The following is a 138000-nucleotide window of genomic DNA, read 5'->3' on the forward strand; positions in this document are numbered from 1 at the left end:
CAGTTGAAAGCAAAGGGAAATTATACTATTTCTCTGTTTCTTCATCTGTAAATTAGGAGTATAACCTCCACTTCACAGGATTACCACAGGGATTAAGGAGAAAATATAGTTTTAAAAACTTAACAGCTGGCAAAGAACATGAACAGAAACTTCCCAAAAGAAGACAGAATAATGTCCAACAAACATATGAAAAAATGCACAACATCTCTAATCATCAGGGAAATGTAAATCAAAACCACAATGAGATATCACTTATCTCCAGTGAGAATGGCCTTTATTTTTTTTTTTTTTTTTTTTTTTTTGAGACAGAGTCTCACTTTGTTGTCCAGGCTAGAGTGAGTGCCGTGGCGTCAGCCTAGCTCACAGCAACCTCAAACTCCTGGGCTCAAGCGATCCTCCTGCCTCAGCCTCCCGAGTAGCTGGGACTACAGGCATGCGCCACCATGCCCGGCTAATTTTTTATATATATATCAGTTGGCCAATTAATTTCTTTCTATTTATAGTAGAGACGGGGTCTCGCTCTTGCTCAGGCTGGTTTTGAACTCCTGACCTTGAGCAATCCGCCCGCCTCGGCCTCCCAAGAGCTAGGATTACAGGCGTGAGCCACAGCGCCCGGCCGAGAATGGCCTTTATTAACAAGTCCCAAAACAATAAATGTTGGTGTGGATGTGGAGAGACAGGAACACTCCTACATTGCTGGTGGGACTGCAAACTAGTTCAACCTCTGTGGAAAGCAATATGGAGATACCTTAAAGCGATACAAGTAGATCTACCATTTGATCCAGCAATCCCATTACTGGGCATCTACCCAAAAGAACAAAAGTCATTCTATGAAAAAGACACCTGCACTCGAATGTTTATAGTAGCACAATTCACAATTGCAAAAATGTGGAAACAACCGAAGTGCCCATCAATACATGAGTGGATTAATAAAATGTGTTATATGTATACCATGGAGTATTATCCAGTTATACGAAACAACGGTGATATAGCACCTCTTGTATATTCCTGGATAGAGCTGGAACCCATTCTACTAAGTGAAGTATCCCAAGAATGGAAAAATAAGCACCACAGGTACTCAACAGAAAATTGGTATTAACTGATCAACACATAAGTGGACAAATAGGAATAACATCTATCGGGTGTCAGGCAGGTGTTGGGGGGGAGGGAATGGGTATATACAAACATAATGAGTGTGATGAGCACCAACTGGGGGATGGACACGCTTGAAGCTTTGACTCGAGGGGAGAAGGGAGGCAAGGGAAATATACATAACCTTAACATTTGTACCCCCATAATATGCTGGAAAAAAACAACAACAAACTTAACAGCTAACATTTCCCAAGTGATTATTACAGGCCAAGTACTATGTAAAGCTGCGGTCCCCCAATTCACAATTCTGGGGCCACAGAGCACACCCCTCACTACACCACCATCCGTGGAAAAACTGTCTTCCACGAAACCAATCCCTGGTGCCAAAAAGGTCAGGGACTTCTGATGTAAAGGACAGTTAAAAGCATAATGATAAAATGTTTATTATATGCCTGAGGCATAGCAAATCAGTAATATTTACTACAATGGCTTGTATGCATATCACCAGGCCACCTCCTACATGCATTTTTGCATGTTGTGACAGGATTCACATAGTATATGCAAAGTTGTCTGACCGTCACTACTATCTAATGCCAATTTCAGAACATTTGTATCATCCCCCAAAGACACATCATATCCTTAGCAGTCACTTGCCATATATCTCCCCCAACTCCTTGCTCAAGCCCCCGCAGCCTCTCATCTACTCTCTGTGTCGATAGATTTGCCTATTCTGGACATTTCACATAAATGGAAAATAGGATATGCGCTGGTTTGTGGCTGGATCCTTTCAGCTAGCTGCGCACCGGCCGCGGCAGGCTCACCGTGGCTCCGGAAGGCCACGAGCAGCGGCGGGATGTAGGTGAGCGCGGCGGCCAGCAGCAGGAAGAGCGCGGCTTTGGAGCAGAGCCCCGCGCGGTAGCCGCGCTCCACCGGGTGAGAGAAGAGCTCGTGGAGCGCCACCGCCCGTCGGGATCCCGCGGCGATTCGCGACAGACAAGCAAGTTTGGCTTCTGTTGGTTGCCATCGCCGTGGTGTCCACGGCAACCGGCGCGCAGGCAAACGAACCAATCGCAAGGACGGGGGCTTTGGCGGGGCGGGGCTAGCGCGGCGGCGCGCGCGGGTGGACCGTGGCCCTTGCTTAATGCGCGCGTCTCCTTAAATGCTGAGGGGTCGCGTAATAGGATGTTTCCGTGGACCTGAGTCGTAGCCATCGTCTTTGTTGACATTGGTGTAAAATAAGATTTCATAAAAGTTGATTTACAATTAAAGACCTGCTTCTGTGTCACGTATGAGCCCCCAGTTTGGTTCATACTGAAACCCAACCAGTGCCATGGTCCTGGGATAAGACCACAGCCAGGTTCCTTTGCCTCCAAGTTTTCTGCTGCTTCCACGATGCTCCATAGCAGGACAGCCGCGGGAACGGAAGAACACAAATCCCCAGAGCGTTGGACGGATAGAGGAGAATCACTACATAGCTGTCTCAGACGTGCTTTGTTACACTGTATTGGGTACAAGCTAGGCTATGGGTTTTAAGGGAAGCTATGGTCGTCCCCAGAGATAGCATTGGTTTATCACTTAATTGAAGGCGTTGGCTGAGGCGGGATGATCGCTTTGAGCCCAGGAGTTGGAGACCAGCCTGAGACACAGTGAGACCTTATCTCTATAAAAGATAAAAGAAATTAGCCGAGTGTAGGGGCACGTGCCTGTATAGTCCCAGCTACTCAGGAGGCTGAGGCAGGAGGATCACATGAGCCTAGGAGTTAAAGGTTGTAGTGAGCTATGACGTCCGGGTGCCAGAGCAAGACCCTGTCTCACATAAGCAAACAAACAAAAAAATAGAATGTTTTTTCTCCCTCCTAAAGCAATATTTTGAACATGGCAGAAGGATTTTCTCTTTTTAAAATATTGTCTTCAGTCAAGTTCCTCATAAAAGGCCCTGAAGGATCACATTGCAGTATTATAGAGTGTGAGGTTTGTGTTCAAAGTGGAGTCTGGTCATTGATGCCCCTATTTAAGGAGGCAACCTAGAAGGGGCTTTTAGATGAAGAGAACAGCTGAGATCCTAACAACACAGACAACAGAGCACAGACAGAGAAAGGTCAAGACCTGCCCATGTTAGAAAACTATCGCACGGTCCTTATGGCCACAGTTCTAGATGACAATGTCATCAGCTGTAAAATGCTTTTGACATATCATCAGGTCCAGTCCTACTCATTCTTGCTTTAAAGCTATTCTGGGATGGCCACATGGCTCTTAAATACAGCAATTGTTAGGCTTAAATCTATGGTATGATTTTGACATTACATTGTATCTATGCTTTAAGTGAACGACTTTCATTTATTTAAATAACCACCTGAGGGTGCTCTAGAATAAATGAGTCTAGTATTGACTCCTGTGAGTGACTCTCCCTTGAGGAAGGAGGTGTTTGCCTCCAAACTCCTTTTTTCAACAAGAAAAACAGATACTGTAGCTAAGTCACAGCTGAAACAAGGAGGTGACTGCTAAGAATTTAGGTGAAGTGCTTCAGACTTCCCTAAGATGCCATGAGCTTTGCAAAAATATTTAGCCATAATGGATAGTAATATTTATTCTTTGCTTCCACGATTTGTAGAAGCTAGTTCTTGTGGTTTTATTTCAATTTTTTTTAGCGAGAATACTAGACCTTTTAAAAATGTTAAGGATCTGTGTATATCATGTTATTTTCATACATCCATGACTGAAAACTGACTTCTCAGTTTCTATTTCCATAATGTTCTTGTGTTTTATATAGTTTACCTCCAAGGAGAGAAAGAGTCATATTCTTAAAACTTCACATTTTAATAGTGTTCCTCTTCTTTAGAAGAGCTCCTAGTCCAGTTCTCTGGAATCAACTTAGAACTCCTGAATGTCTTCAAGGCTTTCCAACATGTTTTTTATCTTGGCATCTATCTATATTACTTTCCAGTTCCCTCTTCCAACCCCAGCCTTTGTTTTTATCTGGAAAGGAAAGTTTACACTTTCAAAAATGTATCCTTCTCTCTGCATCAGAAGATCCACATTCTATGTGAATTTTTTCTTGTTTATTCTCACTTAGCTTTGTGCTGGTCCCTCAGTATCCATGTTCACACAGCTCTCCAAAGTTTGAAACTCATTCTCTGTGCTTTATAGATCTGTTAATGTTTAATTGCATATATTCATTATCCTATTTCTTCTCTGGCTCATCTCAACTAACTTCGCCCTCAAGGAAGGCACCCAGTGCTCTTAGAACATTCAATAGCTAAAGACAATGACCCAATAGATGAACAAGGTGATGCATATGATCAAGGCAAATGAGATAAGCCAATTACAATGGTGAACTGGAAAAAGACATCAAAAAAGTAGGTAAGGATAGAAGACAGAAAGTGTACATCATTGAAACCATCAGGAGATGTGCCTGTGAGTGTGTGAGCAGTGGATCTTTCCCCTGAGAAGTGTACTAAGCTCTTCTGCATGCCAGGTGATATAAACGTGCCTGAGAGTAGGATACAATGATCCGCTCTGTAAGTGGAAGCAGGGGACTTGAGTCCAATTTCTAACTTCTTCACTGATTCATTGACTATGAGATGTTGAACTACCATATTCATTCTTCAGTGTTTAATTCTGTTTGTGAAATAGATATTTTCACTCACTGTCTAGCTAATCTCATCCAGCTCAGTAGCTTTAAAGACTTCTCTGACTTTGAGACTCATAAAGCCATTTACCTGCTCTACATCTTCATTTGGATGTGTCTCTTGGGCATCTCATAAAGAATTTTTCACTTTATCAAAAACAAAAACCTATTCTGGTTGCTCAGACACACAATCTTAAAATAAGAAAAATACTTTTAGAATGAAGCTAGGTTGCACAGCATCGATCAGGAATTTCAACTGTAGGAAATGATGAATGCCAACATCCAAACACACAGGCCTTATAGGTGCATCAGAATCACAAGTACGTGGCAGGGTTCATGTGCCCAATTAAGTGAATATTTTCATTACGTGTTCACCAGCTCATAAACAGATGGTGACTCAGATCAGACTGCTTTGATCACTCTGCTTGGAAGAAAGGAATTAACATCACTGATTGGAGAACTTTAAGGCATCTGCTGAGGCAGGTGACATACACAGCCCAGGCTGTGATTGCTAACCCTCTCCCACTGGCAAACAAGGAGACTCATCTCATGACCAGCTCTCTGTGGAATTCTCCGAACCTGACAGTCACCTCAACTCCTCTGCCAGTTAAGGTTAAGGCTTCTCTTTATGATTAGTGATGTTACAGTCCTCAAATGAGTATTTATATTTCTTAAATGTTTATTCAAATATTTATTCATGAACAAAGGAAGGAAATGGGATTTGTTTAAAATCAACTTCTAGGTCCAAGGCTGCCTATTACAGCTGTCCCTAATACTGGACCTCCTATTGTCATCAGTACCCCTCCCCACACAGTCCCCTCAAACTATCACCGCATCCCCAATGTTGAGCCACCAATCTATCACCACTCCAAATAGTAGTCCCCAAACTGTCAGCGCCCTAAACAGCCCCGTGGCCATAGCCAACCACTAGAGACCCCTCTTCTGTCATACACCCCCCCAAATACCGTCCTTGTCACCAATGCCCCAATCCGACTTCCCTTCGGAACAGCTCTCCACAAGATCACTAAACTATCAGCCACACCCTCGAACAGCCCTCTGTAAGAGCCTCTATACTACCAGCCCATTACCAACACCGCCGAGGCCCTACTCCTGTCACCAGTTCCCCAAGCATTCCTTCCCAGAGTCGCCAAAATCCCTTATAGACGTGCCTCAATCAGAGTCTTCCTCTCCCCAACCCGCATAGCTCCTCAGGGTGGTCCTGTTTAGCTCCGTCCCTTTACGTGCGCCCCCCGCCCCTCGGCGCGTCGTCTTGGCGAATGTCACCGGAAGCCCCGCCCCCGGCCCGTTGCTAGGCTCTCGCAGCCGGAAGTCCCGCCTGTCGTGTAGTCGCCACCGCTTCCTCCGCTGTCGTTGTTGTTGTGGTCGGTGCGCAGAGCTCCGCGGCTCCGAGAGCCGGTCCGTCCCTTTCCCGTCGCCGCCATGAAGTGGATGTTCAAGGAGGACCACTCACTGGGTGAGCACTCAGCTGCTGGCCGGGCCGCAGGGGGTCGGGTGGCGGGTGGGTCCCCTCCCCCACTTGAGCCGCCCTGGGCCGGGCCGGGCCGGGTCGGGCGGGGCGGATGCCACTTTCGGTGCTCCGGTCGCTGAGGCCCCGGTGCTTTGGGCGACTTCCCACTGACCCCAAGCCGCCCTCCGCGGGCCCTTTCGGGGGGGGACAGAGGACCGCGGCCGCGGGGACACCGACACTAGGGCCTGAGGTGTGCGCGGGGCTCAGGGGCAGGAGGCCTGGGAGCCTAGGAACCGACCAGTGGACAGGCGCGGCCGTCAGCTCGGTGTATTTCTCCCACAGAACACAGATGTGTGGAATCCTCGAAGATCCGAGCGAAATATCCTGACCGGGTTCCGGTGAGTGTTTGGACTCTCCGCCTCCTCACCTCGTTGTCACCCTAGTTGTCTAGGACCTGTGATAGGGGTCCTGAGCCATCCAACACTTGACAAGTTGAGGTTCCAGTCTCAGTTACTGTAGATGGGCCAGACTGGGTTGGGGACGCTCGGGATGTGAGGGGCTTGGCTGGTGCTGTTCAGGGTTCCTCAGTGCTGAATCTCCCGATCTAGGCCAGTGAGCTGTCTGCAGCCTCAGGGCTCCCTGGCCAATTATGTAAGGAATGGTGTTCTAGGACAGGGCAACAGGTCATTGCCACTTTTGGGAATGGTGGTGGAGGGAGACTATGATTTGGGGCTTGGAAGTCTTAAAGAGGTACGATAGTCTCAGGACATTCATCTTTTACTTTGAGCCTGCATCTTTACCTAACTTCTAGTTTCCTTTCCTCACCCTGAGCATGTCATCCTTGCCTGACCAAAAATATACGAGAAGCTGCCGAAAACCCCGTCTGCCATGTTTTCCCCTTTACCAATAATAAATATGATCCCCTCTTTCTTCCATGGTGGGGAGATAGTTTTTTTAATCCTTATTGATTTTTAAAAGGACATCAAGCCCTGTTATTGTAGTTCTTTGCTTGTGAAACAGTTCCTTTGGGGAAGGAGCAGGAGAGACAGGTTTGAAGCCTGTTCAGAGAGAAGCAACAGGCCAAATGAAGAGCTTGGTTCTCGGCTGGCTGGGATTGCCAGGCATTCCCAGTAGCCCATCCATTCTTGTCTCCTGTGTTCCTTGGGATCTTAATTCTTCTGTAGTGTGAAGGTGGATCCATTCTGGGGTCCTGGAGTAACAGGCTATAGATGAAACCCTCACCACATATTCTCAAGTCTGCCCAGATAAAATATTGCAAAGCTTAAGTAAGGGCTGTGTTTCTCTTATGAATCAGGGATGAGAGTTATAATTGACCGCAGAAAAGCACTTAACCATTTCCCTGTAACACATTTATATCAACTGTTTTTTTTGTTTGTTTTTTTTTGAGACAGAGTCTCACTCTGTTGCCCAGGCTAGAGTGCCATGGCATCAGCCTAGCTCACAGCAACCTCAAACTCCTGGGCTCAGGCGATCCTTCTGACTCAGCCTCCTGAGTAGCTGGGACTACAGGCATGTGCCACCATACTCGGCTAATTTTTTCTCTATATATTTTTAGTTGGGCAATTAATTTCTTTCTATTTTTAGTAGAGACGGGGGTCTCACTCTTGCTCAGGCTGGTCTTGAACTCCAGACCTCGAGTGATCCACCCACTTTGGCCTCCCAGAGTGCTAGGATTACAGGCGCGAACCAGTGCAACCATCCTATATCAACTCTTTTTTTTTTTTTTTTGAGACAGAGTCTCACTTTGTTGCCCAGGCTAGAGTGAGTGCCGAGGCGTCAGCCTAGCTCACAGTAACCTCAAACTCCTGGGCTCAAGCAATCCTGCTGCCTCAGCCTCCCGAGTAGCTGGGACTACAGGCATGTGCCACCATGCCTGGCTAATTTTTTCTATGTATTTTTAGTTGGCCAATTAATTTCTTTCTATTTTTAGTAGAGACGGGGGTCTCGCTCTTGCTCAGGCTGGTTTCGAACTCCTGACCTTGAGCAATCCGCCCACCTCGGCCTCCTAGAGTGCTAGGATTACAGGCGTGAGTCACCGCGCCTGGCCCTATATCAACTCTTAACCTCCAGAGTATGTGGTTTATTAAGCCAGGGACATATTTTCTTATACTATGCATTTCCCACCCACCTCCTTGCCCACCCCTCTCCTCTATTCATTGGCTCCCTGACAATGTGAGGCCAGAGCCTCACTTTAGGAAATCTAGTCCTGACTTCTCTTTACTTTCTCAGGTGATTGTGGAAAAGGTCTCAGGCTCTCAGATTGTTGACATTGACAAACGGAAGTACTTGGTTCCATCTGATATCACTGTGGCTCAGTTCATGTGGATCATCAGGAAAAGGATCCAGCTTCCTTCTGAAAAGGCTATCTTCCTGTTTGTGGATAAGACAGTCCCACAGTCCAGGTGAGAGGTATTTACTAGATGGGCCCTCTGGTATTAGATATCTGCTTGGCTGCTTACAGAATTCAAAACTTTAGAAGCCTGAAAACTTTTAGGGGTCCTGACTAAAACTCTAGATTTTGTCCTCCCATATCAGGAGTTCCAGGAAAGTAAGAAAGGGTTGCAATACATGGGAGTTCACTTTGAATAGAGGAAATAGAACCAGGCCTGGATCTTAAGAAAAAAATGATGAAACCCAGCCTCAGATCCCTAGAATCCTTTAAAACAGTCAAGGACTTACTTACACTTAAGGTGTAGGTAGAACTGAGGCCCCACATGAAGTTTCTCCAAATAATCCATGAAATCCCGTCACTGTCCACCAGGAGCTTGTGGGCCTTGCTGAGGCTCTGCTTCAGTTAATCATCCTACTTGCTTGCTCTCCAAACTCAGTCAGCTCTTTGCCATTGTGAGAGTCTGTAGCTGCCTGATCTTCAAGTCTGATAAAGTCGCTGCTGTACAGTAAAGGGCTCTTGAGGTCTCTTTACAGATTTATACTGCCCTTGGTATCACCTGCTTTGACTGTCATTCTGTTTTTCTGCCTGGAAGAAATCTTTGGGACTTTAACTTGGGGCCTGAATCTAGGTAGAGGCATTAGAATACCTCTTATCTGTGTATTTTACAGCCCAGCTTTAGTCCTCTGTGGAAAAGGAAAATGGACTGGCTCTGTCTAAAGCCCTGGTTGGTCCTTTCCTGTTTCTGACTGGGTACTTCTAAGCCCTGAGCCAGATAGATTCTGGCCTGCATCTCTCCCCTGAGTGTGCGTTCTTGCCCACATCTTATCTTAGCGACCCAAACTGGGTTTCATTTGTTACCCCCAAAAGTAATACTTATGAAAGCTATAGTTTTCAGAAGCCCTAGGAACTAGCCCACTGTTGCCAAAATATGTTCGTGTTAAAAATCCTTAAAAGCTCCAAAACAGGTCTACACTAAATTCCAGACCTTATTTCTATTAAAGGTGGAAGACTCTGGCTATTTTTGGTCTGATTTCCTCATTCCCAGCGTCCACCACCTCCACTTCCTCTTGTTTGGTAGAGAGACAGGGCAGGGGAGAAATGGAAGCCAGTGTTCAGCCTGAGGAGACAGGCCAGGGCCTGCTAACTGGGTGCCATTGGTCTGGTTCACCTGTAGCTCTTGGAGGCTACGGAACTGCCAGAGGCAATCTTGTCACCTGTGGGTTCTTTTAGCCTGCCTTCCCATACCTCTAGGCAGTGTTTTGCTGGGTGTATTCTTCACTAGGAGAGGAAGTTTTGGACATCCGTAGTCACTCTCAGTTTCCTTTAAGGTGGTGGGGGAGGTCAGACTTCTTTCATACCACCTGCAACTTCTACAGAGCCTTGTGACCTTGTGTTTCCTTCTTCCTGGAGGTGGCAGCTTAGTGGGAGGAAGTAGGTGACTAGGATTTATGGCATTGAGTTTATTTTCCTCAATTCTAATCCTTAGGTACTTTTTGATGGAAATGAAGCAGCTTTCTTGAGACATTAAGGTTTTTCTGATGGCTCCACAGTAATCTATCAACTAAAATGGCTACAGGTCTTACTAACTGCCCCCTCCCCAGTTATCCCCAAGATATAAATAGGATTGGAAATGATTCTCAGGGCTGTTTCAGGGCCATTTTCTCTCCAAGTCCCATTTGCCTTTCCAGTCTGGTGAGAATGCCCCCTGAAGCAGATTATACCAGTGACTCAAGTCAGGATTTTAGGACAAAGTAACCAAGAACCCAAATCCTGACCCTTCAGGATTTAGAGTCACCAACCAGGACCCTTCTGCCCAAGCCCTCAGCACTTTTAGCCCTAGTTGATGACTTCTCACCCTACACTTGACGCAGCTGTTCTTTGTTCATTTTGAGGTTTTAATCGTTTTTTATTTTTTTGAGACAGAGAGTCTCACTCTGTTGCCCAGGCTAGAGTGCCATGGTGTCAGCCTAGCTCACAGCAACCTCCAACTCCTGGGCTCAAGCAATCCTTCTGCCTCAGCCTCCCGAGTAGCTGGGACTACAGGCATGCGCCACCATGCCCGGCTAATTTTTTCTATATATTTTTAGTTGGCCAATTAGTTTCTTTCTATTTATAGTAGAGACAGGGTCTCACTTTTGCTCAGCCTGGTTTCAAACGCCTGACCTTGAGCGATCTTCCTGCTTTGGCCTCCCAGAGTGCTTGGATTACAGGTATGAGCCACTGCACCAGGCCAAGGTTTTAGTCTTAAAAACAAATTTGTTTATAAACAAAAGAGGCGTGTAACATCTTTGGGCTTTATGCAAGGGCTAATCACCTCATAGCAGCACAAACAAAAGTGCCACGGGGTCTCCTTCCTAAAGCTGATGTGACTCAGCTTCATGGTCTCTTCCCCAATGCAGTTTAGTAGCTTTTTCCTCAGCATAGGCATCAGGAACCTCCCTTAACCTTCATCCAGTGTTTAGGGCCTCAAAGAGTAGCTGGGGAAATCAGAGAAGAGAAGATGAATCCAAGCTGTCAGTAGCCCTCTCCCTAACCCCCTAAACGCACAGGTCTGCGCACAGATCAATTATGCTTGAGGCTAAACAGGAGTGACTTCAGTTATTTCTGCCTTGGAGCAGAACACAGGCAATCACCAGAGTGTTATGGTTATTATTTAGAGTAGTTCATATAAAATAGTGATTCTAGAAATAGAGATAAGGCAAGTCCCTACTTTCACTTCTTGTTGTTTTAAAGAAAGGCAAACCTCAACTGCCTTTTCCCATTTAGCATTGGAAAGTTGAATTCTCTGCTTAGGTGCTTGCATCAAGAGTCAGGCTAAAGGCCAGGCGAGGTGGCTCACGCCTGTAATCCTAGCACTCTGGGAGGCCGAGGCGGGAGGATTGCTTGAGGTCAGGAGTTCGAAACCAGTCTGAGCAAGAGTGAGACCCCTGTCTCTACTATAAATAGAAAGAAATTGGCCAACTAATATATATAGAAAAAATTAGCTGGGTATGGTGGTACGTGCCTGTAGTCCCAGCTATTCGGGAGGCTGAGGCAGTAGGATTGCTTGAGCCCAGGAGTTTGAGGTTGCTGTGAGCTAGGCTGACGCCACGGCACTCACTCTAGCCTGGGCAACAAAGTGAGACTCTGTCTCAAAAAAAAAAAAAAAGTCAGGCTAAAAACAGAAAGGGAACTATGCCTTGGTGCAGGCAGAACTTGAGAAAGAACATCAGCATATAAGTTTCCCAGTCATGGCCTAAGCGGGAACTGAGATCTGGCAGTGGTCCTTGTTTAGAACTCAGACAAGAGGTAATCCCCCTGTTTAAAACAGAAACAGGAGTATATTATTAAATAAAATATCTCTAAGATGTTATAATTTGACATTGGGAAACCTGTACTGTTTAAGATTATGGTGTTTAGTTGCTTCTGGATCTTAAAGAGGTCTTATGTAAAAAAAAGTTATGTCTTATTCCATTCATCCTTTCTTTAGAAATGTGTTTAAATTTGCACTTTTGTTCATTTCTGGGTAAATACCACTTTAAGAACGGGGTTTGTTTACATCAGAAAAACCTGACAAAAAGAAACAACCATAGTTAATTTTTTTTTTTTTTTTTTGCCATATGCTACAGCAGAACATAGTTAATTTTTATATTTAGAATCTTGGAAAGTCTTCAGGGCCTTATTAACTTTCACCTGGAGACCAGAACCTTTCCAGGATCCACAGTAGGGGCCATTGTCCTCCCACCTCACCCCTCCATCTCCTCCCAGCCCTCCTATTCCCCCCGTCCAAATAAATCCAGGTCCAGTGCAAGCACATGAGCTCCAGAGCAGATGGGTGGCCAGGTGTGTTAATCAGTCCAGCCAGTTCCTGAGTCAGGCTAGATTCCACAGCCTCCATGACCTGCCCTTGGTTGGGGGCAAGGGCAGCTTCTACAGGAATTGGGTGTCCACAGTTCTGTGTAGGCCTCCCCCAGTTTATAAGGCAGTTGAGGAGCATAAAACTAATAATTCACCCTCAGCAGCATAGCATGGCTATTCCTAGATGGGGACCTTCCTGAAACTTGCCTTTATTATTGCTAGTTTCTCCACTGGAGAAGTGGTTTTGCCTGAATCTGTGTGACCCTGGATGGAGGGGTTGGGGACAGGGTTTTAGGGGGCAGTTTTGTTTAATTTCTCTCAGTACTTTAGGGTACCGCTTTAGCTGAGATTGGCTCCATGGCTTGAATCTGCCATTGGCATTTCCCATTTTTTTTTTCCTTGTCATACTCAGAGCTTGGAAGGAGGCAGTGCCTCTGGTATCTGGAGCAGCATCCTTCTCAGATTAGTGTATGTGGTACTTGATGCCACAGAGGTGTGCATTAGTATAAGGGACTGGAGGCTATTTTGGGGTGTGTTCTACAGCCACCTCCCAGTAACAGGCAGGAGGCCTTGGGGATGCAAAGCTACTTGCGAGTTGTCAGGCCATCGAGCAAGCCTGTGCAGCTTAGCTGGGCGGATGCACAGAGCTGCCTCTGTGCTTCAGGATCCGCAGGCGTTGCAGCAGCGGCCTGCCCAGCGCTGTGTAGCTCAGGCCTCTGAACTGAAAGTGAAGCTCATCTTGGTGATTTGTGGAATGTATCCTAAAGTGGCACACCGGCCTTCTATTAGACTGCCTGCTGACAGTGGGGGTCACACATTTTGCCCGCCCCCCTACTTGATTATCCTTTTAATGGGGATTTTAAAATGTTAAGTTTTTTAACTTTGTGGCCCAGCTCTTTTTGGCTCTAGGCCACGTTATCTGACTCTGCGTGTATGCAGTCTATCTTTCAGTGATATTTTCAAATCATCGTGCTGCACAGATGTGCCAGTCTTGTTTCATGGCACCCTGTGAAGTTTCAAAATCAGCAAGTGTTCAGCATTGGGCATTGTCAGTTATCAAGTTCCTTGCCCAAGGGCTGTCCGTGGCAAGGATGCTGTGCTGCTGCTAAGTAAAGTTTTCTCCTGAGGCTGCATGACAGAGAAAAGAAAAACAGTGGCCGGGCGCTGTGGCTCACGCCTGTAATCCTAGCTCTTGGGAGGCCGAGGCGGGCGGATTGCTCTAGGTCAGGAGTTCGAAACCAGCCTGAGCAAGAGCGAGACCCCGTCTCTACTATAAATAGAAAGAAATTAATTGGCCAACTGATATATATATAAAAAATTAGCCGGGCATGGTGGCGCATGCCTGTAGTCCCAGCTACCCGGGAGGCTGAGGCAGAAGGATCACTCGAGCCCAGGAGTTTGAGGTTGCTGTGAGCTAGGCTGACGCCACGGCACTCACTCTAGCCTGGGCAACAAAGCGAGACTCTGTCTCAAAAAAAAAAAAAAAAAAAAGAAAAGAAAAACAGTGTTGGACTCTAAGTCACAACCATCTGTTGTCAGATTACAGGATGTGAAGGGAAGGGCCCTCAGACTTTGCTACTTAGCATTTGATGCAGAGACTGGCAGCAATAACCTTACCTGGGAGCTTGATGTCCAGGTAATCGGTACAAACATTTGTATGGGAAGCGCTAAGAAAGTTCTCTGCAAATGGTACAGGGACTCTAATACTAGGTCTTTAGAATAGGTCTAGCTAGCTGTCTGGTCACTTGGAGGCAGCACAGCTTGGTGGTAAGAATGTCTCCTTGTTTTGTTACCTGGGTGGATTATTTAGCCTCTCTGTGCCTAAGTTTTCATGTCTATAAACTATGGAGTATGACAGTACCTACCTCATAAGATTATTGTGAGGATAAAAGTTAATATATATAATGTACTTAGTTCAGTGCTTGGCATATAAGTGTTGCTATAATAATTAGGATTTTTATTATCAGCCTCTTCAGCTGCTAGGGCACTGCTTAAACATAGTGATAAGCCTAAGTTTTGGTTAAAAGACAATGGAATCTAAAGCCAGAAAGAAATGGAAGCCACATGATTGTGGCCCTTACCCTGCCAGAAGTCAGGGCTGTGAGTCTCAGAGTCTGCCTCCGCCTGTAGTGGTCCAATGGTCATTGCTCATCATGGGCAGCATGCAGAGAGCCTGGGTTGGGCCACTGGTGTTTATGAAACTCCTCAAGTATTTCTAATTTAGCAGTGGGACTTAAGAGTCATTGTACTAGGGCTTCTAACTTGCTAGGAAAAGAGCAGAACTTAGGTTGTTAGATGTAACCAAACTTGACATAGGCATCAAAGAGTGGGTATCTTTGAATTGCACACAATGTCTAAACTCATTTGGTAATGGCAGTGGGGACCAGGTGTGATCAAGGTCACCCTGGATACCTGAACCAAGTGGGGTAAAGAGAGCTGTGGCAATAGCTGTAGCTGTTTTCCCATTAGCCTTATTCTGAGTAGTCTCAAAGAGGGGTTTCTCTCTGGGCTTTCCCAACCATTAGGGTAAATCTTGGGAGATTCAACCACATGTTCAAGCCCTTCTGCCAGTTGTTGGCTTGTCATTCTATTTCCTAATGACATGGCTCCTAAAGATGAGACCACCCTGCACCCCACCCCAACAAAGGACAAGCATCTCTCTTCTCAACCAGGCTGCACATGGAATCATCTTAGGCATTTAAAAACATACTGATGCCTGGGTCCCACCTCAAGAGATTCTGATTAAATTGGCCTTGGGGCTAGGCCATGGGGATGTTTTTAAAGCTCCCCAGTGATTCTGATACACAGCCAAGGTTGAGACCATCTGCTGTAGGTGTTCTCATGAGCAGGGGCTCCTCCCTCTACCCACTCCCCACCCCCCGAGTCCTCACATGTTCTAGGACAGTTCTGTCAATAGAAATGGCATGTGAACCACATTGATAATTTTAAAACTTTCTAGTAGACACATAAAAGAGTCAAAATAGATAAAAGTAATTTTAATATATTTTATTTAATCCAGTATGTCCAGAATTTTATTTCAACATGTAATCAAAATTGAGATGTTTTACTTTCATACTAAGTCTGAAATCTTGTTTGTGTTTTACACATACAGCGCATCCCAAACATACGAGCCATATTTCAAGTGCTGTGTGTGTAGCTAGTGGCTCCTGTATTGGACAGCAGCAGCATAAGGTACTTCAATCATAGCAGCAGTTTCTGCCAAACAGTGCCGTTCCAGGCAGTCCTTATTTTACAAATTCCAGGTTAAGAGATCCTCACAGGGAGTGCTGTTTTTATTGTATTAATACAAGATGCTGGTGACAGGCCATCTCAAAGTCATACTCATCCACCCCCAGACTATTACTTAATAATTCTGCCTACCCACACAGCCATCCGAGCTAAGCTTGCAAATGGGGCAGGAAGAATAGGAAAGAAGACAACTCCTCCTTTATAAATGTGGCCTGTGCCCGTTTACATGGAGTTCGCACTCTGCCCACCAGGAACAAAGCAGCTGGGTAGGGCCCTGGACCTCTTTCTCCTCTACTGGACCTTGGTTTACTGAGTCCAGCATTTAAGCAACTGTTGTGACCTGTTCAGGCTAGTGACCTCAGATGTCTCCGACTGAGCATTGTACCACTGGTTCTGGTTGATCTCACCACTCATGGGCTTAGCACACGCTGTTACTTCCTGCTCATCTCCAATAGTACAGCCACAGGTCAGAGCTTGCTGCGGGGTTGCATGTGTTACTAGTCTTACTCTGGAGTCGGTACAACTCAGTTTCATAGCAGAGGACCTGATTAGGTCTCCTCCACTGCAGTGTGTTTTACAGCTTAGGGAAAGCCAGCTTTCCTACCCACACATGTTTAGTTTGAGAAATAGCTATTTCTGGAGACTTCTTTGGGAGGCTGGGCAGGCTTCTTTGGATTTCAGATACAATAATGAAAGATTTTTGTATTACATATGAGGAAAATAACTTCTCTTCAATGAAGCTGATACAGATCTCTGCGGGGACAGAGGTTTTGGTCCAGGAGCTTCCACAAGAATGAACCTACTTGTACCTATCATGTTAAGTACAAATTATAAATCTTCAAATAAACCACCATGGAGGAGATGAGAGCCCATTGTACTCTTACTTACCAGGATCCTTCACCCACTCAGGGATGGGCCTCTTTGGTTTGTCATTTTGCTTTTTTTTTTGTTCCTTGTCCATGGCATTTAAGAGGTATTCATGTGCTGAACAGTCAGAGCCCACTCAAGAAGCAGGCTTCTTTAGAGGATTTACCTATTGTGAGGATGTCAAATGGCCTAGCCTTCTTGGAGACCTAATTTATCTTAAACTTTTAATGGTTCCATTTCTCTTCTGTAAAATAGGATTATAGGTGCACAGCAGGTACTGATACTTGATTATTTTTTACTACCTACCACCAAGGGTCAAGTCAAGTTCCTTACCCTCAGGTCAGGCCATCTTTTTTTTCTCCTGACATTAGACTTCCAATTTTCAATGTTGTTTTTTGTTTTTCTCTTTCAAGCCTAACTATGGGACAGCTTTACGAGAAGGAAAAAGATGAAGATGGATTCTTGTATGTGGCCTACAGCGGAGAGAACACTTTCGGCTTCTGAGGGCCATTGCTGGGCTAGGTGCACTGTTCCTGCTTGTGTATCTTGTAAATAGCTGGCCATTTTCAGTTGTTATACCAGAGCCTCTCCACAAAGACCTATTAGTGCGTTTGTAACTGGATTTATTTCTTAATATATTGGAAGGTTTTGTTTCCTTAGACTAGTAAATCATCATACAGAGTTTTATTTTGAGTTTTTCCTTTTGTGCATTATCTTCATGGCTATACTCTCCAGAGAACTTGTTCTGGAAATCATATTTAATGAAGATATTTCCATATCAAAGTGAGGTAGGTGCGGTATTAAAGTGAAAGAGAAGGAGATGATGCATTTATTCTGGATTATGTTTGAAGTGTTAGAAGGCTAAGTATTAAAAGCATCCAAATTAAATCCTTAGCAATCAGAACACTTGCTTCACTAGATTTTGCCAACTGCCAATCATGTTGGACTGAGCTAATCTGTTCCTCTTTCTGAAACTATTAAAGTAAATAACAATAAAACTTCCTCTTATAAAGGCACTGCAGTGTGACCATGTCCTTTATTCACCTTCATTTGGGTGGGTCAGAGAAGTGGTTCCTGTATCTGCCAGGCTGGGAGGAGGTAATGGCAGCACAGCCTGGGACAGGAAGCAGTGGGTAGTGTTATAAGGAAGGACTTTTTTTAAAAAAAAATGGTTAACATATTCACATGGTTCAGATACCAGGATGGTATAAGAAGGTATACATTGAGAAGTTTTGCCCCCTCTGCCCTTTATGGGAAACTACTTTTACTGGCTTCTTTTCAGTATTGATTTTTAGGATAATTAGATTTGAACACATATCCTTATTTTCTTTTTCTTATATAAAGAAAACATACATACTTTTATATACATTGCTTTTTTCATTTAATATTATATCTTAGCAGTCTTCCCATGTCAGTTCTATACCTATGTCCTTTTCTATGTACCTGTATTCTTTAAGATGCTACTTTTTAATCCCTTCTTCCTAAAAACCAAGATGAGATCTTTCCAGGCCCATGAATCTCAAGTGAGTATAGATGTGTTGGCTGGCCAGGACATAAGTGTAAACTTTCTATTAGGGAAGAAACAGAGATCTTTAGGTTTCTTTTACCAATTATATAAGCAACCCATCAAGTTCTCTACTGATGACAGCTTCCCAGTGGAATCAGAGGAAACATTCCTGTCATAAGCATCCTGTTGGGTCTTTCCCAAACTTGATGCAACTCAAAACCCAGAAATAGATCCATGTATAAAACATGTTAGAGGTGGCATGACAATCAGTAGAGAAATGAACCAGTCAACAAATATAAATGGTTGTATGGTAAAATTTTAGAGCCAATCCCATTAAAAACAGGAACAAAAAGGAAGTCTGAAGGATGAACTTTATGTAATGTGAATTATATCTCAATAAAGCTGTTAAAAAAAGACTGCTATCACTACTTCTACTCAACATTATTCTGGCAGTAAAACCAATGCAATATGAGAGGAAAAGTAAATGAGAGGTATAATAATTTAAAAGAAATATTAATAATATATACAATGATTGTCTACATAGAAAAATCCAACAGAATCTCTAACGATTGGAATAAAGTTAAGCATAGTTGCTGGATATCAAGTCAATTATAAGCATTAGTGTTTTCATATTCTAGTTATAAGGAATAGGAAAAAAAGATTTCATTCCCAATAGAAGCAAATCTGTAAGCACTTAGGAGTAAATTTGACATAGATATGCAAGACCCTCATGGAGAAAATGCCAAAACATTATTGAATGATATAAAAGGACATAAATAAAAGGAGAGAGATATACCAATATACTATATTTGAGGATGAAAACACCCAATATTGTAAAGCTGGGTCATTCTCCAAGGAGAGCACGTGGCTGCCTCCATTTCTCACTTCCTCTTCCCTCCTCAGCTCAAGAGAGGCTGGCTTCCATCCCATTGACTTCCCTGCCCCTGCATTTGCTGGAGTTACCAAAACAATCTTGTCCCCCAATGGATACTTTTTTTTTTTTAAGCGCTTGCCTTCTTTGCCTCTCTTTCTTTTAACATATTCTATACTTTAGTCTCCCTAAGGAGAAACTGGCTTTCTCCTGATTTTTCTCTGGCCTCTCTCAGTCACATTCATTCCCATGCTTTCCTACCTGCTCCTGAACCTCCCAGCTCCCCAGGGTTCCCTCCTCACCAGAGAGGGTTTCCTCTTCTCATGCTGCACATTCTCTGCAGACGATTTCATCCTAACTCATGTCTTCAATGGTCTCCTATGAATAGATAACTCTAAAAGTCTTTATCTCCATCTTGTCTCTCTCTCCTGAGTACTAAATCAGTCCCTTTAATTGCCCACCATAGGCCCTTACCCTGCAATATCACAAAAATCTCAAATTCTGAAACAGCATATCTCCTGCTATACCTTCTGATTCGCTCTAAGACCAGCCCCTTTTCCTAGTCCCTTTGCCCAAGACCTGGCACCACACTCCATCCTGTTACCCATGTGATAAACTGGGTGTCATCCCCGGCCACTCCCTCACCCTCATCCCCCACCTGCACTCAGCCATGCCCTCTGCTTATTTCTCAAGTCAGTCCCCACCCTATGGCTCCTCAAACCCCTCTTGTATAGGCCTCATCGTTTCTTTTCAAATAACTACAATAATCCCCCAATAGTGGTCTCCTTGCCACCATTGCTACCCCTGCAATCTATCCTAGTTACAGATGAGAATGATCTTCCTAAAATGTAACTTCCATCCCATCACCCCTTTCCCCAAATCCCTGAAGTGCTAAGTCATCAGGATATGACCTTTCTCCTTTATAGGGCATATGAAGTGCTCCCTGCTATGACCCACAGGCCTCTTCAGCTGCATCTCCTACTCTGCCAGCCCAGCCCCGCTGGCTCTAGCCTTTGCATATGATGTTTCTCTACCGCAAATACCTTTCCCTCAAAACTCCCCCCATATGCACCTCATTTTCTTTTTGCTTGCTAACTCCTAATTTTCTTCCCCTTCACCACTCTGCTCCTAAGAACTCGGTGCCCTCCTCCGGACTGTGTATTAGACATCTAACATAGCTGTCCTCGCGCTGTTCTACCATGAAGTCACCTGCCCATCTTCCCTATCAGTTAAGGAGGAACATGAGGACTATTCCTGTGTTTATGTGATGCCTGGCACATGGATGGTGTTTGGGAGGTATATGACGGGTCTTACCTGGAACTGAGAACCTATGTAACAAGTGCTAATGCATCTTAATTTTGCACCAGTGGCTAAAACACACTATGGCCACATGGAGAGGATGGGGCAGGCTTGTACACCAGGGTTTAACAATCACAAAGGTGGCCTGAGGATCTCTTTTAAGGAGAATTTGGAAAGAGGCAATATAAATGTTTTTCTTCTCAAAGGACTCACACTTCATTAGAATAAATGGTATAAAGCTTTACAAAGCGCAACTAATTCCCCTTTTCATCTTAGGAAATAAAATCCTGGCTGACACTGAGAAAGCAAAGCCACAAAAGTTAGGTAGGAGGATCTATATGTATCTCTGTGTTCAACAGCTTTGCTCCTTTGCCTCAGCCCCTGAAGACAGGCTGTTTCCAGATGTGAGATAGAGTGGTACAGCCAAACAGATGTGCAAATGCCTGGGGCGAGGCAACATTCTCCACAAACATTTGCCCAATAGGCTTCTCCTGAGGACAGTCTCTTATGTTTGTTAGCAAATGCTCTGGAAATCAGGACTAGCAAATTGCACAGAGTTACTTATGCGCTGAAGTGGCAGACATAGGTGGGTTGTAATATCCTCTGTGCTAGTCACAGTATGAGTGGCAGACAGCCCTCCTCATACCTGTGTTGTACATTATCTCATTTCATCCCCACAACCCCATTGCCAGGTGAGGGGTGGTGCCCTCATTTCAAAGGTGAGAGCACTGCCATGTTGAGAATGTAGTTACATACCCAAGACCACACAACCAAAACATCCTGAAGCACGATTCAAACTTGGATTTATATGCCAAAACTCACCTTTGTTCTGTTAGACTAGATGGTAAGAATTAAAGGCTTGCATTTGAAAATGAGGTCCATAGACATGTAAAAATCCAATATTTTTTTGCTTCTCCTAAAAAAAATTTCTTAAGGCCGGGCGCTGTGGCTCACGCCTGTAATCCTAGCTCTTGGGAGGCCGAGGCGGGCGGATTGCTCGAGGTCAGGAGTTCAAAACCAGCCTGAGCAAGAGCGAGACCCCGTCTCTACTATAAATAGAAAGAAATTAATTGGCCAACTGATATATATATAAAAAATTAGCCGGGCATGGTGGCGCATGCCTGTAGTCCCAGCTACTTGGGGGGCTGAGGCAGAAGGATCACTCAAGCCCAGGAGTTTGAGGTTGCTGTGAGCTAGGCTGACGCCACGGCACTCACTCTAGCCTGGACAACAAAGTGAGACTCTGTCTCAAAAAAAAAAAAAAAAAAAAAAAAAAAAAAAAAAAAAAAAAAAATTTCTTAAGATCTGGCAACAATCAGCTAGAACAGAGAAAATGGCTTCTCTTTGGATAAGGAATATACTTTTCAGTTTACTCCACCTACTTTCTTTAAGTTTTCTATTCCTGAAAATTCTTGGGTTTATGACCACTGCACCATAGTTTATGTGCCATCATTTATTTTAGAAAATAATTCCTTCAGAGTATATGCAAGCAAAATACTAACCCATGTGGGCCCTTGTCTTTGGGCTGCTATAACAAAATACCATAGACTGGGTAGCTAATAAACAATAGATATTTCTTTCTCAGGGTTCTGGGAACTGGGAAGTCCAAGATCAGGTACCAATTTGGTGTCTGGATAGAGCCTGGTTCCTCATTCAGTGACAACCATCTTTACACTGTGTCCCTACCGCCCACGTGGTGGAAAAGGTGAGGCATCTTTCTGGGGTCTTTATTTTATAAGGACACTAATCTAATTTATGAAGTCTCTGCTGCTAAGACCCAATCACCTCCCAAAGAGCTAATCACTTCCCAAAGACTTCATCTCCTAACACCATCATATTAAGAGTTAGGATTTCAACATATGAATTTTTGGGGGGACACAAACCATAGCAGCTGTCATCTTTCAAGAATGAGAGGCCGGGCGCGGTGGCTCACGCCTGTAATCCTAGCTCTCTGGGAGGCCGAGGCGGGCGGATTGCTCGAGGTCAGGAGTTCGAAACCAGCCTGAGCAAGAGCGAGACCCCGTCTCTACTATAAAATAGAAAGAAATTAATTGGCCAACTAATATATATAGAAAAATTAGCCGGGCATGGTGGCGCCTGCCTGTAGTCCCAGCTACTCGGGAGGCTGAGGCAGTAGGATTGCTTGAGCCAGGAGATTGAGTTTGCTGTGAGCTAGGCTGACGCCATGGCACTCACTCTAGCCTAGGCAACAAAGTGAGACTCTGTCTCAAAAAAAAAAAAAAAAAAAAAAAAGAATGAGAGCTGGGCAGTACCATCTGCCTGCTGTAGCACAGGTGAATGAGAACTGTTTCTGGAGCTGGTTTAGACTGCACTGCTACTCCACTGCCCCAATGCCACCTTCTCCACTGCCAGCTGGTTTCTCAGCCCAGCAGTTACTGACTTGCTAGGATAGAAGACCATACACAGTGGCACTGGATAAACTGAGGAGCAAAAGTACAGCACAAGAATACCAGCTGAAAAGGCATTCACTGGAAGTCAAAAGAGCTCACAACAGGCAGCAATGAAAAAGGAAACTGACGAAACCTTGGGTGGGGAGGATATATACATATATATTTGAGGGAGGTACAGAATTCTGAAACTTCAAAAAGAGTTCTTTTCTTTTTCTAAATTAAAATCTATTTTTCATGTTTGTACTTTATTTTTTACTATTATTCATTTTTTAGAAATTTTATTTTTTAAACCATCCTGAGACATTTTTTAGTTTTTATATTTTTTTTGTCTTTTTCACCAAATTCTAACAGAGACAGATCAATTAACAAAATTTAATTCAAAGCAGACAGGGGTGAACTAGATTGAGTGTGCCTCTCCTGTTGGGTAAAACTTGGGCTGTCCACAGTCCCATTTCCCAGAGATTTCCGAGAGGTTGCGCATAAAGGTCTTGTTGTCTAACTGAAGAAAGATGCTGGGAATGAGTTCTGTGATCCTGCTCTGTTGTCAGGTTGGTTTCACCACCAAGGAGCCCACTATACCTCTCCCATGGAGACACTGCTGGGTTTCAATGTGTTTTTTATTCTCTTGGCTGCCTGAGCATATGGCCATCACTGTTTCCATTGTGAGCTCTTCCCCTTTGGGAACTGAGCCCAAGTTCAGGGAACATGTGCTCAAGACCAACATTTGGCAGACTGGGTCCCCACTTGGAGTGACTTCCCACCTCTGCCTCTCCTGCCATAGAGACACTTTCCTGCATCTGGACGTGGAAAAGCAGTGCCCAAGAGGCTTAGTTCTAAAAGCCAATTCCTATCCCTGCTGGCTCACATGGATGAGAGGCAAAACAATCCACAGCCAAATTCAGAGCCCAGGTTACTAGATTAAGACAAAAATTATTTCCATCCCTCCCTTGTCACCAAATGATCAAGGCCATATGTACTCACAGCATCAATGGGCACAGTTTCCTGGAGAAAATTTCTCTTTGCATTATCTACCCAGTTAAGAATTTTTATGAGAAATTCTACTTTACAGTTGAAAAACTTGAGCATCCTAATTATGGGGACCTCATTTTATAGAACAGATGAAAGGCTGTAAGTCAGGGATTAAATACCTTCCCCACCCCCACATAGGAAGTTAGTGGCAGAGTTGGTACTAGAACCCAAGTACTTGAATATCCACACCCAAGTTTATTCTATCATACCAAGTAATTAATAAGGACAGTCTTTTTTTTACATTTTTAAATCAAAGTATACATAAAGTACACAGATCTTAAGTGTAGACCTTAATTTTGACAAATGTTTATACCCATGTAATCAATACACCAAAGTCCTCTTGTGCTTCTTTCCACTCAATCCCCTGTTCCCCCCACCCTCACCCCCCACCAGATAACACTCACTGCTCTGATTTCTATCCCCTTTGATTCACTTTGGGAGGCTCCAGTTTTAAGAAATAAAAATTATGAATTCACATGTCTTTGCCTGCAGCCCTGAAGTGTCTCTTTGCAGAATCTCTCTCTCACTTTTGGACCACAGGTACTAAATTTATGATTTGCCTTGTGGTATAAGTGTTCTATTAAAAAAAAAAAGATTTGCTTTGGATCCATCTAAACAGCCTTACGGGAAGTCTTAGCCGCAGTATTGACATATTTGGGTGTAAAGGGATCCACGTTCATAGGATGTGAAGGCCAATAATGATTCCCCAATGTGGGGTATAAAAAGAACTCTTCTTTTTGGAAAATAAAGGTGCTTTCTCTAAAATGTCTGTCTTTGGCTCTTTCGGCATCCAACCATTCCTTCAGGATAGCTGCCTATGGAAAGAATTGCTTGAGCCCTTGAAAGTAAGCACATATGTATTATCTTCTTAGTTGGAAGCCGTTTCCTAGTTTCAATAACCTTTCTCCTGCAGGGGACTCATTCTAACAGCTCCTCTGGCTTTCCCAGATGCCATCCTGGGATGGCAGTGGCAGCTGAAAAGATAACATTGTCCTAAGCCATTTAACTAACCAGGATGGAGTCTGTGTTTTAGAAGCTGGAAAATTTTAGCTAAGCCTTGCTCAGAACATTGTCTTAAAGCCAAAAAAAAAAAAAAGTTGCTAAGGTCTGGGTGGCGGCATCTTTCCACCAGCCACAGACACTACACCAAATCAGACGGCCTGCGTTTCTTTCCAGTGGAGGCCCTGGCAGCCAGGCTGGGTCATTTTCTCCACAGCAGCTCCGTCTCCCAGACAGTGAGCTCATGCTTGGCGCTGATGAATTCCATAACGCAAGGCATTTATCCCCATGCTTTTGAGGCAGAAATGACTGCATGAAATAGATACACAAAATTATTTAAATCAAGCCAAGTTTTAAAAATGATAAAAATACAAATTATGCAGTCATAATATTAGAAGTCACTTAGGAACACAGACAAAGTGGCAATGCTTAAAGTGTAAACTTCCCCAAGAGAGCCAAATTCCAGAATACGTTTGTTAGTAAAGAGGGAATTCTGTGGAATTATGGGCTTAGCTCCCTATGCGTGTTGTGAGATTCCTTCCTCCCTGTACAACACTACTTCTGACCGTTTTGTGGTATATTTCTACAGTGTTTTTCCAGCCTCTATTCTGATGCTTAAATTTGAGGGTGTTTTTTACATGTAGGGGATTTTTGGGGTGCAAATTTGACAAGCTTACCATAAAATTTTAGAATAAAAAGATATTATCCCTTTACATTCTTATAAATTTTTATCCTTTAAAATAAAATCTCACAAAAGACAGAGATGCACAATCCTTTGTGGATAAAAGCTCCTGCCAGTACAGGTATCCTAACTGCTGTCATAATGTGAGATTTCAGGTCAGGTAAGAGAAACTCAGATTAAAGCAGAATATTGGAGCGCCTGAATTTCAGGTAGTGGTGTTTTTTAAATCTTTCTTTCTTTCGTGCTATATAAAAGGATTTTTTATGGGAAAAAAACTTCAAGGGTAACTTATTATGACATATGTATTACTTCTGTAATTAAAAAAAGATTTAAGTACATAGTCACACAAAAACTTGTATATGATGCAGAGTACAATGGCTCATGCTTGTAATCTCAGCACTTTGGAAGACTAAGGTAGAAGGCTTGCTTGAGGCTAGGAGTTCAAGACTAACCTGGGCAACATAGGGAGACCCTGTCTCCACAAAAAAATTTAAAAAATTAGCCAGGTGTGATGGTGTGTGCCTCTGGTCCCAGCTACTTAGGAGGATGAGGCGTGAGGACTGCTTGAGCCCAGGAGTTCGAGGCTGCAGTGAGCTAATGATCGTTCCATTGTACTCCAGCCTGGGAGACAGAGCAAGACCCTGAATCAAAAAAATAAATTAAAAACTTGTACATGAAATGTTCACTTGCAACACTATTCATAAGAACCAAAAAGGGAAAACAACCCAAATGTCCATTAACTGATGACTAGATAATCACGTATATCCATACATATGTCATTTTTATTCCATAAAAGGAATAAAGTACTAATTCATGCTAAAACATGATAGTCTTCAAAACATTTTTATGTAAAGTGAAAGAAGCCAGTCACAAAAGACCAGATATTGTATGAATCCATGTACATAATATGTTCAGAACAGGCAAATATATAGGCACAAAATAGAATAATGGTTGCCCTAGGGCTAGGGGAGTAAAAGAGAAATGGTAACTGATTGCTAATGGGTACTGAACTGGGTTGAATTGTGTCCCCCAAAATTTCATGTCCACCTAGCACCTCAGAATGTAACCTTATTTGGAAATAGGGTATTTGTAGATACAGTTAAGATAAGATCAGTCTGGATGAGATGGGCCAAAATCCAGTAATTGGGGTCCGTACAAGAAGGCCATGTGAAGACACAGAGACACAGGGAAGGCCATGTGAAAACAGAGGTGGAAACTGGAGTGAGCTACAAGCCAAGGACTGCCAGGAGCCAACGGAAGCTAAGGAGGAAGCAGGGAAAGATTCTTCCCCAGAGCTTTTAGAGGAAGCATAAGCCCCATCAACGACTTGATTTTGGATGTCAGACTCCAGAACTAAGAGGGAATAAACTGCTATTGTTTTAACCCACCCAGCTTATGGTACTTTGTTAAATGGCCCTAGGAAACGCACAGCATAAAGTTCCTTTGGGATGCAAATATTCTAAAATTGAAGGCTACACAACTCTATGGATATAATAAAATTATATACTTTAAGTGGATGAATTATTTAATATATGGTATGTGAATTGTATTTCAAGAAAGTTCTTACTAAAAAATATTTAAAGTTATAAAATGATGAAGAACTGACAGGGACTTTGAGTAAGCCCAACATGGGGAGCTAACATTTTTAGTCAATTGTTCAAGGCATAAAGAAGTTGAGAGTTAAATATCAGATATATTTATCTATTTATTTTCTAGAGATGGGCATCTTGCTACGTTGTCCAGGCTGGACTTGGAGTTAAAACAAGATGGTTTGCTAGGTCTATATTAGGGCCTTTCAGCCTTTTGGGCTGAACTCTCTTGGCTGAAAGTCAGAAGACTGACTCAAATAGGCTTAATCAGAAAAATAATATTAATAGGAATTTGTCCCACATATTGAAGTCTAGGGTAGGCACTGGCTTCAGGCATCCAAACACTGTCACTGGATCTTTGATTTTCTTCCCTGTCTCATTCATTGTTGCCTTCGTTCTCAGCTGGCTGTCTCTATGTGGTGGAAAAGATGGCTTTTGGCAGTTCCAAGATTATGTGGCCCCATAGCTCTAGATCAAAAGAATCTTTCCTAATAGCTCTGAGAACAATTCCAGGATTGTCCAGGGCTGGCTCACAGGCTCATTCCTGAATCCAAGGAGTTAAGATCAGCTTCATACCACAGCTTGGGTCATTGAAAAAAAAAAAAAAAAAAAAAGATCAGCTTCAACCAAGTCCGAATAGATACAGCAGGATCATTGAAAAATGGAAAAAGGATGGCTTCCCAAAGGAAGCCATGAGAATACAAAATATATCTTCACTATGCCAGGCGAAGCTGTAAAGCTTGCAGAAATTAAATATCATTCATCTCAATAAATATCTGCTGAATTAATGTAGGAACACATAAAACAGAGCTGCTGCAGAGTACTTCAAACTGTAACCTCATATTTTAGAGAAGCAATAAAACACAACTGAAGTCAGATACTAAGGTCATTAGTAAGACACCACTTTAGGAGAGAGCTACTTCAATCAAGTATGGATTGCTCTATGTTCCAGATCCCACATTACACAAAAGAGATGCAGTGCTCTGAGAGAAGGCTTTTTCCACGCCACAATTTAGCCTAAGACTTGCCCATCATGAAGGAAGAAGGCTGTTCAATATGAAGGGTCCTGTTACCAGCAAATAATTCGGAAATGTTTCCTTCTCATTTAAACTGGTGATAATCTGGTGGGTTTCTGATCCAGGATGCAAATGCCTGCTTCCGAAGCGTGCTCCAGGCTTCCTGGTAAGCAGATGCAGCCTCCTTGTACTCCTGGTAGGTATCCAGCTTCTGCACCCTAAAGCACACACCACCAAACACACAGGTTCTCACACAACAGCTCACCCCCGGGGGCCAGCCAGACACCTGAGCAAGCAACTGGACAAATTTACAATAAGAGGCTTAGAAACAGAAGGATTTTAGTATGCTTTTGTGAAAGTTGATCATACAAACTGGGTCATTCTTATTACAGCCAACTAAAACAGAGTTGAGAAGCTGGGGTAAAAACACTCAGGGCATATAACATTGTTCCAAGAATTTAATTCTCTGCAAGCCTGGCTGCTGAAACTGCCTGCTATAACCTGAAACCAGTTTTACCCAAGAGCTACTGAAACACAACCTGCTGTAACTTCAGTTATAGCCACTGCTGTCACTTACCAATCAGAACTTGCCAGCTACCCAAAACTTCACTAATGCCAATTAAACTTACTTGAACAACACATAACGTTTCTCTATTTTAATAAGACCTCTAACCTTCTCTCTGTTTTTCGGACATACTGAAGACCACCCCAATCTATGTGTATGCCCCAAACTGAATTCTTGTATTCTAAATAAAATGTTAAATTTAGAAATGTGTCCTGGCCGGGTGCGGTGGCTCACGCCTGTAATCCTAGCACTCTGGGAGGCTGAGATGGGAGGACTGCTTGAGGTCAGGAGTTCAACACCAGCCTTAGCAAGAGTGAGACCCTACCTTTACTAAAAACAGAAAGAAATTAGCCAGACAACTAAAAATAGAAAAAATTAGCCAGGCATGGTGGCACACGGCTACTGTTCCAGCTACTTGGGAAGCTGAGGCAGGAGGATCACTTCAGCCTAGGGGTTTGAGAGGTTGCTGTGAGCTAGGCTGACACCACAGCACTCTAGCCTGGGCAACAGATCTCAAAAAATCTTTTCTAAGGGTCTTTAACGTCCACCAGAAGATGTAGCCATTAGAAATTTCTTGCTTGTATTTTTCCTAACCAACAAAGAACTTTCCATCTTTTCCATATGCTCCTGGCTAAATATAATTGGCCAACGCCCCTTTACAAAACCCTTTCATCTCTGATTGCTGAAGAATGGCTGACATGCTGCATAATATTTGTGATACTCATATCCAGTTAAAAGATTTTCTTCTGACAAAGACTCTTCTTTGAGCAAACTTGAGTCAGGCTCCTGAGGCCACTCTTTGATTAGGCCCCAACCTTGGGCTGTCATTGGCTCACTTAGTCTAGTTTTGCAAGAATCCTGCTGAGTCAGTTTAGCAAAAACTCCCAGATGCTTGCTGTCTGATCACCCTAAATATCTGATCAAATTTCTCACCCAGCACCTTGATATCTTATCACCCTGACCTTGATGTTTTCTCTTAGTAATTTTCTATCTACTCACTCCCACCCTGCTCCTTCACTATAAATCTCCACTTGTACCTATATTTGGAGTTGAGCCCAGTCTCTTTTCCCTACTATAAAACCCCACTACAGTAATCCCTCTTGAGTAGTCTTCTTTACCATCTTTAACAAGTGTCTAAATAATTTTTTCTTTAACACTTCTGAAGCCCACACATCTCAGCTGCAGGATAAATGTTTATCAAATAAAAATGTAGCTATAGGCCAGGCGTGGTGGCTCACGCCTGTAATCCTAGCACTCTGGGAGGCCAAGGCGGGTAGATTGCTCGAGGTCAGGAGTTCAAAACCAGCCTGAGCAAGAGCGAGACCCCGTCTCTACTATAAAATAGAAAGAAATTAATTGGACAACTAATATATATAGAAAAAATTAGCCGGGCATGGTGGCACACGGCTGTAGTCCCAGCTACCTTGGGAGGCTGAGGCAGCAGGATTGCTTGAGCCCAGGAGATTGAGGTTGCTGTGAGCGAGGCTGACACCACGGCACTCACTCTAGCCTGTGCAACAAAGCGAGACTGTCTCCAAACAAACAAACAAAAAAATGTAGCTACAAAGATTTGCACATGGTGGCATGCACCTGTAGTTCCAGCTATTCAGAAAGCTCACTTGAGCCCAGGAATTTGAGTCCAGCCAGGACAACACAGAGAGACCCTGTCTCTTAAAAAAAAGTAGCTACCAGTTATCAAAAACCCTACTACAAACCAGGCCTTGGGTTAAGTGCTTTGTATTTCCCTTAATCTTCTCAGCTATCTTGTGACACAGTTAACGTAACTATTATAGTTGAAGAAATTGAGACACCTGTCTTATTGATTCACTTTTATCCTGTTTCTACTATTTTGTTCTTTGCCAAAATCTGAGGAGATCCAAGTTATTTCTTAGCCCACCTCAGTAAAGGGAAAAGCTGTTTATTACAAACATTGATTTCCGCCGTTGTTTGATCAACATCCTACAGCTTTTTATTAGTTAAGGAATGGGATCCATGCACATGACAATGTTAAACTTTACCTGAGCCCTGTGCACGTGGGAAACTGCTATGGTTAAGAAATCTTCTCCTTTAGTGTTCTGGGAAATGGTTCAGTACAAGGAACCACCCTTTCTCTATGACTAAGACTCAGGGATGCCTCCCCCTTGTTCACCTGTGACAAGGCCAAACACAGACACTCTGAATTCTCCTTCTTTGTTTCTCACAATGATTAACTGCACTGTTTGTACCCACTGACCAATCTCCACAAAATACCTGCTAATGTGACCAAACATTAGTTAAGCTTTTCTCCTTTCCCAGATCCCGGGACTTTGATCCTCCCTCAGCCGGAGCCAGCATCAGGATGTGTAACAACCTCTTCTTATTAGCCCCTCCTGACAATCTGCTGGCCACAGAGAAAGACATTTCCTGCTCAACTGTCCCATCATGTTACCTGCTTATCCAAGTCCCCCATTCCTGGTTCTTTCCAGCCTGTTTCCCCCTCCCTATAAAAGAGTATTCCCTTCTGCCTGCCCTTTGAGGGGCTCACAGACTGTTGATGGAGTGTCCTCCCTGTTGGAATAGTCCTCCTCTCCCTATTGGAATAGTCCCCTTTCTCTTATTGCAACAATCCTTTTGAATAAAGTCTCTCCTTACCTAAATCCAGATTTGATTTTATTAGATACACAGAATATAGAGACACCCACCCAGTTCCAGACTGATTCATTTTTTTCCAGATAAGAAGCAAGCAAACTGACCACAGATGACTGGAGAGTATCAATACTGACTTCAGTATGCATCATGGTGATTAATAAGTGGCCAGCTGCTTCATACAGAAGTTTCTTAGCTTCCTCATTATTGCATACTGAAGAATTTGCCTGGTTTTTGTTACCATTTCCTGGCAGAGAGCCTGTAAACCTTGGAATTTCCTAAGTGACAGAAGTGTCTTTGTTATTCACGGTGGACCCCTCTGACCACACCTGAGTTTATTATGCTGACTCATGGTGGGCCCCTGCAATCGTTTTAGGATGATGCTGGCCATGTGATCAGAGGGTTGGGGCTTTGAGCCACCTGATATTAGTCTGACCTCTTGGAAGAGAATGGGGTTGGAGATTGAGTTTAATCATATCACTTGGCCAATGATTCAATAAATTCTGCTATGTAATGAAATCCCAGTAAAAACTTTGGACACTGATGTTTGAGTGAGATTTCCTATTGGTGATACACAGTGATGTGCCAGGAAGGGTGATGCATCCTGGGGACTTGGAGGCTCTGCCTTTGGGACCCTCCCATATCTCATCCTATGTGTCTTTCTTTTTAGCTAACCCTGATATGTGTCCTTTATAATAAAACTTGAATTGCAACTATCATGCTTTCTCCGAAGTTCTGAGAGATGGTCTAGTGAATTATTGAATATGAAGGGGTAGTAGAAACCTCCAAGTTGTAGCCAGTTGGTCAGAAGTACAGAAGGCTTCAGGAATAGTCCTAAATAATAATAGTCCTAAGTAGTCCTAATAGTCCTAAATTAGCAGCTGGTGTCTTAAGTGAGGGCAGTTTTGTGGGGACTATGTCCATAACCTTTGAAATTTAACCTAACTCTAGGTAGTTAGTGTCAGAATTCATTGCACCCACCCACTTGTTCCTGGTAGTGGTTTTATAATCCTCTACAGTCCTATTTGTTTGGAGAGCAATTTAAATCACGAAGCTTCAATTCAAAAGAAAGAAGACAGTAGCATTCCTAACAGAATATATTGCTCTGCAAGCACTCCCATTTCCATAATGCTCTCCATCTGGGCGTGGAATCAAAGGAGGGAATAGGCCAAGCCCCAATTCTATCCTTAGTCTTTTTTTATTTTTTTTATTTTTAAGAAACTCCTGGAATTGATATATCCTTAGTCTTTTATAACTTTGTACCACCAAACGACCCATCCTCCGGATCTCAGATCACACACGTATCTGCAAATAGGACTGTGGGGATAGAAGAGCTCGTGATCAATAAGTACCCACTGGCTTGCTGAACCACCATGCCTGCCATTCATAGGCCAGAATCAAAGCAGAAGTCTTCCTAAGTACAAAAAAACATGGGTCAAGAGCATCACCTGAGGGAGTCTGGCCACTGGTCCTCTGGAATACTGCTCAGAAGCTTCTGAAATGATCTAAAGAGTTCCACTTTGCTGATTCGGGATCTGTTTGGGAAAAAAGGCAAAAACAGTATATTAAGTGTCTATAATGTACCAGGTCCCTATCAAAGAAACCAGGCTTCACATGGTGTATAGAGTTGAATGCCTGTATCCAGAATACGAGAATCACCTGTATTTGGCAAGGAGAACATCTAGACCAGCATGTCTGATCAGGCTGAGGTACCAAAACAAATTTCATCTTAAGAAATGTCATCACCAGTGGAATCATTAAAGTGACAAATTCAACAGGGTACACTGAAGCGCAATTACTAAATCTTGCCCCAGGCTATCTGGAAGACACTTTTGGCTACCTCCTTTCAAGGGAGCCGGCCTCCATGGGTAATAATGTTCACAAGAAATGAAGAACTTTGTTTCAGATTTGAATGCTGTTCCCTTTGTAAACTGTAGTTACAAAGTCCACTTGGATAAGCCCCCTGAGGCAGAATCTCCAGACTCCCCCTGTGGGCATCATGGGCCTTTGCTCCCAAACAACCAACTTCTTGATGGAGGCCATGGTTTATAATACTTAAGGAAGTGAGTGTTGATTTTTTATGAGCCCAGAGAGGCCTTCTTGGTTTCTGTTCATCCATGCCAAGGGTGGCCTTGATTGTATGGGCTGCCTTTCTTTCCCTCTTGTACACAACTCATGAGCTACATATAGAAATCAGGAAATGCTCTGTGTGCCAACAATGTACAGTCTCCTCTTTACAGACCATATCCTGCATCGTTGTAGCAAACTGTATCCTCAGCATAGACACAGTGGACATAACTGGTATACATGAAACAGGGAATTATATGGTCTACCAAAAAGCTTCCTTACTTGGCTGGGACCTAACCTATATCAGCAATCACTGCTTAAAAGGGAACCTTGAACCCTCACCCACTGCTTAATTGTGCTGGAGTGGCTGCTGGCACTCAGGAATATAAAAATGCTTTAACATGAAAACAAAGCAAAAGCTAATGGAACGTTCATGAACAGATTAAATAAGAAAAATAATATAATTATGAGAAAAATATATGCAGAAAAAGCATTTGGTAGAATTCAATATCCTTTGAGTAATTTAAAACCTTCTAGCAAACTAGGACTAGGGAAGATAGTACTTAAATTCATAAAGGGTATCTATAAAGAAACTACAGCAAACGTATGTCCTTAAAATCAGGAGTAAGACAAAGAAGAGCACTTGTTTTCATTCAACATTATACAGAAGGTTCTGATAAGATAAAAAAAAGAAAAAAGAAAAAGGAATAAAGATTGAAAAACAAAAACCAAGTCATTACTTGCTGATGATTGCAATATTGTCAGTTCTAGTCTGCATAGTAAGACAAGAAAAAGAAATAAAAGGAATTGAGGGCGGGGCACGGTGGCTCAGGCCTGTAACCCTAGCACTCTGCAAGGCCGAGGCGGGTGGACTGCTCGAGGTCAGGAGTTCGAAACCAGACTGAGCAAGAGCAAGACCCCATCTCTACTATAAATAGAAAGAAATTAATTGGCCAACTAATATATATAGAAAAAATCAGCCAGGCATGGTGGCACATGTCTATAGTCCCAGCTACCTGGGAGACTGAGGCAGAAGGATCACTTGAGCCCAGGAGTTTGAGGTTGCTGTGAGCTAGGCTGACACCATGGCACTCATTCTAGCCTGGGCAACAAAGTGAGACTCTATCTCAAAAAAAAAAAAAAAGAATTGAGGATTGGAAAGGAAGAAACACCACAGTTTTCCCTTCAACAACACGAGATTTAAACTGTGTGGTAGCACTTATACATGTCTTTTATTCCACTGCAGCCACCCGAGATAGCAAGACCAACCCCTCTGCTTGCTCTTCCTCCTCAGCCTACTCAATGTGAAGATGACAAGAATGAAGAAGACCTTCATGATGATCTATTTCCATTTAATGAGTAGCAAATATATTTTCTCTTCCTTTTGATTTTCTTTTTCTTTCTTTTTGTGAGAATCTCATTCTGTTGCCCGGGTGAGTGCCATGGCGTCAGCCTAGCTCAAAGCAACCTCACACTCCTGGGCTCGAGCGTTCCTCTGGCCTCAGCCTCCTGATAGCTGGGACTATAAGGGCATGCCACTACACCTGACTAATTTTTCTATTTTTAGTAGAGACAGGGGTCTCACTCTTGCTCAGGCTGGTGTTCAACTCCTAAGCTCAACCAATCCCACCTTGGTCTCCCAAACAGAGTGCTAGGATTACAGATGTGAGTCACTGCACCCAGCCCCTTATGATTTTCTTAATAACATTTTTTTCTCCAGTTTAATTTGTTGTAAGAGTACATATATGGCACAGATTACATATAAAATATATGTTAATCAACTGTTTATCTTATTGGTGAGGTTTATGGTCATTAGTGGGCTACTGGAAGTTAAGTTTTTGGGAAGCCAAAAGTTACATGCAGAGTTTTGACTGGATTTGTCCCAAGTCACCCGGATAACAAGACAGCTAAGGACTGGGAACTTATTAGAACATGAGGAACTCCCAATGAGATAACACTGACATATAGGGACAAGCTGGATAAAAGCACCATAGGAATTTGGAGAAAAGAAAATTTTAAACCAGAAAACAGTGGTGGTAAAGCTGGACTTTTAAAGCAAAAGAGGGTATGGACTCACAGCAAAGAAAAGCATTTCAGTTCTGAGCAACGCAGCAAACAGAAGTCACTGTTAGCCAGGGCTGGGGGGTGGACAATATGAAGAGCTGCGAGGCTGAGGCTGCGACTGACAACAGAGACAGCTCAACAGGCAACACGTGGTCTCTGTCCCTCATGACCTGCTCTGCTCAAATACTGTGGTCTGTGGCTGATAGTTGATTTCCTAAGAAGTACAAAAGATGAACTGAAACCAGGGAGGTTCCTAGGGAAAAACTGGTCCAAAAATCTGTGCCCCCACCAATTTTGTAAATATTATTAAATTCAACAGCCTAGGCTGCCACGAGGTAGGCAGGGTCTGCCGTCTAGGCCATCTGAACCCTGGCAGTTATCAGCTGTGAAGAAGAAAACCTTTTGTAAAAAAATTCTAAAATAGATGTAAGTTGAGTTTTGTTATTGTTTGTTTTGAGGCATGCAAATACACATCAAAAAAGAAAATAAATCCATCTGTAAACTTTCATTACAAATGCAACTTTTTATAAGGGCATGATAAAGAAATGGAAAGGCAACTTACAGTAAAAATCTATAAACTATGGGAGTGCTACAAGAGTAACAGTGGTGGCAGCTAAATCCAGACTGAGATGGAAACAAACACCTTTGGTGGAGAGGCCACTCCCCTGAATCCCCTCCCACCCCTGGGCTATTCTAGACCACCTCTAGCTGATTGGAGGGAAAAGCAGGGTGAGGAGATTGGCCAAGCATATATAAAGAGATACCCATAAGGCAGATGCATGAACCTCCTGGGATAAAACCTGAACTTCTCATGTCCAGCAGCTCACAAGCTCTGCTCTTCAGTAAAAGCCAATCTGAACATGTTTCTAGGTGCCCTTTTTGCCAGTACAATCACTGTGGAGTTTCATAAATGGTTCTTGAGTTCCAACCCTGACCTATTAAACCAGAAATCCCTAGTGGTAAAACCCAAGAAAGTACTCTTTTAAAAATCTCCCCAGGGAAAACAATAGTCTTTCCAAAAAATGGTGCTGGGACAACTGTATATCCTGTCCACATGCTAAAGAATGACGTTGGACTTCTTCCTCATACTGCATAGAAAAACTAACTCAAAATGGATCAAAGTCTTAAACATAAGAGCTAAAAGTATAAAACTATTAGAAGAAAATATAGAATAAATCTTTGTGACCTTGGATTGGGCAATGGTTTCTTAGATACAACACCGAAAGCACAACCAACCAAAGGAAAAAAAAGATACAAAAATATGACTTAATCAAAATTTAAAACTTTTGTGCTGTAAAGCTGTGGTCCCCAAAGCCTGCGGGCCTGCACACCAGTACCAGTCTGGGGCCGGTTAGGGACCTAGGAACCAGACCGCACTGTAGGAGGTAAGCAGTGGGGCTAGTGAGTGAAGTTTCATCTGTATTTACAGCCACTCTCCATTACTCGAATCACCACCTGAGCTCTGCCTCCTGTCAGATCAGCAGGGGCATCAGATTCTCATAGGAGTGTGAACCCTACTGTAAACTGTACATGTGAGGAGATCCAGGTACCGAATTCCTTATGAGAATCTAAGGCCTGATGATCTGAGGTGGAGCTGAGGTCGTGATGCTAGCGCTGGCGAGTGGCTGCAAATACAGATTATTCCTAGTATAGAGGTTTGACTGCATAATAAATCAATTGCCTGCAGACTCATATCAAAACCCTATCAGTGAGTGGCAAATGACAATGTAATAATACAAATGAAGTGCACAATAAATGTAGTACACTTGAATCATCTGAAAACCATCTCTCCACCAGCCCAGTCCAGGAAAAATTGTCTTCCATGAAACCAGTCCCTGGTGCCAAAAAGGATGGGGACCACTGCTTTAGAGGACATTATCAAAAAGTGAAAAGACAACCCACAGAACTGAAGAAAATATCTGCAAATCATATCTGGTAAAGGACTAGTATCCAGGATATATAAAAGCTTGCTACTCAACAACAAAAACACAGGTATACCAATTAACAAAATGAGCAAAGGACTTGAATATATATTTCTTCAAAGTAGACAGAAAAATGGTTAATAAGTACATAAAAAGGGCCGGGCGCGGTGGCTCACGCTTGTAATCCTAGCTCTCTGGGAGGCCGAGGCGGGCGGATTGCTCAAGGTCAGGAGTTCAAAACCAGCCTGAGCAAGAGCGAGACCCCGTCTCTACTATAAAATAGAAAGAAATTAATTGGCCAACTGATATATATATAAAAAATTAGCCGGGCATGGTGGCGCATGCCTGTAGTCCCAGCTACTCGGGAGGCTGAGGCAGAAGGATCGCTCGAGCCCAGGAGATTGAGGTTGCTGTGAGCTAGGCTGACGCCACGGCACTCACTCTAGCCTGGGCAACAAAGCGAGACTCTGTCTCAAAAAAAAAAAAAAAAAATAAGTACATAAAAAGATGCTCAACATCATTAGGGAAATGCAAATCAAAAAATCATAATGAGATACCACTTCACACTCACTAGAATGGCTACAATAAAAAAAGTGTTTAAAGGATACAGGGTAATTGGAACTCTCATATATTGTTTTTTGGAATGTAAAATGGCATAACTGCTAAGGAAAATCGTTTAGCAGTTCCTCAAAAAGTTAAACATATGGTTACCATATGACTTAGCAATTCCACACCTAGGTATACCCAAGAAAATGGAAAACATATCTACTCAAAAACTTGTACATCAATGTTCATAGTAGCACTATTCATAAAAGCCAAAAAGTGAAAGCAATCCAAACATCCATCCAGAAATGATATAAGTTGGATGTTTGTCCCCTTCAAACCTCATGCTGAAATCTGACCCCCAATGTTGGAGGTGAGAGGTATTTGGATCTTGGGGATGGATTCCTCATGAATGGCTTGGTGTTCTCCCCAAGTTAATGAGTGAGTTTTTACTCTATTAGTTTGTGAAAAAGCTGGTTGTTCAAAAAGCCTGAGCACCTCCTCCTCCTCTCTTTTGCTCCCTTCTCTTGTCCTGTGACACCTTGCTCTGCCTTCGCATTCTGCCATGAAGAAAAGCTTACTAACGCCCTTACCAGAAGCAGATGCTAGTGCCATGTTCTCGTACAGCCTACAGAACCATGAACCAAATAAACCTCTTTTCTTTATAAATTATCCAGTCTCAGGTATTCCTTTATAGTGACACAAAATGGATTAAGACAAAAAATGAATAAACAAAATGTGGTATACACAATGGAATATTATTCAAGCCATGAAAGTAGTACCACACGCTACATCATGGATATACCTCCAACATAGTATGCTAAGTGAAAGAAGCTAGATACAAAAGGTCACATATTATATTTTTCCAATTATATGAACTGTCCAGAATAGACAAATCCATGAATAAAGTAAATTAAGTAAATTAGAGGTTTCCAGGAGCTGAAGAGAGAGGGAGGGGTGGGCAGTGACTGCTAATGAATACTGGTTTTCTTTTTGGAGTGATAAAAATGTTCTGGAATTAGAGAGCGGTAAGGTGTCAGTTCACAGCCACCATTTCCTCCTGCCCCAATATGCTATACCTTGCCTGAAGGCTTCCAATTCCTTTCTTTGTTGTTCCCTGTGGAAAGCCACTGGCAGTAACATCCAATGGCTGCTCAGGAACTGCACTCCAGCTGATGGCTATGAAAAGAAAAGATTCTAGGGTTAAAACTGTTTAGTTTCCTGGGAATACCAGATATATTTTACTTTAATTATATTTTTGTTTTAGGGGCAGAGTCTCATTATATGGCCCAGGCTAGATTCAAATTCCTGGGCTCAAGCAATCTTCTGCCTCAACCTCCTGAATAGCTGGAATTATAGGCATACACCACTATGCCCAGGTCAGAAGTATTTTAATAAAAATATTTCTCTGACTCTACAGACCCATACAGCTGGATATGATGTCAGATACAATGACTACCACTTGGACACTTAGCTTCCAGAAAAAGGGTACAACAGTATAAAGTGTTTCATAATTACAACAGTTAACAATTATTGAGCATTTATTATAGGATGGACACAGAATTTCTCACTTAATCTTCATAATAACCCTGATAAATGATATTTTTCTAATCTAGAGAAACTGAGGTCAAAAGAAGATAAGTAACTTCCCAAGGGTCACACAGAACATAAAACTGACACAGTATGGGTGTCTCCAATGCCCACATTATTGACCACTTGGTGGTAAATTGCCTTCCTAGGCTTGGAGGATGCAGACTCTCCCAGGCCACTCTCAGGGGAGAAGTTACTCCAGGGCAAGTCTAACCTCAATCTCTTTCTTACCTGCCCCACAAGGAACAAGGCGGCCTGAGCTGTCAGCCCTTTTTGCCTGCACCGCACAGCGGCTGTGTTCAAATAGTAAATCAGACTGCTGTATTTTCAGTTCTTGAACTCCAAAGCCTTTGGGTAAAGCCGATACATTCTGACACCTAAATGTAAGGGAAAATGCATTCAGTTTAGGCACATGCCTAGAGAAAAACAGTATTTAGGATTGTGGACATCATCACCCCCAAGCCTTAGTGGGATTCAAAAGCCTTAGGAAGTGTGTGGATTTGTTTTTTTGTTTTATTTATTGGGGCAGAGGACAGCCCTAGATTCTAAGAACCTTATGGCTGGAGGAAGATCCATCTCCATCAGTAAGAATCAAGTCAACACACTTCTGTGACATCAGTAACACCAAACTCCATTCCTCACAGAGATTTTGAGAAACATGAAAACTTTAAACAGAAACATTAACTCGTTGGCACCTGCTTCCTAAGGAATCCTTCAAATACATCAAAACCCAAAATTATCCTATAACATAAAAGCTTCATTTCTTTCTTTTGTATCTTTTTAAAAAATCTTTATGGAGATATAGTTCACATACCATAAAATTCACCCCAAAAAGAAACCTTGAACCCATTAGCAGTCAGTTTCTATCCCCTTCTCTAGCCAACAGGAACCACTAAGCTACTATCTGTTTTTATGGATTTGCCTATTCTGGATATTCCACATAAATGAAATCATACAGTACATGGCTTCTTTCACTTACCAGGATGTTTACAAGGTTCATTCACATTGTAGCATGTGCCAGTACTCCAGTCTTTTCTATGGCTGACTCATGTTCCATTGTAGAGACATACTACATTGTGTACATCTATTCATCCACTGATGGACATTTGTCTCATTTTTTGGATATCATGAACACAGCTATGCAACATTTGTGTACAAATTTTGGTGTGTCATTTCTCTTGGATATGTACCTAGGAGTGGACTTGCTGGGTCATACCTTGGGGCTGCACATTTGACACGGGCCCACCATGCTTGCCCTGGCCATGGCTTTGCATTTGCAGCATTAATCAGGTTTGGCTGTCTCCTTTAGGAAGACCACACTTGAGTGATCACCCTTTGTCTTTTATCTTTTTTTTTTGAGTCTCGCTTTGTTGCCCAGGCTAGAGTGAGTGATGTGGCGTCAGCCTAGCTCACAGCAACCTCAAACTCCTGGGCTCAAGCAATCCTGCTGCCTCAGCCTCCTGAGTAGCTGGGACTACAGGCATGCGCCACCATGCCTGACTAATTTTTTCTATATATGTGTTAGTTGGACAATTAATTTCTTTCTATTTTATAGTAGAGACGGGGTCTCGCTCTTGCTCAGGCTGGTTTCGAACTCCTGACCTCGAGCAATCCGCCCGCCTAGGCCTCCCATAGCGCTAGGATTAAAGGCGTGAGCCACCGCGCCCGGCCTGGTTTTTTATCTTTTTAAAACTTAAAAGTAATGCTTAGGGACTTAAAAAATTTATAATAGCAATATATGTACACTGTAGAAAAATTAGAAAATAGAGTAATAACAAAGAAGAAAAAACTACCCATAATACAACTCAGAGGTAATTATTATTAATACCTTGGTGTACATCCTTCTATAATTTTTCTATGTGTAGATGTACTGTAAGACCAAAATGAGCTCATTTTATCTTCTAAACTGCTCTTAAATGTTATGAATATGTTCCCACATTAAATATTCATCAATATTATTTTAAAAAACACTTATAATTTCCTATTGCTGGGCATTTCAAGTGTTCCCTTTTTCTTTTCTTAAATTACTATACACAAAGATAAATGTTTGAATACTTTCTTAATTATATCCTTAGAAAAAATTCTTAGAAGTACAACTGCTGGATCAAAAGGTATGGAGATTTTAAGGCTCTTTGGACATACTCTCAGACTGCCTTTGAGAATGACTGTTCCAATTCAACCCTCTCTCCCTGCCCTCTCACCTCTCAATCAGTGCTCTCTGCATGGCCTCCTGGCTATATGGGCACCTCCCAATGACTACAGCTGTCAGGTAGATGGGCTCTTCCAGGAAGTGTGTCAGCAGTGCCCCTTGGCATCCAAGGACATTCCATCGGGCCACCTTGTCACTGCAGGACATGGAGCTAGTCCTATCTCCCCGGCCTGGCTTTACCCGGAGCAGCCCCACCTGGTGATATGCAGCACCAGGCTGCCCTGAGTCTCCAGCTTCTCCAGGCACACACTTGGCTCCAGTTCTATGAACGTCCACTACTTGGGCACCACTGAGGGCTATTCTGGTGACAGAGGCCAGGTTTGAGCTGCTGACAGCTGGTGGGATTTGGCCACTCTCCTGTTTGCTACAACTCTGACGATCAGCTGCACCACTGGCAATCTCCCTGGCAGGAGTTCCAAGCTCAAGCCTCATCTTTTTGGTTATAGGACTGTCAAGGTCTTCACGTTTCTTTTTATTTTCAGGAGCTTCCAAGTTACTTCTGGCTTCCACCGATGGGTTGTTGGCCCAATCTCTGCTGACAGGACAGCAAGGCTGATCTTCAAACTCAAGCATTGGAATGATGGAGGCATCCCCACCTGCAGGAGGATAAACCCCTTAAACAGGTGGTTCTCAAAGTGAGGCTCCTGGACCAGCCACAGTGGCATCTCCTGGGAACTTATTAGAAACACAAACTCTTGGGACTCACAGTAGACCTGATGAATCAGAAACTCTGGAAGTAGAGCCCAGCAGTCTGTGTTTTAATGAGCTCTCCAGGTGACTGTGATGCAAGCCCAAGTTTGAGAACTACTGCCTTAAACAAAGATCAATCTATTCTCCCAGCTGACCTGAGATGAATTAAGATCACAGGCCCAAATTTCCCTAATAAGAATCCTCTGGAGCTCTTGTTGAAGACTCCAAGCCCAGACCCAGTGAGTTGGAATTTCCGGGGAAGGGTCTAGAAAACTAAATATTTTAACAAAGGTCCCAGGTAATCCTTATCACTAGGAAGCTTTGGAAATACTGGTTTAGACCAAGGTTTCTCAACCATTGCACTAATGACAGTTTAGACCAGATAATTTCTTTCTTTCTTTTTTCTTTTTAATAAAAATGGGGTCTTGTTCTTGCTCAGGCTGGTCTGGAACTCCTGACCCCAAGCAATACTCCCACCTTGGCCTCCCAGAGTGCTAGGGTTACAGGCATGAGCCACCAAGCTCGGCCCTAAACCAGATCATTCTTTGCTGTGGGGGCTGTCCCCCACATTATAGTACATTTAGCAGTATCCCTGGTCTCTACCCACTAGATGCCAATAATACCCCCTACTCTGACAATCAAAATGTCTTCAGATGTTGCCAAATGCCTCCTGGGGAATAAAACTGTCCTAGTTGAGAATCACCGGTTTAGAATGAGCAAGGCTTCCCAAGTGCATTTTGTGGAATGCTATTCCATAAGATGCCTTGGAAAACGAAAGTGGGTGATTTGTTTCATAGTTAAATAAATTTGGCATTCCTTAAAATGTCCCTATCTTGAATATTTTATGATGCATAGCTCTACAGTGAAGACTCTGCTATAAATTACATACTTAGTCTAAACCAATGCTTCCCTGTGCTAGTTTAACAATTTCTGATCTACGACTCTGTGCTTAAAAGGAACCAAAGAAAACCAGAGGTCAGTAAAAAGCACAGCTCTCCCTTGAGAAAACAGCTATTTTTTCAAACACTAACCTAATGTGTGTTGCTTTTCTAAAGTGTGTAAATAATACATCTGTACTCTTTATAACCTAAGAGTGGGAAAGGCAAGAGATACAGAAGTAGGAAAGTTGCTAGTAAGGCTGGCTGGCTGACTTCCAGAAACCTCACAAGGTGACAGCGACTTTGGAGAATTCACCAGGGTCCACCTACCACACTGCAGGCTCAGAGATATGATCTTGACAGAATGCCCGAACTTGAGAGGCTGACTCATGTTAATATAACTCACAAGAAAGAGTACAAAGTAGCTAACCCAGGTACCAAGTTATTAATTAATAATGAGAAGTAAATGCCAAGGAAACCAGAGAGTCACATTCTCTAGACAGCATTCTTTCTGCAGATAAGCCATGGGAGACATTATATTTTATAAGATTACCAGCAAAATTTCCAGAAGATTTTATAGGATGAATGGAGGGTTGTCTACTTTTTATTCCATCACATAAGATCTTCAAAAATCCAAATTACCATGATTTAAAAAAAATCTCGTAATCTTTACATTGAAAGAAATTAGTTTTCAAAAACTCCCGAGTCTTGATTTTTCTAATTTCTTCATGGACTCTTCTCACAGATCAGCACACATCTGTGGATCACTGATGTATGGAGTCTGATTAGTCCATCAGGCTGTAATCCCTGGATGTATCTGTCTCCATAATAAGACAGTGCCTGTCAATGGCATCACCTAGGCCCTGGATACTCGGTGTGGTCCACAGACCAGCACCTCTGGCATCCCCTGGGAACTGGTTAGAAATGCAGAACCTCAGGCCCCACTACAGACCTTCTGAATCTGCATTTTAATAAGCTCCCCTGGTAATTCACGTGCATATTATAGTTTGAGAAGTAATGACTGAGAAACATCTTCTGGCCCTTGGACCAGGGCACCACTGCTAATAATGGAGCATGAATAAGCCCTGCCTACTTCTGTCATTTCTCTGGTCTTCAACTCTTTTTTTTTTATTCTATTTTTATTTTTACTGCAAAAGCCTTGTGAATGGTCTTCAACTCCTTACCAATTCTTTTCCTATATTCATTCTTTCTTAAGCTATATCAATATTTTCAATTTGAGTTACAATCCAATCTTGACAACTATTCTGTTTCTTTATAGTGATTACCTACCTCTTCTCTAATTGCATGTGTTAAAGTTTAATAATCAGAGAACAACCCTTATTTCAAAGTTTTTAGGGTAAGGAAATTTTGCTGCCATCTGAGTTGTCTACAAAAGGTAAGAATTATTTTTAATTTTCAAGAAATTGAAAAACAGATGATAGAAATGATCCCTTAGGCTAGGTCTAGTCTTCCTGCTTTAGGCAACCACAACACCTGACCATCCTCTTATAACTCAAGAAAATTTACCCTCAGCATGACTGCCTACACTGACTTTATAGGGATAAGCAATATGCTAGTCTTATTCACTGTTGCATAATCAGTATGTCATATTGTGCCTGACAAGTAGTAGAAAATATCTGTTCTAGCCAGGCTCGGTGGCTCACGCCTATAATCCTAGCACTCTGGGAGGCCAAGGCGGGAGGACTGCTTGAGGTCAGGAGTTCAAGACCAGCCTGAGCAAGAGCGAGACCCTGTCTCTACTAAAAATAGAAAAAATTAGCTGGGTGTGGTGGTGCATGCCTGTAGTCCCAGCTACTCAGGAGGCTGAGGCAGGAGGATTACTTGAGCCCAGGAGTTTGAGGTTGCTGTGAGCTAGGCTGATGCCATAGCACACTAGCCCGGGCGAGACTATGTCCCAAAAAAAAAAAAAAAAAGAAATCAATGAATGAATGAAATGAATTTTAGGGTAAGTTACTATAGTAGGACTTTGGACTTCTAAGCCCCATTGTTGGTTTCACATCTTGTGGGTTTTCAGCCTTAAGCTTCCTAATCCTCATTCTGAGAACTGAGTAATAGCACCAGTGATACTATGCACCCCCCACCTCCATCCTCTGCCTTCCCCTTAGTAGAAAAGTGACTAGGTACACCAGCCTGTCCACAAAACAGCACTGTCAACAGTTGTAGCTACACTTCAGCCAGAAGTGATTTTTTTTGAGAAACATCTATAGATAAGACAAACATAAGGAAGTAGTCCATGTAACAGTAAAGGCTTGAATATACTTACAGGGTGTATGGCTGGAGAAAAACACAAAGAAGAGGTCTGATCTAAGTCTCCACAGTCCTCTTTGCGTTCCTGGGACAAAGATACTATCCTCTTTCAGGGTGGCTGCCAATTGGAGCTGATGGAGAAGGTACCTAAGGGTTTCAAGAGGTAATCAGAATGAACAACCAATCTCCCAGGTAAAGAGAAAGATTCTGGTTGAGTGATTACTAAGAGTTACTGGCCGGGCGAGGTGGCTCACACCTGTAATCCTAGCACTCTGGGAGGCCGAGGCGGGCAGATCACTCAAGGTCAGGAGTTCGAAACCAGCCTGAGCAAGAGTGAGACCCCCGTCCCTCTTAAAAATAGAAAGAAATGAATTGACCAACTAAAAATATATATACAAAAAATTAGCCAGGCATAGTGGCACGTGCCTGTAGTCCCAGCTATTTGGGAGTCTGAGGCAGTAGGATCGCTTGAGCCCAGGAGATTGAGGTTGCTGCGAGCTAGGCTGACACCACAGCACTCACTCTAGCCTGGGCAACAAAGTGACAAAGTGAGACTCTCTCTCAAAAAAAAAGGCCGGGCGTGGTGGCTCACGCCTGTAATCCTAGCACTTTGGGAGGCCGAGGCGGGCAGATTGCTCAAGGTCAGGAGTTTGAAACCAGCCTGAGCGAGACCCTATCTCTACCAGAAATAGAAATAAATTAATTGACCAACTAAAAATATATATACAAAAAATTAGCCGGGCATGGTGGCGCATGCCTGTAGTGCCAGTACTCGGGAGGCTGAGGCAGTAGGATCGCTGAGCCCCGGAGATTGAGGTTGCTGTGAGCCAGGCTGACGCCACGGCACTCACTCTAGCCTGGGCAACAAAGTGAGACTCTGTCTCAAAAAAAAAAACAAAACAAGAAAGAAAGAGTTACAGTGGACTAATGGGATTGGTAGTAATTTAGAATTGTGAGAATGACATAGAGCTCTGAGTCTCAAAGTGTGGCCCCTGCAGTAACATTACTTGAGAATTTGTTAGAAATCCTATTTCTCAGGCTCCACCTGGATCTGCTGAATCAGAGTCTCTGCAGGTGGGCCCAGCAATCTGAGTTTTAACAAATGCTCCAGGTGATTCTGATGCACACTCAAGTTTGAGAACCACTTATCTAGACCACAGGGCTACTCAAAGTGTAGTTCACAGACTGACATAATGGTATCACCTGGGAGCTTATTAGAAATGCAAATTCTGGGGTCCCTACCCAGACCTGCTGAATCAGTCTCTCTCGGGATGTGGTTTTACCTTTGGAAACTCCTCCTGGCTATGACCTCAGCATGGCTATCATTGAGGATGTCTCCTGCGGCAAAGACAGGACAGCAGATGAAGATTTATGGAAGCTGGAGATGCCATTGTTTCTAGAAGCAGAACACAGCAGTCCCCCCAGACCCAGGATGGGCATGTAGCTCCTGGGAAGGCTTTGTCAGAAAGTATCACAATCATTAATGACCATGTATTTACAGCAGGATTTCTCAACTCAGCACTGTAGACATTTTAGGACAGAAAATTCTTTGTTGTGGGGAGTCTTTTCTGTACATTGTAGGCTGTTTAGCAGTTTTCCTGGCCTCTATCCACAAGATGCCAACAGCACTTCTCTCCCAGTTGTGACAACTAAAAATGTTTCCAGATATTGCCAAATGTCCCTTGGGGGTACAAAATTGCCCCCAGTTGAGAATCACTGAATTATAGAAAAATCTTTATCTGGAGGACAGGAGTACAGATCTTTTGTACCCTGATATAATACTTGTGCTCAAGGCAATACAATTCCATCCATAGTGGTCCTGGAACAGCTTCCTCACATACAGGAGGCAAGGCTAGGAGGATGGGGGAAGCAAACTCAAAGAGGAACCTGCTAACTGGAAGCAGGTTCCTTAGGATCCCAGATCTCTAAAGGATTCCCATATCCTTCTTGGTGCCAAAAGCTCCATTTAATTCAAGGTTGATTGCTGGGGTTTCAGATGCTACTCAAGCTGCATCCTCTACCTGCTTTAGAGCCCCAAAGCCTTCCAGACCTAATATGGAATACTTAATCCCAGGGAGCCTGTGGTTAAGAGGATGAAAATACTGGCTAGCTTTTAGTTTACTCAGTATGTTCTGAGCCGGCATTGTGGTTCACTCCTGCAATCCCAGCAACTAAGGAGGCTGAGGCCAGAGGATCTCTTGAACTCAAGGGCTCCAGGCTGCAGTGAGCTATGATTATGCCCGGGCTACAGAATGAGACCCCATTTCAAAACAAAACAAAACAAAAAATGAAAGAAAAAAAAAAGCAGGTTTTAAATGAATATTGTCCTTTACTGTCCTTCTCAGTAGAGTGATAGTTAGACCCCCACCCATACTTACCACTCTTCCTCATTTTGGACTGGCCTATGCATTTCGTTCCTGTTCCCATTGAGACAACTTCCTTTGTCACTGAGGGGAAAATATGAAATCATTAAGGGGGCTCTCAGAGGCTGAATGTTCCCCAGCGCTGAGTTTAAATCTGTCTGCACACTCCTCCAGAGGATTCCCACAGGTTGACTCCACAAAGGACTGAGGTTCTTGCAGGTGGTCTCCCACCATCAGGACTACTGCGCCACCTGGTGGAAACCGAGAAAATATGCCTAACATCTTAGTTTACATCCTGGTCATGACTGTCCTTGCCAAGTATAGCAGAGTACAATTTTCATCTCCGACAGGAAGGGGGAGTGTTCCAAGAAGAAGTCTCACCTTGTGCTGGCTTATCAGGAATGTTGCAGGCCTGGACAGCTGGAGATTGTATCTTTACCACAGCTGCCAATAATGTCCACTCACGGTTTGGCTCAGGCTTCCCTTGCTTTGGCAGCCTGATCCCATAGTGCTCATAGCACAGTTGAGCAATCTCATTTGCGGTCCACATGGTCTGGTGTTGAGGCCCTGGTCAAAAACCACAACCATGAGAAGTATGGCAAGGAGAACCAGTTCACAATACTATATAGCTTTGTACCAGTGCTTTCGAATGTTGCCCAACTGTGTTCAGACTGAGGTTTCTCTATCTGGAACATTTTATGGATCATTTTCTCCTACTACTTCCCTGCCTCTGTTTCATCTTTAATAAAAGATCAAAGAAACCCCAAATCTCACCAACCCCAGAAGACACTCTATTTCTTCAAGTTGTTTTTTTTAGAAGTTAGATATCTGACACATTTCTAATGAATGTGAATCTTCTACTTAACACAAAAGCATGAGAGGGAAGTGTCCTCCCTATTGCAATTTTCATTTGGAAACAGTATGTAAAGTGCCGCAGTCCTCACAATACAAGGCTTATCTTTCCGGACAGATGTTCTTTTCTGTCCTCTTTTTCAGGCATTTTATTTTTCCCTCCTTTACCCCAAAGCAGAGTAGTTCTCTACCTCCCTCTAGTGGTAATAAAGCCCCACTGAGACTCCTCACCAGTCAAGTGTTCTCACAGGAGTTGTGCTTCAGGGTGTGCGTTTTGCATTCGCCCTTGCTGGGTTCTAATTTCGGCTTTGCCACAGATTAACTGTGTGATACTGGATAGATGACTTAACCTGTCTGTGTCTAACTTTCTTAATCTGTTAGAGACAATAACAGTATCTAACCTATTGGTGTTACTGTGAGGATTAAATACTTATAAAAAGCAATTGCTATAATACTGAGCATAAGGCCGGGTGCAGTGGCTCACGCCTGTAATCCTAGCACTCTGGGAGGCCGAGGAGGGCAGATTGCTTGAGGTCAGGAGTTCGAAACCGGCCTGAGCAAGAGCGAGACCCCCGTCTCTACTATAAATAGAAAGAAATTAATTGGCCAACTAATATATATGGAAAAAATTAGCTGGGCATGGTAGCGCATGCCTGTAGCCCCAGCTACTCAGGAGGCTGAGGCAGCAGGATTGCTTGAGCCCAGGACTTTGAGGTTGCTGTGAGCTGGGCTGAGGCCACGGCACTCACTCTAGCCTGGGCAACAAAGTGAGACTCTGTCTCAAAAAAAAAAAAAAAAAAAAAAAATCGAGCATAATTAATGCCAACTGTGATTAATATTATAAGAAATAACATTTAATTATTTTCCTGGTTAATTTGCCTTGAGCTACTTAGAGGTTGGGGGTGTGAAGCACGGGAAGGGAGGCAGAGGATTATAATGAGCATCTAAAGCCATGAATAATAAAACCATTAAGCAAACCAGGCCTGAAAGAGGCCTAAGATACTCTGCTGGAAACTCTTCCATTCTTGGCTCTATCAATGCTCATTACATACATCCCGACTTCATGTGGACTCAATTATATTAAAAACTTCTTAGCAGATAAGATCATATGGTGATGGACTAAGCACTGCATTAGTGATGTACTAAACATAGCTAAGCACTGTAGAACAAAATTAAAAAAAAAAGGCTTTCCTGAGCCCCAATTCATGTAGCTTCTGAAAGGTATTTATACAATAAGCACCCCTTACACTGCAATGTGCAGGCCTGCTAATATAGTAAATGGTAATGGTAAATCAAACCATAGTGATTTAAAACAAAAATCTGCCAGGAACTGACAAACTGTGACTTGAAAGTCAGAGAACCAGCAGAAATCTCGCGTCACTCGGAACAAAGTAAAAACATGGGAGGTCCCAGAATCTTTGTTCGAAAGACTCACCTCTCATTTCCAGAGAAGCATCACAAGGCATATTTTATTAAGGCAGATACCCTGCCATCAACCTGAAATTAAACCAGAGGTGCATATAACAAACTATAATTGCTAAGGAGGGTAAAAGTTGCCAAAAGAAACGATGATTCCCTAAGAGGAAGCAGTCCAGAACGACATCATCTCCTTTTAGGTAGCTGAGCATGTACAGTTGTTGCAATGAACAAATGTTTTGATACACTGGGTCCCTTATAATTCAAGCCTTCACCCCCTCCTAGATCTTGAAAAACTTCTTGAAGAACTTCTTCATATGAAATAACAGTTAAACGGGCAACTCTGTGCCCACAAGACCACATCTTATAAAAGTCGCAACAAGCTGAAGAACCTAATTTCTTTTCAAGGAAAAGTCAAGTCAGCTGGGGAAGGAGAAAAGACTTTAGGGATGCTCGGAGGAGCGGAAGCCCACTTTATCTGGCCCCCTTCCTAAATACTTCCGAAAGCAGTGCCCTTCTCAGCCTCGGGTGGGGTCCTGATTCCGCCAGTTAGAGGGCGGGAGGCGCGAGGCAAGACTGGGGCCGTGAAGTAGGGAAGATGTGAGCGCCTGACTCACTGAGACATTTGGCTTGCCGCTGCGAGGCCACCCACCCTGTACTCGCCCGCCGCAAGAGCTCTTCACGCGGCGGCTGTTGACATTTCCAGGCGTGGAGCGGCACTTTCCCACGTGACACGCGTCCGGGAAGACACGGTCCTCTTCCCACGCAAAGCCGACTCCACAAAGTCAGACCCGAGGCACCGAACCCTGGGGGTCCCCTGGCCGCGCCACCCCAACACCATGCGAACACTCCACTCCCACCTCAGCAACGCACGCTTCCGGGCGAAGAAACTGAGCGCGGGTTGCGAGGCGGACGTGACGTCACAAAGCGACTGCTCCTCCCAGGTTCCGCCCCAGGGCGCGCAACGCACGCTGGCCCTTGTAGTCCTTGGGGCGCGGAGCCCGGCCGTGACACGGGTACCTGCGCTTGGAGACCACCAGCAGCCTCCGGCGACACGCTTAGCGACGCGAGAAACAGGTAGGTGGGAGCAGCCTGCTGGGTTACATACGGCTTCAAATGGAGTTATGTATCTTGGAATCCTAGTCTGAATTTCTTACTAAAACAGCGCTATTCAATAGCAATATAATTCGAACCATTTATGTAAAATTTTCTAGTTGCTACATTTCAAAGTCAAATAGGTAAAATTAATCGTAGTCATGTTTCATATCACCCTTATATCCAAAATAGTACCATTTCAAGGTGTAGTCAATATTTTTTTAAAAATTGAGATTTTTACCCTGTTTTTCGTACTAAATCTGGTGTGTATTTTAACGTTTACAATACATCTCTATTAGAACCAGCCACATCACAAGTGCTCAATAGCCACATGTAGCTAAAGTGGATATGGTAGTGCACCGCTCGGGTCTAAAGCCTTCAGATTACCAGAAATAGGTAGGATAGCTGTCTGGATATTTCAGGAACCTTTACTTCTCAAGCGTATGCCTCAATTGCTAAAGATGAGAGAATTCACTTTTTTTCTTGTTACTCCTCAAAAGTTAGAGAAGACAGCGGTGCAATTTTCTTGACCTCCTCCTTCCCTCTAGTTCCAAGGAAAAGGACCACAGCCCTCCTCCATGGGTAAGAACTCTGCTCCACATTCCTCTCCAACATTTTTAATCTGCAACTGACTCCCACTTCTGTCTTTGAAGAAACACAAATCCTAGTGGGAGTGGGGTGAGGATCATCTTCTATGGGTCTTTATCTCAGGGGCTGGTATTACCACCTATCTCGTTAAATAAACTAAAAAGTGAGTCACCTTCCTTGTTATTTCCCTTTCCTTAATCTCCACAATACAATCTGTTACTAAGTCCAACTGATCTTACTTCCTGTTACTTGAATCCACCCACTTCACTTCCATGAAAATAATCTAGTGCAAACCACTGTTATCTCCCTGCTGGATTCATAATCTCTGAACTTTCACTTTTTCTTGCCTAACTCCAGTTCATTTTCCACAGAGCTGCCAGATTAATCTTTTCAACTACAAATGTCATATCACCCCATTGCTTAAATACTTCAGTGGCTTCCCAGCAAGAGTGTATTTAATACAGACAAAATCCCACAGTAGGGCTCACACTACACCAGCCCCTTCCTGCCTCACCTTGTGATGTATTTCTTTGGGTTCCTGTTATCTAGTGTCACTGGGCTCCATTCCCCTTCCTACCACAGGGCCTTTGCCCTTGTTGCCATACCTTGGAAAGCCCTCCCCACCTTTATAGAGGTAATATCCTCAGGGAAATCTTCCCTAAGGCAGTCCATTATATTAATAATTTCTCAGCAGGTGCGGCAAGTGTAATTCGTTGTAGTTCGGTCTCCTCAGTTCCCAACCCCACCACTATCCAGCCGGTTCATGGAGAGGAGAGGTGCACTTGGCAGGTCCCTGATGAACCAAGAGAACCCTCCACCGTATCCTGACCCTGGTCCAATGGCCCCATACCCACCTTATCTACAACCATCAATGAGTCCAGGACCTGTGGGGGTACCCTACCTGCCTCCTCAGGGGTACCCTAAGGATACCGACAGTATGGCTTGGCAGGGTGGACCTCAGGAGCCTCCTAAAACCAGTGTATGTGGTGGAAGATCAAAGAGACGACCTGGGACCATCTACCTGCCTTAACAGCCTGCTGTAGTGCTCTGTTGCTGCTGTCTCTGGGCCCGCTCACCTGACCAGGCTGGCCCTCCAGCCAGCTCTGCTGCCACCTCCAATAGGTGTGCCAGTCCCCATCTCTTCTGATTGCTGTAATAAATGACTAGCTCTGCACAGAAACCTCTACTTTTAGTGCTATGGGAATCTATACATTTGTGGGGGTTGCTGCTATTTAATTCAGTGACTTGATCTTGATCTTTTTGATGTTCGAAACACATTTCTTACTGATCTTTAACCAATGTGCTAAATGATTCATTTTATTGGCCAAAGGCTTAGTTATGAAATATATATTTATGATTTTAAATTATACATTCGTAGTGGCAAAATGTAACAAACCACAGAATAATTTTTCTCTAACACCCTATAAGTTTCAATAAATTTGTCCAATTCTCAAAAAACAAAAAATTTCTCAATACCCCATGAACCCCCACCTTTCAAAGCATTTACCAGAGCTGCCATTTTATACAATTTTGGGGGGATAATTTGTTAAATATGAGCCTTTGGCCGGGCGTGGTGACTCACACCTGTAATCCTAGTACTCTGGGAGGCCCAGGTGGGCGGATAACTCAAAGTCAGGAGTTTGAAACCAGCCTGAGCAAGAGTGAGACCCCCATCTCTACTTAAAAAAAAAAAAAAAAAAAGAAATTAATTGGCCAACTAAAAATATATGGGAAAAATTGGCCACGCATGGTGGCGCATGCCTGTAGTCCCAGCTACTCATTGAGACTGAGGCAGGCGGATTGCTTGAGCTCAGGAGTTTGAGGTTGCTGTGAACAAGGCTGACGCCATGGCACTCTAGCCCAGGTAACAGAGCGAGACACTGTCTCAGGAAAAAAAAAGAGCCTTCAACCATTTGATAAGGCAATGAGGACTTTATGATCCTTCTGTCCCTTCTAGCTTACATACTGTCATATTTCCTGCCAACCCCTACATACAAGTTGCCTACTGTTGCTGCAGTTCTTTTCTATCCTCAGTCTCCTTATCATCTGCTGCTTAAACACCAGCAAGGGTGGAAATGCTCATTATTCTCTGAAGTTCGCAGTTAGGTTTCTGAACATATACATTGTTTTACCAGCTAGGGAAGCAGAAACCTGCTCTGTGAAAGTACACTGGCACCTCCCAAACTGGATGCTTGCAAAGGTTTTGCTGAGGTACAAAAGACAAGTTGTCATGTGACTCATCTGAAAAAAGGTTTTCCCAGCTGTCTTCCTGTGTAGGGGAGTAGGGGCTCCATTTTAATAGCAAGCCCTTAGACATACTTTTGTCACATTCTTAGCCCTGCTGAATTGAACTGAAAATAATGAGCAAACTTCAGACTCACTATTGAACATTCTACTATTTCCATCTGCCTGTCCAACAGGTATGCCAAATTTAATATGTCCAAAATCAAACTTCCAACCTTCCCTCTCAAACTTGTACTTCCTTCCACGTGCCTTTCAGAGGCATGTGCGATCTGGCCTCTCAATGACTCTCTGTCCTATTGGACCCTCTGCCACTCCTTAAAAACTCAGTCCTCCAGTCTGGATTGTCCTTTCCTGCAGATCTCCCCAGATTACTATCTCTTGATCTCTACTTAAATGCCACCTAGCAGAGGTCTTCCGTTCACATTTAAAATAGCACTGACTTCTCTACCTCTAAAATAGCACCTGCACCCTTACCCTGCTCCATTTTTCTTATTATGTACCATCACAAAAAGAATTTGGGTTTATTTGTTTCTTGTTTGTCTACTTCTCATCCTCACCCCAAAGAAAGAATGTAAGTTCTAAGAAAACAAGGACTTGGTTTTTGTTCATTCCTGTGTCCCCAATCCCTCAGAACTATGTCTGGCAGAGAAGACATTAATAATATAAATTTGTTGAATGAATTAAGATAGCAGAATCCTAAACATTCATTAGGCCAGCAAACTGGGGAAAAAGTTGATATTCCAAAGGTACAGAGAAAAGACAATTGGTTTATTTGGTAACAAGGAGTAAAAAGAAATTCTTAATTCCTCTTTTCTCTTCTGATAGCTGAACGGTGGTAGTCAAATCGATAGCCAACACAAGAATTCCCTTGCCAACCTTCATCTTTTTTGCAGAAATGCAAAGATGCCTGTTCATATGACTTGCTATAATTATTTTCTAGACAGAAGTACCAACTGTTGTGCTTTCTGGTGTATCAGTGGTTGCTGTATTTTCCTTCTTGTCTTCAGGTTTCATGGCAGGAAACAAAAGTACTTCCTACAGGAGATAAAGACATATTGTGAAGCTAAAAAGCACCCTGAACATTTTTTCACAGCTATCCACTCATTCCTTTTGCCTCTATCATTATTACTACCAAAATCCAGAGACTTGTATACCCCAGGTTTAAAGACAGATGTGTTCTTTCATTTCAGCTTAGTCCCTCTCAGTTACAGAGGATGGAAAAGAACAAATGTACAGCACTGCCTAGGGTACCATATCAAAAGGTTGAAAAATACAGGTTCTATTAAAATTGGATTTCCTCATCCACAAATATGAGATAACAACAGTTTCCACACCTCATAGGGCTGACTTAAGTTAAATGAAATAATACGTGTAGAGGGCTTAGCACTTCCCTGAGTCCTCAAGAAAAGCAAACATTTAGTATTCCTCCTGCCTCAGGTCAGATAAAAACCCAAATCCTATAAGGTCAGACACTCTGCCCCTATTCCTGTGGAGTGGCATGTTCCTCCCTTTATTTAATTCTCCAGGCCCATCATGCCCTGCCTGTGACACAATGGGGCTTTTACAGGGCAGTGTGCGCTGAGAACGCTGCTATGTACCTTGATGTTATTGGAGTCTGTGAGAAACATGGTGACACGATCGATGCCCATGCCCCAGCCAGCTGTGGGGGGCAGCCCATATTCCAGGGCAGTACAGAAGTTTTCATCTATGAACATGGCCTCATCATCACCAGCAGCCTTGGCCTAGAAGAGGAAAGGGAACCAAAAGGTGACTTTCTTCCATGACATCTCAGCATCTGAGTGAACACATTAAAACGTGCTCCTGATACTCAGAATTTGTTGGAAATTGATTTCCTAGGAACTCCAAGAGGGAACTATTTCTTTCAAACACCTGTAGGTCAAGACTGATAGACTCTATCTCAGAACACATACAAATTTCTCTGAAATAAAACATTTCCACTGCTTGGGGTTCTGAGACTCTAGTGAGACTAATTCTCAGAGCCTCTGTGAGCATTCCCAAGATCTCTGTCCCATTTCCTGAAACCACGCATCAGTGGCAGTGATAGCTGCAGGCCACCTGTGCAGCTTTGTCTTCTTCATTCATCTTTATCTGCCTCTCATCCCCAAGCCACCTCAATAAACATACAATCTAAGAAAAATAGTGTTGCCAGACAAATGTATTTCAAGACAAGTGTCATGCAAAAAATAACTAAGTCCCTCTTATATAGTACAGTGTCAAAACTAGTCAAAGTCTACATATTGAAATGTGACTTCCTCTAGCCTATGGCTTTATCCTTCATTTCTGAAGTCACCAAGAACATATATACTGACACGGACCTAGGTTAAGGCTGCTATTTCTTGGTGAGTTGCCACTAACGAAACAGGTACTTTTTGCTCACACTCTCCTTCCTTACCTTGGCTTGTTCTTCAAAAAGCTGCCGCTGCCGCATGGGATCATTCAGCTCAGTGTAGGCATTGCATATTTCTTTCTTCATGACAAATAGCTCAAAGCGCTCAGTCAGACCCTTTTTAGAGCGGTGCCTGGAAACAGGAGACCAAAGAGGACACTGAATATACAGGCCCTTAATAATCAAACATCTGATACAAGAATTCTTAAATTCTAGGGGACTCAAAACTGTTACTGGTTGCAACCTGAGGCCTGCATGCATTCTCAGCACCAAATCATGTGGTACAATAGTGGGGAGGGTGAGACAAGGAAGATTTAATTATCTTCCTAACAAGCCAGTGTGGCAGACTGTTACACTGAAGCGCACCTCCTGCATCTAAGCCCTTCCGTAGTCCCTCCCACATGGACTCTGGGCTGGCAATGTGACTTGGTCTGGCCGATGGAGTATCAGCAGAGTCTTGATACCTGTCTGCACCTTGAGGCTTATTTTTTCAGAATATTTCCCCTTAGAATCCAATTGCCATGTTGAAAGGAAGCTCAGGCTATGCTGCCAGAGAGGCCACAGGAAGAGGCTCTGGAGGACAAGATTTCATGGGGAGAGGAAGCAAAGTGCCCTGGCAGAATCCCCAGTTGAAATAAGCCACTTGAGTTATTCTAGCCAACACCACCTAGGACAAAGACCACCCACTCAACCCACAAAAAATCTTAAAAAATAAATTGTCATTTAACATCACCAAGTTTTGGGGTCATTATGCAGCAATAGGTAACTGAAACAGCGTGCTTCATCTTACCACTTAGCCAGAGGGCTCATTATCTGCGGGTGATCACAGATGAATGTAGGATTGATGCAAGTCACTTCCAGGAACTCCCCAACAAGCTTAATAAGAAAGCAAAGCAGAGTTACAAATCACTTCTGAATAATATTTTGATCATCTCGGTATAGAGACAGCTCCCACTGAGATGGGTTTATCCTATAGCTTTTCAAAGGCTGGAAAATATAAAGTGAGATAACATGAACTATTTGGCACACAGCTCAAAGTTTGTTAATTCTCTTGTTCCTCTCTTTAGGGTTTCCCTGTGAAGCTGTAGAAATGTATTCTCCCCAGTGGGGTTCAATTTCCCAGCGGGGAGGGCCTGGCTAGCACTAGATGAGGACATCGAGAAGGTCATGGCCTCTCACCTTATCAAGGAGCCTGGCTGTGGTTCGAGGTGGAGGGCATTCAACAGCTTTTGCCACACAGATATCATCAAGAATTTTGCGAGTTTCTGTGATACAAATGTACAAGTTAGGACAGAAGACATCACACTAGCACAGTAAAAATGTATATAAAGAGAACAGTGTGGGAAATTTCAGCTCTGACCCAATCAAATTCAGAGCTAAACAGGAAGAAGGGCCATAAAAGCGCAGTAGCAGGTCACTTTACCTTCAGTTTCAAAGAGGTCAGTTTCTGGCAGTTTCACCCCCACGGCTTTCTCAAGCTCTTCTACCATGCTGATTCTCCGGAAGGGTGGGGTGAAGTCAATGATGTAGGCTTGACCCTCCGGCCCCTCTGGGTGGTAGGTGACCTTATAACCACCTGTAATATGCTTTACCATCCCTGGAAGAGAAACTTGCCATTTAAAGAGGATGCAGCCCAGGAAGCCCTCCTCTGAAAACAGCACACAAGCCCCCAGACAAATGTGAAAGAGAACAGGAGTCACCTGAAACCAACTTCTCCGTGATTTCCATGAGATCCTGATAATCTGCATAGGCCATGTAGAACTCACAGGTGGTGAACTCAGGATTGTGAGTCAAATCAATTCCTTCATTCCGGAACTGGCGTCCAATTTCATAAACCCGGTCAAGGCCACCAACCACTAGCATCTAACAAACAACATATGGCCTTGGTCACGGCAGCTAATCTTGTCTTAACAACTCTGGAAAGTTTCTGTTTACAAAAGCCACAACTTGGTTTTCACAGCTTAGGTGTGTTCTTAGGTTTCTACTAAAAATGCCCCCTACCCTGCTGTCTTTATGATAGTTTACTGGATTTTCCATGAAAACAGCCCAGTGATGATTCAGAATCATTCCTAGTTGTAGGGTCTCCAAGCCTGATTCTCTGATCCTTCTGGAGATTGTGAGCTTCCTTATATAGCTGAATATTTTTTTCTTTTGCTGAAACTATTTATAACAGGTTTTGTTGTCTACAACTAAGAATCATGAGTAACAGTCTTCAATATTTATTTTGGTAATTTGAAAATATATTTTTATACTGATTTAAAGATATTTATTTAAAACTTCCAGAGAGAGATTAGGCTCTTTTCTACAAAAGACTAAAATCAGATCTAATCCAAGGAAGACTAAAACCTGAAAAATTTTAGGAGAACTAAAAAGTAGGTTCAGAGTACCTATACACCCAGCAAAGGCAATCCTTTTGCTTTCTGCCCTGCTATGCTCTATTGATCTTGTAGAGAATTCCAGAAATTCACAAACCTGACAAATTAGAATACTCTCTAGGCTGTTTACCCTCACTATTCCTCTTATTTCTCACTGTACCTATCCAGCCAATGGTTTTCCAGCCTTCTACTTCTTTAAGGGAATGGGATGCTTTTATTATTGACTACCTTATGGTAGAGTTCTGGAGCAATTCTCATATATAAGTTCATGTCCAGCTCATTGTGATAAGTGATGAAAGGCCTGGCCACAGCTCCTCCTGGGATGATGTTCATCATGGGAGTTTCAATCTAAAAAAGACAGAGATAAACATTTGGTCTTCAGACAACCAGAGGCCTTGGGGATAGCGCATGCTTTGCATCTAATACAGTCTAAACCTGTTATATCCCTAAGTAAACGATAAGTTCAATAGTAATGTGCAAGTGCTTGACAAAAAAGGATAGCTTGATTTTTCCAGAAAGTGTCTCAACTACTATTGATACCAAATACCATTAACATAGTACCATAAACTTTTATAAGTCATAAATGGGAATCTATATGGATACAATGTTTGAGTCAAATCTGTAGTATTTATTAAAAATTTAGGCCGGGAACGGTGGCTCACGCCTGTAATCCTAGCTCTCTGGGAGGCCGAGGCGGGCGGATTACTCAAGGTCAGGAGTTCAAAACCAGCCTGAGCAAGAGCGAGACCCCGTCTCTACTATAAATAGAAAGAAATTAATTGGCCAACTGATATATATATAAAAAATTAGCCGGGCATGGTGGCACATGCCTGTAGTCCCAGCTACTCGGGAGGCTGAGGCAGAAGGATCGCTTGAGCCCAGGAGTTTGAGGTTGCTGTGAGCGAGGCTGACGCCACGGCACTCACTCTAGCCTGGACAACAAAGCGAGACTCTGTCTCAAAAAAAAAAAAAAAAAAAAAAATTAACTGCTTATGTCTTTTGACTTGGTTATTCTACAGCTAGAAATCCATCCTACAGAAATACCTGTACATGTGCTTAAAGATGTTCACTGTAACATTTATTATAGAAGAAAATCAGAAACAATCTAAACTATAAATAAGGGAAACAAATAAATTATGCAGCATTAAGAAGGAATATATATCTACATATATCTATATTTTTCTCTCTCTTAGAAAGGGCTCCAGAATCAATCAATCAATCTCTCTCTCTCTCTCCTAGAATGGGCTCCAGAATATGTTAAGTGGGGGGAAAAAAAGCAGGCCGCACATAGTGACTGCATTTATATTTAAAGAAAAAAACCCTCCCAAATATTTACACATGTGTACTCTGTCTGCAACATGCATGTGCACATATATATATGCATAGTAAATTATGAGGAAGGACATATATCAAACTCAAGTTTGGGGAGGGCAGTTAGTTGGGAGAAGTGAAAGGGTCTTCTATTCTTTCAGGTCTTCTATTCATGTCCTTATTGCTGGAATCTGTTTTATAGTACTTGCACTTGCCTTTCTCATACAATTAAAAATCATTTTTTAATGCAATAACAAAGAAAAATGATTTGATAACATATTGAACACGGCATTATTAGCACATGGATGACCCTACATCTCATCCATTATCTTGGAAGTTGGGTCCTGTCTTCCTAATCAGGGCACTAAATAAACAAGGTAGAACAAAGATACTAAGGAAGAAAGGGGACATTCTCATTAGCCTGAAGGATACTAACACAGGATATGCCTGGGAAAAGGAAGGGAAGGGATAGTAACAGGCAAGCACAAGGCAGGTCATCATGTCAGTTCAGAAACTCTCCCTCACCTCTAGGAATCCCAGCTCATCCAAGAAACTTCGTATATATGTGATGATCTTAGAGCGGATAATAAATTTCTGCCTCACAAAGTCATTCAGGATCAAGTCCAAGTATCTCTGACGATACCTTGTTTCCTAAACCAAAAGCAGCAGTTAGAAATCACTAATATCTTTGATTTGGTGATACGATAAAACAAATGAAATGCATCTTTGTGCCACAGCTAGGAGGCCATGAGAGCTTACCTTATCTTTGAGGCCAAAGTGAAGATGAGGTAACATATGCAAGCAAGGAGACAGCAGTGTGATCTCATAGGGAATGATGCTCAGCTCGCCCTTCTTGGTTTTCCCAGGATTCCCCTGAACTCCAATTATGTCTCCCCGACGAAGTTTGTTATTGATATGAGTAAATTCTTCTTCAGATTTATAATTTCTGAGTGAAAAGGGAATGTAATTCAATATATAATAGTTCAAATTAACACTGAACACTGCCTTATTCTGGAACCCCCACTCAACTGTTAGTACCTAGTTAATGTGGGCCCAAGAACAATTTTGAGATTCAGAGGCAACTGTTAAAAAAAAGTACTATAGGCCGGGCGTTGTGGCTCACGCCTGTAATCCTAGCTCTTGGGAGGCCGAGGCGGGCGGATTGCTCAAGGTCAGGAGTTCAAAACCAGCCTGAGCAAGAGCGAGACCCCGTCTCTACTATAAACAGAAAGAAATTAATTGGCCAACTGATATATATATAAAAAATTAGCCGGGCATGGTGGCGCATGCCTGTAGTCCCAGCTACTCGGGAGGCTGAGGCAGTAGGATCACTCGAGCCCAGGAGTTTGAGGTTGCTGTGAGCTAGGCTGACGCCACGGCACTCACTCTAGCCTGGACAACAAAGCGAGACTCTGTCTCAAAAAAAAAAAAAAAGTACTATCTTTTATCTTACTGTCATACAACTTGAGAGTAGTCATTACTTTCCAGGTGACTAGATGGCCTTTAATCTTCTCGGCCACACCCGACCACGTCCTACTCCCTCTTACTCTAACTTTAAATACCAATGGGAAAGTAAAACCACATCAGCCTCTGTTTCTGTATCACTCAAAGCCAGCCTAGAAAAGTCGTAACTGGATATTCGATATACCTGGAATTGGCCATGACCTGCAACTTGACGCCTTCTCCTCGAAGGTCATAGAAGATGAGCTTTCCCCCAGAAGCTCTTTTGGCATGGATTCTACCTAGAAAAAGAAGAGCAAAAATACTGACCGACAGAACCGGAGCCAGTCTATGATAACAGTGCCTAAAAATCTCTCTGTAGCTTTTGTCAGGGAAGAACATAAACCAAAACAATCTGATTTTAGCTAGAAGTCTAAGCCCTGCCCTTTTTTTTTTTTAATGACAATGTTCCCCATCCAAACTAGTTAAAGATGTGCAAGAAGATCTGGCTTTAAAGATGTTCACTGGATTCCTGGAAGTTGGCTCTGCTGCTGGCAGCAGAGGTTCTGGATCTTTCTGAATCCTCACATAAAAATATAAAGCACAACTAGATAGGCAAAGCCAAAAACCCACAGATAAAATTTACAACAAAATTATATGGCAAGATATTCCCAAGAACCCCCAAATACAAGCCATGGGGTCAACAACCAAGAGCCACAGCACCTCCATGTGGGGAAAAAGCAGTAGGGATGAAAGGGGCATCTGATAGACCTGAAAACTGGAGAAACCCTATTAGCCAAAGGTATCCACTAGAAAATGTGAGCATTTTAGCATTTTCCTCCAGGATAACTGGAAGATAAGCTACAATGTGGGGTGGAGAGGGAGATGTACCCATTTCCATTCAGTTGAAGGCTGCATTAAGGTCTAAAGGGGATGGAGCAGCGTAGTCCGTAGAAACTCTAAACTTAACAGCCTGGTTCAAGGACAAGGCCATACAAACTTGAACGGCACAAGGAAAACAGTGACAAAAGAAGGAGAAGGGCCCAAAAAAGTGAGGGAAGAGTTAGGGAGCTTGAAAATCTTGGAAAGCAGCTGCTGTATTTCTGAATACTTCACAAAAACAACACAATAGGGAATTAAGTGAAATTGAAAACACTATCTAAACGGACTTAAGAAAGACATGCTCAGAAAAACAAAAAAATTGTAACTTACTATTACACGATGAATTAAAAGACATTATGAAAATGACAAAGCAATAGCTACAAATAAAATACCTAGGAATAAACTTAACCAAAGAAAGTAAAAGATCTCTATAATGAAAACTATAAAACGCTAATGAAAGAAATTGAAGAGGATACAAAAAATGGAAAGATATTCCAAGATATTCCATGCTTATGGATTAGAAGAATCAATGCTGTTAAAATGTCCACACCATCCAAAGCAATCTATAGATTTAATGCAATCATCGTCAAAATACCAATGACATGTAACCTAACCCCCTGGAATATGCTGAAATTTAAAAAAAAAAAAATACCAATGACTTTCTTTCACAGAAATAGAAAAAATATTTATATGGAACCACAAAAGACCCAAATAGCCAAAGCCATCCTGAGCAAAACGAACAAAACTGGAGGAATCACATTACCTGACTTCAAAATTATACTACAGAGCTGTAGTAACCAAAACAGCACGGCACTGGCATAAAAACAAATAGACCAAGGAACAGAATAGAGAACCCAGAAATAAATCCACACACCTATATGGAACTTATCTTCAACAAAGGTGCCAAGAACATACAGTGGGGAAAGGACAGTCTCTTCAATAAGTGGTGCTGGGAAAACTGGGATATCTATATGTAGAAGAATAAAACTAGACCCTTTTCTTTTGCCATATACAAAACTCAAATCAAAATGGTTTAAAGACTTAAATCGAAAACCTGAAACTATGAAACTACTAGAAGAAAACATTGGGGAAATGCTTCAGAACATTGGATCTGGGCAAAATCTTCCTGAGTAACATTCCCAAAGCATAGGCAACCAAAACAAAATTGGACAAATTGGATCACATCAAGCTAGAAAGCTGCACAGCAAAGGAAATAATCACCAAAGTGAAGAGACAACACAGAGAATGGGAAAAAATATGTGCAAACTACCCATCTGACAAGGAATTAATAACTAGAATATATTAAAAATTCTAATAACTCAATAGGAAAAAAATCAAATAATCTGATTTAAAAATAGGCACAGGATCTGGCCAGGCGCAGTGGCTTATGCCTATAATCCTAGCACTCTGGGAGGCTGAGGCGGGCGGATTGCTCGAGGTCAGGAGTTCGAAACCAGCCTGAGCAAGAGTGAGACCCCATCTCTACTATAAATAGAAAGAAACGAATTGGCCAACTAATATATATAGAAAAAATTAGCCGGGCATGGTGGCGCATGCCTGTAGTCCCAGCTACTAGGGAGGCTGAGGCAGTAGGATCGCTTGAGCCCAGGAGATTGAGGTTGCTGTGAGCTAGGCTGGTGCCATGGCACTCACTCTAGCCTGGGCAACAAAGTGAGACTCTCTCTCAAAAAAAAAAAAAAAAGACATTTAATAATGAATGCTAGTAAGGATGTGGAGAAAGGGGAACTCTCACACAATGCTGGTGGGAATATAAATTAGTGCAACCACTATGGAGAAAAGTATGGAGATTCCTCAAAAACTGAAAATAGAACTACCATTTGACTCAGCAATCCCACTGCTGGGTATATATCCACCAAAGGAGGGAAATTTGGTATATCGAAAAGATAACTGCACTCTCATGTTTACTGCAGCATTATTCACAACAGCCAAGATTTAGAATCAACCTAAGTGTCCATTAATGGATGAATAATAAAGAAATCATGGTATATATCCCAATGGAATATTATATAGCCACGAAATGAAAGAAAACCTGCCATTTGCAAAAACATGGATAGAACTGGAGAACATAATGGTTTTTTTTTTTTTTTTGAGACAGAGTCTCACTTTGTTGCCCAGGCTAAAGTGAGTGGTGTGGCATCAGCCTAGCTCACAGCAACCTCAATCTCCTGGGCTCAAATGATCCTACTGCCTCAGCCTCCCTAGTAGCTGGGACTACAGGCATGTGCCACCATGCCTGGCTAATTTATATATATATATTTTTTAGTTAGTCAATTAATTTCTTTCTATTAGAATTTCTTTCTATTTTTGGTAGAGACGGGGTCTCGCTCAGGCTGGGTTTGAACTCCTGACCTTGAGCGATCTGCCCGCCTTGGCCTACCAGAATGATAGGATTATAGGCGTGAGCTACCAAGCCCGGCCGGGAGATCATAATGTTAAGTGAAATAAGCCAAGCACAGAAAGACAAATCTTGCATTTTCTCACTGATATATGGGAGCTAAATATTAAAGATAATCGATCTCATGCAGACAGAGAGTAAAATAATGGTTTCCAGAAGCTGGGAAGGGTAGCAGGGAGGGAAGGATAAAGTGGGATGGTTAATGGGTAGAAAAATATAGTTACATAGAATAAACAATATTTGATAGCACAACAAAGTGACTATTTGTTGAGAAAATATGATTGAGGAATTAATGAAATGTGGCTCTTTTTTTTTTTTTGAGACAGAGTCTCGCTTTGTTGCCTAGGCTAGAGTGAGTGCCATGGCGTCAGCCTAGCTCACAGCAACCTCAATCTCCTGCCTCAAGCAATCCTTCTGCCTCAGCCTTCCGAGTAGCTGGCATGCGGCACCATGCCTGGCTAATTTTTTATATATATATATATTAGTTGGCCAATTAATTTCTTTCTATTTATAGTAGAGATGGGGTCTCGCTCTTGATCAGGCTGGTTTCGAACTCCTGACCTGGAGCAATCCGCCCGCCTCAGCCTCCCAGAGAGCTAGGATTACAGGCGTGAGCCACCACGCCCGGCCGAAATGTGGCTCTTAAGACCATTATTTTATTGTATAACCCAATATTACTATATTAAAGACAGAAACAGGAGTTTACAGGGTTTTGTCCTGAAGGAATGTGTGAACTCAATGGTTCACTTATTAGAGGCTGCTATTATGGGAGAGCTCTCAATTCTAGTAGGGATGTTTTCCAGGAAGGCTTCTCGGTATCTTGCAATCTGTGAACTTCCCTGTGTCTTGAAAGACAAGGCAAGGCAAATATGCCCACAGGATGGGAGCTGGAGACAGTGAGTACACTTTGCCCAGAGAAGCAACCTGGTGGTTATAAACAACCTGTTTATTAGAGATGGGCTTCCTGCTCTGTCTACCTTTAAGTCTACCATAACTAATCAAAGAAATATTGAGTCATTACACCTCTTTTGTTTTACCTTTGTTAAGTGACAACTACCTCTTCACCTGTTTGTTCACCTAGATAGATTAGAAGCCCCTTAAGAAGACTTTTGACCCTAACCCACTACCTGTATCCCCTAGCAACTGCATTCCCTAATATGCAAATGTTACCCTGACAACTGGCAATTGATGTCTGTGATTATAAAAACCTCTATGAATCTAACCATATTGCTGGTGGTTATGGAGATACGCTAGTCCCCTAGGAACTTCCTGCTGTGTTATATCTGATCTTTATATACATATATAAAACTATAAACTATACCTTAGTCTCTGTATTCTTTTATTTCTTTGTTGCCTATCAATTTACTTATCCTCTGTGGTGACCTCTGTCATAGGGACTTGGCTCCATGGGGAGAAGCAGCTGATCTCCTCATGGGCCTGCCTCAACTACTCTCACCCAGCAACTATTATCAAGAAGGTAGAGCCGGGCGCGGTGGCTCATGCCTGTAATCCTAGCACTCTGGGAGGCTGAGGCAGGCGGACTGCTCGAGGTCAGGAGTTCGAAACCATTCTGACCAAGAGCGAGACCCTGTCTCTACTATAAATAGAAAGAAATTAATTGGCCAACTAATATATACAAAAAAATTAGCCGGGCATGGTGGCGCATGCCTGTAGTCCCAGCTAATTGGGAGGTCGAGGCAGTAGGATTGCTTGAGCCCAGGAGTTTGAGGTTGCTGTGAGCTAGGCTGACACCACGGCACTCATTCTAGCCTGGACAACAAAGCGAGACTGTCTCAAAAAAAAAAAAAAAAAAAAAAAAAAGAAGGTAGAGTAAAAATTCATTTCTGAAATGAAGACTAAACTAGAAGGAAACAAGACTAACTTCAAGAAAAAATGCCTTAAGAGAAACAGAGAGTGAAAAGGAGGATAAAAATGTTAAAATCAAAGTATAAAAAAAGATAAAAAGGATTTGAGAAAAGAAAATAGCAATCATTGACAAGAATCAAAGTCCAATATACAGATAAAAGGAGTCCCAAAAGAAATTCAATCAATACAAAAAATTATATTCTAGAAAAATTTTCTAAAATAAAAAGGATTTGAAAAGTACAAATTTAAAGGGCACACTGTAATCCTAGCACTCTGGGAGGCAGAGTCGGGTGGATCATTTGAGCTCAGGAGTTCGAGACCAGGCTGAGCAAGAGCAAGACCCTGTCTCTACTAAAAATAGAAAGAAATTGGACAACTAAAAATATACAGAAAAAAAAATTAGCCGGGCATGGTGGTGCACACCTGTAGTCCCAGATAGTAGGGAGGCTGAGGCAAGAGAATCACTTGAGCCCAGGAGTTTGAGGTTGGTGTGAGCTAGGCTGACACCACGCACTCTAGCCCGGGTAACAGAGTTGAGACTCTGTCTCAAAAAAATAAAAAAATAAAAAATAAATGGCACACTGTGTACCCAAGAATACTGAACCAGAATGACTAACATGAAAACATTTTAGTAAAATTACTGGACTAAAGACTTCTGGAAAAAGAAATCTTTTGGGCATTGGGTGTTAGCAGGGGTTCTCTCTGGGTGGTAGGATTATGGGTAAACTTTTCTCTCCTTGTTTCTTTGACTGTTCCAAATTCTCTACAACTAATAGTTTTACTATTAATGGGGAGGGGGGAGGCAAGGAAAAAATGTGATTTGATTTTTTCTAATTACAGAAAAGAAGATTCTACACAAGATACTATAATTCCAAAATAGCAATGTTTTCTAGAAATACCATCTCTGTGAACACCCTTTTCTCTGCATTACCTCATCTGGAATGTGATTCCATGCCTCAGGGCTGCTGTACTTTTTATGAGTAGATGTGTCCCTAGTAAAGTAGCTTCAGATATAGGCCACTTGGCTGGGTGTGGAGGCTCATGTCTATAATCCTAGCACTCTGGGAGGCCAAGGCAGGACGATCACAAGAGGTCAGGGATTTGAGACCAGCCCGAGCAAGAGTGAGACTCCCATCTCTACTAAAAATAGAAAAAAATTAGCCAGACAACTAAAAAAAATAGAAAAAATTAGCTGGGCATGGTGGTGTATGCCTGTAGCCCCGGCTACTCTGGAGGCTGAGGCAGGAGGATCACTTGAGCCCAGGAGTTTCAGGTTGCTGTGAGCTAGTTTGACGCCACGGCATTCTAGCCCGGGCAACAGAGACTCTGTCTCAAGAAAAAAAAAAGAATATAGGCTACGTGAGAGCAAGACCAACCCAGACCTTCCTCTGCGCTACTGAAGAGCTCCACCTGATGTGAGAGCTCAGCAAACTGCCAGGGAAATCTTCATACCTGCCACTTTTAACGTGATGTTAGTCAGGTGGTCCCCAGGCTGCAGGTGACTATATTCTTGGATGAAGTCAGTAAGTGAGATGTCTACATGGAACTTGTGTGGGTATGGGTCTTCTCCAGTGATCTTCAGTTGATGGACTGCTTGACTGCGGATCTTGTAGTATTGCTGTTAAAAAAAAAAAAAGAAAGAAAAAGCCCTTGAGAAGACCAATGGCCTACCTAGCAGAGCACTAACCTGCCTTAGAGTGGCTCCAGTCCACTCTGGTTTTCTATAATCAAGTCCTCTGTATCCTTGAAATCACAGAATGGACTATGGAGTGAGACTTGCAGTTAAAATATACAGGGTGACCAGATCCACAGCTGCCAATGATTGCCAGAATTCCAAAATACAAGACTCAACAAAAAGAAAAATCGTAGGTCTGCCTAAAATAAGTTTAATCAGTACAGGTGGCCTTGTTACTACTTTCATGGACCACATTTACATGGTGAGTCACTTATCTTCCTAACTATTCTCCTACCCTTGGCCACAGGTCAGACTTCTCCCCAAGGCAGACCCAAGGGGCCTAGAGAATATAAATAAGGACTATTCTACAATGGGGGTCAGCAAACTTCTTTCTGAGGCAACTTCTCAACTCTGCTGCTCTAGTGAGAAAGCAGCCTGAGATATATGTAAATATACGAGCATGGAAAGATTCTAATACATTTTATTTACAAAACCAGGGAGGGGAAGACAAAGGGGGGGGGGAGTGGAGAGGAGAATTTGGCCTATGGAATGTAGTTTGTGAACCCCAGTCCATCTTCTGGGAGATACTTTCTCTGGGACCTCTACAAGGCCCAGCTAGTTCCAAGGAAGATCAATTCACTTAGAAGTACAGGATTCTCCCAAATGCTTGTTGGGGGGGGGGGTGATATAAAAAATACTCGGGCTGTGCCTTTAACTAGATGGAGTGGCAAGCCCTCCCTTATCCACTGGCAGTAACCCAGGGCTCACTAGTCCCAAGGCATTGCCATAAGCTTCATCACAAGTTTTCTTGTGCTCGGCCACGCCAGTGGCCCAGGGGACTCACATTTGGGTCCAGGCTCTCCTCCTCGACACCCACACCATTGTCAGTGTGGTTAGTGGCAGCAGCAGTGGCCTGGCTTAGCTGTTTCTCACTGAGCTCCTTCTGCTTGGCCTCCTTCTCTGCCACCTTCTTCTCAGCTTTCAGGCGTCTCTTTAGCTCACTGTTGGGATGATGAAAGTGTTCAATGTGGTAGCTGCCTGAAGAACCTCCTACTATGTTCTGCCCCATAGCCACTATAAAAAATACGAATAGCCTGGGGGAGATGCCCTTGCTCATTTCTACACCCCCAATTTCACACCCCCAACTCTAGTCTCTTAGTTATGAAACTCTACACATGAAAAAAACAATGGAAAAAGTATGTGAAAAATATGTGAAAGATCATTTTCAGTCTTTGCTTTCTAGTCTCAGGTCCTTGGCATCACGTTCCAACCCAAACCAAAATGTATCAGAACAAAGAATATCCTAAATATTAGTTTATATTTAGAATAGGAAAAAAAGTCTTCTAGAAAATTAGCAGGATAGGCTTTTCTTTTTTTTTTCAGTAACTTAAGGGATGAAAACATAGGCTTTTCTTGAGCTAACTAGGTTAGGGAATTAACTAGATTAGGGACTGAATCTTAGTTGTTTGGTATCTCCTATAGAAGATAAGGTTCTATAGTACCAGATCTAACTGTCTACCACCTCACTCTAACCATCCCTGAAGACTGAGTTAGACCAGGGGTGGGAAGAGCTGGCTTTTGAGAGCTGGCTCTTCAGAGCTCAAGGAAACACTCCACCTCCACAGATAATCTCTACAAGAATGGTTCCTGGGCCGGGCGCGGCAGCTCACGCCTGTAATCCTAGCATTCTGAGAGGCCAAGGTGGGCGGATTGCTCGAGGTCAGGAGTGCAAAACCAGCCTAAGCAAGAGTGAGACCCTGTCTCTACTATAAATAGAAAGATTAATTGGCCAACTAAAAATATATAGAAAATATTAGCCGGGCATGGTGGTGCATGCCTGTGGTCCCAGCTATTTTGGAGACTGAGGCAGGAGGATCGCCTGAGCCCAGGAGTTTGAGGTTGCTGTGAGCTAGGCTGACGCCATGGCACTCTAGCCTGGGCAACAGAGTGAGACCCTGTCTCAAAAAAGAAAAAAAATATTATATATATATAAAAAAGAATGGTTCTTAGCATTGGTGTCACTTTGCCCACTGGAGCCTGAGTTTGGCAACAAAGTAGAATAGAGGATAAAATACCATCTTCCTAGTCAGACTGCCTGGGACTAACTTCTCACATGTCTATCAATTATGTAACCTTGGGCAAGTGACTTAACTTCACCCCATCTGTAAAATGGAAATAGACAACCCTTACCAGTTGCTGCTGTTGTGAGGATTGAGATAATGTTTGTAAAGGAATGATCCTGGCATTTAATTAGCACTTAAATGTGAACGATTCTAGGTATGCCTCACTATCTTTACCCTTTACTCTGCACCTAGGACAGAAACAATACAGATTTGAATATATTTCTGGTTAAATCCCTTGCATCCAAACTCTTGATACTTGTTATCTGAAACTTAAAAACCAAAGCAATGTGGACAACTCAGTATTCCTTATGATCTGAACTTGCTATCCAACCCCAGAAACAAAACAGATTTGGGTAAATAGGGATTCCTTCATTATTCAAAGGGAATTTATGGATCATGCTTTCAAACCACTGATGATAATCAAATATTCTATAACAGTGAACCATAGCAAAAGATCCCAAGTCATCCTGCCATACTATCTGGCTTTAGGGCATATCCATCATTTTCAATATGAGGTTAGAATAACTAAAAAACAAAAAAAAGTTGGGGATTTTACTCTCTTATCTTTTAAGTAAGAAAAACTGATTTTGATGGTTTCAAAGACAGCAACTGTTCCTAGATATAATCTGTCCTATAAAAACTGTAAAGACAATCTTACCAAAACGCTGTGGTAGGCTTATCGTACTGTAATTCAGTTGGTGGATATCTAAGCTAGGCTCTCTATTTCTTCCTAGAATTAGGATATACCTGATTTCCATTCAACTAGGTGTTCCTCTTAATTAAAGTCCGTTCTAAGGATAATCCAAAAAGGTCCTAGGGATAGCACTAAGACTTGAAATCAAATTAATCTCAAGAACAAACAAAACCCAGAAAGAGAAAATAATTGGCATTAGAAATTCTTTACTCAAACAAGGATTTTGTTCTCAGCACTGTTCTAGAACAAGATCCTCAAGTCATCTCAAGGCACTCAGGAGAGAGGTTTGAATTTATTAAGAGAAAATGAGAAAGGACTACTGGTTTTGGTAGTAGGAAACTATTTGTTTCCTTAGCAACAAGTCCAAAGACTTAACAGATAATAAATCAAGTAAGGAAAGGATTTTTGCTCCCAGAGCAATAAAAAAGGTAATGAGCACCAACCTTCTTTTATCAGAAAGTGGCGTGTCCTTGTGAAGCGCTGTGAAAGGAGCAAGTTGACCCAGTCGAAGTTCCCTCTGACCCCACTCTGCCCAGGAGGTTTGGCGCAGGGACCCCCTAACAAGCCTTACAGCAGCTTGCATCAACATGGCAGAACACCCTGGAACTAATGATTACCACCACCTAGCAGGAAACACAGAGATGTGGTGTCAGATGGGACAGATAGTATACATAAATCCAACCAGCTCTCTTATGGGTTGGGAAGGGGGGCTGTATTTGTACTATCTTTTAGTGGCCGATTTATCTTAATACTCTTTTAACTGACAGCAACCCTGTAATACGCACTGTGCTACAACTGTAACTGACAATGTCCTCAGTCCTTGTTCACTACGGAGAAAGTACACATCTAGAGTCAAAAGTCAACAGCTTACAGGTAGAAATGATCACAACATTCTAGGAACATGGGAGACTGGGATGTGATGCAGTTTCTGAAGCCCCTCAAGTGTGGTTTCTCTCTTGGAGATGAAATACCTGGCCATAAGATGGCAATGGGAAATATATAAAATAGGAAGAAACTACCACTATCAACTGGAAACTCTAGGCAAAATTAAAAGCCAGTCACACTAAAACACCTCAGAGTCAAAGACAGGACTTGTTTGGTATTCTAGGAACAAGGAGGAAAGGAGAGTTTCAGGAAGGGGTCTAAGACTACATTATGTTTATACATTATTAATAGTGGAAAGCAACAGAATTGCAGGGAACAGGCCCTTTATTGTGTTCAAATAAATTTGAGGACATTTCACTTGGGAATATGTCATTTGTGCAGGCAACGCATCTGTTTTTAAACTTGGGGACAACACTTGGCATTAAATGGTGCTCATTAAAGATTTCAGACCAAGGAAATTCCAAGAAAAATTCAATAGAAGGAAATGTTAATCATTAACAACTTATTTTATCCCATGATCACTGGAGGAACATACATCAACAACAGATTTCTATTACACAATGTGAGGTAGTACAGTGTAGTTATAAAGAGCATGGGCTGTGGAGTCATGGACTTGATTTTAGACCTCAGCTCTAGTGGTCTGAATCAGTGACAGACCACACTTTAGGAATGCACATGTTAGCAATATATTTAATTACCCAGGGTCTCAGTTTATTAATTTGAAAAATGGATATTAATTCTTCTCTTGCAAAGTTATTATTGAGGTTAGACAGAAAGCTTGTAGAGATCTGGCATTGTGCCTGGCACAGAAAAGCTGTTCAAAAAAGTAGCAGCTGTAGGCCGGGCGCGGTGGCTCACGCCTGTAATCCTAGCACTCTGGGAGGCCGAGGCGGGCGGATTGCTCAAGGTCAGGAGTTCAAAACCAGCCTGAGCGAGACCCCGTCTCTACCATAAAAATAGAAAGAATTTAATTGGCCAACTAATATATATAATATAAAAATCAGCCGGGCATGGTGGCTCGTGCCTGTAGTCCCAGCTACTCGGGAGGCTGAGGCAGGAGGATTGCTTGAGCCCAGGAGTTTGAGGTTGCTGTGAGCTAGGCTGACGCCACGGCACTCACCCTAGCCTAGGCAAGAAAGCGAGACTCTGTCTCAAAAAAAAAAAAAAAAAAAAAAAAAGTAGCAGCTGTATTTAATCTTAGAAAAGTCAGTAGAAAGGAATTAACCGGTCTTCTCAATTTACTTTAAAATCTCAGTGTGAAGTGGAAACCTTGCTTTCATCTGTGACTTACAGTATTAAAATTTAACTCACTGTAATTCGATTATCATAGGTGGTTAAAAAGAATGAATTTTGAACTTTAGGACTGTAAATCAGATATGTTGAACTCAATTCAATTTGATATGACAGATCAAAGCCCAGTCAATTTTCCCTAAGGTGGAAGTATAAAACCAAGTTCCAAACATTTATGGACATCTATTAGAACACCCTAATAAAGGACAACATATTAGGGTGCTATCAAACCATAAATGTAGACATTTCCTGTATCAGTTTTCTAAAATATTTGAAGCATAAGGTCAGAGACACAAAAGGAAACATCAGTTATTATCCACTGAGTGCCCATGTTAGGGACAGGTGCAGGTTGACAGTGCTAACCACAGGACAAGATGAGGGGGGAAAAATGAGGAGGCTAATGAGCATCTAGAACCAAACCCACAACAGCAGAAACTACAGGTTAGGGACTTTTCTGGGCCAGGAGCATGGGTAGAAACTAGGAGCTCAAGTCCAAAGGTAACCTCCCATTAACATACTTTAGCATAGTAAAAATCACATCCACCAGCGCCATGACAGTTTACAAATGTCATGGCAACCCCTGGAAGTTATCAGATAAGGATAGAGGGATCTTAGCTCTAAGAACTCTCAACCTTTTTCCCAGAAAAATAATGAATATTCCACCCACAATTAGCCTATCATAAGGTATAGACATAAAAGTGTGATAAGACCCCAGCATCTTCTCCACTAGGGAAAGATCCATTTTCCCTCAGGAAATGTACTTTCACTTGCTATTCTAAGCTGAAAAGCCTGCAATAAAAGCTGCTTTCGTGGAAGTGCTAAGTGTCTGTCATCACTCTGGCACAGCCCTGCTTGAACCGGGACAACACCTCTCAAAAATCAACCCTGACACCTACAGCAATTCTCTCAGGGTTCAGCAAGAGGAGTAAGCCCTAATGCACTAAGGCAGCCATTGTTTATAGCACAACGTCTCCTGTATGCCTCTGGAATGGTACTAATTATGTACCATCCTTCCCAGCATTGAGAAAAAACTCAAATCATTGCCTGTGTTCTGTGTTTTAAATAAGGAATTCTAACGAGAATATAAGACATAGCCAGGTAAAGGGCGGTCAATTTTAACTTCTGTATGTCTAACTACACACCCAAGAGTTTGAGATGGTTAACAAAAATACCAGGCTGAACAAAATCTACTACTATTGTTAGAGATTCATCACTCAACACTCACGGATCCTTTGGATAAACCCCTATGGGCAAGTGGACGACAGTTTCAGAATTGATCCCTTTTAATACAAAAGGTTCAGAATGACCTTAGTGAGGCCAAGAAAAATTACAAGGTTTTTCTGAAAAGCTAGGGTATTTAACATTTTTCCAACCTCCTCACTGTAGATTGGCTCAATAAAAGAACGCAATTTCTCAGGAGGGAAGCAGTAAGTTTCGCTTTCCTTTCCTTCTCCGGCTAGCTTCTCCTCCCCATTCTCTGACTCTAGGAGTCAGATAGGGGGTGTCAGGTGGGAGCCAGAGGCTCCGGGGCATCCCGGAGTAGTTTCCTGGGCTGAGCAGCTCCATCCCAGCACGTGCGTACTCACGAGACCCGGCAGAAAGGCCCCTCGCACAGCCTCAGCGGAAACCTTGAGGCGCTTCCCAGCCCTGCCTTTTATACCACAAAGGCTTTAATGATTCGCGGCGTCACTTACTTCTTGCTCAGTTTCGGTTCGACACCATCCACGTTCACCTCGGCCCCCTGCACCTCCGCCATCTTCCAGGAGGGCCCAACCCCGAAGTGATGGCAGTACCACAGTAATTTCCAGGTCGGAGATAGAAGCCCCGCCTCTTCCGGGGCGGTGAGGGGCGGGCGCTCCTGGCGACTGCGCATGCGACTGCTGCTGCGCAGGCGCACTGGTCGGCGTCTGTGGCAAGAGTTCCGTGTGTCAAGTGTTCGTTGTCTGGCAGCTCTTCTGGGTGCCTGGCGACAGACATGGCGGAGACGATGGATTTGGGAAAAGACCCCAACGGACCCACCCATTCCTCAACTCTGTTCGTGAGGGAGGACGGCAGCTCTATGTCCTTCTACGTGCGGCCAAGCCCGGCTAAGCGCCGGCTCTCAACGCTCATCCTGCACGGCGGCGGTACCCTGTGCCGGGTGCAGGAGCCCGGGGCCGTGCTCCTGGCTCAGCCCGGGGAGGCGTTGGCCGAGGCCTCGGGCGACTTCATCTCCACGCAGTACATCCTGGACTGCGTGGAGCGCAACGAGAAGCTCGAGCTGCAAGCCTATCGACTGGGCCCATCCTCGGCGGCCGATCAGACCCCAGAGACAACGCCCGGGGCTCTGGCTGAGGGCGCCGCGGAGCCCGAGCCGCAGCCGACGGCGGGGCGGATCGCCTTCACGGACGCGGACGATGTGGCCATCCTGACCTACGTGAAGGAGAATGCCCGCTCGCCCAGCTCGGTCACCGGCAACGCCTTGTGGAAAGCAATGGAGAAAAGCTCGCTCACGCAGCACTCGTGGCAGTCCCTGAAGGACCGCTACCTGAAGCACCTGCGGGGCCAGGAGCATAAGTACCTGCTGGGGGACGCCCCAGTGAGCCCCTCCTCCCAGAAGCTCAAGCGGAAGGCCGAGCAAGACCCAGAGGCTGCTGATAGCGGGGGTGAGGCCTGCTGCTGCGCGCGTGGGGGTCCTGGGGGAACAGTTGTGCGGTGGTGGCGGGGATGTGTTTTCCTCTCTGTCCGGCGTCCATTTCAGCGTCTTAGGTAACATCGCTCGCCCCGCCCCCTTTGACTTTCGGGTAAATTTGCACCATCTCTCTCTGTCGTCTCGTTTTTTAAATTTACTCTCCTGGTAACTAGGATATTGACACGCTTCTGTATTCAGAAGGTACAAGAAGAGTGTATAGAAAATGCTCTCGGCCAGGCGTGGTGGCTCATGCCTGTAATCCTAGCACTCTGGGAGGCCGAGGCGGGTGGATTGCTTAACATCAGAAGTTCGAAACCAGCCTGAGCAAGAGCGAGACCCCCATCTCTACTAAAAATAGAAAGAAATTAATTGACCAACTAAAAATATATAGAAAAAACTAGCCAGGCATAGTGGCGCATACCTGTAGTCCCAGCTACTCGGGAGGCTGAGGCAGTAGGATCGCTTGAGCAAGTAGTTTGAGGTTGCTGTGAGCTAGGCTGACGCCACAGCACTCACTCTAGCCTGGGCAACAAAGCGAGACTCTGTCTCAAAAAAAAAAAAAAAAAAGAAAAGAAAATGCTCTCACACCCTTTCTGCCAACCGGCTACCCACTTTTCTTACCCATAGGCAACAGGGTAACTGGCTTCTTGTCTTCTTGTTTATCTTTTCAGAGAGAGTGCAGAGACTCGTTTTATAAAAAGATTTCTCTTATGTTCAGGTAGATTCAGTGTAAGCCGCTTAAAGTCGTGCAGGACCTGTTTGTTTTCATGCTTTGGCTTAATCGTGTGCGTAGTCACATACGAAGGTTCTCATCAGTTGGAAAGTGTCTTCCTGGTCTTGCTTACCAGGAAGTTAATTGAGTTTTTAAGGCAGTTAAATTGAGAGTTGGGATTCAGTATGGTTAGGACACTTAAAATGTTTTACTTTTGATGCAACTGGTGTTGACAGCTTAAACTGACAGACCCTTTTGTTTAAATAGGCATACTCCCCCCATGCCCTTTCTTCCCCCCCCCCCCCAACTTATGTGGCTATTCCATTTAACAGTTGAAGTCTGGGGTGGTAAAATCTAATTGTCCTATCAGAATGCTTAGTAGAATTTTTTTTTATTTTTGAGACAGAGCCTCGCTTTGTTGCCCAGGCTAGAGTGAGTGCCATGGCGTCGGCCTAGCTCACAGCAACCTCAAACTCCTGGGCTCAAGTAATCCTTCTGCCTCAGCCTCCTGAATAGCTGGGACTACAGGCATGCGCCACCATGCCCGGCTAATTTTTTCTATATATATTAGTTGGCCAATTAATTTCTTTCTATTTATAGTAGAGACGGGGTCTTGCTCTTGCTCAGGTTGGTTTCAAACTTCTGACCTTGAGCAATCCACCCACCTCGGCCTCCCAGAGTGCTAGCATTACAGGCGTGAGCCACTGAGCCAGGCTGAAATTTTGGTTTTGCTAAAAGTGATATTTAAGATTTATTCACTCAACAGATAATTAAGTGCCAGAAACTGCTGTCCTGCTAGGATATAACAATAAATAAAAGTCCCTGCGATCATTGAGCTTAACATGCTAGCTGGGCAGTGGTTAAGTGCTATAGAGAAAAATATATTAGGGTAAGGGTTGGGGAGGAGGTTGTTTTTTTATAGGATGATAAGGGAAGCTCACTCTGATGAGCTGATGTTTAAGGAGAAACCAAAGTAAAGAGCAACCCAGGTGTATATGTGGGGAAGAGTGTTCCAGGAAGAGGGAATTGCAAGGGCAAAGACCCTGAGATGAGATTATGGCTAGTGTGTTCTTGGAGCCACAAAGAGAACAGTGTGGCTGGAATGGAGTAAGCAAGAGTGAGGGAGGATTACAGCAGATAATATTAGGGCTATGTGTATGGGTGACATTATCATGTAGGACTTGGTTTTGTTTTTTTTTTTTTTTTTTTGAGACAGAGTCTCACTTTGTTGCCTAGGCTAGAGTGAGTGCCGTGGCGTCAGCCTAGCTCACAGCAACCTCAAACTCCTGGGCTCAAGCAATCCTGCTGCCTCAGCCGCCTGAGTAGCTGGGACTACAGGCATGAGCCACCATGCCCGGCTAATTTTTTTATATATATATATTAGTTGGCCAATTAATTTCTTTCTATTTATAGTAGAGACGGAGTCTCGCTCTTGCTCAGGCTGGTTTCGAACTCCTGACCTTGAGCAATCCACCCGCCTCGGCCTCCCAGAGAGCTAGGATTACAGGCGTGAGCCACCGCGCCCGGCCCAGGACTTGCTTTTAAATCAGTGATGGTGGAACTACTGCAAGCCATTTGGAACCTTGGACTGCTGGATTCACCCTACTCATCAAAGTAATTTTTTGATGATCAGATATTTAAATATAAAAATTAAAGTATTTTATTACTTAAAAATTTCTCCTGATAAATAAAGTCATAGGGCAAACTGGAAAAATATTTTCTTTTCTTTTCTTTTTTTTTTTTGAGACAGAGTCTTACTTTGTTGCCCAGGCTAGAGTGAGTGCCGTGGCGTCAGCCTGGCTCACGGCAACCTCAATCTCCAGGGCTCAGCGATCCTACTGCCTCAGCCTCCCGAGTAGCTGGGACTACAGGCATGCGCCACCATGCCCGGCTAATTTTTTGTATATATATATATTTTAGTTGGTCAATTAATTTATTTCTATTTTTGGTAGAGACGGGGTCTCGCTCAGGCTGGTTTCGAACTCCTGACCTTGAGCAATCCGCCCGCCTCCGCCTCCCAAAGTGCTAGGATTACAGACGTGAGCCACCACGCCCGGCCTCTTTTCTTTTTTTTTTGAGACAGAGTCTCACTCTGTCGCCCGGGCTAGAGTGCCGTAGCATCAGCCTCGCTCACAGGAACCTCAAACTTCTTGGCTCAAGCGATCCTTCTGACTCAGCCTCCCGAGTAGCTGGGACTACAGGAATGTGCAACCATGCCCAGCTAATTTTTTCTATATATTTTTAGTTGGGCAATTAAATTTTTTTTTTTTTTTAGTAGAGACGGGGTCTCGCTCAAACTGGTTTCGAACTCCTGACCTCCAGTGATCCTCCCACCTCGGCCTCCCAGAGTATGGAAAAATATTTTCTTTTTTTTTTTTTTCTTTGATTAATTTTTTTTTTATTTTGGCATATTATAGGGGTACAGATTTTAAGGTTTCAATAAATGCCCATTCCCCGCCTACCCCTGGAAAAATATTTTCAATGCATTGGAATATACTTAGATTCCTTAATATCCAAAAAACTAGCAGAGTAGTAAAATGCCTGAATGTGGTTAAAAAGAAAAAAGAAAAAAAAATTAAATGAAATATAATATAAAAAAAAACTGTCAGAAATCAGTAAGTAAAAAGAAAACTAATGGAAAAATGGGTAAAGGAAATGGAACAAAAAGTTCCCAGAAGAGGAAATAAAAAATGGCCAATAAACAATGCAGTAATATTCTGTTATTAAATAAAAGTAAATCAGACCTGGAGCAGAGAATCAGTATAAGCCATGCCTGGACTTCTCACCCTTGGAAAGTGTAAAATAATAAATATGTGTGTTGAAGTTTTATAAAAAAGTAAATCAGAGCAAGGAAATGTCATATTTTGTCTATAAGATTGACAAAGATTAACATAATGGATAATATCCAAAGTTAGGTATAGGAAAACAAGTCCACTCCTACATTTTTGATAGAAATTGGTACAATTTCTTCTGGGGGCATTTTGATAATATCTGACAACATTTAAAATGTATATTCCCTTAAATATGACAGCTTTGCTCCTAGGAATTTATCCTGCAGGTACAGAGTACAAAAGAGTACATAATGAAAAGTTAGTCTCCTTGCTACATATCTCTTCCCCTGGTTTCATAGAGGCAACCACTATTATCATCCTTTATCTGTTGTGGGTCCTCTTTGCACACAGTAATACTAGCACAGTAGACATCAGTTCTGTAGTTTACTTTTTTTTTTTCATTTAATGATTTATCTTGGAGTCTTTGTTTTTCTTCACATAGCTTTGCCTCATTCTTTTCTCATTGATTGCATGGTATTCCATTATGTGAATGAACCATAATTTGCTTACTTTTTTTTTTGCGACTGAGTCTCATTCTGTTGCCCAGGTTAGAGTGCTGTAGCATCAGCCTAGCTCATAGCAACCTCAAACTCCTGGGCTCAAGCGATCCTCCTGCCTCAGCCTCCTCAATAGCTGGGACCACAGGCATGTACCACCATGCCCGGCTAATATTTTCTATATATTTTAGTTGGCCAATTAATTTCTTTCTATTTTTAGTAGAGACAGGGGTCTTGCTCTTGCTCAGGCTGGTTTTGAACTCCTAAGCTCAAACGATCTGCCCACCTTGGCTTCCCAGAGGGCTAGGATTACAGGCGTGAGCCACCACGCCTGGCCTGTTTACTTTTTATTATGGAAAATTTCAAACATTTACAAAAATGAGAATAGTATAATGAATTACACTGCATGTAACCATCACCCAGCTCCACCTGATGATTATAGTTCATGGCCAGTTTTCTTCATCTCTACCTTTCATCCCAAGTTCTTGGATTATTTTGAAGTAAATGCCAGGCATCATATTTTATCTATTTTAGCATGTATTTCTAAAAGATAAGGCTTCTTTTTTCAGTTTATGTTAAAAAAATTATATCCAGTAAAATTGACTTTGGTATACAATTATTTTTTATTGTGTTAAAATATATAAGAATTTACCATTTTAACTGTTTTTTAACTGTTCAATTCGGTAGCATTAAGTACATTCATATTGTTGTGCAGCCATCACCACCATTCATCTTCAGAACTTAACTCATTTTGTAAAACAAATTCCATACCTATTAAACACTAACTCCCCATTGCTCCTTCCCCCTAACTCCTGGCAGCCACTTTTCTACTTACTGTCTCTGTGAATTTAATGTCTTCAGGTACCTCATAAAAGTGAAATCATATTTGTCTTTTTGCATCTGGCTTATTTTACTTAGCATAATATCTTCAAGGTTCATCCATGTTGTAGCACATGTCATAATTTTATTCCTTTTTAAGAAGGAATAGTCCATTGTATGTGTACACATTTTGTTTATTCATTCTTCTATCAATGGACATTTGGGTTGTCTCCATCTTTTGTCTGTTGTGAGTAATGCTGCTGTGAACATGGGTATACTATCTAAGACCCTGCTTTCAGTTCTTTTATTTATATGCCTAGAAGTGCAGTTGGTGGATCATATAATTTTATGTTAAATTTGTATCAGAACAATATTGGTTTTGAAATGAAAAAAAGTAAATTTTGTGAGTAACTGCCTTACTGTTTTCCAGTTATATATGTTTTAACATAAGTAGATTTGTGTAACCACCACTAAAATGAGGATACAGAACAGTTCCATCATAAAAACTCTCTCTTGATGCCCATTTGTAGTTAATTTTAGTAAGTAGGAAAGGAGAAGAATGAAATTCTCAGAGAACAAAATGTAAGAGGGAAACAGGAGAATGTTTACATTTAGGAGACCCCTCCTTTTTGTAGATGGTGTGTAGTGGATGGTGGTGTACCACCCAGGTCTATCTTCAGCTGCTGGGAGAGCTGCCTTGCTATCTTAGGGCTGCCAGCTTTCAGTAACCAAAATGTGTGGCATTACAAAGGCTCTGCTCCTTTGACCCAGCTTGGGTCAAATTCTGAAGGGTGTTCCCAGCACCAGAATTCCTTGTGGTTTTGGCTGAGGCCTTTGGCTGGTGCTTTTCCACAGTTCAACTTATCTCTCTGCCCACTCCTGCTTTTCATCTCTGCCATGAATGTTTTCCCAAGAGCACTCCCTAATAAACTCTTTAAGTGTTAATCTCCATGTCAGAATTTGCTTCCCAGAGAAGCCTGTTTATGACACATTTTTCTTAATCTGCAAAATCTGTAAATACAAAGCAAAAAATGAATTAAGCTTGAAGAGTATTTTTATGTCAGAACCTAGGAATATTATCAATATTTGATAGTACTTTTCAGAAGTGTAGAAGTTATTGAACATGTATATCTTATGCTTTTCTTACCCTTCTGAGTCAAAAACAGGTATCTTCTAATAGTAAGGAAAGTACAGCCTCACTCTTCTTGGCCCAGAGCTCACACAGCATGCACTATATTTTTTGGTTTATGTAAAAGAGACTAATGCTAATCTGTGCTGTTCTTCTCTTTAATAGAACCACAAAATAAGAGAACTCCAGATTTGCCCGAAGAAGAATATGTCAAGGAAGAGATCAAGGAGAATGAAGAAGCAGTCAAAAAGATGCTCGTAGAAGCAACCCGGGAGTTTGAGGAGGCTGTGGTATGTAAACTAGATTTACTCATATTTTTTTCTCTATCTTCATTCTTCTCCTTGAAACTGGTTATCCCATCCATCCTTTTTACGCACCTGAGCCCTAGGAAGGTAAAAGAGAAGTTCAAGATGGAGGAAGGCAAAAAGTGGGACTGATCTGGGCTTCAGGCATGTTGCCCTGAAGCTTTGCTTTGAAAACCTTTTAGTTTTTGGCAAGACAACTTGAGAGGGAAAGGGAGAAAAATTGGGCAGAATAGAAGAAGTTATATATAAACAACATAGGCCAGGCGTGGTGGCTCACACCTGTGATCCTAGCACTCTGGGAAGCTTAGGCAGGTGGATCGTTTGAGCTCAGAGTTCGAGACCAGCCTGAGCAAGATTGAGACCCCATCTCTACTAAAAAAAAAACATAAATTATCTGGAAAACTGAAAATATATAGAAAAAATTAGCTGGGCATGGTGCTGCATGCCTGTAGTCCCAGTTACTTGGGGGAGGCTAAGGCAGGAGGATTGCCTGAGCTCAAGACTTTGAGGTTGCTGTGAGCTAACTGATGCCATGGCACTCTAGCCCAGACAGCAGAGTGAGACTGTCTCAAAAAAAAAAAAAAAAAAAAAAAATTATATGTATGTATCTTCTCCAAGACAAAAAATCTTAGAAGTTAACTTTCTTATTAATAAAACAAGGCTGGGCTCGGTGGCTCACGCCTGTAATCCTAGCACTCTGGGAGGCCAAGGCGGGCAGATTGCTCGAGGTCAGGAGTTCGAAACCAGCCTGAACAAGAGCGAGACCCCGTCTCTACTATAAATAGAAAGAAATTAATTGGCCAACTAATATATATATATAGAAAAAATTAGCCGGGCATGGTGGCACATGCCTGTAGTCCCAGCTACTTGGGAGGCTGAGGCAGCAGGATCACTTGAGCCCAGGAGTTTGAGGTTGCTGTGAGCTAGGCTGACGCCACGGCACTCACTCTAGCCTGGGCATCAAAGCGAGACTCTGCCTCAAAATAAATAAATAAATAAATAAAACAAGAATGATTAGGCTTCAGGCTAAAAGAAGAAAGTAATTTAAAGTTTGTGTAATTGAGTGAAGGAATGCACAGGAATTGGCAAGAATTCAAGGATTGTTGCTTGCTGTAGTCTGTGTTTTATTACTTGATATTTGGTTCATTTTCCGTAAACTTTAAACACTCCCAACAGCTCTCAAATATGGCCTACATAGGTCTCTTTTCATATGGTGTGCCTAAATGTAGTATAGCTCGGAAGCCCTAATATATTCCTGTGACAATTTTTTTTTTTTTTTTTTTTGAGACAGAGTCTCGCTTTGTTGTCCAGGCTAGAGTGAGTGCCGTGGTGTCAGCCTAGCTCACAGCAACCTCAAACTCCTGGGCTCGAGTGATCCTTCTGCCTCAGCCTCCCGAGTAGCTGGGACTACAGGCATGCGCCACCATGCCCGGCTAATTTTTTTATATATATATCAGTTGGCCAATTGATTTCTTTCTATTTATAGTAGAGACGGGGTCTCGCTCTTGCTCAGGCTGGTTTTGAACTCCTGACCTTGAGCAATCCGCCCGCCTCGGCCTCCCAAGAGCTAGGATTACAGGCGTGAGCCACAGCGCCCGGCCGACAATTTTTTTGACTACTTAATATATATAGGCATTGGAAGGCACTGGAGATGGAGTGATGAACAAAACATATGATTGCTGCCCTTATGGACCTTACAATCTGGGGGTAACGTCAAACATTTAACAAATAAATCTAATAAACACATGGGTACACACATATACCTATATACTTTCCATATTCAGTGTAGCTTCTTATATTCTGTCGGAATAGCATAGTCAATTATGCATACATATAGATACATACACCCCCCCACCTATACACACTCTCTGCACCCTCCCCACCTTCCTCTCCTGGAATCAAATCCATTAGCAGCAATCATCCTTAATGGAAAATAATCTCCCCTCCAAAAATGTAAAACAAAAACGACACAAGCAAAAACTGAAAACTAAGAGACAATAAGAAGGCTTTAATGCCTCATACTTCACCTATGCCCCAATTGTCATGGTAGTAAGACACAGTCTGCCATATTATTTACACTGATCAAAACACAACATAGAACACAACAAAATTTAGCATATCACTGTTCATACTATATCCCTCATCAAAAAAGTAAATCAAAAAAAGTAAATAATACACACCCGTATATATATATACATATTTGTATTCACACACATCCAACATGAATAAACATAAGAAAGAACAAAGCATATTTGAGGAGCTGAAGGAAATCCAGTGTGATTGGGATGCACAGGGCAAGGTCGTGGTAGTTGGAAGAGAGAAGATATTGCAAGAGTTCAAGTCTTACTTATTTTCTCTAGGTGGATGAGAGCCCTGATTTTGAAATACATATAACAATGTGTGATGATGATCCACCCACACCAGAGGAAGACTCAGAAACGCAGCCTGATGAGGAGGAAGAAGAAAAAGCTTCTCCACCAGAGGTGGCAGCTGCCATTAAGATCATCCGGCAGTTAATGGAAAAGTTTAACTTGGATCTATCAACAGTTACACAGGCCTTCCTAAAAAATAGTGGTGAGCTGGAGGCTACTTCCTCCTTTTTAGCATCTGGTCATAGGGCTGATGGATACCCCATTTGGTCCCGGCAGGATGACATAGATTTGCAAAAAAGTGATGAGGATACCAGAAATGCATTGGTCAAAAAATTTGGTGCTCAGAATGTAGCTCGGAGGATTGAATTTAGAAAGAAATAATTAGCAAGATAACAAGGGAGACATAATTGTGCCAGGTGAGGTGGTAAAAAAACTTGTGACCATTGAACTTGAGAGAGTGCTTCCATTGGACCTGAGACTTATCTAATGATCAATGTTGCTGTTGCTCTATGAATCCTAGATTTTGTAGCCAAACAGAGTTGTGTAGGAGGATAAAAAGAAATCAGATATATTTAGCACTATCCCTGCAAGTATCAATGTGTTTTTAAAAGGAAAATCTAAACTAGAGGGGTTGGTCCACATAGTTGTAATCCTTTGTTGGAATGGAGCCCTTGCTATATTGGTGACAGGAGTTAGTGACAGAGTAAAAGGAGGAAAATTAATAGGCATAGGTCTGTTCAGGCAGGATAAATAATCTATCCTTTGGCAGAAGCTTCTCTAGATTGTGACAGATTCCAAATCAAGAATCTAGAAATAGAAGGTTTAATTACAAGGCCTTGAGCATGCATTATCTCAAACCCTTGCCTCTTGCCCAGTGAGCTGATTTATAGACTGCTTTGAAAATCCCATATTCATTTTGCTAATGTAATATTTGGGGACCCTGCTCCTTGGCTGTTCTTTGAGGTCTTCTCAGTCAAGTCTCCAGCATGTGTTTCTTTACCTTCCACTCAGTTTTGTGTAAAACACACAACCCTAGAGAGTCTTGAGAGTAATCTTACCCCATTAATGTTAATGTGTTTTTATTGAGGATAGTTTTGTGCTAAGGATTGTGTTAGATTTAGTTAGTGGATTGATTCCACTTTGTTGTGTTTTTATTATTGAAAATAAATATAACTTTGTATTTGAGTCTCATCAACAAGTGTTGTCTTTGATTCTATACACAGAACCTTTTAGATATAAAAGCCATAAAGGAACTAACATTTGGCTATGGTTATTAGAACCAATAAAGTAGTTCCATTTTAGTTCAAATAGGCCATTAGAAAGATGCTCCATATTCTGGATGAAGCAATGAGAAGATCTGCATCAAGGACTATGAAAAGTGGCAAAATAAGGTGAAGTACTGAGAGCTGAAGGGGAAAGAAACCAGTCAGGAACCAGCAGGTATCAGTGCCCCACCCAGTATTCACCTTTCCAGTGCATGCCACCAACAGGAGTCCTGCTGTAAGCACCTGCTTGAGGCTTTCTTTGCTTGAAGTGCTATGGAGTTAATGCCCCTGGCCTATGAAACTAGCAAAAGAGCAAAATATCTTCCCAAACATGGAGACACCACATGTTCTTTGTGGAAGTTAAGTAGCCAGGGATCACCCTACAGCCCACCTCACACTCTGTGACTGCAGTCCCCTGGAATCAAATCCATTTGCAACAATCATCCTTAATGGAAAATAATCTCCCCTCCAAAAATGTAAAACAAAAATGACACAAACAAAAACTGAAAACTGAGAGACAATAAGAAGGCTTTAATGCCTCATACTTCACCTATGCCCCAACTGTCATGGTTGTAAGACATAGTCTGCCATATTATTTACACTGATCAGTTACCACAGAACACAACAAAATTTAGCATATCATTGTTCATACTACATCCCCCATCAAAAAAAGTAAATAAACACCACATGAAATATCAACTTACCCCAAATAAAAGCAATAATAACCTAGAGATTCTACTGTACTATTACTACACTAACCCAGGATATTTTAATCCTCTTCCTATCTATTTTTTTTTTTTTCTTTTGAGACAGAGTCTCACTCTGTTGCCCAGTCTAGAGTGCCGTGGCATCAGCCTAGTCATAGCAACCTCAAATTCCTGGGCTCAAGCAATCCTCCTGCCTCTGCCTCCCGAGTAGCTTGGACTACAGGCATGCGCCACCATGCCCGGCTAATTTTTTCTATATATTTTTAGTTGTCCAATTAATTTCATTATATTTTTAGTACAGACGGGGTCTCACTCTTGTCCAGGCTGGTTTCTAATTCCTGACCTTGAGTGATCCTCCCGCCTTGGCCTCCCAGAGTGCTAGGATTACAGGAGTGAGCCACTTGCAGCTGGCCACTTCCTACCTATTATCAAAATATCCTCAGGGAGTTCTGGATACATTATAAACATTGTTGCAGTAGATTCCTCTTCTTGAGGTAGTTCAAAGTTTAAACACAGCAGATTTACCTATTTTTCTACACTACCATAAAAGGCCTACAAGCTAAATCTTCATCCCCATTTTCAGACTATGATCATTTTTTCCCTCAGAACAAACTAACCTAACAATTGGAAACACAAGAGATAAAAAGTCACAGAAAAATTTAAAAAGCAAAACAGTCTGTATCATCATGCAAAGCATGTGGCAAACTGTTTGAAGCTGCCTCACACACTGGCACACTTTGAGGCTGCCGCCGTTGCCCTCTCTCTCAGGCATAGTGGCTGACGCCTGTTCCAAGCAGGCCAAGGAGACCTGAGGGATGTCCGCTGGCTTTTTGTGCTGCACACTGATGTCCTCCAGCACCTGCTGCCAAAGAAGCTTTATCAAGTACGTCTGGACCAGCACATCTTTCTGCTGTAATTCATTCCTTAGCTCTAAGACATCCTCCTTGATAATTTGTCCTGGACAGATAACTGCAGTCTTTTTTGTAGAAAAAAAAATTCTGTCTGTCTTGCAATATCTAGAAATTTCTGGATACACTGATCAACACCAGTTCAAATTTCTTCATGATCAGTGCCATTGATGCAATGCTGACTCACCAGAGAAGCAAAACAAGCCTCACTCAAAAGATGACTCCAACTTGTCCATCATCAAAGTACTGTTAGAAGGTTTTGCAGCGCACCTGGCGCTACCCAAAGAAACAAATCCTGGCCTGGGAGTCCCGGCAGAGGTGGTGGAGGCCCTGGTGGCTGCCCAGAGAACATATTGGCTAGTAGATCTGTCGTGTCCAAAATCAACTCCTGCCTTTAATAGCGCTGCCTATTAGATGTATGGAGGCCAGGCTGATGCTGTTACAATGCCCTTCAGTCAGAGCTGCTTTGCTGGGGCTGGCTGCTAGGAGACAGAGCTGAGCCATGGCAAGACAATGCTCCACATCCTGGAGATACTGCTTAGGTCTGTGGAATTGAGAGCTTTGCGATAGCAGCCATTAGACCTCCCTTCCAAAAGCAGCTGCTCTGGGGCTCCTTGTACTCTTATACTTCTTTTTGGATATTTTTTTTTCTTGGAGAACAATGCCTGGAGCAGAGGTTGGGCAAGAGTCCCTCCTTCTGAAGAAGAAATTAGTTGCTTTTAGATTTTGCAACTCTTATGGTTTTAGGGATGCTCTTGCTACCTTTGTGCATGTTCATTTTTCACTCCACGCTTTACATCAGGCTTTTCCAGAACACTATGTAACCTATATGGTCAGGGGTTATAACACATGGGGACACTGCTTCTCAACCAGAAGGGACCAAGGGACCAACAGCTCATAGAACCTTCCAAAAGACAGTTAACATGGAGGCTTCTGGAGGGGCCTTTGCCTTGGGCTTCTGTGTGGGTCACTGTGGACTACTGACCTATGCCTACTTAGCACTACTTCCTGGAGCTGTATCCCTGGTCCCTCTCAACCCAAAGCTGCTGCATTCAAGTCCTGGGTTGATCCAAAGCCCCCTGGTGGACCTCTTGCCCCAGAGACAGCAGTGGTGGCTGCGGCGTTGGGGCCCTGGGTTGCTCCGAAGCCCCCTGGTGCACGTCTTGCCCCAGAGACAGCAGTGGTGGCTGCGGCGTTGGGGCCCTGGGTTGCTCCGAAGCCCCCAGGAGCACGTCTTGCCCCAGAAACAGCAGTGGTGGCTGCGGCGTTGGGGCCCTGGGTTGCTCCGAAGCCCCCTGATGCACCTCTTGTCCCAGAGACAGCAGTGGTGGCTGATGTACTGGAGCCCTGGGTTGCTCCGAAGCCCCCTGGTGCACGTCTTGCAGCAGAAACAGCAGTGGTGGCTGCGGCGTTGGGGCCCTGGGTTGCTCCGAAGCCCCCTGGAGCACGTCTTGCCCCACAAAGAGCAATGGTGGCTGCGGCGTTGGGGCCCTGGGTTGCTCCGAAGCCCCCTGGAGCACGTCTTGCCCCAGAGACAGCAGTGGTGGCTGATGCATTGGAGCCCTGGGTTGCTCCGAAGCCCCCTGATGCACCTCTTGTCCCAGAGACAGCAGTGGTGGCTGATGCACTGGAGCCCTGGGTTGCTCCAAAGCCCCCTGGTGCATGTCTTGCCCCAGAGACAGCAGTGGTGGCTGCGGCGTTGGGGCCCTGGGTTGCTCCGAAGCCCCCTGGAGCACATCTTGCCCCAGAAACAGTAGTGGTGGCTGCGGCGTTGGGACCCTGGGTTGCTCCGAAGCCCCCAGGAGCACGTCTTGCCCCAGAAACAGCAGTGGTGGCTGCGGCGTTGGGGCCCTGGGTTGCTCCGAAGCCCCCTGATGCACCTCTTGTCCCAGAGACAGCAGTGGTGGCTGATGCACTGGAGCCCTGGGTTGCTCCGAAGCCCCCTGGTGCACGTCTTGCAGCAGAAACAGCAGTGGTGGCTGCGGCGTTGGGGCCCTGGGTTGCTCCGAAGCCCCCTGGAGCACGTCTTGCCCCAGAAACAGCAGTGGTGGCTGCGGCGTTGGGGCCCTGGGTTGCTCCGAAGCCCCCTGGAGCACGTCTTGCCCCAGAGACAGCAGTGGTGGCTGCGGTGTTGGGGCCCTGGGTTGCTCCGAAGCCCCCTGGAGCATGTCTTGCCCCAGAAACAGCAGTGGTGGCTGCGGCGTTGGGGCCCTGGGTTGCTCCGAAGCCCCCTGGAGCACGTCTTGCCCCAGAAAGAGCAATGGTGGCTGCGGCGTTGGGGCCCTGGGTTGCTCCGAAGCCCCCTGGTGCACGTCTTGCCCCAGAGACAGCAGTGGTGGCTGATGCATTGGAGCCCTGGGTTGCTCCGAAGCCCCCTGATGCACCTCTTGCCCCAGAGACAGCAGTGGTGGCTGATGCACTGGAGCCCTGGGTTGCTCCAAAGCCCCCTGGTGCATGTCTTGCCCCAGAGACAGCAGTGGTGGCTGCGGCGTTGGGGCCCTGGGTTGCTCCAAAGCCCCCTGGAGCACGTCTTGCCCCAGAAACAGCAGTGGTGGCTGTGGCGTTGGGGCCCTGGGTTGCTCCGAAGCCCCCTGGTGCATGTCTTGTCCCAGAGACAGCAGTGGTGGCTGCTGCGTTGGAGCCCTGGGTTGCTCCGAAGCCCCCTGGTGCATGTCTTGCCCCAGAAACAGCAGTGGTGGCTGTGGCGTTGGGGCCCTGGGTTGCTCCGAAGCCCCCTGGAGCACTTCTTGCCCCAGAAACAGCAGTGGTGGCTGTGGCGTTGGGGCCCTGGGTTGCTCCGAAGCCCCCTGGAGCATGTCTTGCCCCAGAAACAGCAGTGGTGGCTGTGGCGTTGGGGCCCTGGGTTGCTCCAAAGCCCCCTGGAGCACTTCTTGCCCCAGAGACAGCAGTGGTGGCTGTGGCGTTGGGGCCCTGGGTTGCTCCGAAGCCCCCTGGAGCACGTCTTGCCCCAGAGACAGCAGTGGTGGCTGTGGCGTTGGGACCCTGGGTTGCTCCGAAGCCCCCTGATGCACCTCTTGTCCCAGAGACAGCAGTGGTGGCTGCGGCGTTGGGGCCCTGGGTTGCTCCGAAGCCCCCTGGTGCACGTCTTGCCCCAGAGACAGCAGTGGTGGCTGTGGCGTTGGGGCCCTGGGTTGCTCCAAAGCCCCCTGATGCACCTCTTGTCCCAGAGACAGCAGTGGTGGCTGTGGCGTTGGGGCCCTGGGTTGCTCCGAAGCCCCCTGGTGCACGTCTTGCCCCAGAGACAGCAGTGGTGGCTGTGGCGTTGGGGCCCTGGGTTGCTCCGAAGCCCCCTGGAGCACTTCTTGCCCCAGAGACAGCAGTGGTGGCTGCTGCGTTGGAGCCCTGGGTTGATAGGAAGCCCACTGGTGCATGTATTGCCCCAGAGACAGTGGTGGTGGCTGCTGCGTTGGAGCCCTGGGTTGATAGGAAGCCCACTGGTGCACGTCTTGCCCCAGAGACACCGGCGGTGGCTGCTGCCTTTCAGCCCTGGGTTGCCTGTCTTGATAATTCTGAGGCTGTTGGTGCGGCTTCAAATGATAGTGCCAATCATTCTGCTGCTGTCCTTGCAATAGTGAATAATGACGACATTCTTTCTCCTGTTTTTCCTGCTGCTTTCTCATTCCATACTCACTATGAGCATAATATGAATAAAAAAATCTTGCATGCTGGCTTTCTCTGGTCTCAGTCCTTTTCCTGACAATATAAGGCAAGGAAGACGTAGGAGGAAGAAGGTAGGTTATTGAGCTATAGCTTAGAAAAGGATGGGCAGGAGAATGCCCACTTTCTGTGTCACCTTGATCCTCCAAAACACCACCTGGTTGCTTTTTAGTGCCTTGGCCCATATAGGAGCAACAGGAATCTGCTCGTTGACTGGGAACCCCCTGTTTCTCCAGAGAGGAGCAACTAGCTCTACCCATCAGAACCTTCTGGGCACAGGAGAGGCTCTGCTTGCTGTCATAGCTGGGAGCTGCAGCTTGGGTATCCTGGAGGCTTGAAAGTGGATGGGCTTGGCCTTGGGAATTTTGTTTCCAAAACTGAAATAGTCTCTGTCTCTCCTCAGCTGGAAGTCTGGCTCTATTATTCTGGAACCAGTTCTAAAGGGAAAAGATAATATTGTTTGATCAAATTGACTTATATAATTATATTCCTCAATTCATTTCCTTGATGTAGGAGGATGTTTATATATATACATTTTTAAATAATTTTTAAAGGCTGGTCAATGAAGCAGTGGAAGTGGAGAAGGAACAAAGGAATCTGTAACTGGTTGTAATCAATTAGTTGTAAATACCACTGCATTCAGACCAACCGACATAGGAGGATTTTCTATTTAATTCTCTCCCCAGCAAAGTCCCTGACTTGCCTTCTTCCATTAAGTAGGGCATATAAAACACAAAGGCCTGCAGGACTGCACATATGATTACAGAGGTCATACACTGCATATTTCTAGAACTATAACCTCCTCCACTGGAGATAGTGACTATATGGTTTACATGCAAACTAAGAATCTCTCCCCAACCTGTTTATGACACATTTTGCAATCTTCTTTTTCTTGTTCACGAGGAGACTCACTCTGTACTACAGACTAGGCTCTCAGCTGTCACACCTAGACATGCATCATTCCCACAGCCCTGCTATTCTGCTCATGCTATCCCACCAGGGTGAATTAATGATGTGCTTTCTGACACCCTATACTTCTCTTTCTTATATGGTCATGATTCTTACATGCCTTGGGTTCAAAGGTCACAAGTAAAGAAAGCAATTGTTTGACTCATGTCTTGACCATATACTTGCTATATATGTCCCTCTAAGGGGGAAAAACACAAAGCATTTTTCCTCTGTTCTCACACCTCAACAATCACAGAAAACTTCTGTCAGCAAATGTGTGGGTTTTTTTCCCTACACACCAAGCAAGCAATTAATTCTGAGTGGACACTATCTGGGTGTCTTCCAATTCAATTTTGAAACTATCTACCTGGAGATAGTGACAGATTCCACAGGTTGAGGGCTCAGTCCCACAGGACTGCCCCTTCACACCAGTCATAAGTCCAGGCTTCTGGAACTTCTGATCAACCAGCTTCAATCAGGTGTTCCCACAACCCCTCTTTGGGTTCAATTAATTTGCTAAAGCTCACAGAACTCAGAGAAACATGTTTACAGGTTTAAAACAAAGGATATTATAAAGGATATAGATGGCCCCCCCTGGACATACTACCTTCTAGGAATTTCCATGTGTTCAGCTATCTAGAAGCTCTCTGCACCCAGTCCTTTTGGTTTTTTTATGGAGGCTTTATTATGTAGGCATGATTGATTAAACCACTGGCCACTGGTGATCAATTTAACTTTCAGCCTCTCTCTCCTCCCCAGAGGTTGGGGGCTGGGACTGAAAGTCCCAACTCTCTAATCATGCCTTGGTCTTCCTGATGACCAGTCTGCATCCTGAGGCTACTAGGAGCTGTTAGCCATTAGTCAACTCATTAAGCATACAAAAAGTCATCACTTTGCAGATTCTAAGGATTTTAGGAGTTGTATGCCAAGAAACAGGGTTGAAGACCAAACATATATTTTAGAATATCCATCACAAACCCTAACTATTTCATTCAACGTATCAAATCCTCATTTCTCTCCCTCATAAAAATAGAATAATAATATCCAAGTTACCAGGCCTTTGAAGGAGGTAGAGTTGAGAAAAATGCTTTTTATGTACCCAAGCTGTCTAAATAAGCCAAGGTTTGAATAAGAGAGGATGATTCTTATAGATCAGACAATAAGATCAGTTATTGGCATAAATAAGAACCTCTTGTTTTTATATTTCCTTGACCTGTGCTACCAACTTCAGAAACGCTTTAGGCTATTAGTAGCCCTGGAACTACAAAGATCTTTGATCCACACACAAGATGACTATTTGAAACAAAACTATGACTATGCATAATGAACCAGGTGCCTCCAAACATACTCTCCGTTTTCTCCTGAGAAGTCCAGGATGTAAAGATTTGTACATATTTTAGAGAAAGCTGAGGTGCAGGAGTGCTACGGTTTGAATGTCTCTTCCAAAACTTATGTTGAAACTTAATCCCCAATGTGGCAGTATTGAGAGGTGGGGCCTTAAAAGGTGATTAGCTCATGAGGGCTCTGCTTACATGAACTAATTAATCCATTAATGGATCAGTAGATTAAACCACCAGTCCCACTTCCTTGATAACCCATTAATCCATTAATTCATCTCATGATGATCCAACTAAGGAAGCAAGTGCCCACTTTCTCACATCACAGACCTATGCTCCTTTTACCCAGTCTTCCAGTTTACATACAGGGGTCCTTTCTGTAAACACATGCAGCTTGATTAATATGCTACAGTTCCCATGAACTTCCTTTTATAAGCCTGCCCTTTGATAGCTACCGAAAATGATTAAAAAGCAGTATTGAGGCTGGGCGCGGTGGCTCACGCCTGTAATCCTAGCACTCTGGGAGGCCGAGGCGGGCGGATTGCTCGAGGTCAGGAGTTCGAAACCAGCCTGAGCAAGAGCGAGACCCCGTCTCTACTATAAATAGAAAGAAATTAATTGGCCAACTAATATATATAGAAAAAATTAGCCGTGTATGGTGGCGTATGCCTGTAGTCCCAGCTACTCGGGAGGCTGAGGCAGGAGGATTGCTTGAGCCCAGGAGTTTGAGGTTGCTGTGAGCTAGGCTGACGCCATGGCACTCACTCTAGCCTGGGCAACAAAGCGAGACTCTGTCTCAAAAAAAAAAAAAAAAGCGAGCCGGGCAGGGTGGCTCACGCCTGTAATCCTAGCTCTAGCTCTCTGGGAGGCTGAGGCGGGCGGATTGCTCAAGGTCAGGAGTTCGAAACCAACCTGACCAAGAGGGAGACCCTGTCTCTACTATAAACAGAAAGAAATTAATTGGCCAACTAATATATATAGAAAAAATTAGCCGGGCATGGTGGTGCATGCCTGTAGTCCCAGCTACTTGGGAGGCTGAGGCAGCAGAATCGCTTGAGCCCAGGAGTTTGAGGTTGCTGTGAGCTAGGCTGACGCCACGGCACTCACTCTAGCCTGGGTAACAAAGTGAGACTCTGTCTCAAAAAAAAAAAAAAAAAAAAAAAGCAGTATTGAAATTGACAAATCCAATAGTCAGAAATTCAGACATGTAAAGAAAATATATAATGCTATAAGAATGTATATTTACCTATTTATAAATATTTTGATTTTTAATATGTTTTGATATCTCTCCCATTTCTGAATTTTGTGCCTTCCCATCCAATCCCCAGGCTCCTACCTCCATTTATACTTGTTGCCCTTTAATTTTCTAGTAAACATGCATATGAGGTCTTGAACTTACATCAATGACGTTCACTTGACAATGGAAGTCTTTGGCCAAATCATCTTTGGTTGTAAAATCAGGATAAGGGTATTGTGCAAATTTTTCCTTAAGTTTTTGCAGTTGTTCCATAGTAAATTTATGTCGTTGTTTTGTTTTTCTTTTTTTCTTTCCTTCTATTTCTTCCTTATGACCATTCTCTTCATCTGAAAAACCTGGCAAGCATAAGTAGAGAGAAGAGCATTGAAGCATACTGGTAATAACCAAACCAAAGAAGACTTCCAGTGTTAGCACAATTGGCTACTCCAACTAAAAATAAAACCAAAGCCTGACCTCACAGCCACTCACGATGATAAAATTACAAATGAAAGCAGTGACTAGCAAACTATGGGCCTGAGTAGTTGCCTGTTTTTGTAAATATAGTTTTACGGAAACACCAGCCACATCCATTCACTTATTTATTGTCTATGGCTATTTTCAAGCTACAAGTGTGGAATTGAGTAGTTAAGGCTAAAATCTGTCTGTGGTCCACACAGCTTAACATATTTACCAGGGGGATTAGAGACTTTATCTTTAAAACTAGTACTGTAGGAAAATATTTAATCATTCCATTACTCTAACATATGAAAACAGGCAAAACTAATCTATTACTGCTTTGAAGGCAAGGTATGGGCCACTAAAGGGAAGGGAGCTCGAGCCTGAAAGGAAGCAGGAAGTAGGCTTCTGGGTGCCGGCCATATTCTCTTTCCTGAATGCCAGTTCCATGAGTGTGGTTGGTTTGTGAAAATTCATTGAAATAAACACACATGGATATGTGCTTTCTTTGGCATGTGCCCTGTATTTCAATTAAAAGTTTATTTTTAGCACTCTGGGAGGCCGAGGTGGGAGGATCGCTCGAGGTCAGGAATTCAAAACCAGCCTGAGCAAGAGCGAGACCCCGTCTCTACTATAAGTAGAAAGAAAAGAATTGGCCAACTAATATATATAGAAAAAATTAGCTGGGCATGGTGGCGCATGCCTGTAGTCCCAACTACTGGGGAGGCTGAGGCAGCAGGATTGCTTGAGCCCAGGAGTTTGAGGTTGCTGTGAGCTAGGCTGATGCCACGGCACTCACTCTAGCCCAGGCAACAAAGAGAGACTCTGTCTCAAAAAAAAAAAAAAAAAAGAAAAAAAGAAATTGGCGGGACAACAAAAAATATATAGAAAAAATTAGCCGGGCATGGTGGCGCATGCCTGTAGTCCCAGCTACTCGGGGAGGCTGAGGCAGGAGGATCACTTGAGCCCAGGAGTTTGAGGTTGCTGTGAGCTAGGCTGACGTAACAGCATTCTAGCCCTAGCAACAGAGCCGAGACTCTGTCTCAAAACAAAAAGAAAAACAAACAAAAAAAGTTTATTTTTTAATAGCCTTTCAGGCCTCACGCAATCTGTACCTTCCCCACTTTTTCTTTCTGACACCATTTCCAAATAGGACAATGCTCACTCAGTGCCCTCCAGTTACATCGGCCTCCTGCTTGCACATGGACACCTCAGGGCGTCTCCCTCCAGGCATTTCCACTCAGGTTTTTCTCTATTCCAGAGAAAGTCTCCACCTCTTCCTCCCAAGATTTCACGGCTCACCTCTCCTTTCTCCCAGTGTTTGTTCAAAACTCACTTTATAAGGGAGTCCTACTCTAACCATTTTTCAAATGAGTGAATTAAAACAACAAATATTCAGTGGATTGAGTACCCGGTGTTAAACACTGATACATAACACCTGAGTCACGAGCAAGGCTGGCATGTCCCAGAAACAGCAAGGATATGAATGAAGTATAAGGTCTGAGTGGGAGAGGGAGGGGAGGCAAGGTGAGATAGTAAACAGAGGATGGCTTGTCTGAGGTGGAATGCCAAGCAGGGCTGTGGCTAAGTGAGGTGAGTCACCTGGGACTGCCAAAAAACTCAACTGTCAAGATAAATGCTATTTTAATGCAAATTGGCAACTGTTGACTGTAAATAAATTTGTTGGAACCCCAGCTCAGATAAGGTGCGGTGAATGAAGCAGGTTAGTGCTAGGGCAGGGGTTGGATCCTGTTATTATTTAAAACTTTGATGTTTTGTTCATCAGTGCCATATATGGAAATTCAAGAGGCTTGGAAATAGCCAAAACAAGGCCTGGTGAGGTGGCTCATGCCTGTAATCCTGACATTCTGGGAGGCTGAGTCGGTTGGATCGTTAGAGCAGGAGTTGGAGACCAGCCTGAGCATGAGCGAGACCCCGTCTCTACTAAAAAAAGAAATTAGCTGGACTACTAAAAATATGTAGAAAAAAAAGAATTAGCTGGGCATGGTGGCACATGCCTGTAGTCCCAGCTACTTGGGAGGCTGAGGTGGGGGCATCGCGTGCCCAGGAGTTTGAGGTTGCTGTGAGCTAGGCTGACGCCAAGGCACTCTAGCCTGGGCAACAGAGTGAGACTCTGAAAAAAAAAATTTTTAATGTAAAATTTTATACATACACAAAATAGAATTGTATAATGAAACCAACGAAATCACTCAGCTTTAATAACTGTTAGTACATGGCCAATCTTTTTGCTAGAGACCCCATCCATTTTAACTTCCCCCTAAAAAGGTAAAAAAAAGTTTTTTTTTTACCTTTTTACAGAATTAATTTGATCTGTAGGTATTTCTGTATGTCTAGCTAAAAGTTAAACGATTTCATAAATCTCAACCACAATTGGGTTTGATTTTCAAATGCCTAGTCCCATCTGAAAACCCCAATGCCCAAGACCAAACCAAGTGAATAGCACCAGTGTTACTAACTGGCCATAACTCTTCCTACTAAAAGGTAAAAGATTAGACCATACGAAACCCTAATATTCATAAAAACAGTCTTACAAAGAAACGAGTTCTCCCCCAAAAGTACTCACCGTGAGAAGCCATGTGGACTCTCTGGGCCAGGGTCTCTCCAACTTCATCCAAGATGACGAATTCTAGAGAAGAATTACTGGTATTTATATATACTCACAGGTGCCACCCTAATCACACCTTCTCCTCCACCCTAGTTGAGATTTTTTGGATTAATTTACAGAACCCACCTTTAAAAATCCTATCTACCATTCATTTAGCATCCGCAACCTCTAATGCTATCCCCATTTTAGAGCTGAGGACCTTTGGGGCAGAATAGTTCAGAGCGCTGAGTCAGCTTTCTGACCCCAGCAGTCTGAGTGCTGAGCCCAGCCCATCGTCACACGTTTGCGCATGACAGTGGTTCAGTACGCCCTTAGAGGACAGGGACTTTGAAATGGTCGTGGCTGGTTCCCAGTGGTTTATATATCCATTACTAAATAAAACCGGTATTTAGATTGGAATAAAAATGAAAGCTCCAACACCGAAATTTATAGATCTAAATGCCTACATTAAAACAGAAGAAAAGTCTCAAATTAATTACCTCCGCTTCCACCTTAAAAAACCAGAGAATGAAGAACAGATGAACACAAAGCAGAAGAAAGGACATAATGAGATTGGAGTGGTAGGGTGTGGTGGCTCACGCCTGTAATCCCAGTACCGAGCCCAGTTCTAGGCTGCAGTGAGCTCTAATTGCGCCATTGCATTCCAGCCCGGGAGGATATAGCAAGATCCCTTCTTTCTTTCTTTCTTTTTTTTTTTTTTTGAGACAGAGTCTTGCTTTGTTGCCCAGGCTAGAGTGAGTGCCGTGGCATCAGCCTAGCTCACAGCAACCTCAAACTCCTGGGCTCAAGCAATCCTCCTGCCCCAGCCTCCCGAGTAGCTGGGGCTATTATTTTCTATATATATTAGTTGGCCAATTAATTTATTTCTATTTATAGTAGAGACGGGGGTCTCGCTCTTGCTCAGGCTGGTTTCACACTCTCGACCTCAAGCAATCGGCCCGCCTTGGCCTCCCAGAGTGCTAGGATTACAGGCGTGAGCCACCTCACCTGGCCAAGATGCCGTTTCTTAAAAAAAAAAAATTTTTTTTTTTTAATTAAAGATCAGGGTCTAGCTCTGCCACTCCCGCTGGAGTGCAGTGGTGTGATAACAGCTCGCTGCAACCTCAAGCTCCTGTGCTCAAGTGATCCTCTTGCCTCGGCCTCTGGAGTAGCTGGGACTATAGGCCTATGCCACCCACCATGTCTGGCTAATTTTTCTATTTGTAGTAGAGATGGGGTCTCGCTCTTATTCAGGCTGGTCTCAAACTCCTGGTCTTAAGTGATCCTCCCGCTTCTGCCTCCCCAAGTGCTAGGATTAGGGGCGTGAGCCACTGCAACTGGCCAAAAGCTGGATTTTTAGGATTAACAAAATTGATAGGCGGGGCCGGGGCGGTGGCTCACACCCTTAATCCTAGCACTCTGGGAGGCCGAGGCTGGCGGATTGCTCAAGGTCAGGAGTTCGAAACCAGCCTGAGCAAGATCGAGACCTGTCTCTACTATAAATAGAAAGAAATTAATTGGCCAACTAATATATATAGAAAATATTAGCCGGGCATGGTGGCCATGCCTGTAGTCCCAGCTACTCGGGAGCCTGAGGCAGCAGGATTGCTTGAGCCCAGGAGTTTGAGGTTGCTGTGAACTAGGCTGACGCCATGGCACTCACCCTAGCCTGGGCAACAAAGCGAGAATCTGTCACAAAAAAAAAAAAAAAAAAAAATAGGCGGGGCCTGGAGTGAGAACTCAGGCTGGGTGTCACCCATCCCCCAGGCCCAAGCCGCTGCGGCTGGGTGCCATTTTGAGAGCAAAGCCAACACCAGACTACATCCTGCCCTGGGCCCCAATAATCACTGAATCTCCACATCCCTGGGGCCATGTCAACACCTCTCCACAGTCACAGCTAACATCTTACTGAAAGGAAAAGCTTTCAGCTTTTCCCCTAAGAACTGGAAAACAAAGATGCCACTTTCACCACCACACTGACTCGACATAGTACTGGAAGTCCTAGCCAGAACAATTAGGCAAGAGAAAGAATTAGAGGGCATCCAAATTGGAAAGGAAGAAGTCAAATTGTCCCTGTTTGCAGATGACATGATCCTATATTTAGAAAAACCTAAGGATGCTACCAAAAAACTCTTAGAACTGATGAACACATTGAGTAAAGTTATAGGATACAAAATCAATATATAAAAATCAGTAGCGTTTCTATGTGTGAACAACAAACCACCTGAAAAAGAAATCAAGAAGGCAATCCCATTTACAATACCTACAAAAAAGTATCTAGGAATAAATTTAACCAAGGAAGGGAAAGATCTCTACAAGGAAAACTGCAAAACAGTGATAAAAGAAACTGAAGAAAACACAAGAAAGTGTAAAGAATGGTTCATGGTTCAGAAGAATGAATTTTGGTAAAATTACCATACTACACCAAAGCAATCTACAGATTCAATGCTGTCTCTATCAAAATACCAATGATATTCTTCACAGAAATAGAAAAACAATCCTGAAATTCATATGGAGCCACAAAAGACCCAGAATAACCAAAGCAATCCTGAGCAAAAAGAACAAAGCTGGAGGAATCACAGTACCTCACTTCAAAATGTACTGCCAAAACAGCATGGTATCGATATAAAAAAACACAGAGACCATTGGAACAGAAGAGAGGACTCAGAAATAAATCCACATATTTATAGCCAACTGATATGGGATAAGACACCAAAACTAGACACTGGGGAAAGGACACCATCTTTAATAATGAAGGTACAGTTCATATCAGGGGCAACAACTTCTACTGAGGATAGTTTGGCAATACTGATGTTGAAATATTCTGGCAATGTGTGCTACAGTGCCTCTTACACATAATGCATCCAGCAGACACCAGGAAGGATGTCTGCTCTACAACTGTTTGTAGGAGTGCAACACTAGTATCTTTGTACAACTAGGTCTACGTGTACTGACCTCATTCTAGCACCTGCATATGGAACTGAAAGAACTGTATAATGGAACAGAATGCACATTGATAAGAAAAACAAAGCAGTAATATTGTTCAAAGATATTTTTATTGTACCAAGGTGAACCCACACACACCTTCATGCACTGTAATGTATTTTTAGAAGTTATCATTTCAAAGGGAGGGAGATTGAGAATAAGGATGACTACCCCAGAGGTTTTAAGTTAACATATACTTTATTTATAATAAAGTGAGGAATTTTATGTGCACACATACGCATATGTAAATTCATATGAAAAAAAACCCCAAAGTAGAAATATTATCATTCGACTATATTCAGTGACTACCTGGTGTTATGATTTCCTTGTAACTTTTCGTATATTATGAAAGTCAAAGGGAAAAAATACATTTATGAGTGAGGAATAGTCAGTATATTATGAATATATCCTCATCTATTTAATCATTTCCTTATTTATGGATGCTGAAGTAGTTTCAAGTTCCCAATTCAAACCTTCAGAACTTGGGCATGAAAGTTTACTTTTTGAGTTCACCTCATCAAGTAATACAGTATTCCCTATTCCCTCATTTTCTACACATCAAATTCATTTCAAGTTTGCCCTTCCACCTCGTCAGAAGGGATGAAATTCCTACGTGTCTCGTGTAGACCTGTTTTCCTCGCATCAGATGGGTTAGAGTTCATGGATTCTCCAGACTGGAGATTGATTACAAGCAGGAGGTCATGTTTGTCAGGAAAATGCTTTTGTTTGGAAGGATTCAGCAGACATGTCCACTGCCTTGTGCTATCGGTGCTTCCCAAGGCATGGTGGAACTTTGAAACAATCTTTTACTCCATGAAGTGGGTAAAGAAGATAATCACTGCCCACACACAGTACAAAAAGCTCCAAGTAGTTTATCTCTCCCCCTGTGTTAGTCTTGTTCCAGGACAGGATGTCTTTGTTGTTTGTCATCCTTTAAATCGTACTAATTCTGCCTCAGAAGAAAGGAGATCTGGACCAGGGTCCTGAGTATGACATCTTCCTCCTCTTGGAGCTCAGGCCCTGGTGAACCTTGCAGTTTTGGAACAGAGCCTGAAAGTCACCCTCATTGAAGGGTGTTTGGAGTCCTGGAGGGTCCTCTTCCTGCAACTGGGGATTCAGAAAAGAGCATACCTTTTACTGAAAATTTGTAGGTGACAAGAGTTGACCTAAAGGCTCGAGGTTTCTACATTGCTGGTGCGGTTGGATGAGTGGTTAAAATGGCTCTCCTCCTACTCTGCCTGCTGCTGTCACAAGTCCATCTCAGTGTGTCCCTTTGAGAGGGTCCCATTCTGCAATCAGAGCCTGGCAGATCTCATCCCACCACTGCACAATGTAAGGTATGTCATTCTCAGGACCCAGATACCAACATTGTTTTTCTTTGTGCTTAGGTTGAGGCTGCCGATAGCCTTCTAACTGTACACTGGTGCCACTGTGTTCTTCGTGATTTGGGTATTCTTCTTGGAATGGAGATGGGAAAGGAGTCTGAGTATCTGAGAAGTCCTCTCCCTGAGTTGACAATGTTGGCAAGTGACTCCAAGGTGTCAGAGATTGGTCAGAGTCCTCTCCTTCCTGCACAGCTTGTGTGGGCTGCGTAATCCTGACATCTGGTCCTTGACTCAAACAGACCCTGAAGGGATCCTGAGGAACAGAGTACTCACAGAATGGAAGATGAACAGGCATAAATGTTTGGTTCCTGCTGAAAGCATTGGTGGAGGGAAAATGAGGAGACCTGTCTGAGAGAGAAGACATGTCGATTTGTTGCTGCTGAAGAGTCAGATCTGGTCTCCAGTTTGGGCCAATTATTGAGAGATCCAAGGGCTCCCATGGGCTTTGCTCAGGATACAGAGATCTTTGGTTCTGAAACCACACCTAAGTGAGGAAAAGGGAGACATAGACATGATAAGATATAAGCGATTCTAGCTCTGCTTCTCATACTCTAAAGCCAAGGGGCTCTTAGCTAACATCAGGCCTAGCACAGGGTGAGCTTGTCTATACAACTGTATAGATAACTGTCCTCTGAATATGCGGATTCTGCACCCTCAGATCCAATTAACTGTGGATTGGAAATATTTGTGGAAAAAAACAATCAAAAATAACAATACAAAAATAAAAAATACAATAGAACAACTATTTTATTTAAATTTTTTTATTCTTATTTTATTCAAAACACCAGCTACAGAAGAAAGTATAACTATTAATATAACATTAATGTTTATATTAGGTATTATAAGTAACCTAGAGATGATTTATAGCATGTGGGCAGATGTGCATAAGTTATATGCAAATGCTATACTATTTTATGCCAGGGACTCGAGCATGCTCACATTTTGACATTGGGAGGGTGGGTCCTGAAAGTAATCCCTCACGGATATCCAGGGACAACTGTCTATGAAGATCATATATTTTATATGTGAAATGTATAACTGCAGTCCATGTGTTCTGTGAGTATACATGTGTATGCTTATGTGTATACACAAATATACAAATACGTAAATTGAGGTTATAACACAATCAGCAATCAACTATAGATGGATTGAAATCCTGCCTGAAAAATCATCTTTTCTCAAACCCTCCCTCTCATTGCAACAATGGGTTAGCAAACAAAGTTTCATAAGAATTCATAGTTTAGCTGGGCGTGGTGGCTCACGCCTATAATTCTAGCACTCTGGGAGGCTGAGGTGGGCGGATTGCTCGAGGTTAGGAGTTCAAAACCAGCCTGAGCGAGACCCTGTCTCTACTAAAAATAGAAAGAAATTAACTGACCAACTAAAAATATATATACAAAAAATTAGCTGGGCATGGTGGCACAAGCCTGTAGTCCCAGCTACTAGGGAGGCTGAGGCAGTAGGATCACTTGGGTCCAGGAGATCGAGGTTGCTGTGAGCTAGGCTGATGCCATGGCACTCACTCTATCTAGCCTGGGCAACAAAGTGAGACTCTGTCTCAAAAAAAAAAAAAAAAATTCATAGTTTACACCTGAATAAATCAGATCAAAGGTTAATAAACACAAATAAGTGTTTTTGAGAGTTTCCATGCCGTAAGTATATGAATGTGCTTCCTAAGTTGCAAACACTTAACCTACACTAAACCAGGGGTACCCAAACTTTAAACAGGGGGCCAGTTCACTGTCCCTTAGACCGTTGGAAGCCCAGAACTACAGTTTTAAAAAAAACTATGAATAAATTCCTATGCATACTGCACATATCTTATTTTGAAGTAAAAAAACAAACAGGCAAAAACACCCACATGTGGCCCGTGGGCTGTAGTTTGAGGACGCCTACACTAAACCATGATCCTCATCACTTAGGTAGATGAAGGTACTCAGTGGGGGCGATTTTGTCCTTCAGCTGGAGGACCTTTGACCATGTCTGTGAATTTTGTTGGTTGTCACAAATGGGGAGGGGAACAGGGAGGGGGGAAGTGGGCAGTGGCTGTACTGGTATTTAGTTGGTAGAGGCCAGGAATGCTGAAAAATATTCTACCATGTGTATGACATCCCTCACAAGAGGGAATTATCTGGTCCAAATTGGACCAGATAATTGCAAAACTGCCATGCTGTAGAAAGCCTAAACAGAGTGTTCTCAAAATGGGTATTAACTTTCATATTTTCCCACATTTTTACTGCCAGTGGTTCTGAGTGGATGCATCAAAATTTGCTTTTAGGCCGGGCTCGGTGGCTCACGCCTGTAATCCTAGCACTCTGGGAGGCCGAGGCGGGCAGATTGCTCGAGGTCAGGAGTTCGAAACCAGCCTGAGCAAGATCGAGACCTGTCTCTACTATAAATAGAAAGAAATTAATTGGCAAACTAATATATATAGAAAATATTAGCCGGGCATGGTGGCGCATGCCTGTAGTCCCAGCTACTTGGGAGGCTGAGGCAGTAGGATTGCTGAGCCCAGGAGATTGAGGTTGCTGTGAGCCAGGCTGACGCCACGGCACTCACTCTAGCCTGGGCAACAAAGTGAGACTCTGTCTCAAAAAAAAAAAAAAAAAAAAAAAAAATTTGCTTTTAAAATTCTTCCTTGGCAGGAATGTGACTTGCAGTGCCAGGTGTTTACCATCCCATATCTTTGTCCTTGAGGACTGTGAGAACCCAAGATAGCCCCACATTTCCCTTAACACCTCTTGGGCCAAAATCACTTACAGACAGGGTGTATTTGGTGCCACAGACATAGAACTTACCTCAATTTCTGATCCCTGAATTCCTGTTTGCATAGCCAGCTTTTCCCTGCTATCAATATCGGGGAATGGGTTCCTCTCAAAGGCTTCAACCAGTTTGTTTCTTTGAGTTCTCATGATGAATGTCTGGTCTTCATTGGGTACGTATTATAAAGGAGAATGCAGGAACAAAAGGGGGATTTAGGGCAGTTTTCACACTCTCACTGGAAGCACAAGCCTGTAAAGATCATGCCGAGCACATGGATTCTCCCTGTATCCCCCTGGGGTGGCAGAAGAGGAGGCTGCTGCGCTGCTAAGAACCTGCCTGTCCTAGCCAGTCATGGGATAATGTTTACATTTCTGAGGCTAGGATGCCCAGAGCAAGCTCTACCTGGCTCCTAAGCGAAGGAGTCTTAATGGAGAATTGGGGCACAGCATGCAGTTAATTTCTAATCTCAATGGGACTCACTGAGGAACTGCATTTGGGTTGGGGAGGTCTTACCTTGACAGCAACGCTGCGGATGGCTGTGCTTCTGGCTCTGATCATGTCCTAAGCAGTATCCAGACTTCAGCTGCCTCTGTCTCGCTCTGTGCTGTTTAAACCAAGACTAAGTGGGAAAAGAAGATGTTAAAGTCATGTAAGTCACTCTGTCATTCTAAACATCAATCCAATTAAGTAAGATGGATTTGACTATTTTTGCCCTTGGACTAATATGCATAAGAGAAAGACAAGGTAGTTTCCTAGGAATGATGTTACTATTAGCATTCAATTCAGAACCACACATGAATCTGTACTCTAGTGAGCATTTCCTTCATAGTCCTTTTCATGGTATCCAAAGTAAATTTTCCTGATTTAAGAGACACTATTGGGTCTCTCAAAAGAAATCTGTCTCTCCCCTGCACTCCTAGCATTATGTCTTCAATGTCTTTTCTTGGCTCCCATCACCTCTTCACTGGAAATGCCATTTCATAATACACAACACATACAGAATTGATCGTAGAAAAAACTTTAAGCAAATTTAGCTATGGTAAAGAACTAGGCGAACACTCATCCATATTTCTATCTTTCCTCTTAGTTATTTCACTCCAGAGTCAACAATAGATAAGGAGACTCCTAGGGACCCCTACATTTCAAGTTGTCACTGTTGGCACCAAAAGAACTGAACTCTGTCCTTGTTTCCTCACGACTAGAGGCAGAATTGCAACATACTTTTCAATTATTTCTGAGTGTTTTATTTTGATTATTTGATAATTCTTGAGAAGATTTAGGTTTTTTTTTTTTTTTTTTTTTTTTTTGAGAGAGATTCTTATTCTGTTGCCTAGGCTAGAGTGCCATGGCATCAGCCTAGCTTACAGCAACCTCAAACTCCTGGGCTCAAGCAATCCTACTGCCTCAGCCCCCTGAGTAGCTGGGACTACAGGCATGTGCTACCACACCCAGCTAATTTTTTCTATATATTTTTAGCTGTCCAGCTCATTTCTTTCTATTTGTAGTAGAAATGGGGTCTTACTCTTGCTCAGGCTGGTCTTGAATTCCTGACCTTGAACAATCCTTCCACCTCAGCCTCTCACAGTGCTAGGATTACAGGTGTGAGCCACCACACCCAGTCAATTTAGAGTCTTAATGACAACCAACACATGATGACCCACCCTTTCATTCTAGGCATGGTGCTAAAAGATTATATCTCATTTCTAAATCAATTAATCAAATATTTCCCATTAAGAAATCTTAAGAACAGATGGAAACTAAAAACAAATGAAGAAATTAGTGAACACTATGGCAGAGGCAATCTCACCCTATGTTGCCATCCTTGCCATCAGTGCAAATGGACCCAGTACTTCTCTCAAAGCCAATTATACAATAGTCGCATAGAATGTACTTTCTTTACTGGGATTTGAGTAAACTCTCTCTCTCACATCCAGTACAGATACATGAAAAGATAAAATTTCTTTCTCCTTCTGTCCCCTCAGACTGAGACCCTTATAGTCAATGACTTATTGGAGACCGCACATTTGATACAGGAACCAGAACTCATTATTTTCCTCTAAAAACACATTTTCACTTGATCTTCATTGGTTTAAATACTATTTTCACCTGATAGAATTATATTCTTTACAGATATCTTTTGGATAACTGAAAAATTCAACTTAGTTTCATTTTTCCATCAGTAAATTTTTTTGTTCGTTTGTTTTTTCAGACAAGAGTCTTGCTCTGTTGCCTGGTCTAGAGTGCCTTGGCATCAGCCTAGCTTACGGCAACCTCAAACTCTTGGGCTCAAGTGATCCTCCTGCTTCAGCCTCCCAATTAGCTGGGACTATAGGCATGTGCTACCACACTCGGCAGATTTTTTTTCTATTTTTAATTGTCCGGCTAATTTCTTTCTGTTTTTTTTTTTTGAGACAGAGTCTCACTCTGTTGCCTGGGCTAGAGTGCCATGGTGTCAGCCTAGCTCACAGCAACCTCAAACTCCTGGGCTCAAGCGATCCTCCTGCCTCAGCCTCCCAAGTAGCTGGGACTACAGGCATGCACCACTATGTCCCCCTAATTTTTTCTATATATTTTCAGTTAGCCAATTAATTTCTTTCTATTTATAGTAGAGACGGGGGTCTCCCTCTTGCTGAGGCTGGTCTTGAACTCCTGACCTCAAGAGATCCTCCTGCCTCGGCTTCCCAGAGTGCTAGGATTACAGGCGTGAGCCACCACGCCTGGCCTGGGCTTTCCATCAGTAATTATATTCAAAATAATTCAGTATGGAGGCCGGGCGTGGTGGCTCACGCCTGTAATCCTAGCACTCTGGGAGGCTGAGGCGGGCGGATTGCTCGAGGTCGGGAGTGCAAAACCAGCCTGAGCAAGAGCGAGACCCCGTCTCTACTATAAATAGAAAGAAATTAATTGGCCGACTAATTAGCCGGGCATGGTGGCGCATGCCTGTAGTCCCAGCTACTTGGGAGGCTGAGGCAGGAGGATTGCTTGAGCCCAGGAGTTTGAGGTTGCTGTGAGCTAGGCTTACGTCATGGCACTCTAGCCTGGGCAACAAAGGGAGACTCTGTTTCAAAAAAAAAAAAATAAAATAAAATAAAAAATAAATAAATTCAGTATGGAATTTTATTTCAAATACTGTGTGTATGAATCACATTGGAGACATTACATTTTTTAAAAATTAGCTTATAATTACATATTATTTTTCTGCAGTATATTCCAATATTTAAGGATACCACATCATTATCATAGTGACCCAATTTCATGCATGTTCTAAATCTCAAAATATGATTCGATTACTTCCCATTGTGAGAGCCTGAGCCAGTGAATATGCCCAAATGATATTCCCACCATTGGTAAAAGATATAAACAGAGTTCCTATTTTTATTTTGTTTTTAATACTACATAACGAAAAAAACCTTCTTAGGAAAATACCTGACATTAGAGAATTGCCTGAAAGTGGTGAGCCCAGTTTTTCTCTTTATCTTGAGTCTGACAGATAATGAAACGGAAATCTAATGCCTACCCTAATTTTAGATTCTGGAACACCAATTGCTCTGGCCAGTAGTTCCTTGGTAGCTTTATCAGGGTAAGGGTCATGTTGAAACCATGCTTTGAGGATCTCCTTTTGACCCTGGCTATAAATAGTCTTGTCTCGACGGGTTTCTTTTTCTCCTGTGGCTGATGAAGAGAAAAGGGGAAGAGGAGTGTGAAGGATATATTTATGGGTTAAAAACTGTGGTGTGAGCCTATGTTTATATTTATTCCAGAAATCCTGTAAGTCCATATTATTATTACTCTATTCTTTTACTTTATGCATGTAGGTAAAGTCATGCTAATTTGGACACATAAAAGTTTAAGTACATATATTAGAAAAATGGCCATCAATGAACTAAGAACTTACAGGAAATGTACAAAATTACAAAGAAAATAGGAACCAATAGGGAGGAAGAAAATTAATGAAAATAAATGAAACAAGTCAACCTCATGAAAAGAATGAAAAGGTTAAATAAAATACACAAAAATATATTTAATAAAAAATAATACATTTTAATAAAATTAAATATTTTATATATATATATATACACACACATATATGGTGGTCCATATTTTTTTTCTCTACTTAAAATGTCAACTTTAAAACTTCAGGTAGATGACCCATGTATGAGACTCATGGCTGCCATCTTACATTTTAAATTCAAGCATCCAACTTCAAAGCACCCACAAATGCCCTGACACAATTTATCACTGAAAAATAGATCCTGCTCCAACAATCTGTCCCTGCAACCATATCTGTGCTCTAAACTTTTATAAACTCTGGAAAATAAGGAAAGCACATGGCATTATCAAAGAACAGAGCAAAAAGCTGTTGGGAACTTACCCCTTGAAGTGCTCTTCAATTCCATCCTGGGAAGAAGATCTGGTCTTCAAGGGGGGTCTGTGGGTAACCGAGCAGCTCCCAAAGACACAAGGTTTACCAAGGCCCAGGGTGACCCACCCTTGTTGATTTATCTCTTCACTAAGTAACACCTTTAGAAAGAAATGACATAATTAGATTTAGTGGAAATATAGATTCTACTAGGTGATTTTTACTTCTTTCATAATACTGTTCCAAATATGACTTAGATTTTGTGCTCTCTAGTGTGTGTGTGTGTGTGTACATATATAAAAATGTTCTTTTGTATATAAAAATGTTTATTTAGTCCCCAATTGAGTTCAAATACTCTTATTTTTTAATTATTTTGGTTTGGCCATATTAGTTACTGCATACATATGATATATGATCAGTTTTATGTGTCAATTTGGCTAGTCTGCAGTCCCTAGTTTTTCAAACATGCATCTAGGTGTTTCTGTGAAGGTATTCGGTAGATGTGATTGCAGTTCATAATCACTTGACTTTAAGGGTTGTAATTCTAGAAAATGTGCGTGGGTCGGAGTGGAGACTTCCCTGAGAAGAAATTCTTCCTGTTGACAGCTGCTTCAGCTCATGGCCAAGAGTTCCAGCCTGCTCCAGGGACCTCAGACTTGTGCAGTCTGAGGGAGGAAGGAAAAAGCCAAAAGGTTTATTATTATTATTCTCTCACTCAGCAATCAATACAGAAAATGTCTGTGACCTCCGGTCACCAGGAAGGGTGTGGGGATTTCTCCCCACCACCACCAGATCAATCAATTTCTGCAGCACACACCAGCTGGGTGTCCTTTAGTTCAATTCAATTTTGATGCTATCTATCCAGACCCCACAGGTTGAGTGCTCAGTCCCACAAAAATGCCTCCCACTTCCCATGCCAATTGCAAATCCCAAGTTGTTTCACCTGTGATTCTGGTTGGCCAGCTATATATTGGGGTTCCTACAACCTCCTCTTTAGGTTTGGTTTATTTGCTAGAGCGGCTCATAGAACTCAGGGAAACACTTATATTTACCAGCTTATTATTAAAGATGTCACAAAGGATACAGATGAAGTGGTGCACAGGGGCAGGGCATGTGGGGGGCTCGTGGAGCTTCCGTGCCTTCTCCACTCCGGGGTCACCACCCTCTAGGAACCTCCATGTGTTCAGCTCTTCAGAACCTCCTGGAACACAGTCCTTTGGCGTTCTTATGGAAGCTTCACTACACAGGCATGATTAATTAAGTCACTGACCATTGGTGATCCACTCAACCTTCAGCCCCTCTCCCGCCATGGGGGACTTTGGGGGAGGGGCTAAAAGCCCCACCCACTCTCATCCTGCCTTGGTCTTTGGGCAGCCACCATGCCGAAGCTGTCTAGTGGAAGGCAGCCATCAGCCAACTCATTAGCATACCAAAAGACACTATTACTTTGGACATTCCAAGGATTTTAGAAATTATATGCCAGGAATGGGACTAAGACCAAATTAATTTCACAGTATCATACTGAGCTTACCTTACCTCTGGTCATACAAGCCAATTATTACAATAAGTCTCTCCAGACAAACAGGTTTTGTTTCTCTGGTTGAACCCTGACTGATAACAGTCATCAAATTGTTTGAGACAATGACATAACAAGAAAAATTATATATGTGGGTTTGTCTTGGGGGATGGGCCATGAGTGATGCAAAACTTTGTTGAATACCAGAAAGAGGCAACTCATTTTATGCCCTTGTAAATTTGCCATGAAAACCTGGAAGGCAGGAAGTGAGCCAAGTCCTCTTGGGCCTTAAAGTAAGGAAAACAAAATATCACTATACTATCATGACTCATGTGCTCTTGGCCACTGTGGCTTGAGTACATCAAAAATGAAATGAGCTCAGAAAGGAATGGCTGCTCAACAGGAAAAAAAAAAGTATGAACTACAAGGTAAGGCCTACAGATAGATTTTATGCTCATTTTAAACTAGGAAATAAAAACTTGGAGACACACTTCCTAACAAAAGATATATACAAGCTGGGCTCAGCGGCTCATGCCTGTAATCCTAGCACCCTGGGAGGTGGGGGGTGAGGGTGGGGTGGGGATTTCTTGAGATCAAGAGTTTGAGACCAGTCTGAGCAAGAGTGAGACCCGTCTCTACGAAAAACATAGAAAAAATATTAGCCGGGCATGGTGGTGCTCGCCTGTAGTCCCAGCTATTTGGGAGGCTGAGGCGGGAGGATCGCTTGAGCCCAGGAGTTTGAGGTTGCTGTGAGCTAGGGTGACACCAGGGCACTCTAGCCTGGATGACAGAGTCAGACTCTGTCTCACACACAAAAAAACAATTAAAAAATAAAAAAAACCTCCTATAAAATATACATACACAAAGTTAAAAAATGCAACAATCAAACCTGGGTTGTGGTTGTCACATCTTTGGTTTAAAGCAATGATTGCATTAAACTTTCTACCAATAAATCATTCCTTTATTATTAATATTTCAAGAAAATGTTCCTGTATACAGTATACCACAGAAAAAAATGGCGTATGCTTTTGACATAGAAAACTGATAAACTGAAAATATTTTAATTAAGACAAGAGAAAGAAAAATTAGCCAGAATGAAGTGAAGGAGAGGCTAAGTGCACCTGGAAGGGATTTCTCTCCACCACCAACAGATCAATCAATTCTGCAGCAAAATCTTTTAATTCGATTCATTACTGATACTATCTACCTGGAGATAGCGTCAGATCCCACAAGAATGCCTCCCACTTTCCATGCCACTTGCAAATCCCAAGTTGTTTCACCTGTGATTCTGGCTGGCCGGCTATATATTGGGGTTCCCACGACCCCCTCCTTAAGTTTGGTTTATTTGCTAGAGCAGTTCACAGAACTCAAGGAAACACTTATATTTACCAGCTTATTATTAAAGATGTCACAAAGGATACAGATGAAGCGGTGCACAGGGGCAGGGCACGTGGGGGGCTCGTGGAGCTTCCGTGCCTTCTCCACTCCGGGGTCACCACCCTCCAGGAACCTCCATGTGTTCAGCTCTTCAGAACCTCCTGGAACACAGTCCTTTGGCGTTCTTATGGAAGCTTCACTACACAGGCATGAAATCACTGACCATTGGTGATCCAATCAACCTTCAGCCCTCTCCCGCCATGGGGGGGGGTTTGGGGGAAGGGCTGAAAACCCCACCCTCTCATTCTGCCTTGGTCTTTCCCTTGGGCCAGCCCCCATGCTGAAGCTGTCTAGTGGAAGGCAACCATCAGCCAACTCATTAGCATACCAAAAGACACTATTACTTTGGACACTCCAAGGATTTTAGAAGTTATATGCCAGGAATGGGACTAAGACCAAATATTAATTTCACAGTATCACACCTAGCTTACTCTGGTCATACAAGCCAATTATTTGCAATAAGTCTCTTCAGACAAACAGGTTTTGTTTCTCTGGTTGAACCCTGACTGATAACAGTCATCAAATTGTTTGAGACAATGACATAACAAGAAAAATTATATATGTGGGTTTGTCTTGGGGGATGGGCTATGAGTGATGCAAAACTTTGTTGAATCCTAGAAAGAGGCAACTCATTTTATGCCCCTGTAAATTTGCCATGAAAACCTGGAAGGCAATAAGTGAGCCAAGTCCTCTTGTGCCTTAAAGTAAGGAAAACAAAATATCACTATCATGACTCATGTGCTCTTGGCCACTGTGGCCTGGGTACATTGAAAATGAAATGAGCTCAGAAAGGAATGTCTGCTCAACAGGGGGAAAAAAGTATGAACAACAAGGTAAGGCATACAGATAGATTTTATGCTCATTTTAAATGAGGAAATAAAAACCTGAAGACACACTTTCTAACAAAAAAATATACACATAGTTAAAAAAATGCAACGATGAAACCTGGGTTGTGGCTGTCACATCTTTGGTTTAAAGCAATGATTGCATTAAATTTTCTACCAATACGTCATTCCTTTATTATTAATTTTTTTTTTTTTTTTGAGACAGAGTCAATCTCTCTCTCTCTATCCCATCCAAGGAGGAGTGCAGTGGCTTCATCGTAGCTCACTGCAGTTAGGTCTGGAGCTGAGAGGGAGATATACAAATATTCAGGTGTAGTAAAATGCTATTTTTTTTTTTTTTTTTTTTTTTGAGGCAGAGTCTCGCTTTGTTGCCCAGGCTAGAGTGAGTGCTGTGGCATCAGCCTAGCTCACAGCAACCTCAAACTCCTGGACTCAAGCAATCCTGCTGCCTCAGCCTCCCAAGTAGCTGGGACTTCAGGCATGCGCCACCATGCCCGGCTAATTTTTTCTCTATATATTAGTTGGCCAATTAATTTCTTTCTATTTATAGTAGAGACAGGGTCTCGCTCTTGCTCAGGCTGGTTAAGAACTCCAGACCTTGATCAATCCGCCCGCCTAGGCCTCCCAGAGAGCTAGGATTACAGGCGTGAGCCACCGCGCCCCGCCACAAAATGCTATTTATTTAAACATCTGGGGCTCAGCTCCAGACCTAACAATTGTAACCTCAAACTCCTGGGCTCAAGCAATCCTCCTGCCTTAGCCTCCTGAGTAGTTGGGACTACAGGCATGTGCCACGATGCCGGCTAATTTTTCTATTTTTAGTAGAGACAGGGTCTCATTTGTGCTCAGGCTGGTCTTGAACTCCCGACCTCAAGTGATCTTCCTGTCTCAGTCTCCCAGAGTGCTAGGATTATAACTGTGAGTCACCTCGTCAGCCCATTATTAACATTTCAAGAAAGTATTCCTATATACAGTATTGCCACAGAAAAAAACAGTGTGTGCTTCTGACATAGAAAACTGATAAGCATAAGATATTTTAATTAACATAAGAGAAAGAAAAATTAGCTAGAATGAATTGAAAGAGAGGCTAAGTGCACCTGGAAGTGAATACAGTAAGGTAGATTAACTGATCTTTATTTGTGTGTACTTTTGTACGTCAGTGTATGAGTGTGCTATTACTGGAAAGTCACATGCTTAAACCAAAAATATGATTTGTTTGGGTAAAAATAATGTTCTGTGTATTTCACCCTACTGGATCCTACACAGATGGTGAAATCTCAGGAGAGCTATAGTCTCTAATGCCCTGTGAAACAAAACTATGGCAGGCCATTGTTTTGGACTAAGCTCCTGCATTACTCCCCAACAGAACAGACCAAACCAACATGGCGTCCCTCATGCTAAATGCCACATTAACAACATTGAAACTTTAAGGAAGGAGACAGATCCCCAAACAGACCAATTTTTCAGTCTACCTGAGTCATGAGGAAGCCTGATAAGAAAGTCTCCTCTGCTTTAACTGCTACAAAAAAGTAATCCAAAGTACCTGATGTTAATCAACCAGCATTTTTCCCTATTGTTCTGTCCCCTTGCACCCCCTTTACAAAACTCACTGCTCTACTACTGTCCAGTGGGAAGTCCCATTCTATTTTGTAGAATGGAGGCTGCTCGAATTCTTTTTTTTTTTTTTTTAATTATATTTTCTTTATTCTTTTTTTTTTTTTTTTTTTTTTATTTTGGCATACTATGGGGGTACAGGCTGCTCGAATTCTTGCATCATGAATGAAAGTTAATTATATCTATAAATGTGTTGTCATTTTGTCATTTGACAATCCCTATAAATGAAGCTAAGCAAGGAAAGGGAAACCCAAGGATCTAGTCTGGGCAGCTCACCCAGGGAGTAGAAATTCACCCAGTAGGGAGGAAAAGCATCTTCAGTAAAGGGAGCACTCCCTCAAAACACCTCCTCAGCTGCATCTTGGTATTGCTATGGCTCAGTGGGTGAGGTGGCCCCGCTTCCTCCATATTGTAAGAAAAAATGTTTATTACAGTGATCCAGTCTTTTTTGCAACTGTGTAAGATCAGTGTAGCTTGGCTTATAATTGGGGCTTTTGTTCTTGATGTCTTGATGAAGAGAAGTATCATCTGAATCTGCCAGATTCTTTGAGTGTGTTACAGAGGCTTTGGGTTTTGAGTTCTCTATCAGTCTATTTTCTGTTGCATATAACAGAATACCTGAAAGTGGGTAATTTATAAAGAAAAGAAATTTATTTTTATGGTTATGGAGGCTGAGAAGTCCCAGGTTGAGGGGCTGCATGTGGTGAAGCCTTCTCGGCAATGGGCACTCCCTGAAGAGTCTTGAGGTGGCACAGACTATCACCAGGTGAGGTGGCTTAGGTGCTAACCTGCTTGATAAGGCCTCTCTTCCTGTGCTTGGAAAGCCACCAGTCCCATTTTTGTAACAACCCATTGATATTTTAGTCCATTGGATTTACCCTCATGATCCCATCACCTCCTAAAGGCCCTACCTTTTGATACTGCCACATACCCCTCCTTTCACATGAACGAACTCTGTCTGAGAAACTGCCCAAATGTCTGAAAATGCAGTTAATTCAAAACAAAATCACTTTGATTTTACACTGAAAATAAATACTTAAAGCAATGAATACAGAAATAGAGTAAAATGACAGTGTATACATTCGATCCAATATGACAGGGTGTGTGTGTGTTTGGGATCACAATCATTTCATATCTTTTGGGTTTCAGGATGACTGTGTGAGTCACTCTCCCCTGCACACAGTGGGATGACTGTCCTCGAGACAAATTTTCTTATGGATTAATAATGGACTTTCACAAATTGTATACATACTTGTTTCAGATCTGAGGGCTTTTTTCTCCTCTAGGAGGGTATAAAACTTCTTTCCATTTCCCAGAATTTCTTCTCTAGTTCTTCAATTTTACTTAAGAAAAAGAATGATAAGAAACAATGTTATTAATTAATAAATGTCTGTGGGTGATTCCTTCTAGCATAGAACTGGAACATAGAACTGTTTTTTTAAATCAATATTAAGTCTAAATCAAATTTTAAATAATAATATATCAAAATGTTATATTAGAATTTGATTACAACTCATTTTGTAGACTACCAAAAAAGTGGAACAAAAATATAAACATGCTTCTTACTTTCTCTATGACATACTCTGTTGCTTCATGTAAAAAATGTGTGGATTCCCATGTCACAAGCACATAAAGAAAACAATCATGTATTGAAGACTTGAAGACTGTTACAGCTCTTCATGCTGTGTTCATTCATACACTACAGAACAATGCCTCTTCTTTGGCACAGCCAAAGCATATATTAATATAAATTAAAGGGGCTGATTTTATGACTGGATTATTTGTAGCCATTACAAACAATTCTGAAATTAGATAGTTGTGAGAGTTGAATAACTTTGCATATAAGAACTTTAATATAAAAATTAATTTTTATATTAAAAACCATTGTTTGTGCACTTGAGAAAGGTTAAATTTGTGATATGGAATTTTTTCTTTTTTGAGTCTTGCTTTGTTGCCTGGGCTAGAGTTCCGTGGCATCAACCTACCTCATAGCAATCTCAAACTCGGGCTCAATTATCTTCCTGCCTCAGCCTCCCAAGTAGCTGGGACTACAGAAGTGCACCACCACACCCGGCTAATTTTTTGTATTTTTAGGAGAGACGGGATCTTGCTCTTGCTCAGGCTGGTCTCAAATTCCTGAGTGCAAGCAATCCTCCTACTTCGGCTTCCCAGAGTGCTAGGATTATAGGTATTAGCCACTGCACTTGGCCATGTGATATGGAATTTAATCTCATTAAAGGTGTTATAAAACAAGAGGATACAATCCAATAAAATGAATTACAGAAAAGTTCATAAAATAATTTCACTATCTGTATAAGTGAACATACAGAAAAAACTTTGAGAAATACAATTAACTTTGCAAAATTGCATAAAATGAAAGTGAAATTTGAAATGCAGCACATTATGAAATTAATTAATTTAAATGTTAATGAGTATTAACAGTTGTCAACATTCTATATATATATATATATATATGACACAGGCCACAAGTTTTCAAATAAAATAGCCTAGTGGATGGTGGCATGAATATCCAAATAAAGTGTGGAGTTGGAGTTGATTTTGTGAATACCTTAAATTTTCTGAACAAGATTACTAACAAATAGTGGGGATTTCTTCGTGAGTAAAGAGTGAATCAATGCTTGCTTTGGCAGCACATATACTAAAATTGGAACGATACAGAGAAGATTAGCCTGGCCCCTGTGCAAGGATGACATGCAAATTTGTGAAGCATTCTATATTTTTAAAATTAAAAAAGAGTGAATCATTAACGTGCACAATAAAAGAATGTTAAAATGTAACTTGAAAAAATTCATTCATTTCTGAATATTCACTTTCTTTTCTTAGTTAATTGGAAAATACCAATACCTTAATGAGCATCAATTTTTCTATTGCCCCCAAAATAATGATGCGTAATTTTTCTATAAATATTATTAAGAACTTAGAAAGGACTCCATTAAATGATTATTAAATTTAATATTTTATCATTCACTAGCATAATATTCAATACTTTCATTTAAATCTAAAGTTATATTAATAAATACTACTACATAATTATTATATTAATAAAATATGCTTATTTTATTATTGATTTCATAACATTAAGCTAAAAATATAAGCACATATATAGAAATTTTAATAAAATTGAGATTCATTAATATGTTTTCATTATAATATTCAATTATAATTCAAAGGTAATATTTGTCATTAATCTATCATTAGCATTGGAATTATTATTATATAATTTACAGTTACCTTTCCATTTTAATGTTAGATGTTGTAACATTGTTCTGATCTCCAAGATCTTTTTGGTGGCTTTTCTATTCAATTCCATATATGAGAACAATCTATGTATCACTAAACCCTGCTGTTCTAACATATGAGAGCTCTCACTGGCTGGGTGCTACAGGAAGAAATGTAAGTAGGTTTTCATTTCATTCATATTTTATTTCTAAGAACTCAAAATGTGAATAAAATTCATATTTTATTTCTAAGAAGAAATGTAAGTTTTCATTTTATTAATATTTTATTTCTAAGAACTCAAAATGTGAAAAGCCCTAAGAACATTTACTGTATTATATAAGTGTACACAGATACATACGAAACACAGTTCTTCCTCATGAGGATAAAACTTGTCCTTCTGAGACTGGGCATGGTGGCTCACGCCCATAATCCTAGCACTCTAGGAGGCCAAGGTCGGGGGATCACTTGAGGTAGGAATTTGAGATCACCCTCAGCAAGAGCAAAACTCTGTCTTTACTAAAAATAGAAAGAAATTAGCTGGGCAACTAAAAATAGAAGAAGAAAAAAATTAGCCGGGTATAGTGGTGCACACTTGTAGTCCTAGGTACTCAGGAGGCTGAGGCAGGATCACTTGAGCCCAGGAGTTTTTTTTTTTTTTGACATGGTGTCAGCCTACTAGCTCACAGCAACCTCAAACTCCTGGGCTCAAGCAATCCTACTGCCACAGCCTCTCGAGTAGCTGGGACTACAGGCATTCACCACCATGCCCGGCTAATTTTTTTTTCTATATATTTTTAGTTGGCCAACTAATTTGTTTCTATTTTTAGTAGAGATTGGGTCTCGCTCTTGCTCAGGCTGGTCTCCTGACCTTGAGGGATCCACCCACCTCGGCCTCCCAGAGTGCTAGGATTATAGGTGTGAGCCACCTCGCCCGGCCAAGCCCAGTAGTTTTGAGGTTGCTGTGAGCTGGGCTGATATCACAACATTCTAGCCCAGGCAATACAGCAGGACTCTGTCTCAAAAAAAAAAAAAAATTTGTCCTCATGATCTTCAAAAGGAGTTATCTTTTATTTCAGAAAAATCTCAGCTACTTTGTCTTTAAATATTTTTGTTTCCTCTTCCCCTAAACCTCCTTGGGGATTCTAATTACATGCGTATCAGGCCATGTAAAATTATGTCATGGCTTACCGATGCTCTTTTCATTAAAAAAATCTCTTTTCTTTCCATTTCCTTTCATACAGTTTGAATTGTTATCTTTAAACGTACTTACTTTTTCTTCTTCAATGTCTAATCTGCAGTTAATTTTATCCTGGGTATTTTTTTTTAATCTCATACCTGGTAGATTTTATTTCTAATTCTGAAAGTTCAATAGGGATTTTTTTTTTATACCTTTTATGTCTCTGCTTAACTTTTTGAAAGCATGGAATAGTTATAATTAATTTTATTTTTCTCTTCCACTAATTATTAATGTAACATCTGTGTCTTATAAATTGTGATTTCTTGAGTTTTCTTCTATGAGTTGTAGATTTCTGTTTCTTTGCATTTTGGTAATTTTTGATTGGATGCCAAACATTATGAGTTCTAAAATCTTTGTTGGATATTGGATATTTTGGTATTATTATAAATATTCTTGGGCTTTTTTCTGGGACACAGCTGCGTTACTTGGAAGTGGGTTAAATCATTTTGGTTCTTGCTTTTAATATTGTTAGGCAAAGAAGTGCTCAGTCTAGGGTAAATCATTTCTCCCTACTGGTGCATGATCCTGTGTACTCTACCCAATATCTCATGCATCTTGAGGTTTCCACTTTGGCTGGCAGGAGCAGGTAGTTTTTCCCACCCTGTGTGAGCTCAGGCACTGCCTCTCATCCTTGCAGGTGGTTCTTTTCCTGGTGTACACACATACTGATCATATCCAGCTGTGCGTTAGCTGGAGCCCCTCTGCAGATCTCCAGGTTCTTTCTCTGTGCAGCTGTCTCCTTTCTGCTACTCTGTCTCTTGTATTCTGCCACCTGGGTCTCCTTGGACTCTCAGCTCTGTCTTCTCAACTCCGGGAGTCCAATAGGCTCCCCCTGGGTTCCTTCTCCTTGCACCATGGCCTGGGATCTCTTTCAAGGCAGTAATCTGGGGACAACTGTAGTGCTTACCTTCTTTCTTTCCCGTTTCACATGACCTTTGTTTCCTGTTTCATGTTGTTCTTTATTGCCCGTTGTTCAGTGTCTGGCAAACCATTGTGTCATTTATTTTGTCCGATTTTTGTTTTTTCTGGTGGAATGGAAATCAGGTCTCTGTTACTCCATCATGGCCAGAGGTTAATGTAAGGGTCAAGAGAAAACTTCACCTTCACCCTCTGAAGGTCCACCAAAAAAGCAACTGATAAAAGGTGGATTAGGAGGAGAAATGGGGTACAAACATATTAGTGTACATGGAGGGAAAATCACAGAGTGATTAGTTCAACCTCCAATGGGGTACAGCTTATATACCATCTTGAGGTGAAAAAAATGGGGGCTCAGAGCACGGCCAAAAACAGGTTATGGTGGTAAATCAGGTTAGGGTGGCAAGACAGTTATGGGAGGGGGAGAAGGTCTGCCTAGCAATGGTGACCTTGTTATGTAGACAAAACCTCATAGGTTGCATCCCTCAGAGAGAATCAATGGTAAAATGCTTGTGCAGAGTTTTATTTAGTCAATTATTCGTACATCTAGATAAGGGAAGACCTCAGAGAAAACCTGGTTTTATCAACGCAGATTCTCTACAGATGCAAATCTCCCCCCGCAAAAGACAGATTTTTAGCTATGCTTATATTTGCGTCCAGCCTCTCTGAATAGCCATCTTGAACTACGTCAAAGAAATATGTGGGTGGGTGAAACATTTTGGTTTCCTTCACTAAGCTCCTATTACATATCTCTGAAACAGTTTAGTCAGGATTATTTTGAGTTACATGTTTTGAAGTCTACCACTGGGTGGCAGTGTTATACAGCTGAGATTCTTTTCGGACATGGCACAGGGCCAAACATTTCTAGGTTTTTCTAAGAGAGATATGAAATTATATATTTGGTCTTGGTTTGGGCACACCAGTCTGTTTTATTGAGCTCCACTTTATTCCTGTATCAGTTATTGTGGAATTTTTACTTCACTGTGAAATTTGTAAAGATATTTTGCCTAAAAGAATACATGCTATAGATTGAAATACATTATGATATGTTAGGCACCAGTAGTAGAAATGATACAGTTGTTAGGAAAATTTTCCACATTGAAAGGGATTTAAATATATTTATGAAGGCATTCATTAACCTTCATCTGTGTCTGGTATGTAAGACCAGCACAGAGAAGAAGGCACAGTGGTAGGAAATAAGGACAGGACAGTGGCCAGGCCACATTGTGAGGGGGCAACCTTGTTGCATCAACAGTTTGGACTATGCCTTGTAGCCAGTGAGATTAAATGATAGTTTCCAATTAAGTGATTAATATGATAAAAATGGTGTTTTAGGTTGAAGTCTCCAAACTATTTGGATTGAACAGCTTTTGTGTGTAATGTTTTAGTATACATTCAATATATTTATATCTAGTTAGATATAAATGATACATATATGACACTCTGCAAATACAGTGTGTAGATTACAAAATATACACAAAACCGAAGTGTGTGGTTACACTAAGATAGTGTTGGCAATTTTGAATTTTTTTTGCTGGTTTGATGTCAGATCTGATTAGGTCAGTGTTTTATGTCATTATGGAGCTAAGTTAAGAGCTTACAGTGGTGTAGATGACATTTTAGTCTTTCTGTTCTCTTGTTCGTTTCAAGAAATGTGAACATCTCAGTGAGCTTTCACTATCTCCTTGAGACGCCTGGCATACTGAATGTGTTGCACAACCATTTCACACATGAATGGAGTAAGATCGCCAGTGTCAATCTCCGAAGTACACATTGCAGGTCTAATTTATTTCTTATTTACTAATATAGAATGAGTGCTAAACAGAGACATACTATTTTATTCCTCACCAGTGGCTCGTCCTGCGCATGTGGGGTAGATGTGCCTCCTTTGGAGACTCTGGCTACAGCATGGACAGGCTGCAGAGTGTGGGCAGCAGTGGAGCACACAGAGACCAAACACGAGGTTCTTGTCTGTTGGGAAAGAATCACAGCAGAAATCAGTAAGACTGTGATAATAAGTCTAGTTCAAAAGAACAACATTTATTTCATTTTTGCCTCTTGTAAATTAACAAAATAAATCCCAGCCCAGGAAGACAGCTTCCTGGAAACACTGACATCTCACTTGAGTCCTGCAGATGGTGTTCCAGTCAGTGGGATGGAGCAGAAGAGAGAATGTGGGGCAGAGTCTGGAGGACAGTCTGACAGAGAGTGGTGAGAGAAACTACATCATATCTGAAAGATGGATGAGAGGAGATGGGACTGGAGGGAGGAGGGGAGATGTCCTTAGGGAGAACCCATCTAGCTGTCGTTAGTATCCGTCTCAAATATGCAATCTGAGAAAAATCCAAGAGCAAAACCAAAATGGCACATGAGGAACAGAGGTACACTGGAACATTTGACCTGTGTTATCTGCCCCAGTATCGCAGAAGTTGCCTGAAACGACTCGAGTTGGCATCTGTCTCTCCATTTCTTGGCCCAATCATTAGTCTTCCCAATGAACATGGATACTTCATTCAAGAAGCTGAGTTTCCCAAGTAAAGCAAGAAAGATGTCACCTTTTAGCTTGGTTTTGCAGTTACCTTTCTCGCAGGAACTTATAAATTACTGTTTAAAAATGGCACTGTCTACATAAAAGACATTATACAAATTCAGTGAAGGTTTGTCTCTTAGTTACTACCATGGGAAATATTAAAATCGATGTCTTCAGAGTAATGATTGTAAATACTTTATACCTGGACCTATTTGCAGCTAATTTCCCCCTCCTTGCAATTGTGTTTTGACTTTGTGAATCTGTCGATTGGAAAATTGCATCCCAGTTCTTACTTCTATTTGTGATGGTGTTATCAACAGTTCAGTGGGATATTTCAGGATTCATAGTTCTTAAATTCTGTCTTCCAGACAAACTTCAAAATGATTTTTCATAGTGAAATATCAGAATTGTGGCCAGTTTTAGCTGATTACACACTGGTCTCAAACTCCTGGTCACAAGTGATCCTCTCATCTTGGCCTCCCAAAGTGCTAGGATTATAGGCACGAGCCACCACACTTGGCCTTGCGTATGCTATGTTTATTTTCTATCTCCCTTCACTAAAATGTAAAACTACTCGAGGTCAGGGGCCTTATCTTTCTTGTTCGTCATTGTGTCACCAGTGCCCAGATAGGTCCTGGCATAAATTGAGTCATCAATACAAACTTATTGATTATGTGAATAAATAAGAGTGTGTAAGGGTACCTGATGTCATGTCCATTGTCATCATCATCAATATCAAGAAGAATCTGTTAAGCAGTACCACAGTGTTGCACAACCCCAGGGACTCTGCCTGCGTGGCACGGGACCAGCCCTGGCAGAAGACAGACGGAAGCCAAGAAGGACCTGTTCATATATAAATTTGTCATCAAAGTTGCTCCTGAATAACATATCAGTGAATTCTGTTATATTTGAAATTATCTTATAATTAGGATCTCTGGGTAGTTAAAATAAACAAACACCTTTGGGGGCCCTATGGAGCCACCTTAGACTGAGTACAAATACTGCTCAACAATAAACAGCATTAGAGGCAAAGTTCTCAGCATCCTTTTTGTTGGAAGATTCATAATCACAGCAAGAAACTTTTTGCATAGAAACAAGTATACACACAAAATAACTTTTTTATCAAGTTGGAATTAAATGCTATCTAAAATTAATTTAGAGGAATAGTTCCATTTAATTGACTGATTTGGATAGGATAAAATGGTAATAATTGTTTTACATGGTATTTAGATTTCATTACTTGAATTTCTTATTGCTTCTTTTCACGTGAGAATTACCTTTGCAAATAGGACATAATAGAAAGCTTTCCGAAAAGCTTTTACTTGCATTTCCTCTTGGAGGGTACTGGTGTTATATTCAGGGACTGGAGACTCACACAGGCATAATGAGAAGATGAATGTGCCTCCACCTTACAGGTGTCTCCAGTTCTTGACTTTGTTCTTCCCCCAGGCGGGATGGAGTGAATATAGAATGTCTTGCAGTTGAATAATTCGACTGCTTTCAGGCAAGAATTTTTGTGATGTTATAAAAATTGAGATCTAAAAGGGAACTTAACCTTCAGTTCATTCTTTTGATGTATTTCGCCTGAAGCAGGGTTCTCGGACCTGTTATCTCAAATAGGCAATATAAAAATATCTTTCTAATTCACTCCTACAGTTGAAAGATCCTTATGGATTGAAATTACTGTGATCTATCAAAATTCACTATGTTGTAGAAATAAAATAAAATCACATGTCAGAAGAGGAATGATGACAACAATGGACCAGCTTATTATGAAGCTTAAAATGAAAATGCTTTATTGGCAATGCTATTGGACTTATGAAAGATTGAGAATATGTGTCAAAATCAGAGGAGCCGTGGTGCTGGTGTTTTTCTCATTCTTATTAATGTAGCTTGTTTGTCCTATGCTTAAGGACAGGCTTTTGGAATCAGTAGCAATATTTGGTTTAATTGTATGTATTTTGTAAAAAATGTAGGATGTAAATTATACACCATAAAATTCACCATTTTAAAGTGTCCGATTCAGTGGTTTTGAGTATATTTGCAAGATTGTGCAACCACCTTGACAATCTAATTCCAGAATATTTTTATCCACTCAAAAAGATGAAACCACTACTGAACTTTCTGTCCTTATGGATTTGCCTATTCTGCATATTTCACATAAACTGAGTCAAATAATAAGTGTTCTTTTGTGTCTACTTTCACTTATCATGTTTTCTTTTTCTTTTCTTTTCTTTTTTTGAGACAGAGTCTTGCTCTGTCATCCAGGCTAGAGTGCTGTGGTGTCAGCCTAGCTCACAGCAACCTCAAACTCCTGGGCTCAAGCAATTCTCCTGCCTTGAACTTCCAAAGTGCTGGGATTATTAAGTGTGAGCCACCACGCCTGGCCTATTTTCATTTCTCGAGTGTATACACAGGAGTGGAATTGCTAGATCATATGGTAACCGTATGTTTAACTCTTTGAAGAAGATCCAGACTTTCTCACAGAAGTTGTGTAATTTTACATCTCCACCTGCAATGTATGTATTATGTATAAGGGCTCCAATTTCTCCATAACCTTGCTAACACTTCTTATTTTCCATTTTTAAAATCATGGCCATTTTAGTAGGTATGAATGGGTACCTCATTGTGGTTTTGATTTTCACTTCCCTAATGACTAAAGAATGATGTTGAACACGTTCTCATATGCTTATTTGCTATCTCTATATATCTATCTAAATAACTATTGAGAGAAATGTCCATTTGAACCCTTCCCCGTTTTTTGAGTTGTCTTTTTATTATTAAATTATAAGTTATTTATATATTTTGGGTACTATGCCCTTATTATACATATGATTTGCAAATATCTTCTTCCATCCTGTGGGTTGTATTTCTTGATGATGTCTTTTGCTCCCTCTGGTACCAGAATGCAGGGTGTTGGTTCCCAAGGCTATTACTGGCGAGACAGACAGTGGAGGATGCTGCTAGGCTAAGTTAAAACACCACAAAGCTTTCTATTTTTATGACTGTTCAGCCAATTTTTCTTGAATAAATGCTCCTTGGTTGCTACAAGCCTTTGATTAATTTACAGAGATCTGAAAAAGTTGTTTCTGACAATTTTCATCAGTTTTTAAATTGCTTTTATTGGGGAGAGGTTAAATTTGAGAAATTTCTTATTCTGACATTTTATTTCTGTGCTTGGCTTATTTCACTTAACATGATGTTCTCCAGTTCTATCCATGTTGTTGCAAATGGCAGGGTTTCATTTTTTTGTGTGTCTCTGTAATATTCCTTTGGTATATGTACCACAATTTCATTATCCATTCATTCACTGATGGACACTTAGGTTGACTCCAAATCTTGGCTATTGTGAATAGTGCTGCAATAAACATGAGAGTACAGATATCTTTTTAATATACTGAATTCACCTCCTTTGGATATATACCCAGCAGTAGGATTGCTGGGTCATGTGGTAGTGGTATTTTTAGTTTATTGAGGAACCTCCATACTATTCGCCACAGTTGTTGCAATAATTTACATTCCCACCAATGGTGTATGAGAGTTCTTTCTCCATATCTTTGCTAGCATTCATTATTGGCTGTCTTTTTGATAAAAGCCATTTTAACTGGGGTGAGATGGTATCTTATTGTAGTTTTGATTTGCATTTCTCTGATGACTAATGATGTTGAGGATTTTTCATATACCTGTTGGCCATTTATAATCTTCTTTTGAGAAATGTCTATGCAGATCTTTTTCCCATTTTTATATTTATTTATTTATTTTTGAGACAGAGTCTTACTTTGTTGCCCAGGCTAGAGTGAGTGCCATGGCATCAGCCCAACTCACAGCAACCTCAAACTCCTGGGCTCAAGCAATCCTGCTGCCTCAGCCTCCCGAGTAGCTGGGACTACAGACAATGCGCCACCATGCCTGGCTAATTTTTTCTATATATATTAGTTGGCCAATTAATTTCTTTCTATTTATAGTAGAGACGGGGTCTTGCTCTTGCTCAGGCTGGTTTTGAACTCCTGACCTCGAGCAATCTGCCTGCCTCGGCCTCCCAGAGTGCTAGGATTACAGGCGTGAGCCACTGCGCCTGACCTCCTTTTCTCATTTTTAAATCAGATTATTTGATTTTTTTCCAGTTGAGATGTTGGAACTTCTTATAGATTCTAGTCTGATGAGTAGTTTGCAAATATTTTTTCCCATTCTGTGGGTTGTCTCTTCACTTTGTTGTTTCCTTTGTTGTGCAGAAGCTTTTTAGCTTGATGTGATCCCATTTGTCCAATTTTGCTTTGGTTGCCTGCGCTTTGGGAATATTATTACTCAAGAAATCCTTGCCCAGATCAATGTTCTGAAGCATTTCTCCAATGTTTTCTTCTAGTAGTTTCATGTCTTAGATTTAAGTTTTTAATCCATTTTGATTTGATTTTTGTATATGTCAAGAGATAAGGGTCTAGTTTCATTCTTCTGCATATGGATATCCAGTTTTCCCACCACCACTTATTGAAGAGACTGTCCTTTCCCCACTGTATGTTCTTGGCACCTTTGTTGAAGATAAGTTCACTGCAGATTTGTGGATTTATATTTCTGGGTTCTATATTATTTTCCCTTGGTCTATCTGTCTGAAGAAAACCATGAATTTCTGATGAAAGAAATCAAAGAAGATCTAAATAAATGGAGAGATATCCATGTTCATGAATAGGAAGACTCAACAGTCAATATTGTTAAGATATCAATTATTCCATCTTGATCTTTAGATTTAACATAATCCCAATAAAAATCCCAGCAAGAAAAAAAAAATCCCAGCAAGATATTTTGTGGCTATAGACAAATAGATTCTTTTGGAAAGACAAAAGACCTGGGAGAGCCAATACAATTCTGAAGAACAAAGTCAGAGGACTGACACCACTTCATGGCTTACTATGCTTGCAGCTCTGGCATAGTGGGGTGGGGGGTGGGGGGCAAGGGCAAGATATGTAACCCTAACAATATTTGTACCCCCATAATATGAGGTAATAAAAAAAAGCTACAGCAATCAAGAAAACATGGTATTAGCAAAAGAATAGATAAGTAGATCAACAAGACCAAATAAAGAACCCAGAAATAGACTCACACCAATTTTGAGTTGACTGATTTTTGACAAAGGAACAAAAGCAATTCATTGAGAAAAGACCGTTTTTCAACATATGGTGCTGGAACAGTCAGCCATCCATGTGAAAAAAAAAAAAAAAAGAGTCTAGACAGACACCTTACACCATTCACAAAAATGAACTCAAACTGGAGGATATTAGACCTTAAATGTAAAACACAGAACTATATAAGAATGAAAAGAGAAGCCACAGATTAAGAAAAAATATTTGCGAAACAGAGATCTGATAAAGAACTTGCATCCTAATATACAAAGAACTCTTTTTCTTTGAGATAGAGTCTTACTCTGTTGCCCGGGCTAGAGTGCCGTGGCATCAACCTAGCTCATAGCAACCTCAAACTCCTGGGCTCAAGCAATCCTCCTGCCTCAGCCTCCCAAGTAGCTGGGACTACAGGCATGTGCCATCATGGCCGGCTAATTTTGTCTCTATATATTTTTAGTTGTTCTACTAATTTCTTTCTATTTTCAGTGGAGACGGGGTCTCGCTCTTCCTCAGGCTGGTCTCAAACTCCTGAGCTCAAACAATCCTCCCTCCTCGGCCTCCCAGAGTGCTAGGATTACAGGAGTAATCCAGCCACCATGCCTGGCCAAGAACTCTTAAATATACAAAAATAACTCAATTAAAAATGGGCCAAGACCTGAACAGACACCTAACCAAAGAAGATATAGACAAATAGCAAATAAGCATCTGAAAATATGCTGAGGTCATGTTATTAGGGAATTGAAAATTAAAACAACAATAAGATATCACTATGTCTAATAGAATGGCTAAAATCCAAAACTCACAATACTAAAAGCTGGTGAGGATGAAGAACAGAAACTCTTATTTATTGCTGGTGTAAAGATAAAATGGCATAGTCACTTTGGAAGACAGTTTGGCAGTTTCTTACAAAGCTAAACATAGTATTACCATATGATATAGTAACCATGCTACTCAGTATTTACTGAAATGAGTTAAAATTTATGTCCCTCCCCCAAACCCTGTACAAATGCTTATAGCAGCATTATTCATAATTGCCCAAAACCAGAAGCAGTCAAGATGTTCTTCACCAGAGAATGGATCAACAAACTTTGGTACACCCATATGATGGAATATTATTCAGTAACAAAAAGAAATGAGCTGTTAAACCACAAAACGATATGAAAGAATTTTAAATGCATATTGATAAGTTAAAGAAGCCAGTCTGAAGAGGATATATATTTTATTATTCCACTGTATGTTATTCTGGAAAAGATGAAACTATAGAGACAGAAAAATCAGTGGTTAGCAGGGGTTAGGGGAGAAGGGAGAAAGGATGAAGAGGTGAAACATGGGAGTTTTAGGGCAGTGAAACTATTCTTTGTGATATTATAATGGTGGATACATCAAAACCCATAGAAATGTACAACCTTATTATAAACTGTGGATTTTAGTTAATACCAATGTGTTAATATTGTTTCATTAACAAATGTACCACAATAATGCTAAGTGTTAACAATGGGGTGAAACTGTGGGGGAGGGAAGTATATTGGAACTTTGCACTAACTGCTTGATTGTTCTGCAAATCTAAAACTTCTAAAAATGAAGTCTATTAATTAAAAAAAACCCCAAATATAAAAAAGTGTCTGATTTCAATTTGCCTATAACATACTCAGAAATCCATTTCATTGAAACAGATTTCGGTTTTGAAATAATTAGACTGTCCAAAAGAGGGTGCCAAAAGACTTACAAAGGTATCTTCTTTGGTTATTTAAAGACAAGTTAAATAACAAAATAGAATTAATATAATTTTTTTTTTTTTTTTTTTTTTTGAGACAGAGTCTCTTTGTTGCCCAGGCTAGAGTGAGTGCCGTGGCGTCAGCCTAGCTCACAGCAACCTCAAACTCCTGGGCTCAAGCAATCCTTCTGCCTCAGCCTCCCGGGTAGCTGGGACTACAGGCATGCGCCACCATGCCCGGCTAATTTTTTATATATATATTAGTTGGCCAATTAATTTCTTTCTATTTATAGTAGAGACGGGGCATGCCCGGTTAATTTTTTATATATATATATCAGTTGGCCAATTAATTTCTTTCTATTTATAGTAGAGACGGGGTCTCGCTCTTGCTCAGGCTGGTTTCGAACTCCTGACCTTGAGCAATCCGCCCGCCTCGGCCTCCCAAGAGCTAGGATTACAGGCGTGAGCCACAGCGCCCGGCCAGAATTAATATAATTAAAAACTAGAAGGCCCTACTATAAATCAATGTGCATAACCCTCATCAACATCTTGCCATCTCACTTATGACTCCTATCCTCCTTCTTTGGGACTCAGATATTACTTAACTTTGCCCCTTGGTGTTCCTTTTTTTTTTTTTTTTTGACAGTCTTGCTCTGCCATCCAGGCTAGAGTGTAGTGGCATCAGCCTAGCTCACAGCAACCTCAAACTCCTGGGCTCAAGCGATCTTCCTGCCTCAGCCTCCCCAGTAGCTGGGGCTACAGGGGCGCACCACCATGCCCGGCTAATTTTTCCCCCCTATGTTAAGTAGAGGCTGTTTTTCTTTTTTTTTTTTCTTCTATTTCTAGTAGAGACGGGTTCCTGACTGTTGCTCAGGCTGCTCTTTAACTCCTCATCTCAAGTGCCTGGCTAATTTTTTTTTTTTTTTCTATTTTTAGTAGAGACAGGGTCTTGCTCTTGCTCAGGCTTGTCTTTTAACTCCTGACATCAAGTGATCCGCTCACCTCGGCCTCCCAGAGTGCTGGGATTACAGGCGTGAGGCACCGCGCCGGCCTGTTATATTGCCTTTTTATATTTTTAAAACATCTTTATTTTTTTTTGGATTATGAAAGGTATATCCACGTATAAAACAAGCAAATTAACAACGTCCAAAGTGGAAGCTCACAGAATCTTGTGTGAGGACTACTTACTTAGGCGCATGTGCCGCGCTGCCCACTCCTGTCGTCTTCCTCCCGCATGTTCCAGACGCTGCGACTCTGGAGTCGGTGCTGGGCCAGTCTGGGGCTGTCTTCTCTGTCCTTGAAGGTTGGTGCGAGGGTGAAAGAGAAGCCTTAGGGCCTAGCGATACCTCAGGGAGGCGGGATGGGTGTCACCGCTTGGTGGGAGCAGAAAGGTGGGTGGCTCTGAGGCGGCGCGGCCTGACGTACGGGCGCGAGACGTAGACTTGAGCAGGTTGGGCGATTCGGGCTGAGCCTTCGACAGCGTGCAGATGGCGCACTTCCAGAAGGGCCGGTGTGGGCTTCCCAGGGTAGGAAAGAGTGTTCTAGAAGCTCTGGGAAGGGGAAGTGGGTTCCAAGATGGCGGCAGGGGCGGCTTCCACAGACGGTGAGTGACAGCTCTGTGAGGGCGTTCAGGGCCGGCGCAGTCCTGAGGGAGCCGGGTGCTTACCTGTGTGGAGATCAGTTTACCCGTCTGTACCGGGAACACGTTAACCGTACTAGTGAAATGCCCCCTAATTCCCAGCGGGATAATTGTGAAGTGTGTACCGACCGAGTCTTACAGTGTGTCAGTTGTACTCGTGGGGTCTTGTGGTGTCTCTTCAGCACGTGAAGTTCGTGGTCCCTTTCTACAGTGTAGCCTGCCTGCTAAGCGCCCTTGGTTTGAGTTTACAGAAGTTTCTGCAAGACCTGGTTTATAGGGACCGTGCGTTTCACCAGGAAGATTGGGATACTGGATGATGGTCCTGGTTTTCTTTCTAATAAAGTAGGTGTTACAGAATTTGAAGGAGAGCACTCTATAAATGGGAATCCCACCTGAAAGAACACCCCTTTGACCTGAGCCCTCTCACTAGCACTTCAGAGCAAAGGCAAAAGAGTCACAGAAAGGTGAAGATTCTAGATTTGCTTGGCCAAAGCCGTTATCGATCCTACTCCGTAGGATGCACAAAATTTGGTTGATAATCCCTCATTCAATAGCTATCAAAGACTGAGTGCCATTGGAAGGTTTAGGCTGACTTTTATCTGAGGATAGGCAAGCACCTAGGGGATGTAACCTATTGGGGGAGGCTTGATGGTGTGGTCTGGGGTAGAGGAATAACCTGTCATATCTGAGATGATCTGGCTACAGTGCTCTCTAAACACAGTCCCATTCCTTCAGTCTCCCCTCATTGCTTCCAGTTTCTGAGCTCTCTTTAACCTAGTCTATCATTCCTGTGAACACATTTGGGGCAAAAAAAGAAAAAGGATAAACCTAATCTATCAAATTTGGCATCTACAGATATATACTGATGCTCCCTCTTTCCTGAGAGTTCTTCCTGGTAGTTCAAGAAGGGTTTGCCAAGGTATTTCTACCTTATAAGGAAGTTGACAAAATTGAATTTGAAGAGATTTGACTTGCCCAGGGTCACATGATTTGAAGATGTGTAGGCAGTCTGACTTTTTGGCTAGTGTTATCTACTACTTTTGTCAGTTAAGTTAAAACAAGTGTTTGTTTATATTTGAGATTAATTTTATGACAGTAAAGTCAATTTAGAATAAACATTGCTTTAAAATATCGTGCCTTCAACAACCCTATCCTTTTTTATTCCCAACACTTACTGTGGATTATGTGACCTCAGAGGGTTTCCTTTGAGGAAACATGAATGTTCCCACTTAACGTCAGTAATCTGTTCTTGAAAATCATAAATTCTGTGAGAAAATAATAGAAGCCTATTTTACAGGATTTAAAATGAGAGGGCCGGGCGCGGTGGCTCACGCCTGTAATCCTAGCACTCTGGGAGGCCGAGACGGGTGGATTGCTCGAGGTCAGGAGTTCGAAACCAGCCTGAGCAAGAGTGATACCCCCCCCTCTACTAAAAATAGAAAGAAATTAATTGACCAACTAATATATATAGAAAAAATTAGCCGTGCATGGTGGCACATGCCTGTAGTCCCAGCTCCTCGGGAGGCTGAGACAGGAGGATCGCTTGAGTATAGGAGTTTGAGGTTGCTGTGAGCTAGCCTGATGCCACGGCACTCACTCTAGCCTGGGCAACAAAGCGAGACTCTGTCTCTTCCCCCCCCCTCCCCCGCCCCCGCCCCCCCAAAAATAAAATAAAATGAGAAAATAAGACCACATCATGCTGCTGCTTCAAACTAATTTCTTAAAATGTAATAAAATACGACCCAATGCTCACTTACAAGTAACAAACTGTTTTTAAGTGTTGTATGTTTTTTAAAGAAAACAGACTTTTTTATGTGTAAAAACCTTAAAACACAGTGTTCTGATGTACAAACAATTGCTTTGTGTGATTCACACGACCTCTGTTAGCACCAGTCACCTCAGTGAAGTCCATCCAGTTGAAATGCATTATTTCAGAACATCTACATGTGATTGTGAATTTTTTTGTATTTGACACATGATTGAAGGCTTTCTTCCCCACATAATCATGTTAAAACATATTGAATTCAATATCTTAAATGTATCAGTTAGTATTTTCTGTGTAAGGAACCAACCATACCTTCGTGGCTTAAAGAAAACACAGACATTGTATTTGTTCAACATTTTATGGATCTGCATTTTGGGGTGGGTTTAGCTAGGCAGTTCAGTTTCTAAGTTAGTGTTTCCTGGATCACAAATGAGACTTTAGTCACCTGGTACTTTGAGACTGGTTGGTTTAAAATGGCGTCGCTTACATGTCTGATGGTTTGAGCTGACTCTTGGCTAGGCCCCTTGTCACCAACAGGGTAGCTTGCAGACTTCTTCATAATATGAGTGTGTCCAACAAACCAAGCATCAGTCAGCAAGTACTTTTCAAACCTATATTTGCATCACATTTTTCAATGGCCCGTTGGCCAAAGCATGTCAATGGGAAATCCCAGATTATTATCAGAGCATGTCATACTCTGTACATCCAAGCCACTATGTAGCAAGATAAATAAGTTCTAAAGATCTGATTTATAAATGAATCTTTACTCAACAATACTGTACTGTACACAAACATTTGTTAAAAGGGTAGATCTGATGTTAAGTGTTCTTACCACATTAAAAAAATTTTAAATACACACACAATGTGTCATACTACGTGGGGGCTTGGATACAGTGATGTGTTAGGAAACATTACTGGAACGGCATATCACAAGAAATATATGTTAAATATATTTATTTCCTGTATAATCATGGACAAAAAATGTTGAGTTGCAGGATGCATCCATGATATTTAGATATATAAAGAAGCCATATATGTTATAGTTGACACACTCATGTATAATCCTTTGTAGAAGTCATGTGTTAATAGAAAAGTAGTTAATACAACTGAAGTATATCTCTATACCGTTAATTTTAGTTAAAATACAATGTTTCTTTCTTTGATTTAAATGATTATATTATATCTTTAGGTAACATCAATTGTAGGTAAATCAGTAGGTAATGTATGTTTTTATTAACCCAAAAATAAATTGTCTTTTTAACAATTAAAAAAAGATTACTTACTTACCGTCAACAATTTGTGTTGACAGCAAATTTCTTTTTTTGTGTGTATATTTAAATTTTTTTATTGTGGTAAGGAACACTTAACATCAGATCTACCCTTTTAACAAATGTTTAAATGTACCATACAGTATTGTTGAGTAAAGATTCAGTTTTGTAAAGCATATCTTTAGAACTTACTTATCTTGCTTAACAGGAAGGGAAGTTATATAACTTTCTGAATATTTACATAAATGTTTAGAATGTAAATGGCTTACACTAACTATACATCTCTGGTGGTGTACATGCTTAATGATGAATACTTGTCCTATATAATATCATTCTCTCTTCACAATGGAAGTCTACGATTCCATTTTATGGATATATTATACTTTATGTAGTCAGTACTCTATGTATGCAATTTAGTTTGGTGCTTTCTTTTTGTTTTTGCTGTTAAGAGTATTGATTTTACAAAAAGTCTTAAAAATACATGTTTATGTATTTGTATTATTATTTGTTTAATTCCTGAATTAAAATTGTAAGTTTAAATGTAAAAATATTTATATTTTGATAGGGATTATCATCTGCTATCTGATAAGTTTTACAAACACAGTCATGCGTCGTTTAATGATGGGCGTATGTTCTGAGAAATGTGTCGTTAGGTGATTTCATTGTTGTGTGAACATTATAGAGTGCGCAGTATTTATAGAAATCCAGATTGTATAGCTTAATATACAATGGTATGGCCTATTGCTCCTAGGCTATCAACCTGTACGACATGTTACTGTACTGAGTACTGTAGGCCTGTGGTCCCCAAGCCCCGGACCTCGGTCTGGTACCTGTCTGTGGCCTGTTAGGGACTGGGCCACAGAGCTCCATGTTCCCCGCTCCCCACCCTCCAGCCACTGTCCATGGAAAAATTGTCTTCCATGAAACTAGTCCCTGGTGCCAAAAAGTTTGGGGACCCCTGCTGTAGGCAATTGTAACACAAATCAGTAGGCAATAGGAATTTTTCAGCTCTGTTGTAAGGTTGTGGGACAACCTTGGTATATGTGATCTGTTGTTGACTGAAACATTGTTATGTGATGCGTGACTGTATAAAAAACCCACTCACATGAGTGTTCTTCTGGCGTTTTCCTAAAGCACAGAACAACTGCTTCTAAGAATGGATCATTTTAGTTCAATGCTGTCCAGGATTGAAATAAATGTCCCAGGGCCAGGCAGCATCCAAAATAAGCATTTACATTTTTTGGTATATGCTACAAAATAATTGCCACAAGTATCATTGATAATTTGCATTTTTGATATTTCTGTTTTAATGGACATGTCCTCTGACTGACAAGTGGCAATACTTCTTGCAGATTTCCAGGCTAGCTGTTTAGGTTCAACATCCACTTTGGTGATTTGAGTTTTCTGATCTGAGCTCTCTAATTCAGGAAGGCTTTCTTCTCTGTAGGAAGGAAGACTAGAGTGGTGCAATTATCCTATTGGAGTACATTTCCTTTCAATTCTGTTCTGAAAATATTTTTTTTTCAAGAAGAAAAATTGGCATCATTGGGTAGTGGGGAGAGAGAGGGGATTTGGATAAAAGGACTGGAGCCATTCAACTGTTTATGTTCCTTTTCAGAGGATGTGGTTAGAGTGGTTTTTCCTGGTCATTTTCATTTTTTTTAATGGTGAGGATTTATAGTATAGTATGTATTTTATTTTTCCAAGTGAGAGTATTGTAGCACACATACAATACACCAGAAAAAAAGTAGACAGATGAACATACTGCAAGACATCATAAAAATGCAATGATTAAAATCCAAAGTATTGGAAATTCTACAAGGCAATTAGCCTGATTTGTTCAATAAATAAATTAAATAAAAAAATGAAAAATGTGAAATCTGTAGACTCAAAAGAAATTTAGAAAACGTATCAACCAAATGCCATATGTGGGTGATTTTATTCTGTTATCCCAACTGTACACAAACACACACACACACACACACACACACACACACACGAAAGAAAGGAAAAGGAAAAGAAAAAGAAAAAAACAGACTAAATATCTTCAGCACAGCAAAGGATATAATCAACAGAGTGAAGAGACAATCTACAGAATGGGAAAAAATATTTGCAAACCACACATCTCACAAATGGTTAATATCCAGAATATATAAGGAACTCAACTCAATAGAAGAAAACCAAATAATCCAATTTAGAAATAGGCAAAACACCTGAATAGATGTTTCTCAAAAGAAAACACATAAATAACTAACAAATATATGAAAAAAAATGTTCACTGTCATCAATCATCAGAGATATGCAGATAAAACCACAATGAGATATCACCTCATTCCACTTAGAATGGCTATTATCAAAAAGATAAAAAATCCTAAGTGTTGGCAAAGATGTGGAGAAAAGGGAACCCTAACACACTGTTGGTGGGAATGTAAAGTAGTATGGACATTATGGAAAACAATATGGACGGTCCTCAAAAAATTAGGAATAGAACTACTGTGTGATGTAGCAATCCCACTACTGGTTATGTATATAAAAGAATTGAAATAAATATGTCAAAGAGTTATCTGCAGTCCCATGTTTATTGCAGCACTATTTGCAATAGCCAAGAAATGAGGTCAAATTAAGTGACCATCAACAGATGAATAGTTAAAGAAAATGTAGTATATATACACAATAGAATACTATTCAGCCATAAAAAGAAGGAAAACCTGTCATTTTCAACAACATGGATGAACCTGGAGGACATTAATGTTAAGTGAAATAAGCCAGTCAGAGAAAGACAAATACTGCATGACCTCACTCACATGTGGAATCTAAAAAAGTTGATCTCATAGAAGTAGAAACTAGAATGGTGGTTACCAGGGGCTGGAGAGGGTAGGAGAGAGGTGAGAATGGGGAGAGGTTTTTCAAAGGTTACAAAGTTACAGTTAGACTGGAGGAATAAGTTCTGGTGTGCTATTGTACAGTAGTGTGACTATAGTTAATAATGTATTATATATTTCGAAATAGCTAGAAGAGAGGATTTTGAATGTTTTCACCACAAAGAAATGGTAAAGATCTGAGGTGATAGATATGCTAATTATCCTGATTTGATCATTACACAATATATGTATTGAAACATCACACTGTACCATATCAATATGTACAATTGTGTGTCAATTAAAAACAAAAATAAATATACTTTACTTTTTTTTTTCTTTTGAGGACCTTCAATCCTGCAGAACCAAAAATAAACTTTAAAACAAATAAGAAAGAATAGCTCAGCAATTATGAAATCACTGCAGCCACTGATAATTTTATAGCTACCCTTGTCCCCAGAGAGCTTACATCTTTGAGATCACAAAACAGACCAATTTAGCTGTTAATGTACATTAAAATACTGTGTTACTTGCATAAAAGGATTTTAAATACAAAATTCAAATGTTTTTACTATAATTAGTGAGCAGAAATGTTCACTGAGCACCTACTGTCACTCTAATTTAAATCTTAATGTAAAATTTTATTAAGATGGTTCAAAACGTAACTGTAGCTTGCAATTATTATTATATTTGGTAATATTTTCATGCACATTTTAAGAATAAGTTACAAATACCACGTCTTAAGAATTATTAGTGATTCTTTTGGATTGTCAGTACCCTGGTAGCAGACACTAGCATGCTGATTTATTATGCTATTTGTCTCTCAAAAGACAAAAAACCCAAACAAATCCCAAAACAAAACTACACACACACAAACACACACATGCACATACATATATTTTCATTATATATAATGATATATTGTAACATACTGTTAATATATGTTTTCTTCAGACTCTAATGGCTATCCCTGTGCTCTCAGCCAATGGGAGTGAGCCTGTATTTTTCTCAATTTTATGTTCTGGGACCACTAGTGGT

The 138000-nt window shown here is 42.1% G+C and overlaps 3 protein-coding genes, 1 long non-coding RNA gene, 1 other non-coding gene and 1 pseudogene across 9 annotated transcripts; 3 read left to right on the forward strand and 3 right to left on the reverse strand.

Moving 5' to 3' along the window:
- The first annotated feature begins 6028 nt into the window (after positions 1-6028).
- On the forward strand, positions 6029-31154 carry GABARAPL2 (GABA type A receptor associated protein like 2). 2 transcript variants are annotated; one of them, XM_075995805.1, is made up of 4 exons: positions 6029-6194; positions 6531-6586; positions 8439-8611; positions 30818-31154. In XM_075995805.1, exons 1-4 carry the CDS (start codon positions 6161-6163, stop codon positions 31035-31037), a joined length of 483 nt encoding a protein of 160 aa, XP_075851920.1. In that variant the 5' UTR covers positions 6029-6160; the 3' UTR covers positions 31038-31154. The 2 variants fall into 2 exon arrangements, with proteins under 2 accessions (XP_075851920.1, XP_012627985.2); XM_012772531.2 differs by lacking the exon at positions 30818-31154 and adding an exon at positions 16968-17570.
- On the reverse strand, positions 27560-50917 carry ADAT1 (adenosine deaminase tRNA specific 1). Of its 3 annotated transcripts, none has more exons than XM_075995804.1 (10): positions 50029-50917; positions 48123-48308; positions 47757-47825; positions 46662-46716; positions 45395-45525; positions 41535-42138; positions 39565-39710; positions 38823-38922; positions 32596-32682; positions 27560-28175 (listed from the first exon to the last, which is right to left on the reverse strand). In XM_075995804.1, the coding sequence occupies exons 1-10, from the start codon at positions 50057-50059 to the stop codon at positions 28043-28045; spliced, it is 1542 nt and encodes a 513-aa protein (XP_075851919.1). In that variant the 5' UTR covers positions 50060-50917; the 3' UTR covers positions 27560-28042. The 3 variants fall into 3 exon arrangements, 2 of the variants coding, with proteins under 2 accessions (XP_075851919.1, XP_075851918.1); XM_075995803.1 differs by lacking the exon at positions 27560-28175 and having other exon boundaries at positions 32365-32682; positions 50029-50090; positions 50662-50915; XR_012913707.1 differs by lacking the exon at positions 27560-28175 and adding an exon at positions 35292-35492 and having other exon boundaries at positions 50029-50916.
- A 91-nt stretch (positions 50918-51008) lies between these two features.
- LOC105875462 (uncharacterized) lies at positions 51009-52642 on the forward strand. Of its 2 annotated transcripts, none has more exons than XR_001155941.3 (3): positions 51009-51086; positions 51653-51686; positions 52384-52642. It is a non-coding gene; the product is annotated as an uncharacterized LOC105875462 (long non-coding RNA). The 2 variants fall into 2 exon arrangements; XR_001155940.3 differs by having other exon boundaries at positions 52387-52642.
- Positions 52643-54683: 2041 nt separating this feature from the next.
- On the reverse strand, positions 54684-76059 carry KARS1 (lysyl-tRNA synthetase 1). Its single transcript, XM_075995802.1, is given in 14 exon segments — positions 54684-54971; positions 55535-55678; positions 56350-56476; positions 57134-57219; positions 57523-57608; positions 57767-57940; positions 58044-58206; positions 58947-59066; positions 60555-60680; positions 60789-60975; positions 61678-61771; positions 68086-68251; positions 69153-69309; positions 74995-76059. Coding segments are annotated over 14 exon segments (2790 nt in total). The 5' UTR covers positions 76056-76059; the 3' UTR covers positions 54684-54872.
- Positions 76060-85951: 9892 nt separating this feature from the next.
- LOC142862585 (mediator of RNA polymerase II transcription subunit 28 pseudogene) lies at positions 85952-87868 on the reverse strand (annotated as a pseudogene).
- Positions 87869-117321: 29453 nt separating this feature from the next.
- Positions 117322-117424, forward strand: LOC142862985 (U6 spliceosomal RNA). The gene has a single exon (XR_012913876.1). It is a non-coding gene; the product is annotated as a U6 spliceosomal RNA (small nuclear RNA).
- The last annotated feature ends 20576 nt before the right edge of the window (positions 117425-138000 follow it).

Source organism: Microcebus murinus, chromosome 20 (assembly GCF_040939455.1).
Source record: "Microcebus murinus isolate Inina chromosome 20, M.murinus_Inina_mat1.0, whole genome shotgun sequence".
Lineage (NCBI taxonomy): Eukaryota > Metazoa > Chordata > Mammalia > Primates > Cheirogaleidae > Microcebus > Microcebus murinus.

Excerpts from the sequence above, each read along its gene's own strand:
- GABARAPL2 (XM_075995805.1), top strand. The coding sequence starts at position 6,161 with ATGAAGTGGATGTTCAAGGAGGACCACTCACTGG. Across the intron at positions 6,587-8,438 it reads AATATCCTGACCGGGTTCCG|GTGATTGTGGAAAAGGTCTC; the intron begins GTGAGTGTTTGG and ends TTACTTTCTCAG. Across the intron at positions 8,612-30,817 it reads AAGACAGTCCCACAGTCCAG|ATCCCGGGACTTTGATCCTC; the intron begins GTGAGAGGTATT and ends CTCCTTTCCCAG.
- ADAT1 (XM_075995804.1), bottom strand. The coding sequence starts at position 50,059 with ATGCCTTGTGATGCTTCTCTGGAAATGAGAG. Across the intron at positions 48,309-50,028 it reads TGCTTCTCTGGAAATGAGAG|GGCCTCAACACCAGACCATG; the intron begins GTGAGTCTTTCG and ends GTTTTTGACCAG. Across the intron at positions 38,923-39,564 it reads CCTTGTTCCTTGTGGGGCAG|CCATCAGCTGGAGTGCAGTT; the intron begins GTAAGAAAGAGA and ends TTCTTTTCATAG.